The 144179-nt window shown below is 47.0% G+C and overlaps 1 protein-coding gene across 4 annotated transcripts; it reads left to right on the top strand.

Annotated features, from left to right (window-relative positions):
- The first annotated feature begins 52722 nt into the window (after window positions 1-52722).
- Window positions 52723-138100, top strand: LOC8034169 (microtubule-associated protein Jupiter). 4 transcript variants are annotated; one of them, XM_029970437.4, is made up of 4 exons: window positions 52723-53049; window positions 133154-133500; window positions 135127-135189; window positions 136463-138100. In XM_029970437.4, exons 1-4 carry the CDS (start codon window positions 52991-52993, stop codon window positions 136558-136560), a joined length of 567 nt encoding a protein of 188 aa, XP_029826297.1. In that variant the 5' UTR covers window positions 52723-52990; the 3' UTR covers window positions 136561-138100. The 4 variants fall into 4 exon arrangements, with proteins under 4 accessions (XP_029826297.1, XP_029826311.1, XP_029826304.1 ...); XM_029970444.4 differs by lacking the exon at window positions 52723-53049 and adding an exon at window positions 86808-87206; XM_029970451.3 differs by lacking the exon at window positions 135127-135189 and having other exon boundaries at window positions 52730-53049.
- Window positions 138101-144179: the final 6079 nt, after the last annotated feature.

Genomic DNA, 144179 nt, shown 5'->3' with positions numbered 1-144179 from the left:
TTTGTCCGGGTCTGTCAAAAAACGGGTGAGCTTTTGTCCGGTGAGCTTTTGTCCGGTGAGCTTCTGTCCGGTGAGCTTTTGTCCGGTGAGCTTTTGTCCGGTTACCGGTTTGAAAAGCTGTATGTTGTATACTGACCATTATTGGGTTAGAATCACCGAGTTGTTCACTACTTTTCTTCTTAACCTACCAATTTTTGGTAAACGTCCTCCTCTCAAAGATTTTGTTCGATGATCCCTCGGTACCGAACTTGTTCGAGCAAAGGGCGCCCTTAGAAAGGGAAGGGAAACAGATAATAATTACAGCATTTTTATTGCTTCCAAAATAATAAGATTACTGTTGCGATTGCTTCCTAATGTATGTAACCGAATTATTACAAAATTACTTTAAAAACCAATTGATTGAAAGCAACTTAATTGCTCGTTGTGAATACCGTACAGTTCTTCTCTATTGTTACCTGAAGTTACACGCACGACCTTATAACATAAAAAAGTAGCAGTTAAAAAAAATTGCAATTGCCTTTTTCCCTGACAAAGTATATACCTTCAACCGCGTTTCTCTTCCACCTTTGTTTGTTTTGTTTTTGCATTATACGTGTCAGACATCGATTGGTAAACTTTTTTCAGAGACCAAGTTTTTATATTTTTTTCTCAGTTTCCCAACATTTCAGTCGATGCGAGCAGCACCAGATAGGCATAATGAGCGACTTGTAAAACCAAAGGGTATTACAATTATCACTTTTACGATCGTAATGAAACCACGAGGAACCGTTTTCTAAAACGTCACGAACAAGGAAACAGGAGCAGTATAGTAGTGCGGAACGCTTTTAATAACAACGACAAAAAGGTAGACTGTGATAAAAACAAAAATTAGTACACGAAAGCATAAAAAGTTGGGTGCTGCAATATAAAATAAAATATGGCGGCGCATCCGTGCGTAGGGCAGATACGCCACGCTGCAGAACATCGCCTGCTACGGTTGCAAAGGGTGTACAGTAGCGTGTGACGGCCGAAGCGGATGTCCAGAATCGACAACATAAGAAAATAAACACCAAACGAACGAGAATGGAACGAAATGGTCAGGCAAAACTTGGAAGCGGCGCTAACCCGCACACGGAAGCAATTGGTTAGACGCGTGTTGGCGTTCTTGCTGCCTGTTGTTCAAATCTCCGGGTTGTCTTTTTTCTTTTCTTTTTTTTCATTATTCATTTTGTTACGGTCGGATGTTTCGTGCCACTCCGCGTGGTTACTCGCTTGCCTGCGTGTGGTCGACGCCGCTTTGTGTGGACGCCGCGATTTGTGAATAGTTGAGCGCGGCGATACGTAAGGCGAAGTGATATTATGCGGAGTGAGGCGGATAACCTGCAGTAGTCTTCGTAACGACTCGCTCGTTTAAACGCCGCAGCCGTTGCCGGCGAGGTTTCGCGGCAGACCACGGATCCTGTTTTGTGTAAAAGATGACACGATCGTCAGTATGCCGTGACATCGTGATGCCTCGGCACGTTATAACAGTACGTTACCTGACGATGTTGCATCACGCAACCCTGATACGTCATTTAACACTCTAACGTCACACGCGGTGACGTTTAGTGTTGCTTCTGTGCAGCCTGTGCATTCATTGTCTGCCAGCGCAGTTCACTTGCAGGACACGGCAAGAAAAGAGAAATGTTTTTTGTAATTTTTAGTAGAAATATCGCACAGTGATATCAACATTCCAGCTTTTAGTTGCAGAAGACGCTCTCGCGTGTTTAGTAGTACTCAACCTCAACTCTTATTCCACTCTAATACTTAATGACTAAAACCATGTAAAATATATAGAGGGTGTTTCACGTAAGAGTGACGAAACTTCCGTACAATTAGTGTATTTCACGGGAATTTTTCTTTTCCCGGGACCGCATTACTTGTGGTGGCGAACGTCAGAAAATGCGCGATACTTACTAATTAGTTCGCTAATTAATTGAACAAAATTAATTAGCTTTTAATTAGTGAAAAAGGACATGGTTTCAATTAGAAACTTGCTGAGCGTTATTGAAAACTCCTAAATCAGTAATTTTTAGAAATACTTCAAGAAGCGTGAGAAGCGTAGTAGTGCGCTAAAGTTACCACGTCTCGTGGAGCAGGTAAAAGGCTAGCGGTTGCGTTAAAGCGCCCGCGCGATTTTTTCGTCTTTAATGAGAGCCCCAGCCTTATACCTGTTCCACGAGTGGTAACTTTAGTGCTCTACTACGCTTCTCACGCGCTCAAAGTCTTTCTAAAAATTATTGGTTTAGTGGTTTACGCAGAATTTATTTCAAACATAAGAACTAATTACGGCAAGCAAACGTTATAGATCAACAAATGACTAAATTATAAAATTGCCCAGGTATCGACATTGATTACAGTGGTAACCGGACAAAAGCTCACCGGACAAAAGCTCACCCGTTTTTTGACAGACCCGGACAAAAGCTCACCTCGATTTCTTTTTTTTTACTATCCGGGCGAAACACGGGCTGATATAAAGTCCGGACGCAATGGACATTGGACCATTTTTAGGAGAATTTGTACCTCATCCACCATTGAGTTGAGAATTGTTTTTTAATAATTTGAAAGAACGGGAGTTCGGCCTTTTGGAAAAGTACAAGACAGATGACCATTTTAGAAAAAATTGTGCGGTATTTTAGATAGGCTCGGGTTCCTTCCACCACAGCTTGTTCCCCAAGAACTGACCACCAGGGAAAAGTCTACCGGTGACATCGCTACCTACTGGACTATTTTGATTGCACGTATTTCAACGGCCGCTTCCGTGATACTTCTGTTCCATCTGCGGCGGCACCCAGAGCGAATTCTTCCCTTCGCCTGCCTCTGCGCCGACGGCGACCGGAGTTTCCCCCGGTACGGAGGAATATGTACGACACCACTCTTCAAGATAAAGACCGGATGAGCAACACCTGCGAAAGATAGAGTACCGGGTTCCAGAAGCCCGTCGGCCACGCCCATCCAAGCGTCTTGAGGCTGATTGAATGCCTACAGCAAAATCAGGCGCTCGTTGCCACGGCATTGACAAAAGCCCGGAGAGGTGAGCCCACCGTAAAGCGGGTGCGAAAAATTACTCTGCACCTGCAGAATCGTCTTAGAAATATTTGCGAGGGCTTGATGTACATCGAGATCTACCAAGACTGCTGGAGCTAGTGGGGCACTGCATTTGCTTCTAACCAATCGATAAATAAACTTGTTTCTATTAAAATCAACAAACCATGCGCCTGTCAGATTTAATTTATCGTTGCCTTTTTGTGTCGCACGCATGCACTTAAGTTGTCCGCACTCGTGTTAAGACCAACATGAAATTTTCTCGTGGTGAGCTTTTGTCCGGGTCTGTGAAAATATGGGTGAGCTTTTGTCCGGGTCCGTGAAAAAATGGGTGAGCTTTTGTCCGGTGAGCTTTTGTCCGGTGAGCTTCTGTCCGGTGAGCGTTTGTCCGGTGAGCTTTTGTCCGGGATTCGATTACAGTGCACCGTTATCTAGGTTAATACAAAACAAAAAACTGCAAAAGATTCCTTGTTTGCGGTGATATCGAATTTCCGTTTTCTTAAGATAATACAATCTTAATATAATTTTACGATATAAATTCTTTCTTCTTGATCGGTATATAATCTGTGTAGCCTTGGTAAATATTTTTTTTTCTTTTTGTACGAACTGGTGTCTATTTTTGTGTTCCCTCTGTGTATCTGCAATGTCGCCACTGACGTTTACAAAATGGGTTGTTTCATACGGGATACGGTCCATTCGTCACATTTCACACAAATTGTTGGTAATCATCCTGTAACTTCTGCCTATAACTTTCCACGTCTGTCAGCCATCGAGTTCGATGAAGAAGGCATCTACCATATAATCAAGAATCTGAAATTATCATCTTCAGCTGGTGTCGATGAGCTTAATTCGAAAGTTCTTAAAAACACAAATACTCTTACTAGTAAAATATTAACCCTCATTTTCACCCAATCACTAACTACTGGCTGTATTCCTGACGATTGGAAAGTGGGGAAGATCGTTCCTATCTCAAAAAAAGGCAACAAGTTCTCTCCTTCGAATTATAGGCCCATCTCGTTAACATGCATATCCTGCAAAATCATGGAACATGTAATCTTCTCAAAGCTAGTATCTTTTCTTGAAATGAATAAGTTCTTTTATCCTTATCAACATGGTTTTCGCAAAGGGTTTTCATGCGAGTCGCAACTTTCCGCTTTCATTCATAATCTACATTGTAATCTTGACAATAACATACAAACTGACGCAGTTTTTCTGGATTTTTCCAAGGCCTTCGATAGGGTTCCCCATAACCGACTGATGCTTAAAGTTTCCCAGCTTAACTTAGATGCTAACGTCATTTCTTGGATTAACTGTTTCCTTACCGGTAGAACCCAGTTTGTACTCGCTAACAACCACTCTTCTTATCCTTCTCCCGTCACGTCTGGAGTACCTCAGGGGTCTGTTTTAGGTCCTCTTTTGTTTTTAATATATATTAATGACCTTCCAATATCAGTAGCTTCTAACATTCGTCTTTTTGCCGATGATTGCGTAATATATCGTAGCATTATTTCTCCCGCTGATAATATTATCTTGCAGAACGACCTAATAACCATCGAAAAGTGGTGCACAGACTGGCAAATGTCACTCAACACTGATAAATGCATGCTCCTTTCCTTCCACCGCCGCACTAACCCAATGTCATTTGTGTATCGCTTAAATAGTTTCGCCCTAACATCCTGCACATCGTATAAGTACCTTGGTGTATATCTCACCCCAAACCTCTCGTGGGCAACTCACATTGAGCATCTAATTAAATCTACTAACCGCTCTTTAGGTTTCCTCAAGCGTAACTTAAAGTCAGCCCCACATCACCTCAAACTTCTCGCCTTTAAAACACTTGTTCGCCCTAAACTAGAATTTGCTTCATCTGTGTGGGACCCTCATCAGTCATATCTCTCTTCCGACATCGAGGCAATTCAAAATCGCGCAGTCAGGTTCATTCATTCAAATTATTCGTATAACACTAGTGTCACAGCGTTGAAGAAACAAGATAACTTACAAGATCTCAGCATACGCCGCAAAGTAACCCGTCTTCTGCTCTTTCATAAACTATTTAATGACGCTACTAAGTGTGAGTCATACATTCAAGTAGCTGCTGAACGCCATCTCCGCAATTACCATCCTCACCAAGTCATACCTGCAAACTGTAAAACAACTACCTTCATGAATTCATTTTTTGTCAAAACTGCTAATGACTGGAACGATCTTCCCCGTGAAATCACTTCACTTGCTGACCCATTGAAATTTAAAACAGCTCTCCTCTCATTTTTCTAACTTGTGCCTATGTTTACGTTGTCCATACAGCCAGTATTGCTATCATCAGTACACCAGTCTAACTAAACACCAGTATCATACTTAGAATTTTTCTAGCATTTTTCTAGCATTTTTTGAACCTCTCATTATTTTTGTGCGCGTTTATTGCTTAATTTTTATTTGTATTGTATAATTTGCAAGTCCTTATTTGAGTATCTATTTGTTACACTGTTTATTTTGTATTATCTACTTGCATTTGTTTATTATATATCACACGACCACCATGTCCACCCCTTATGTAATACCCCGCAAGGGGTCCTTAAGGTATGGAAATAAATAAATAAATATATAATATTTTTTTTTACAAATATTTTCTTGATAATTTTTGTATGTATTTTAAAGCAAGTGTATTCTGAATTATTGATGCTGCCGCTACGTGACATGACAAGTGTACTATTATCATTATTATTATTATTATTATTATTATTATTATTTTATTTCACATCCAAAAAGAAACTCAAAAAAGCGCTTCGCCATCTTTTATCTACCAACGAGGCCCTGTAATCCGTCACAATTTTATTTCACAATTCCTTTTCAGTTCTATAAAGAATGTTGAACACCAGATTTTATTATTTTTATTTTATTTGGTTTATGTTTGAGCTAATCAACACGACTTACACCACCTAGTCTTTCTGCTTCAAGAACCACAACACCAAGAACATAACATCTATCAAGACCTTCTTCAATGGTGACAATGACCGGCATGCGTGTTTGTGCATAAGTGTAGGTGTGTGTATACGTGCTTTCCCTTGAGTCTAAGTGTAATAAGTGTCACAAATGTTATTGGAACTGACTCAAACTTGTTTTTAGTACGTGGCATAGTTATTTTTGAGGCCACTGCAGATAGGTTCAGTCATACAAGACCTGGATTGCTTTGACGAACCTGACTTTTGACGTGGACATGCTAGTTTTATTAAATAAATTTATTATGATAAATAGATATGATAATAAATATGATATTTATTATTATTTATTATTACTATTTATTATGATAAATAGATAAATAGCTCTAAAACGAAAGTCGTGTCGTACACTCGTAAGACACACAACATTGTATTCCCATATGTTATTCAGACAGACCTTTTGGAACGTATGAACAGAATCAAAGATCTTGGCGTAGTGTTTGACAGCACCTTAATCTTCTCCAGTCATGTGGATCACATCGTGAACGCAGCTCTACGCACGCTCGGGAGTGCGTGCCGCATCACTAAAGAGTTTATTAACCCCTGCACATTTCTTATACTCTACAGTGCATTGTGTCGACCACAGCTTGAATACGCTTCTGTTGTATGGAATGGAATTTGTGCCACAAATTCCTCGAAAATAGAACGGGTTCAGAACAAGTTTCTTTCCATCTATAGACATCGTTGCTCAGCGCGCATTGTGCCCACCACTACTGATGTCCCTGTCCCTGTTCAGCGTAGCGTGGCACTACCTACCCTGCTTCGTAGGAGAGAACTTGCCGATATCTTATTTTTATACAAACTTGTCCACGCCGTCACTGATTGCACGGTATTGACGTCAAGAGTACTCTTAAAAATTCCTCTAAAAACAACAAGGCAAAATGCGTCCTTCTGCAACAGGCGTCTACTCAACCTCCACGATCCTGTGTCCAGACTTGGGCATACTTATAATTCTTCTTTTTCTGAAACACTCGACATATTTAACAATAACACGCTGCAGTTTGTAAAAACGTTAAAGGCCATCACTTAAATTTGAACTGTATGCACTAACTTGCGGCGTTCACGCCGAAATTCCCCACTTTGAATGCATTTTTTTTTCTTTCTTTCTAGCAATTGGTGTTGGTGGTAGTACCATTAAGCTTATCGTGTGTTGTGACTTTGTGTTTACTTTTTATAATTTTTAAGTGTATTTTTCTAGGGCTTGTCCGTTGTTTGTGTTGTCCGTACTATTGCTTTATACCCTGTTCTGCCTTACATGTTAACACAGTGCACCTGTACCAAGACCGCAAGGTTGTTCCCGGGCACGAATAAAAACATTGATTGATTGATTGATTGATTGATTATTATTATTATTATTATTATTATTATTATTATTATTATTATTATTATTATTATTGTTTTTTTTTTATCCACCAGTGTACCAGCACCAAGACCTCAGGGTTGTTCCTGGGCACTGTATAATAAAGATTGATTGATTGATTGATTGATTGATTGATTGATTATTATTATTATTATTTTATGTTGAATTGTTTTTATATCTATATTGTGTATGTATCTTTAAGCTCTTAAACTAAAATCAAGGGCAGAGGCACTGTCGGGCACCATGACTTTTTCTCTGCCCCCCACAGCGGATAATATCCGCAACACAAATAAAGAAAAAAAAAACAGTATAGTGCTGAATTTATATCGAATCGATATCAGAAAGACATGCCAATGGGCTGCAGGTTTAACCTTGAACTGAAAATAATGAAAGCACCGTACTATAATAAAACGTTTAAAGAAAGACTGAATTAATTCGAAAGTAATACGAATATATGCCCAACAAGCTTGGGGCGCCACACATCTTTGAGCTATACAACGATTGCGAGCATGCCCATCAGAAACAGGCGTTGGACTTGCATCTAGCCGACAAAAGTTGAACAACAACGAGAACGAGGTGAATGTCATGGGCGGCGGAGAAAAGCTCACCGGAGAAAAGATCACCGGAGAAAAGCTCACCGGAGAAGAGCTCACCGGAGATAAGCTCACCGGAGAAAAGCTCACCGCAAAACCGGCAGATGCGGAGAAAAGCTCACCGATTTTGTTTTTAACTTAGCGGATTCTGCGTCAAACGTGGCACGTTTAAAATGTCTAATCACCCATTCTGTATTTAAATGAAGCCACAAGTATAAAATCAGAATATCGTACACCGGTAAAAAAGACAGCAATATAATGACAGCTGACAGTACGCCGTCGGTAGCTCTGTCAGATGAAAAGGTTTGTTCTTTGCGAGCTAATATGAACCGTTTCAGCTCCTAATATTGTGCACTGCCTAATAGAAAAAAGGCGTTTGTTGATTTAATCAGTGTCCGCTACATGTTTTCTTTGCTTCGTCTTGTCGTGTTTGTTGTCTTCACTCAGTCGCCGTCATTTGAGCGTTTTTCATCATGTATAACGTTTGCCAACTCGCCCAATTCTCTCCTTTACATAATACGAGTTCTTATATAGTTCACGGGTAACAACAATGCCAGTGTGCGGCTCTGAAGGTCATGGGTGGCTCACCGTAGAAGAAGCACTATCCCACAAAGGCAACGTGCTGATCGCCAGCACGAACGGCTAGAAAACGTGCATGTCCGTGGAAGAAAGAAGCCTCGATATCCTACTGACTGTTTTATCCTGCTTTCAAAAGTTAACAAAAGCTTCAAAGAGAATTTCAAGCAGCGCGTTGTTGCACATCCACTTCCGGATATTCGGCATTTACAGTATTGTTTTTTTTTTTAGGTTTTAGGCAGACATTATTAAGTTTTCAACTTTTTCCTGTTCTTCAAGTTCATAACGTTTTTAGTTAGGCTTTCGTTGCCTAGAGTGCAGGCCACAAAAAAACACTCGCCCGCAATTATAAATTTGGGAGCTTTATACCCAATAAGCTTAACAAATATTACAAAAAATTTGATTTTCTTTTGTACAAAGTTGACGAATTTTAATGATAAATTGACATATGTTACGCATGATCCAACAGCCTTTATATAAATAGAAGAAAAAAATCAGTGAGCCTTTCTCCGCATACGCTCAATGGCCGGTGAGCTTTTCTCCGCATCCGCCGGTTTTGCGGTGAGCTTTTCTCCGGTGAGCTTATCTCCGGTGAGCTTTTCTCCGGTGAGCTTTTCTCCGGTGAGCTTTTCTCCGGTGAGCTTTTCTCCGGGATTCGAATGTCATGATGCCCGAATAAAACCGGAATCAAACTTGATCCAGGTTTAAGTAAAAACTGAGAATGTTTATATAAGTAAAGCCATAATCAGGATTGAATAGCAGATGACTTAAATTTACTTTCCAGACCTCAATGGTTCCGGATGAAATTTTCATCAAGACTGAATGACTACCTAAATAAACCTATAGTTATCAAACCTGAATTCAGCTTGAAGTGAACCGGATAACGTTTAAGTGACGCCGTAACAGGGCTGAATAACAGATGATTTGTATTCACTTCTTAAACCTGAAGAACGTCTCGGTTGAATCTTAATCAGTATTGAATGCGAAATGATATCAAACCCATAGTTATGAAGCCTGAAATAGAGTCAATCATTCCCCGAGAATCTTGTGGACGCCACCATTTTGGTGCTCACTGCAAAGCGGGTGCGATTGGCGACAGCAACAAGTTGAATCGGTAACTTCCCGAGCCTTCGATACAGTCCAAAGAAGTTCAGGCGACATCATTTTGTTTTGTCGAGAACGGTTTTAACAATGTCGGAGAACGGAAAAGCGTTTTCCGCGATCTGCAGATAAAGTTTTCAGACAACCGGCAACCGTGATTTTGAGCACCAAGACGGCTCAACTGTCATTACCCCGAAGCGTATAGCTTATCTATCCCTAGCCTTTGTAAGTAAAATTCAACTCAAATAAATGAGACCTAAACCTAAACCGAGCTATGCACGGACCTATAAGAAGTATTCACTGGGCGCCATATTTGTGGGTGATGATCTCTAGAGCTCATGCTCTGAACGAGCTCACATTAATAGGCTGCTAAGACCGGCAATCTTGAGGGTGCGGAATGCACGTTACAAGAGAACTGTGGAAGCTCGCCATCAGCACGCGCTCAGCAGTCGTGCACACAGCTATGGCCGCCAGTGAATACTTCCTATAGTGAAGATAGAACAGCTACCGCGGCTGCACGCCAGGCCCGGCCCCCTTCGTCACATCGCTATAAATGCCCCTATAGGCCACTGGAATGGCCTGAGTTTTACGCTCTCGCTTCATAGGACTCATCGGTCATGGAACAGCGTCGATGTGCCAGAGCTAATTTCGACAACGATCGGCAGTCACGTGATACCACGATCAGAGGAGCAGGAGAGATGCAGCGCGCGCGCGCATAAGCGTGCATGAGGGCCACCGCTCTCGTGCCCGACGTACGCATTAATTTAAAGCGGCAGTTGCCTACGAACGTGCCTTTACGCCACGCGGACTCGATGCATGATTTTGATAAGGACGGCACGGTGGCCCAAGCGAAGATCGGACAAAAAAAAATAACCACGGACTGCTATTAAAGGCAACGACAACAAAAAGGATCTTGAAACGAAGTTGAGACACAAAAGAGGTGAGAAGAGAGAAAAAAAAAAAAACTAGAAGCATGAACCAAGATTGCTATTTTTTTCGAGCCCCACGAGCTTTTTTTGTTTGTGTGTGTGTGTATTTTTAGTAACTTCAACTAGGTGGTCATTTTTTTTTCATATTTTTTCTCGTTTGTGTTGTAAGTTTGTTATAATATTTGGGGTTTAGTTTGTTCTCCTCAAACTATCGCCGAGATCTGTCATACTCCCGGAAAAAGGTAGCGCGTCGTGAGTGGGTATATAATGGTAGCCGCCCGTTCCCGATTACCACGGAATGTAAGGGTATAGCCCCGCAAATGAGTGATGGGTCCTTCTATGGTCTTAATTTGGGGGCCAGACTGGTCAGGTAGCATGCAAACCCGAATGGAAGAGACGGTTGTTCAGTTCCAAAAGAATTTGAGTTCAAATTCTTCCGTGACTCTGAAGCTTTTATGCGTGTCCAGTCGGTGTTTAGCATGAAAAAGAGGGCATGCTGTTCTACCGTCAATGGAAAAATCGGCTGCAAACAAGCGCCACGCTGTGGGTATTGCATAATAAGCCGCACCGGTGATTTCCTTTTAAGCTTAACAAATTCGTAATAAAAAAAAAAAGAAATTGTAAGAGCTACACTAGTGCGATTTGTGCAAGTGAGTTATACGGTCATGGGGGAATAGTACTGTCGATACCGGTTATAACGAAGTCAACGAAAATCGGAAATCGCTTCGATATATCCGCTATTTCGTTATAACCGACTTCGGTTAGAACGAAGTGCAAAAGGGAATGGGAAATCGTGATCACTTCGCTGTAGCCGCGATTTTGTTATAACTTATAACCGACTTCAGTTATAACTAAGTGCGAAAGGAAATGGGAAATCGTGATCGCTTCGCTGTAGCCGCGATTTCCTTATAACCGACTTCGTTATAACCGGTCTATAGGGGGCTAATTGTAACGATCAGTCGGCTAATTAACTAAAATCTGTTCATCAACGTTTTAATCTTCAAAAATAGACATCTGGTTCTACTTGGAAAGTTGCTGAGCATCATCGAGAACCACTAAATCAGTCAATATTAGAAAGAGTCGGAGCACGTGGGGAACACGGTGGAGCGCTAAAGTTACCAGTCCTGCAGCAGGAGCGACGCTACCGGTGCAATATAACTCGCCCGCGCGGTTTTTCGTTCTCTGATCATCCACGTTTTTTCATCCCAGCATTGTGCCTGTTCTACCACTCGTAACTTCAGCGCACTACAGCGCTAACGTTATTACTGCGCTTCCCACGCGCTCTAATGCTTTCTAAATATTACCGATTTAATGGTTTTCGACGAAACTCGGCAAGTTTCTTATTCGAACCTTTTGTCTAATGTCCCTAACTGAAAGTTAACTAACAAATTTTAGTTAATTATTTGACCAATCGTGACAATTATCCCCCTCTATTATGTTCCCTTGGCCGTAAAACTCACCTCGACCAACCGCATTAATGCATCTTTTAGGGCTTAAAAGGAAGAAAAAAAAAAAAAAAGCTATATCCTAGAAACACCTATGTAGAATACTCGGGCTGGAGGCAAAGCTTCTGGTGCATTCTTAACACGTATCTGACAAGAGCTTAACCGTCATATGCCACCCCGACGGTATCACTTATATCAGGCGCTGCGACCGAAGTGCCAGATAAAGGTAGACTTCAGTTTTCCTTCGTCTACATTTGTATACGCTCGCATCAAGTGCATCAGTGATTCCCACGTCCCGCGTTACGCAATAAAAAAAAAATTGAGGCTATAAGCAACCAAGTCACCCCCTTGTTTTTTTCTTCTTTTTTTTTTAGAGCAAAACACCGTAAGATCAGGGGGCCGATATACCCGGCGCCATTATGCCGCGACCGCCCCATTGTTGCTATCGCCACGTCACGCCGCTGATTAAATTCGGCGAGCTATAGCGGCACACAACCCCGAGGGCCTATTTTTATGCCCTTATTTCTCATCTCCACCCGTACTTCTTTCTCGGAGAACCGGCCCACCTCCTCGGGTACCGTACAGGTCCCCGTTGCGCGAGGCACCAGCAATCTACACGCTCTATGTATTTGATCTTGTTGATTGTTGCCGTTGCTCCCCTGGTGTTGTTATACTCATGTCGGTCGCTTTTGTTGGTGGTGCCGCTGCTCTCGGTGGTGGCGTTTGCTGCGTTTGTTTTCGTAAGGTGGGTTGGTTCGTGAGGCACGTGCGTTCGAGGCGCGTGGAATTAATGGGAGGCCGAAACTGGCTCGCCCGACCGCGAAAAAACCATGCGGGCGATGAGGAAGCGAGAGGGTATACATACACGCGTCGATCCACGATTGCCGGCAAGCGGGACACAACGCTGCCGATACCGGTGCACAGACAAACGTGTAACAGAGCAAACAAAAAAAAACTTTGTGGGTGCGCGCGTAACTATACGGAGAGAAACTCACGGAGAGGAGAGCATGAGCGCGTGACGTCAAGAGTGCCTGCTCGGATTGGACGGATAGTGTGTATAGACGCTGAGGCTAGCTCCCTAATTGTCTCTACTAACTGTCTAACTCCAATCAGTGCGAACGATACCGCCGTCTGCTCCACATTCTGCGCGATTAGCGGAAGACGCTCTTGTTCGCTCTGATTGGAGGGAGACGCTAGGTAGGGATACAAGTGGCAGACAGCCTTTGTGCCTACCCACTATCCGTCCAATCAGAGCACGGCACTCTGACGTCGCCACACGCTCTCGTATCCTCCTCTCCTTCAGTTTGTCTCCGTATAGTAGACCAACTCATGTTTACAAACAAAGCGGAGCGCCCCTAGCAGACGCCACCGGCGCCGCGCATGCGCGATGGAGTGTCGGCAAGAAGCTCGCCGTCGCCCATAAACAGACCATTGGAAGGCGATGTTGTCGGCGTTGGTGGGAGTCTCTTTTTCGCGTTGCAGTTGTTGATTCCACGTCTTCCTGGCAATGCATGATTGCCTTAATTAGCGGCCTCAGCGAAATTAACGGGGCTCGTTACACCGCAAAACGTCGCGTGAATAACGTGACATGCGGCGATTCATTCCGCGTGGACGCCGCAGAAGGGGTGCTAAAGCCTGACTCGCATGATGAGATTCTGCTTGCTATTTTCAGTCGCGACGTCGTTCGCGCTGCAAAAGCGTTGACCGTTGCTGAGATAGTCTACGTCGATACTGAAAATCGCAAGCAAAATCTGACCGAGTGAATCAGGCATATCAAGTCGGTGATGGTCACTGGTAACAATGATCAACATCTCCTAATAGTATCTACTGTTTACACCAAGCCTACTTACCCCAACCAACCATCAAACTTAAGTGTCTCTTGAGGCCTGCACTTACTTCTCATCGCAATCACCGGGTCAATGTTTCGTCTACGGGCCGCTGTCTTTTGACCGAGCAGACGACAACAAACAGAAACGTTTGTAAAAGCAGACGACAGTTCGAACGATCAGGCAGCCGTCTGAACTTGGAAGACGCACTGAACGTATAGTCCGCAGGTACAGATTGGCGGTTTGCCCGCGTTAATGCTGGAACAAAACAAACAAATCTGACGACCACAAGTATCCGTGAACTTAACCCAAAGTGCTTCCAGTACAAACAATCGTGGTGCGACGGCGTCTGGTTTTGATTTTTCGCGGCATCTATCAACGTTCTCGGACGAACCGAGCAGGCAGAAGACATATGAAGACTGACCTTCAAACTATTCCTGACTCTTTTGGTACAGCCCCAGTCGCGGCATTTTGACGAGGAGGCAGGTTTTTGTCTCGTTTCTTCCAAAACCCCGCATGGTGGCTTCCGCCTAGCCCCAGACTGGATGTGCGCCTGACGCGCCACCACCGCGCTATGACGTAACAGAGCTGAGTAAGTGTATAGTCTCTTTCAGCCGACGATGGACCGTAGAAGACGTCATCAAAGTCAACCTGCAGTGCCATATGCGAGCCTCGCTTACCTCTCGGGAAGGGTTGGCGTACAGCGACGCGCCCTGCCAACACGACCTAGACAGAAGGCATCTGCATGGTCTCCTCTCCCTCTATGAAACGTCATCAGAGTCGGATCCCGCTAACTCGGCTATTGGTCCCGAGCGCAACCTTCGACGCGATGATTGGACACGAGCCCCAGCCGAACACTGACACAGCACTCGGGACCAATCACAGGCCTCGATCGATCTGACTGTGATGACGAGTGCGGAGGCCTTCTGTCGATGTGATGTTGGCGGGGTGCATAGTCACGTGATGCCTTTAGCGTTCTGTGCGGGCAGAAACCGAGGGAGACGAGGAGACGATCGAGAGGGCGCGGGGACATCAGGACATCGAGCTCTGGTTGGAATGATAAGTGGCTAGACGCGAAGCTAGCTGCGTTTGACTCCACTGCCATAGCCTCCTCTATACTCACAAAGCCTGTCAGTTCGACGACGGAGCCATTCGGATCTGGTAGCACAGAGCATCGAAGAAACATTTCTCGGGGACCTGGATGTCAGCGCACAACTTTTGCAGCGGCGTGGCCCCGAAACACACTTGTTCGCTCGGGAGAGGTGTGTTTCGGCGTCTCGCCGCAGCGGGGCGCAGGTCACGTGGCTCTCCTCTCATCCGTTGTCTGCCGCTCCCTCTTTTCCATTTCGGCGGCCGCTTCTCGTGGCGATCTGCCAGGCTTTGTCAGTATATGGGAGGCTATGCCACAGCACTCGTTGAACGCGTCTTCGGACGCCATTGAGGTGAATAAAATTAAATGAAATGAAATTAATGCCTCTGCATCATTTAACCGATTGTTAATGCAGTTCGTTTAACCCGGTCCCACCACTTCGATGATTGCCATTTCGTAGGGATTTTTTAATACAAGTTCCATGTCGTTCAGAGATAATTACACCACCCAGTTAATCGCTTAAAAAAATAGCACGTCCGCCTCAAGATATTACCTACTTGAATTTCACCACAGCAATTGTAGGTTTTAATAACTTTCTTGACTTCTAATTTTTTTTTAAATCACTTGGCGTTCACAGTTCTCATGTTAGCTCAGAAAAAATAAATAGATGGAAAACCCGCGTTTCCAGAATGTAAAAGCTACGCGCGAAGCCTTCAGCTCAGCGCTATAGCGCGGCGCACGTCAGCCTACTGCCGTGACGTCACAGGAGGCGTGTTCCGGCCCTCTCCTCTAGGTGGTGTTGGCTCCCGTCTCCTACCCTCCCTCAGTTTCTGCCGCATATATTTTCTATACTGCGACTTGTAGAGTCCGCCGCAGCCCATACACTCTAAGAAATGCCTGCACGTTTGTTTACCCGCAAAACACTCGAAGAGCCAATCTCTGCAATCTAGGAAATCAGCTCAGCAAATGATGAGGCGGAACATCCGTTTAGACCTAGAAAGGAAGTCTGCGCTGTGGCACTACGCAATGCAAGCATGACGCCTTTCATTGCGTAATGCCACAGCGAAGACTTCATTTCTAGGTCTAAACAGATGTTCCGCCTCATCATTCGCTGACCTGGTTTCGTAGATCGCAGAGATTGGCTCTTCGAGTGTTTTGCGGGTAAGTAGACCGGCAGGGATTTTTTAGAGTGTTGTAAGATGAAACAGAGTATAGTTACAATGACGCCGGCTGGTAGAAGCGTGACATTCGTCTAAAAAGGTACAAAAAAAAGAAAAAGGAACAAGAACAAAAAAGGCTATTTGAACAGTCGAACGGGTTTTTCGACTTTGAAAAAAGAAGAGCGCAATATCAGGACGATGCTTTTAAGTTCTGGTTATCTAGAGTTGGCAGTTAAGAGGATAATGGACGCGAAGCGGCGTACCATATAAATACGAATATGGGGTTCCGGTTAAGGTAACCACGACAGTTGCTGCTGCTCTATGAACTGTGACTTTAGACGGGTGCGGCTGAAACCGCTATGTTTAGCTGCACGGCCGCCAGTAAGTTCGCCGCCTATTGAAGCTGTGATTATAGCTAGCGGCCCTTAAAGCAAAATGCTCAGTACGGTAACTTAAGTCGGATATAACGGTGGTACGATTCTACCGTATACGCGGAAATGTAAACGAAGGAGAGAAAAGAAAATATATGCTTGAGCCAACAGGCGTCTTCCGACTTTTAAACCGTTCCGCGTTGATGTCGTTTTGAAACATTTCTATTGCGAACTTGTTCCCTTATATATATATATATGAATGCAGAAGACCTTTTCTTTCTTTTTTTATGATAAGGGAAGCACTTATCTAAGGCAAAACCGTTGTAGCAAAGATTCATCCTCGTCCGTGATGCTAAAGGGTGTTTGTTAAGATATGTATTGGAACGTGGAAGGAAAACAAAAACAGCTGATGCCATTGATTTAGCATACGCCACCAGTGCAATAAAGATAAAAGTTACCTCGTTCAGTCGCACGCACTAAAAGGAGATCAAGGTTCGGCATGGCGTATACCCGGGACGAATACGCAGCAGCCTCTGGGAGTTTTCTGCAACAAATACGGGAGCTAGATACGCCAAGCGTGCGAGTCGTGACTTAAAAAAGTATACTTTTCTTTGCTCGTGCAAATCAAGTATTTTTGGCACGTGACACTAATATGTTACTGCACACAACGTGCGAGACGTAATAAGTGTTCGCAAGTCGATGTACGAGGATCCTGTTTATTTGTGTTTATCTTTGTGGGCGGGGTCCCCCTTTTTGTTCACGATCGCGCAACAGTTTGTACAAGAATGTCTGAGCTAAAAGGTTGTACAAGAATGTCTGAGTTTATATCTAGTTTTGTAACTTAAAAAAAAAAAAGGCAGATCGGTCATTCGCTCGAAGCAGCCGAAAGCAGAGACGTTCACGTCTCATTACGTCAAAGGGCGTCGTTCTATGAACACACGTAGCTGCACTACACAATTTTTTTTTCTTACCGCGTGTGCGAGAACAATAGCGATTTCAGCATAGGCTGTAAACCAGAGCCAGAGCGAACATCAATTCTGCCTCAAGTTCAGCAAATCTAAAACAAAGACCTTTGAAATGGTTGAAACTATTCGGCAGGCTTGTGGCGAAAAAGCAGTGAGGCGCGCGAGGTGTTTGGGGTGGCACTCGCACTCCAAGGTTGGCAGAACATCACTGGAAGACACGCCTCACGCCGCACTGACTTTTCGCCACGCCTGCCGAATCATTTCAAAAGGTGTTTGTTTCAAATTTGCCGACTTTGACGCAGAATTTATGTTCGCTCTCGTTCTGGTTTACAATCTGTACGCTGAACTCGCCGTTGTTCTCGAACACGTGGTCAGAAAAACTCCTTTATACTTCGTTCACACTTTAGTTCACCCTTAAGCGTAGACTACAGCCAATGCCAGAAGCACGAGAGCCCGAAGTCACTGCATTGAAGCGTCCTTCCGCAGAACGACCACTCGTGCTAGAAATGCACGTGTCAAAGCCAGGAGCGAGGGCTAGCTCGCACTTGTAGCTTGGGCTGCAGTCTTAAGTGGACGCGCAGCTCCAAATGTTCACAGAACGACGCCCTTTGGCATACCGAGATACGAAGTTCCTCCGCTTTCGATGGTGGCGCGCCAATAACCGCGCTGCCTTCCCTTCATTACGTTACAAAACTAGTCCCGGAGGTTTTGAATCCCACCTCGTGGTCACTGACAACCTAACAAAAACAAAAACGCAGAAGTGGCATGTCTTAATTAAGCATCATATCATTGCTCCGGCCAATTAGGTTGGAGCATTTGTCGATAAGAATGCATAAGACCCAATAACGAAGCAAGAAGAGCGGACACCATAAGCCACGCTCGGCGTTTTTTAAGTTGTCGACGACAGTATGAGGTTTAGGGGAGTATTTACCACGTGGCTGCAAACAGTATACGGTGCAGGATTGTACTCACCTCGCATGCCTCGAGTTGTCGTTCTGCGCGACGGCCACGGGGCTGCGCCCTACGTGAAAACGAAGGAAGGAGAACCCACTTCAGATTGAGGCTCAATATACTATACGGAGCGCCAGTGCGTCCGCTTCTTGCACAGGGGTTGCGATCATGTCGAAACGCCGAGCTCTTAATAAATAAAAAAAAAAAAAACTCTTTGAAAACACAATTTTTTTTCGAGGCTAACTTTTTGTTTGTGAAGAACCGATGGATTACCGGAAGCCGTATAGAAACGCAGACGGCGGCGGCGTTTGGCGCCGGAACGCTGACCCTGAAGCTGTAGTGCTCCCTCTGCACGAGGAGCAGACGATGCACTCGCTCGCATTGGTTGGAGGGATAGAGTGGGTATAGAGACAAAGTCAGCTCTATAGACCATTGCAAAAATCGCCTTCTGCTCGCTGTCATCTTTGTCTCTCTGCTGTACTGTGGAAGGCCTTCTGAGCATGCGCTGTTGCTCTGCTGTGCAGTGACTCGACATTTTTCGCCCGGGTGATAAGCAATGCAAAGGTCAATACTCCGTTTCATCTCAAGTCCCGCAGCCGCCAACCTAACGTTCCGATGGAGGCGAATCACGCAGCGGGCCAAAAGTGCCACGTCACAGCGATCGTCGCTTTTGTGCGTTCAGCCATCACCGACTAAACCAACCAAACGCGCCGTAATCTGCGTGTGTTTTTTTTTTTTTTTTGCGTGATTTGTTTGGGAGGTGATAAAAAAGACACAAAGGCGACGAGTGTCGTGAGAATGCATTACTGGCGTTGCTTGACCGACTGGATCGGTTAGAGTGAGACTGAGTATGGAAACTGACCCAGACAGCACACGACGTCGGGCCAACATTGGTATTCAATTGGCAAACAATGGTCCAATATTGGGCCAATGTGGCCATCCTAGAACCAATATTGGTGGTACAGGGGAATATACTGGCCAACGTTGGCCTGACTTGACCAACGGCTCACCAACGTTGGTAATCGATTGGCTTAGGCCGGCCAACATTGGCCTACCTCAGCCAACGGCTTACCAACGTTGGCAATCGATTGGTTTAGACTGGCCAACATTGGCCAACCTCAGCCAACGCCTTAACAACGTTGGCTATTGGTTGGCTTAGGTTGGCCAACATTGGCCTGTCTTAGCCAGTTGGTTACGAACATTGGTAATCGATTGGCTTAGGCTGGCCAACGTTGGTCTGTTTTAGCCAATGAGTTGCCATCATTGGTAATCGTTTGGCTAAGACAGGCCAATGTTGGCCACCTTAAGCCAATCAATTACCGACATTGGTAATCGATTGACTTAGGCTGGGCAACATTGGCCTGTCTTAGCCAGTGGCTTACCAATGTTATATATAATTGGCTTAGTTATTTTAATGTGCTGATCGCGCACGCTGAGAACAATCTCTAGCTATGCCTCCGGGGGGAACGATTCTTCTGTTTTCACACGCAGAGCAAGTTAGCAACTGAATTAGAACGCTGTATGCCTTGCGAGCTGTAGCAAGTTTGAACGTCCACGCAGAAAAAAACCGTGTTCGGTGACAGGTTAAAAATAAACGATTGGTTTAAGCTGGCCACCAATTGCCTGTCTTAGCCAGTGGCCTACCAACGTTGGTAATTAGCGGCGAGATGTTTTGGTGGCGCCCTCATATGGTTCCCCCTTGTCACGTCATTACCTTGCGAACAACAAGTTCGATGGTGTTTGTAAATAGCATGGTGGAAGCCTGAAATCATTGCGTTCTCAAAGGAACACTGCCAACACCGTCGAAATTAAAGTTCCTTCATTCTTCTTATTTCCGTCGATGGTATACCCTTTCCGACGTCATAGTCAGCTTTTGGGCCAATCGTGAAAGTCCGACCACAGCGACGCTTTCGGTCGCGCACGTCGCCAATTGATTGGCTTAAGGCCGGCTCAGACACTTGCGTTTGAGTGCGTTTGACTGAGTTGCGTCGAGTACCGAAAGCGAGTCACCGGCACATCTGTGCTTCGTATGAAGCGTGGAATCCAATTCAAGGAATCATCTTGGCACGCGATATAAGCAGCAGGGATGTCCTGGTTTCTCGCTGCCGCAACGCAGTAAAACGCAGTCAAACGCAACTGTCTGAACCAGGCTTTAGTCTGGTGTGATGAGCGATCCCGCGACCAGCCGAAGAGGACGAGAAAGAAGAAGACGAGGTGGGGGCATGCGAGGAGCGCGAGAGGGCATTCGGGCGGTTGACAAAGGACGGTGCAGACGCGACCAGGCCGGACCTCCGTCGGCGTGACCAGACGTCAAGAGGCCCGACCCACAACCAACTCACGCAGTCCGGGCGCCAACCTTCCGGAGGTAGACAAGACTGCATGCGTGGCGCAGTTGAACTCCCGCTGCCACTCCGTGCCACAGACGTTCTGAGCCTGACTCAAGCCTTCGGCCAACGCCCAACTGCCTCGTCGTTACGTCCTTCGGCCCAGACCTTGGCGGACACCTGGTCATAGGCTGCCACCGGCGTACGGGGCCTGATTCAAGCCTTCGGCCATCGGTCAACTGCCTCGTCACTACGTCCGGACCTCGGCCCTGACATCGTAGACCCCTGATCATCGGCTACCACGGGTGCTACGCCGCAAGGACTGAAAAGTCGTGAGCGAGGAACTTTTTAGGGGACACTCAAACCTTAACATTTGTTGAAGTGCTGCTTGGGAGTGTGATTTACTAAGACCAATGTGGGTTTGAAAGCGTTGACCTTTGACCTTTGGATCTTTTCGTAGATGCCATCAGTGCGAGGCTAACAATTGAAGAATCGTCAGCTTAAAAATGGTGCTGAAGTGGCTGCCAGGGTCTTGCGACAGGGGAGGCTGCAGGAAGAGGCGTTCGGAAGCCGTAATGGCTCCCCAGCCCCAGGACTCGCCCCAGGACCTTCCCCAGGACCAGGCATAGGCTCCCCGCTGAGCTTCCTCGCTAGCCCCTTTCAATAAAAGTTCCGAAAAAAGTATTAATTGACCTTGAAATAGTCATTTGCTCGCCAGATAAAATAGTGCACAGACAAAGCATGGACGACCTTGCCATTTGTGCCCAGAATGTTTTTCTTGCAGTGGGCTGCTAATAAGAAACAGGCCAGGGGTTCTTAAAACCCAATGTTGGAACAACCAGGATTTAAACACATTGCCATCATTGCATGGCCAGCATTAAAGATATGGCATTAACACTGGGACATGCCATTGAATTAGTGTGAAAGCCAAAATTGGCATAGCCAATGATCATTGGCTATGCCAATTTTGGCTTTCACACTAATTCAATGGCTATGCCATCATTGGTATACAAGTTCAATCATTGAATAGGCCGTTATCTGCAGTCAAGCTGATTCATTGGCATGTCCCAGTGTTAATGCCATATCTTTAATGCTGGCCATGCAATGATGGCAATGTGTTTAAATCCTGGTTATTCCAACATTGAGTTTTAAGAACCCCTGGCCTGTTTCTTATCCATCATTAGCCATCATTGGCACCTTTTTTAGGCCATCGTTAAACCAATATTTCAGCCATCGTTGGCATCCACACTATGTCGACATAGTGTGGATGCCAACGATGGCTGAAATATTGGTTTAACGATGGCCTAAAAAAGGTGCCAATGATGGCTGGATCATTGGTTGAACGATGGCCCAACGTTGGCGCCAATGACGGCTGGAAGGTTGGTTGAACGATGGCCCAACGTTGGTGCCAATGATGGCTGGAACATTGGTTGAACGATGGCCCAACGTTGGTGCCAATGGCTGGGCCAACATTGGAAGAAGTTGCGCTCGGCCAGAATACCAATGTTGGACCAACCTCCGGAGCCAGCGTTTGCCATTGTTGGCCCGATGTAGGTCCAACATTGGTGTGCTGCCTGGGGAGTCCTTCCAATCAGAGCTCGACGCTTTGACATTTCACTGCGCAAAAAAAAAAAAAAAAAAGCGGACAAACTTGCTTGCTGCAATAACAGCCTGGCCGATCGAACCACAAAACATTATAAAAAAACAGTAAACACACTTTCGAGAAGAGGCGTCGAAGATGACCGATAGTGGGACAACGCGCGAGCGCGGTGCGTCACGGCCGGTTCCCCTTTGAACAACGGACGCAGCGCCGGCCAAGTGGCGTCAGGGATAGCATCGACAAGCGTCCCACGTCGGCCAACAAGGCTCTGTTTGCACGTCCTTAAACGCACCTGCCCCCATCAAAGCGCGGGAGCGACGAACGACTCTGCCTGCAGTGGCGGCGAGCGTTGGCCAAACACATATCCCCCCCTTTCCAACGCAAACGGAGATGTTGCCCTATTCCCTTCGCAGCTCCGAGGGCCACCCCGACCGCTGGGGTGGATATTATTGCTACTGCCGTGGCACCGCTCGTGTTACGTGTTGGGAGGCTTCACGCCACCCCCTCCGACCACTCTTCGGGTCACCCCCTCCGTGTTTATTGGATGGGCGATGTTTCCCGTTTTGGACGCGGCGAAGAAGGAACGTTCTTTGTTGGACTCAGTCGTGTCGACTTCGCGAAGCGAATACTCGCGGAGGTTCGGCAACACTCCCGAATTTACTGGTTTTCTTTTTGGGTTTTGGCGGGGCTGAAAGTTTGATTACGATAAGGTAGTCGTTTGAAAGGTATATCGAATGAGCGTTTTCGTTCGAATCGAAGGATTGCACGCCGCCCGGGTCCCACCAGAGCGACAAACATGAACAGCCCTCACCGACGAGCCTCAAAGACGAGCATCGTGCACGCTATAGGGTATCCTTGAGAGAGGCTTGTAATCGCTCGTGCTTACGAGTGCTTTTCGCGTAAAGCATTCGGGAGAGCCAATCGCCGGAGAGAGGTCAGCCAGGCTGAAAATGTGTTTAGTGTTGTGCGAATCGCGGATTTGGAGTTCAAAGCGAATATGGCGGTCCTGGCCAAATATTTTCGATTCGAATATCGAATATAGTTTCTCCGAGCCTTTCACTATACTGCACCATGGTTGAAAAAAAAAATGGCTGAGCTTGTGAAGGTTGTTTCCGAGCTTCCACTTGTCCATTTCTGAGTTAAGTGAGTTTTAATCTAACTATATTTATGGACTTTGGCCTCAGAATGACCAATTGCCTACAAAAGGATGGCAAGTAAACGAAAAATTTGATATGACATTAAACCTATAGAGATACCCAGCGATACCTGATCGAGTGATTTATAAATATTCTTGCTATACGCAAATGACCTTTCTTAAATCTCAACTTTGAGAAAAGAAAAATATGATTTTTTTCATTAATATTGAACATAGGTTGTCAGAACATGTCTGCCGTTATACCCTTACATAATAGCGACATTTTAATTTTGCAAATTTTGCTGTAGCGTAAATAAGAGAAGAGTGGTTGTTTGGGCGAGTTGGTTTGACATCTTATACAATCTTGTGCGCAACAAAGACGAGGACAAAAGCAGAGAAGAGGACACAACAAGGCGCATTCGCAAAGAATTTGTTTCTTTTTAAATACACCTGGCGCGCGTGCCCCACCTTGCTTTAAAAGTGCGATTTCCTCTTAAAGGAGCACCCCCAGACACCGCAAAAATCTTTTTTTTTTTCTAAAACGATGCAAATTGTAGTTATAGACACGCTAAAAAAAAACTGCCTCAACGCAAAAAAAAAAAAAAAAACCCTTTGTGCGCGCGGGCTTTTTTATCTTTGGCGTTGTAATTTTTTTAAGTGTTGATTGCGGCGGGTCAGCCCCGTCGAGCGTGCTTCTTATAAAGCACCGGTGAACTGCGGCAAAGCAGAACCCGCGGAAGCGAGCTCCGCAGATGTTGCTTCTCCGCAGTGCACTGGTGCTCGGTAAGAAGCGCACTCAACGGGACCAAACCACGGCAATCGAAAATACGAAAAATACGAATATCGCGGTTCATTTCGAAGCGAATAAACGATAGCGTATTGTTCCAAACAACCATACGAAAATTCTAATATTCGCGCAACCCTAGTTTACACCCGAGAAAAGAGTCCGCGCTCAGGCACCAAGCACGACGTAAGCACGTGAGACATCACGTAAGCATGTAAAAACAAAAGCAGACGCACCATACTTCGTAAACTGTCAAACGTGCGTAATTGAGTTACAAGGGTACAATGGCAGACATGTTCTGACAACCTATGCTCAATGTTAATAAAAAAAAAAATTTTTTTCCCCCTCAAATTCAAGATTTAGAGGAGAATATTTGCATATAGCAAGAACATTTATAAATCCCCTTTTCGCATCGGCCGCATAGAGGTCGAATCTATTATTGAAGCCAATATTCGAGGTTGGTGCCCTGACTGTGAACGCGTCGTAACCGGCTGACAAAGCCTGCTGTTCTTTTTCCGGTACGACCGACGAAAATCCGCATACCATACTTCGTTTGATTCGTTTCACAGTAACTTATTGGCAAAGAGCGATCACGCTACGGCCCTTTCCAGCCAATCAGAGTGACGGAAACGAATCACGTGACAGAGCGTAACCCAAGCAGTTGGAGAAGATGGGAAGGAGGAACTCCTCTTACCCAGACCCTCTTTTGTGCGTCCCAGACGTCGCTTTCGTACCCGTAAAAGGTTGCCCTGTCACTAGGAATTCGTACAAAAGCGAGTCTCCTCCCTCTTCCACCCGCGGCTTTGACAGCACTGCGCGCAACTGGTGAGATCGAGTACAGTCACGTGCCTACCTCCGATGCGCTGATTGGCTCACTTGGACCGCCTAGACTCGACCGCTTGCCAAGTTACGGTGAAACGAAGTATATATGTACGCTGCACCCGACACACCTATTTCTCGCGAGATCAGAGTCATCAGACGCACGTTCGTCCGCCGACATTCTGTTTCGAGATCCTTCGCGCAGTCGGAAAACTGGCCGTCGGCGTGCTTCCATCGAAAAAAAAAAAAACACGTATACTTGCTCGACATCCGTTCGAACCGGGGGAGGAAGCGACCATGGCCTTCTTTGAGAGCAGTTTAATTACGAGGAAACGTCCAGCTTCGACACGGAACTCGGAAACGAACCAAGAGGGCGACGCGCGGTGCAGCAGACCAATACCTATAGACGCTTTACACACGCGCCAAACTACAGCCGCCATTGCTGACCTTCTCTTGTCTTACCGAGATGCCGAGCAACTGAAGCGGGCGTTGACGAGTCTCCACAACGGCCAATGCTTTAGAAAAGGACACAGTTGAATCTACTATGGCAATAACCTGGCCTGCTATGGTAATGATGAAGTGAAATAAACGAAATAAGAGGAAACAAAAACTGAAGGTCAGTTATGGCGGCGTCCATGCACAGCTGCTGCAAAGCGTCCATAGGAGACTAAGGCCCTGCTTCTCTGCCCCCCCCCCCCCCCTCTTTCCCTAAACGTGGTCCCCAGTGGATTAAGTAGGGAAGTTGTTATTTCCCTGTGTTAGATAAGTGCTGTACGCGAACTGGCCATCTCGGAGCTGGGGCCTTGTCAAGCTGCACGTGTTGCAGCTTTTGGCCTCAGCTATCGTCTTTTTCTGTGGAAGAAAACAGAACTGAATGATGATGATGATGATGGTGGCCCACGCAGCGCCGCCTGTGTCAGCGCGTCTCGCAAGGTCTCATAACGGGCGCGCGACGCTAGAACGCGGTGACGCAAAGACTGACGCATCAGCCGCTTGGGGGTGGGTCGAGGATTCACTAAAGGTGACGCAATGCGCGTGACTTTGTCTTCTAGGTGGTATAAAAAAGAAAGCGACGAAGGTTAAATATATAGACCTAGTGTAAAAAACAAACACGGCGACGGGTCTACGTTTTGTTGTTATATATGCATAAACCAGCTCCAAGATGACAGATTAAAAAAAAAACGGCGAGATACATTCACTTATTTCAGGCTTAAAAAATGCCGAATGACTTTCAGAAACCTAAACAACAAACAAACATCAGCTAACCTCAAGAACGTCTGCAAATGGAAGTTAAACTAAAGCAAAGACTTCCTGCAACGCGAGTCACCGCGAGATCCGTGCTTCGAATGCCACATCGCGACGAGTTCGTGGAGAAAACTTGGCACGCGGTATGCGAACCACAGATATCGCGGCGAGTCGTGTTTGCGAACTATTTCTTGTATGGAGAAGTGGGGCTGCGGTTTAATAGACCAACGGTAGGAACGAATGAGAAAACATTTTCAGCGTACAAACGTCTGGAACCGAAGAGTTGCGTTTCGTGTTTTTGAATCAAGTATACAATGACTACCATATGGTATTAGCGCCGAGATGTTTCGGTGGCGCCCTCTTATGGTTTCCATCCGTGACGTCACGACTGGGATTTGCCTGGCCGTGACGTCACCAGTTGTTACCCTGGCTACTTACCATCAGGTGCAACGACGAGTTCGATGGTGTGTTTAAAAAGCACAGTGGAAGCTAGGAGCCATCGCAGTCCGAAACTAACAGCATCAAAGTTGACAATCTGGCAATGCTCATATGCCCATGGTTTGGCCGATGGTGGAAAGCTGACCGCAGCGACCGCTTTTGGTTGCGCACATCGCTAATACTCGCATGATTGCAATACAACCGGTTGTTACCTACAGTGTACCTATAGAAAGTATTCACTGGCGGCCATAGCTGTGTGCACGACTGCTGAGCGCGTGCTGATGGCGAGCTTCCACAGTTCTTTTGCAACGTGCATTCCACACCCTCAAGATTGCCGGTCTTAGCAGCCTATTAATGTGGGCTCGGTCAGAGCATGCGCTCTAGACATCACCCACAAATATGGCGCTCAGTGAATACTCCTTATAGCGGCCAATTACCACTACCATAGCGTGGAAATGAGCCGGTCCATGGTGCAACAGTGTACATTTTCTTTAACCCTGGAGCTTGGGCAACAGAGGCGACTAACCAGAACACAAAGCTTCGCGTTTGTGTTGTTTTTATCCTCTGTCCTCAAGTTTCATACCAGTCTCCTTCATTTAACTTAGTGTTATTACGTACCGACAAAGCCGGATCTATAGCTCAACCCCTTTGAATTTAAACCGTATAATTTTAGTAAGAAATAAAAAAAAAAAAAGAAGAAAAGAACACCGCCCCTATGTGTTTCTGTCAGCAGGAAGCAATCCAAGGTGTCACCCGCACGCTGGCGAAAAGAAACGCATGTTCTCCACTGTCTCAGGGGTTCCGCTCCACAAGCTATCCCCCCCCCCCCCCCCACGCACACACAAACACCCACCCTCCCCTTCCTTTTTCCCGAAACAAAACAGCTTCAACAAAAAAGAAAAAGAAAAAAAAACACGTAAGCGGCATCAGACAAGCCGAGTCTGAGAGAACAAAGGAAAACAGGAGGAAGCCCAGGCAGACACAGCCTCCTAACGACCTCAGCTTGGTCACAGACACTTCACACACCGAAGCAAAAAGGCCCAGCAGCACGGTTCCATCTCCCGTCGTTCGCGGAAAACAAAAGCCGACTGATCCGGCGGCAAGAAGAACCGCGGTGCCGAAAAACGCCAGAACAAAAGAACGATGCCCCGAACAGAAAGGAACAGGAGAAAGTCGAGAGCAAGGAGGAACAAGCATGAGAGGACTCTAGCACAAAATGGAACGCCAAGAAAGACCAACAACAACAGCAAAAAAAAAGTTATACTCGGTTTTACTTTACGATGGACCGCGGCGGACAGTACGAGAAGTCGTATATCCCAGTCAATCGAGTGTTGCGAACGTGTATCATGTGCCAACGCGCCCTTCACAACGCTGCAACAGCACTCGTACTTCGTTTCGTACCCAGTCCGAGCGCAGCCGACGGTATGCCAATCAGGATTCAGGCAGCCCCAAAAGTGCTTCGTCACGGCACTCGTCGTTTATGTGCGTTTACTCTCACCGGCCAAGCCAATCACGCAAAAAAGAAAAAAAAAGTCTCGTAGGATTATAGTGCATTCACTGCGTGTAATAGACCCTTCTCGAAATTGAAATTTCGAAATGATGCATAGATCATGTGTGGCCGCCATTAGTAAGTCATGCACCGCGAGCACGCATTGGACGCGAGCGCTTTGTCAGCATTCGGAGCGTACTCGGATCGCAACGCATTCGACACGAGTGCTGCGTCAGTGCTCGGCGCGAACTCGGAACCAATCACGGGCTTCACGCCGGAAGCGATGAGATGCATAATCTATGCATCATTTCATTTCGACGCGTTAATTGGACCCGAGGCCCAGCCGAGTACTGACGAACACGCTAGTATCCAATCTGCGTCTTCGCTCGATCTCGCTGTGACGACGACAACATTTTTGTGCACGATCTTTAATTACCCTAGGTGGCGTTGGTCGCCGACGCAGCACTCGAAGGCCACGTGACACTTGCACGATGTTGGATTGGCCGGATTGGCCCGTAGCATCCACTGCGGTCCATCGTGATTCAAAACGAAGTATATAACCCAAGTTCGAAACGGCGAAACTCTAGTCCGCGATAAAGGTCACTGGATTCTGGGAAAGTAGCACCATTGCCTTCCTTACCTGCAAGCCAGACACAAACAGATACTAACATACACACGAACAAAACCTCGCAAGGCGATTGGCTAATCTGTCTACGTTGCCATGGAAATCGCCATTTCGGTCCATTCAAATCTTCGAAGCTTCCAGAGGGTCATTCTAAACCAGTTGCGCCAAGATCACCATGGAGCGTCATCGTACTGGAAGCGTTCCTCGCCAATATAAGCGTCTCTGGCACTACGTATGCAATCAACTTATCAGTCATGCCCATGGATCTCCACGGATCTCTTACGATCGTATTGTTCTTCTTGCGTATTTCAAAACAGTAAAGTTATTTTCCAGTGCCTCCCAGCACCCACAGCATGTGGTGGTGGTACGAAGATGTATGCACTTGTTTCGCAGGTCTGTATATATCGAAATCTCGGTATACAAGAAACGTCCCCATAAAGCTACCCGTCACCTGCGAATTTAGATCGGCTTACCAAGAACGGAGGGGTCAAGGAGAAATTGCTCATTTCACGGACCAAGATGGCGACCATACGGGGAGCTTACTTTCCCAGGATCGAGTGACTTTAGTCCGAGAGAGAGAGAGAGAGAGAGATGGGGGTGGAGAGACGAAGCCCCCAGATACTGTGATCGTGTGTGCGTGCGTGCGTTTGTGCGTGTGTGTTTGTGTGTGTGTGTGCGCGCGCGTGTGTGTGTGTGTGTTTTTGTGTGTTTGTGTGTGAGAGAGAGAGAGAGAAAGAGAAAGGAGGGTTGGGGGTTCTGCATCACGCTTCAGCAGTAGAGCAAGCAACACGGCAGGACTAGAAAAGAGACGTCCCGGCTCGGCTAGACAGGGAAAGAAAAGAAACAAAAAAAAAAACAAGGCGGTAAAAAGGGAGACAAGAGTATGGACTAAAGAAGAGGGGGCGTTTTAGCAAAAAAAAAAAAATAAATAGTACAAACCGTTTTTTTCACCCCCAAAAGAGTCTTCCACCGCCACCCATCGCTCGTCTTCCGTATGTCGCCAACTTTTTTTTTTATTTATTCTTTTACTTTTGCTATCGTTGTTTTTGATTTGAGAAGTTGAAAATAAGAGGGAAGTACCACGTTAAAAAACAATATAGAAAAAAAATTTAAAAAAGAGCGAACGTCCGGAACACTACAAGTGAAAAACAGTATTTCGCTAAGTTTCGGAGTATATTTTGTTTGTCCGTTTGCTTTTTCTCCGCCGGATGCGGGACAGACAGTAGCTGGTCGTCAGCTGAGCGCACACAGAAGTGGCCGCACAATGTTACGTCTGGTTGTCTCGTAGAAAAAAAAAAAAAAACTCTGGAAGACTTTTATGCCCTGTCTAGATCCATACACGCCTCCATCTGCAATCCTCGGTGGCTGTGCCACAACTTACAAGTGGTGTAACACCGACGGTTGTGTTGCGTACCTAGAGTGGCAGGAAAACCGGCCTCAACACTAATGCTTTCCCGCATCTTTTCCTTTTCTTTTTTTTAAGAAATGTTTAAAGTGGCAGCGACAACCACCGACAACTTAAGGCATGGTGACTCCCAAGGCATCTCATCATCGCTAGGCAGCCAATCAGATAGCCGCATCGGCCGATCACGAAGCGAGAAAGATGAACGTAATAAACCGCATCCTCCGTTTCTTAAGCTGTCGGCGAGTTTTAGAAAAGTGTACGCAAAAAGCTTGGCGTATACGCGAGGAAATTGCGTCGTCTCTTTGCGCACGCGCCGATTCCAAACAGCGCGTTTTAGATTAGTGCGTGCCAACGACGCAGTTTCGTTGCTTTTTAAGCATACTTTTTTCTGAACATCGCTCGTAACTAAACATCGTGTTTAGGTGTCTCTAATTTTTTAGCGCGTATTTTCTTCAACGTTCTTCAGACACTAGCTGAACCGTGATAATTAACCAAGATAAAAATGAAAATCACCCGACGTAATGCAAACCTATTTCTATCCCCTCTTGAGCTGTACGTCTGCTGGGCCCTTAACCATTAAAAAAGAAATCAGCGAGGAAAACCAGCAGCACCGTCAGCACAACTGTCGGCGCTTTTGAAACGGCCGCCTCGCTCGTGCACGCGCTGGGTGCGTTTCCCTCGCCCTCGTCATTGCCAATGCACGATGGTGGGTCTCACTCTTGCCCATGTGCGCGCGCGCGCGCGCGCCGAGAAGCTAGATATTTTTACATGCGGAAGCAGCCAAAATCCCCGGGTCCCGGCAGGGTCGGAAAACCCGAGCCCCCGTCAGCGTTTATGTCCCCCCGAGTTGCCGACCCGGAGCCGGCGTGCGACGAAGCAGTCTCCGCTTAACATACTCGCGTCCGTTTTAAAGCGACAGCTGCTTTGTACGGGAACCTTTTTAGAGGCCTTTCTCGCTCGTTTCGGTCCGACCGCGCGATGTCCCAGTGTTGCGTGATGTCTGGTCACGTGATATCAGTTTACCCGCCAAATCGAGCGGAGAAATTGACGTCGCAGTTTTGAATCGTGGTGTCAAGTAATTCCACGACGTCACGTGATATGAGATCACGTGATGTGGTCACGTAACCTGATTTAGCGGGGGCAGTTACGCCGTGACGCCAGGTGACCATGATCACAGTGTCACCCGACATCCCAGTGCCACCTGACTACAGACTGTCACGTGCCGTGACGTCACAGATTATGGCTGCTGCGTCGGATTCCCCACCGCGAGCCTCGATCAATGTTACTCCTCCGAATATAAACAGCATCCCTTTTACAGCCGCACTTTGGCCTTCGCTCGTGTCAGTGTGATTATAATCACAGAGAAGTGTCATAATACGAGAATGCGGGTTGAGGATGTCGCAAAGGCGGAGCGGTATATGTCGTCGCCGCCATTCCTCCCGAAATAGGCGGAGGGTCGAAATGGATATTACGCCGGTACACGGAATGCGCTAAATCGCGAAGCGGAGGACTGGTGAAGAGGAGCTATAGGAAGCCGGAAAGACGCGACGTCGTCGGGAAGTTATATCTGTATACACCCCGTTTCTCCAAAGTCGGAGTGCTAATCTCGCGGGCCGGCGGCCAGGTCCGTGAGTGCCATCGAACGCATTTTCAGGGCAGACACCTGTAACGTCACATCACTCGTTTGCTTCACGTATCAGGGAAGTGCGGTGAGAATTTGCTTGCTAGGGAAGCTTCTGTTTTTCTATGGGCAGTACACGCGCTACCCACGGAGTTATGTTTTTAATATTCATGCAAAAATGTTCCAAAAGCCGGGATTCATGATTAAAAAGCAAATCAACAAAAAAAATATGCAAAGCAAGCGTTTGGTTGCTGGTAGCTAGTCGGGTGCTCTTAGGCTGCACTGATGATGTCTCCCGCATAGGAGACGAAACGTCTACTTATAAATTGCTGGTATTGTTATACAAGTCGGAGGTATTTGTTTTTTTAATAGTTTTAATGTTCATAGAGCACACGAGCTTGGTATTGCACGTGCTTGCACCACCAGCAGAGGAGGTTCAAGTGTCCTCATTCTGGGTTGTGAAAACGTTCCACCAGGCGGTGATACCCAAAAACTTCTCGCAGCGAATACATCGTGCAAAAGACAGTGTGCATATACAGATTCGAACGCGAGTCAACTCGAGATCCGTGCATCAATGCTTGGATTTGGGCTCGTTGGTTTGGCATTATGAGGTATAGACGCTTTCAGGCAGCTGTGCATGGGCGCCGCCATAACCGACCTTCAGTTTTTTTTCCCTCTTATTCCGTTCGCTCCACTTCATCATTACCACAGCAGGGCGGGTTATTGTCATGTGAAGTGTTGCTGTATCGTTCCCCCAGCATAGGCCCTTGTGGAGACTCGTCAACGCCCGCTTCAGTGGCTCGGCATCTCGGTAAGACAAGAGAAGGTCGGCTATGGCGGCTCGATTTGGCGCGCGCTGAAAGCGTCTATACAGGGCTCTGCGAAGTTACACTTAAGGCCGCTTCTCAGATGCAGCGAAGCGCTGATCCTGTAGCGCTGCTGCATCAGCGACAGTTGGTATCGGTGGTGACACATACACCACCAATATCAACTGTCTACAAATAACAGAAAAGACATTAACCGTCCCAGTCCTTTCCGCGATTTCTCACGCATCATCTAAAACTCTAGCATCACCTATGTCCACATTGCCTGCGATTACATTAATTTTCGATTCCATGAATTAACAGGTAACCTACATTTTTGAAAACAAGGATATAAAAATAAGAAAGAAGAAGAAACGAAAAATGAACAGTTATTAGTCTGCGCTTTCACGAGTACGTCGTTATTATCTGTCTTCCATATCATCTCATAGTTTTCGTGTTTATGTGGTGTAACTTCGCAGCGCAGTATACCTCATAATATCAAACCAACTAGCCCAAATCCAAGCATTGTTAGTTTTCATTTCGAGTGCATCGGGCTTACATGTTCTTCCATCGCATCCTCTTCAACGCATTCATGTTTTCATCGAATCCATCGCGGAGACAAGGTGTCGGACAGGCATCCTGACATACGCCCTCCTACACGGCGTGTCAGCGCGTGTTCTAATTTTCCTGTTTGAAAGGATGGCACCAGAAGAGGCAACAGCACGGCTCTGCTGCAAGATGTTACGACCAAAAACTTGGAAGTAAACACGTTTTTTCAAGCTCAACATCAGGAGTATGTGCGACTCATCTTTACCGCCAGGACAGGCCAAGGTGATGTACAAATACTTTCTGGGTATATAGCGGAAAATCAGGATGAGAGTCACTGGGAGACACAATTCAATCATATGTCGAGAAAAAAAAAAGAACGAAGACCGGAAATGAAAGGATAATCAATATGATCAATCTGATGATTCAGGGAATGATCTCCGAGACACTAGGGGAAGGTCCCAAATACGCTGTACAGCCGAAGTCAAACACAGTAGACTTCATCGGCATGGCACGTGACGTCGCAAGGAAAGTTCCGGAAGGAGAGAGAGAAGGGTGCTTAGATGAAGGCATCCAGGAGGCTTCCAACAGACAAGAAATTGCCAGTCATGCAGGCTTGAACACCAACAACACGTTACTATGGCTTAGAAGAAACAACTCCCGCCTCCTGTTGGCTGACAAAACAGGCGAATCTGTCATCTTAGAACAAAGGACGTACGAAAAAAAAAGCCCAGGAATCCCTGAAAAAAAAAATCTTCAAGGAACGGAAAGACATGAATGAAGTATACGAAAAACACATGAGCAAAAGTAGCACAGCAGTGTGAAACATTAGACCTCAACTCGATACCAAAGAAAGTTAAAAGAAACCAGGGACTATGTCTGAATCCATTCTTTGCGGTAAAGACGCACAGTGACGACAGCCCATTCAGTGTGATAGTGGAAGACAAAGAAACCTGGCAGCATGTAATGGCAAAGGAACTGCAGAAACACCTGTTACTTCTCCAAGTAGAAGATCCTTTCTTAGTACGCAACTCAGAAGAGGTGATACAGTTTTTGAAAGGAACGCAACCCATCAGCGCCTTTTCGGTGGACGTGAAAGACATGTATTACAACATCCCACAGGAAGAAGCACTAGATGTTGTGGAAGAATTCATCGACGGATGCGGCTCTGCAAAGTTTCAAAATAAAAGTGGGATCAGCACAAAGTATTTCATAGGTCTCTTACGAACCTATTTATGCTCCCTCCACGTCATGCTAGAAGGGAAAGTATACTCACAGAGAGAAGGTAAATGCATAGGTTTATGCATAGCACCAGCATTATACAACATTTACCTCGCACGAGGCAGTAGGACATTAGAGCAGTTTTTTCCAGGGCAATGGAGTAGTGAGGTGTTTCAGATACGTGGATGATTTTTTGGTATGCCTTCCGATCAACGAAATGACGAACGTGATGCGCACAAAAGTCATGAAGAAATTCAAGGAAGTATACAGAGGACTGAAAATCACATTCGAATTACCAGATAGAGACAGCCTACAGTTTTTGGATATCAACATGACATTATGGGGAAAACACGCGTGCTGGAAGTATAGGGAGTATTCACTGGCGGCCATAGCTGTGTGCGCGAATGCTAAGCGCGTGCTGATGGCGAGCTTCCACAGTTCTTTTGCATCGTGCCTTCCGCACCATCAAGATTGCCGGCCTTAGCAGGCTACTAATGTGAGCTCGTTCTGAGCATGCGCTCTAAACAGCACCCACAAATATGGCGTCCAGTGAATACTCCCTATGGCTGCGTTTACATGGATGCGACCGTTGCGCATCGAATCGAGATTTGACTATTTTGATTGGTACCAGATAGGTAGAAGAGGAAGAAGTAGGAAGACAGGCTGCGTGCGATTGGTTCCTGCTTGATTCGATGCGCTACGATCGCATCCATGTAAATGTAGCCTATGAGACGAGAAGGAAAAAAAAAAGGAATACTCCCCTATGACTCCGGACTCTCAAAGTTAATAAAGAGGAGCGTCGCCTCAGAATCTGTGTGGCAAACCATAAGAAAATCGTATTTTCACAGAGTGTCAGATGGCCTACAAACAAAGATAGCCGACTCCAAGCAAGGGATTATTCAGAACCGCAAATGGTGGCCATAGCAGAAAAATTCATAACCACACTCACAGGCAAGGGTAGAACCAACGTTACTAAAACACTCAGTTGGGAAGCTCGCTGTCGAAACCTGGGCCGCTGGCGTCCACCGAGACCGAGCTAAATACGACAACAGCGCCACTCTTTATCACTTGTCTGTACTGTGGTCACCTTGAGCTTTTAGAAAGCCTGTTTTTTTGCGTAAAAACCAACGGGAAAAGAAGCTCTTTTTGTAGCCACTTTTATTCGAGTTTAGTACAAAATGAAGGGCGCGTGATGTTTTTATAATCTTTAGTTTGCAAGGTTTTGAGGCACAATCGATATTGTTTTTATACAACCATGCCTCGGCGGTGATTTCAGGTAGCGCGTCCCGACCTAGGCGCATCCTAACCTCGGTCGTAGTTCGCGGCGCGGTGCGCGAGTACGGATCGGTGCCACTTTTTGAGAGCAGGCTCTATGGCATGCAGTTTCCCAACTGAGTGGCTCTAGTAACATTGGGTAGAACCAAGTAGAAGAATGTAGACAAACCACCAGCTGTTGTTCTGCCATACATCCACAATTTTCCCCATAGGATGAAAAACGTCGCAGAAAAACATCAAGTAAAAGTGGCTTTATCCACCCCTTTACAGTTAAAAGGATTATGCAAGAAGGTGAGTGAACCGGAAAACAACACAAGGTATCAAGCATCGTGTAGACTGAAACACAAACACAAGTTCGTTGAACGTACAGAAGGAGTTAAATAGGAGGTATTTACTGGACGCCATATTTGAGGGCGATGTTTAGAGCGCATGCTCAGAACGAGCTCACATTAATAGCCTGCTAAGACCGGCAACCTTGACGGTGCTAAATGCACGCTCCAAAAGGACTGCGGAAGCTCGCAGTCAGCACGCGCTCAGCAGCAGCGCACACGATATGGCCGCCCCAGTGAATACTCCCTATACAAAATACCAGTGGCATGTGTTAAATCGTGCATCGGACAAACGGAAAGATGTATAAGCGACAGACTTAAGGCCGGTTCAGACATTTGCGTTTGAGTGCGTTTGACTGCGTTGCGTCGAGTGCGGAAAGCTAGTCACCGGCACATCTGTGCTTCGTATGAAGCGTGGAATCCAATCCAAGGAATCATCTAGGCACGCGATATAAGCAGCAGGGATGTCCTGGTTTCTCGCTGCCGCAACGCAGTCAAACGCAGTCGAACGCAACTGTCTGAACCAGGCTTAAGAGGGCACAAATACGCGTGTGGGCAGCTGCAAGCATCTGGTAACGTCGCAGCACGCTGTGCAAGATGGAGCTCCGAAACTCTCCTTGGAACATACAACCATCTTAGATAGATCACGAGACAGGACCAAGCGTGAAATCAGGGAAGCTTTTTCACGCGGCTTCCGGGTGGTATGGCACGTGCGTTAGTGCCTTAATAGCTTTGACACACAAGAAAAATAGAACTGCTTAAAAAGATCCCGCAGCACAACAGAGAAAACATCAGCTCTAGGGTTCTAAGAGCACAGACACAAACACCACCAATAACAACTGTCTACAAATGACAGAAAAGACATTAATCGTCCCAGTCCTTTCCGCGATTTCTCAGGTATATACGTGTCTTCTAAAACTCCAGGATTTCTCCTAAAACACCTAATCGATGTCCACACTGCCTGCGATGACATTACATTTCGATTCCGTGAATTATCGGGCAATCTTCAACCTTCAAAACAAGGGTATAAAAAATAAGGAAGAAAAAGAAACGAAAAATAAACAGTTGTTAGTCTGCGCTTTCACGAGTCATCATGTTATTATCTGTCTTCCATATCGTCTCACAGTTTACGTGTTTATTAGCGCAGTATACCTCATAACCCGTGCATCGAATGCCGCGTGGCAACGAGTTCGAGGAGAAAACTTGGACACGCGGCATTCGAACCACAGACCTTGCGGTGACTCGCGTTTGCCAGACTGTCTATACTTATTCCAGTAAAGTATAAATAATGCTCAACTAGATTATCTCTATACTTATTACACTGAAGATGCATTGTACCGCCCAACGTCCATTTATCTGTTCGGCACGCGTTGGCGGCACTCGATTCAACCAGAGATGTCGCCACCCTGTAACCGACACACGTCCGCACACCGTACAGTTACTCTCTACCCCACCGCCTTTTCCCCAGTGCCGTGCGGCGCAGCACTTCCCGCGGCACCAATTTTCGCCGATCCCGTTTTCAAGGAAAAGCCGGAACTCAAAACAATGCGTTGCGTCCTCTGTGTCTGTAGGATCCGTAAGGCCGCGGCGAGCGACACACACGTTTAATTGTCGGAGGAGGGAAAAAAAAAAAAAAAAGACAACGAGGTGAGGGTAACAGACAACCCAGAAGACAAGGCCAGCACCTTTCCCCCCCACAATGCATCATCACATGTGATGACGTCATGCGTAGGCCCTATCCTTCTGGTTGGTAGCGGTAATAGAGCCCCGTGCCGTTAGGCCACGGTCTGGAGCACAGGCGGCAGTCGGACACGCGGGCGTCCTCCGTGCATTCCGCGGTCTCGCGGTCGAGGAAGAAGAATGTCGCCGTCGCATTTGTATACAATCGCCCGGCGTAATGATCAGATGTCCTCGAGATTACGCGCAGGGGAAGATTGCTGCAACTCGCTCCGCGAGTTCTGGAGGCCTTCTGGCATTTTCAGCGAGGGTATACAGCTCTGGACCGTACATCACCTATACGCGTTTTCACCCCGCGGCAGACAAACATATGGTACTGCACGGAAGGCGAAAGACCACTCCAATGATCGCCTTCTGAGCGCAGCCATCCTTGGAACGCGTTATAAGCATGCGCAGTTTCATAGCCTCCTATATGCTGACAAAGCCTGGCAGATCGCCACGAGAAGCGGCCGCCGAAAGGGAAAAGGTGCAGCGGCGGACGACGAAGGAGAGGAGAGCCACGTGACTGGCGCCCCGCTGCGGCGAGACGCCGAAACACATTTCTCCCGAGCGAACAAGTGTGTTTCCGGTCCTCGCCGCTACAGAAGCTGTGCGCTGAAGTCCAGGTTTCCCGAGAAATGGCTCTTTGATGTTCGGTGCTACCAGATCATCTCGCTCCAAATCTGCGACAGGGCACCCTATGGCTCCGTCGTCGAACTGCCAGGCTTTGTGAGTCCCGCATACAGCTCTATTCAGCGGAATATGTCGGACGGCGCACATGCATCAACAAAACAATATTTCGGCCTTTTTTTTTTCTTGCTTTTTTGGGTGGGATATATGTTAAAAAGCTGAATAGACAATTCCAACAACCGTCTTCTGCATGCTGTCATCGTGACTCCGCTGGGCTGTGGATAGCGTCCTGAGCAGACGTGGCAAGTAATCCGTTACAAGTAACGGATTAGTTATAATCCATTACTTTTAAATTAATTTTATAATTGCCACGTTATTTGTTGCGGCAGTAATTTGTTACGTAATTTCGTTACGAAATATTGGTAACAGATTACTTCAATTACTCGTTATTTTTTTAATATGAAATAGTACAGAAACTGAAGCAATATGAGCAGGCAATTCCGCAGCATAAAGATACCAAGGTCAACAAATAGAAGACATCGTGAAAGGAAAAATAACACAAAAAATTTTTTTTTTTCACTGGTTGTTAGAACTATTAGAAAAACGTGCAAGACATACACAGATATGCGAAAAACAGAGATCAAGAAGACAACGCCAAGAAGGCGCTGTTTTCTTGATCTCCTAGCATAGGTAGACGCTGCTACTGAGCATGCGCACCGCTAGCTTTGTCTGCACAATTTCAGGGATCGTTTCCCGAGGCCGTAAGCTAGCGGGATGGCGGGTGTGGTTGCAGCTTTCGCTGCCTTGTCAGCTTGCAGGTGAACGGAGGTGCACCTACACTCTTTCTCTTAAATACAATATTGTATTTTTACAAGCACTACCATACTGCGGGTGTATGAGAAATGGAAAGTAGTGTTAGTAAACTTTTTTTTTAACATTAAATTTTTTTTTTATAAGTGTACGGGAAAAATAACGTGAAAGTAATTTGTAACGTAACGAGTAAATTAAACCGCGAGTTTTCAGCGAAACTAATTTGTAACGCGAACCTATTACGTTTGAGTCCCGGTAATTCGTAAAAGTAATTCATTGCAGTTTTCAAGTAACGGGCACAAGTCTGGTTCTGATCCCGTGCCGTACTATGCGTAGCGCAAGTTCGTCTGCTTATTGCGTAAGATGGAGACGAACTTGCGCTACGTATAATCTCCTCCGGACTATCAGATGCCTTATTTGCGGTCACAGCCCGATGATTCGGTATTTTTCGCTTGGATGACAATGCTGGAAGGGCGTAAAAACGCTGACAACATTAAAAAAAAAAAAAAAAAACGCAAGACGCGGCGAGGACTTCTTAATCCTCCACAGAAAGTGAGATGGCGATGGAGGAATTAATGAAATCAAATCAAATATTTTATTTTCCCATTCAACAAAAATGGGGGGAGAGGGGGGGGGGCGAAGAAAAAAGCTGGTAAATAAGTTTGACGTGGTCCTCGGCCACCCCGCAGAGGCAGTGGCGGCGGCAAAGGAAAAATATACACTAAAGAGTTAGGAAGTAAAACGGGTAGTGAAAATACAAAAGGGCGTGTATTTTAAAGGGCGTGTCAGAAGCTATGCGTAGAAGTATAAAACAGCATTGAGAAACTGACTCGTACTTTCCCTTTCTTTGCACAAAGATCGACTTTCCTTAAAAATCCTAAATTTCCACAAAAACCAACAAAAAACAAAAGTCAACCCAAATTTTAAAAAAAATAAGTAAAAGTTGTTTACAGCGTACTTTCTCGTTGCCTATTCAAATCGAAGAAATGTGTAAAAACAATAAACACAGTACGAGTGATCTAGCTACAATAAAATACACCGCAACAGCCAACATCCGAGAGACGCGATGGGAATGCGGTTGTGGGAACCATTGGGTTCCCTCTATCCCTATCCAGGCCTAGCTTCAAGCAGGCCGTGGGAGTCGTCGTCACCAATGGCGTCGGCCTCCCGGATACAAGGAACCACGAGGCCGAATTCCCCGAAGGGGCCGGCTCTCCCTTGCCCATTTGGGTGAACGCGCCTTCGGCACACCCTTGAGAGCTATGATGGACGCGACTGCTAGTGGCCTCCCCGGGCGCGTCCATTCTCCGAGGCTACATAAGCTGGCCCCGAAGGTGGGCCAGGGGCTCTCGTCGGCGGAGGCCCTGGCTCTACGGAGCTCGGTTTTTCTTTGTGGGCCTCCGACTTCCCGTGAATCTGTCTAATGCGGCAGCGCGGGAAACCGACCGGGTGATACTGGCAATTGAGCCAGCGCCCAGACTTTTCATTGTCTAAGAGCGAAGCGTGCTGACATTGCAGTCAATAAACACGTCTTTATGCGGACCTAAGGAACTCTTTGTGTTTCTAAGTGGAAAGCCCCCAAAAAGGGCAAAATCCCACATCTGGCGCCCCAACGTGCGGCTTTCCATGGACTGCAAAGACAGCAGCATCCATTTCTTTTCGCTAAGATAGCGAACCAGGTCAATTTCCGGCCTTGGACTTTGTGGACGGAGGGAGAGGCGAACGCCCGACACCCGACGCCACTCAACGGCTTAGTGGCCACGTCAGCCACACAAAGGCACAATGAACAAGTGTCTCGGCCGAACGCCTTCCCAAACGGAGGTGACTCAACGCCCGGAATACGTTCGAGGCATTCCCTTTCGGGACGACGCCAGCCTACTTCGCTGGGAAGAGCGCACCTGCGCTTTTCGAGGTCAACCCCGTTCCCGAACAAAGCACGGTGACGCAACAAGAAGCAAGTACAGCTTTTTGCCTTCGAGACGGCTCGCGGGGCCCACCCAGAGCGCACAAACTAAAAGCGTATCTCGGAGCGAGAAAATGCGCTGTGCCTGCAACACCGGTCCCAGTCTAGCGAGGTTGCGGAGACCGCCGATGGTGCCCTTCGTCGCCGCGTCGACGGACCAGTAGCCATCAGGTTGACCAAGCGACCCCGGAACAAAGGCCCCGGGAAAACTGAGTGAGTCAAAATGATTTCCTTTTTACTCCGTCTTTCCTTCCCGCTATCAAGGGACAGAGGACTGGCGTGAGCATGGTTTTCGGCTACTAGAATTGAGTATGTTCCGTTTACCCGCGATCGACTCCGGCCAAAAGTCAGTGAGCGTCGCACGCAACAAAAACGTTAGGAACCTTTGAGGGCCACCTATCGAGTTGCAACCCCGTAAAAGCGACGTTAATTGTGGAAACGTTGCGGGGTCCGGGAGCAGTTCAATCGTGCTACCGGGCAGTGCAACAGGTTGAACTGCGTCCCGAGATGATTGCGTGTCCGATTAAGGTAACCGCCATGCGGTCACTGGACCAGATCGTGAGCCGCGGAACTCGAGGTGTTCGTTGGGAGGCGACGGTAGCACGGATGAGTTTTTGATGCTCAGCAGAACGATCCGGGGTGTAAATATGTGAATAGTTGTAAATACTTTCGCGGACTCTGCGGAGTCGGGTGGTGCGTCCGCCGGGCGGTACGCTCGCCACTAACGTCGCTAAGCAACTCGTATTGTTGCAGACGGGCTTTGGCAGCCGGGCAGCGTACTCGCCGGGTCGAGCAACTCGTGTTGTTGCCGATCGGTGCCGTAAATAGTCTTGTATTGCTATTGGCACGGGGTTTCTTTTTTATTTGGGATCGGTTTCTGTTCTTGCTGATGCGGATAAACTCGTGCTACGGCGCTTGGCCTCTACGAACATTGCAGTTCAAGGTGGCTGTCCTGTGCGGCTGGGAGTTGCAATCGGTGCTCTCCTAGTTCGCGTTGGCCAGGGCAACACGCGGCTCCAAGACTTTTCGAAGTTAGGTCGCTGTGCTATACCTGGCCACAGGAATTTGTATTTTAGCCTAAGGTAAAAGCTAACATGTTTGGAAAATAACAATGTTGGCGAGCCTGCCCGATTGCAGCCCTGCATCGTTTCAATACCAGAAGAAAGGACAGGGTGGCGCATTTGACATTTCATTGCGCCCGCAAATTGAAGCGATTAGGCATCGTTAGCAAAAGCAGCTACAAAGAACTTTGCCTCTTCGAATAGTCACCAACAAATCCATTGTCCGGGGTGACGCGAGTCAGCTTGGTATGTGGACATCCGTGTTCACATTAAGCGGAGTCGTGGAACTATTTTCACAATAACTTCGCAAGCCGAGCCAGTGCGATGCACGTGACTCACGGCAGAAGCGACACCTTTGTCTCTGCCTCTTTTTTATCTCTGGGGCCTGGTGCACTCAGAGATTGGTCGAGTGTCCTCAGTTGGACGGCTCCACCTTGCTCGGAATTTCCGAAGCTTCCTTCTTGGGGAACGAAACGGGAGAGGGGGCAGAGCGCAGGCTGCATTCCAGTTCCCGGCGGTTCCTGGGCCCTGGTTCGATGTCGGGGTGTCATCGACGCCAGGGAGCGTCATCGTCGCCGTTGCCACAGCGTCGCCGGCATGCCTGTCCAGATCCGGCTCCTCGGCTGCTGGCCAAGATGGCGGCAGCCACCCTCCCGCTGCCTGGACTCGTCCCCAGACCAGCAACACGTGGCATCCAGTCTCGGACCCAAGCTGTGGCCGTGCCGACAAGCAGCTCGCATCCGCGTCACGGACCCGGTGACAGTGCCCATGCCACATGGTGTGTCCCCAGGGAGAGACGACCAGCCACCGTACTTTCCGTGATCCTCCGAACATTTCGCCGTGGAGTGTCCGGGCCGTCCTTCCTGCCCAAGCCTTGCCACTGCACGGACATTTTCAACGCTGCTCCCGGTAAGCCTGCCAAGAAGCGTGGGCTGCAGAGTTCGGCTGCACCCGGGGTCCACTGTCAAGCAGCGAGCTAGAGTTTTCAGCATGTACCGCGCTGATCGTTTTTTTATTTCTTTGTTTTTCTTCGCGGCATGCTCCTTCGCTCTAGCGTTTCGTTTTTTTTATGTTGCTTTTGAGAGCCGGTAGGCCATTTTATTTTTAGGCCTGCCTTAGCCTTGAGAAGGGGGGAGTGTGGGAACCATTGGGTTCCCTCTATCCCTATCCAGGCCTAGCTTCAAGCAGGCCGTGGGAGTCGTCGTCACCAATGGCGTCGGCCTCCCGGATACAAGGAACCACGAGGCCGAATTCCCCGAAGGGGCCGGCTCTCCCTTGCCCATTTGGGTGAACGCGCCTTCGGCACACCCTTGAGAGCTATGATGGACGCGACTGCTAGTGGCCTCCCCGGGCGCGTCCATTCTCCGAGGCTACATAAGCTGGCCCCGAAGGTGGGCCAGGGGCTCTCGTCGGCGGAGGCCCTGGCTCTACGGAGCTCGGTTTTTCTTTGTGGGCCTCCGACTTCCCGTGAATCTGTCTAATGCGGCAGCGCGGGAAACCGACCGGGTGATACTGGCAATTGAGCCAGCGCCCAGACTTTTCATTGTCTAAGAGCGAAGCGTGCTGACATTGCAGTCAATAAACACGTCTTTATCCGGACCCATGGAACCTTTGTGTTTCTAAGTGGTAACCCTCCCAAAGGGCGAATCCCACACGGTATGTACTATGAGGTAAACTAAAGTACATAATACAAATTGAGTGCGGCAAGCGCCGAGCACACTTTTGTTTTCTGTATTTTTCATGGTTCTAAAAAGTTTTGTACTTTTTTTCATGATGTGTTATGCTCATGACTTGACAGATGATTAAACAATTTTGCCAAGGTTGTCAACATTTGACCTCCGCGTGTAGTTCTGTTTGTGGTAACCTGACAGCATTCCCGCCTACGTGTTTCGTACCCGAAGATGTTTATCGTCAAGTGCGATAATTTAGAAATGGTTTCAAAGCTATTATACAAATGAGCCTATAGCCATACATATTCTGAACCGTCAGTGTTTCTAAGCTTCTTAACAATTCTTCCGTATGCGAGTCGTTAAGGGCGTTGTGGATTATACGCATCATCCTTTCTAAAGTAGGTGAATTTGGTTTAGGTTTGGTCATTGTGGTCGTGCCCCAGACGAGATGCGAGTAGTTAAGGCACGAGCAAAATAACGACCTGCATATAACCTTCTTAGCGAAGAGCGGAAGCACGAAGCAGTACGTTTCTATATGTTAATCCAATGACACCAGCTAATTTCAGAGCTATACTTTTAATGTTTGAGTTCCAGGACACATGCTCATCGAAGATCACACCTAAAGTTTTAAAATCTTTAACCATTTCAATCGGTGCGGCATCCATAAAAAGATCGGCACGCAGACTACCCTTTCTATTTCTTGGGCAAAACAAGATATATTTCGTTTTGTTTGCGTTTATTTTAGGTAGTTACTTTCTGTCCAGTCGTACAACTTACTTAGAGCGACGTTTGCAGTATTAATGATCTCACTGGTAATCTCTTCCTGCAAACAACATTGTTGTGTCGCCTGCGTATATTATAAATTTTGCTGTCAGGCCGATGTTCACTATGTCATTACCATATAGATTGAAAAAGGCGGTCCTATAGATGCTGCCTTGGGGTACTCCTGCACTTCTTGGTTGTATAGTTAAGCAGAAACAATTGGTGTCAACTTACTGCCTGCGGTGAGATAAGTATGATTGCATGAGCGCTAATGCTTGGCCACGTATTCCATAAAAATCAAGTTTTTTTATGATTCACTACGGTCTAGATCAGTGGTTCTAAAATGGGGGTCCGTGGGCCCTTTGGGGTCCGCGAAGGCATTGTAGGGGTCCGCGAAGCTCTGCCTCATCAGTCAGCCCGGCAATAAAAGATGCGTTTCGTTAGATTAAGAAGAAACGTTCCAATTTTCTTGTGAGTTTGTTCTTGTTTGTGCTAACGAGAGAAGTGTACTTCACACTAGCCTTTATTTATATTCATTTATTAAATCATTATTACCAACTAACCTATATTTTTCACTTCCCCTTACCATGAGAGGGATCCTCCATCATCTCCGCCGATCCACAAGGGGTCCGCAAAACATCAGTGGCCGAGAACAACTGGTAGATAATCAAATGATTTTGTGAAATCTATAAAGAAAGAAAACAATACCATTTGTGTATGTTCAAAAGTTCAAAAAAAATTATTTTGCCTCAAGTAACGTTAGTTCGTTGGAGCGATTTTTTTTCTAAATCCAGACTGTGCACCGTTAAGCACATTATGTTTTTCACACAGTTCCGTCAATCGAGCGTATATTAGTTTTCCAACCCTTTTGAGAATACCGGTAAAATTGACACCGGCCTGTAGTTGGTCATATTATTTTTATCTCCTTTTTTTTTTTGAGTTGCCGATACTTTTTTAGTTTGCAAATTTTTAGGAAATGATACACTAAGAATGCATCAATTAAACATATGAGCCAGATGCGAGAGGAGCAAGTGTAGGACGTATTTGACGGGTGTAATTTGAATGTTATTCGGATCGCAACTATTGCTGGTTTTAATCCCAGGAAGACGGATACAACTTAATTTTCAGTAACAAGGCATAAAAATATTGAGTTAGTGTTTCCTTGTCCATTTATGTGAAAAGTGTGAGTAAATTAGACGCACGATTGGCGACCTTTGCAAAATAGTCATTAGATGCATTCGCCAGAGGGATACCGCCCAATTGATTACATCACTGATAATGCTGTTAACAAAGGTTGATGTTTCTGTGCGGTTGGGGACTGAGTTTAACTTCTTCCACATTATATCAGACCTCAAAGACGACAACGAAAATAATTCACTGCAATGTTTTTCGCTGGTTTTATGTAGCGTTTTTGTAAGTTGATTCCTATATATATATATTTTTTTTTATTATTCTTTCAAACAATTAGAGTGACGCGTTTTTTGAAAACAATGCCCTATACACGTTGCATTTTCCTAATCAACTCCTTGGTGATTCATGGTTTCCTGGCTTTACTAAGTTGTCGGCAGCTAAAGTAATTCGAAACTTCAATACCTTTAACTCAAAACCCAAGAAAAACGTGCCTTCATATGGGTCGAAATTTAGTTACTCCTTACATAAGTATATCAAGTAACTTCTTCTACGATGCATATACCTAGTACGCATATGTTAGCTTACATATGCGTGCTTTGTTAACGGCATCCAAATGTGTATGTTCACGTACTTTGCGACCGCTCTAGAGAAATAATGTTGTCAAGATTTTTTTCATCTAAAGGGCTTTGGGTACAGTCGCTACTGTGGCCTGTATTTCTTTTTATAGACGTGGTCCGAAAGTAAATCCCATATTAGTGGTTGATATAGTCGTGGTAAAAGAAATAAAAATAGATTAAGGGAATGAATAAACGGATGCCGTATCTATTGATTGAAATTCGGGGCAAGATTTATTCTACTATAGACACACGCTGGCTAATCCTGGCGAGCTTCGAAGCGAAACGTTCTAAGCTCGCCAAACACCTCCACCGCAGTGAGCAATAGGCTTCTCACAGAGGCATAAGAGAAATACAGTGTCAGAAACACTGCGCTCGAACATAGTCTAAACCGCAAAAACATGTGTTTTCCCAGATGTATTACACGCCCCCTTCTAGGTCCAGCCAATCAAATAAAGAAATATCTAAAAAAAAGAGAGAAGAAAAAGAGCTGGAAGAAGAAAAAAAAATAAGAAAGAAAACCAGAGCGTTTCTCACGCGTGCCGTCTTCCGGGGACCGGTAACATCGCGGCAACCCAAACGCTTAAACACTTATTTCGGGGCGGTGGGTGGATGGGTAGGGTCACTGAACCCGTCAGAGAGCCCGCACCGCTGCCTGACTGTTTGCAGTGCAGAAGTGCGTCTAACTGATGGTCGAGACAACTCCCAGCCACGGTTTTCGCCTTGACGCGGCATCCTTCGCGATCGCTGCGGCGGCCTCCCATCTTCCCTCCGGGCATCCTCTTCTCATTCTTCTTCGCGACGTTCTTCGAGAGACGAATGATGCAGGGCGCTTTCTGGCGCAGCCGCTATGCAACTCCGTTTCACCCCTAAGCTGACAATGTCCTGGAACCTATACGTACTCGAAGAGTGCGCTGAAAACTAGTCACTCGCCGGTCCAATCAACCCACTCTCTATCGTCACCTGACCCCGTTCCGTGCGCGTAGGTATAGCCGGGAGTGTGATCACGTGACGAAACACAGACGTATGATTGGACCCACGAGTGCGTAGCATCCACCGCACAGTCAGCTTCGGGGTAAACTTCGGGAGTGTAGAGTCGGGTAGGTCTTCCGACACCCGCGGCACCACCACCGGCTCATCAAGCGGACGACAGCAAACTCCGCGAGGCCCAAAACAGAACCGCCTCGGCGGTGGGTCGGTGGGCTACACGATAACTCAAGCGGGGAGAGAGGGCCCTCCCCCCGCGTTATGCTTAATTTCGCTCGCTCCCGAAAGGTACGGGCTACACAACGGGTGCTTCCGCGAAGCTACGGAAAATTAATCACCCACGATCTTTCTCCTCCTCTCCCAACTCGTCCCTCTCCCCCAGAAGATGAGACGCGCGTGGAGGCAGCGGAGGGCGATTCACGCTGGGACATCTCGTACACAATCTAATGGACGCTGCTAATACTATCGAGACTGGTTATAACGAAGTCGGTTATAACGAAATAGCGCTACAGCGAAGCGATCACGATTTCCTATTCCCTTTGCACTTCGTTATAACCGAAGTCGGTAATAACGAAATAGTGGATATGGCGATATGACAAAAGGATCGTTCTTTCATCGTGTTGGCAGCGAACAGCGTCTCTTTTGTACATACAATGTATGAGCACTTTCCTGCAGAACACGGAGGCAGCCAATCACTGGACACAACGGATCGGTTTCAGCCAATGACGAAGCTCTCAGATACCGATTAGATCTGAAAAAAAAAAAAAGAATGCGATGTGCGAAGGGGCACTGCGCAAGTGAAATCTCACGTCCGTCATTGTGATGGGCCGAGGTTTCACTCGCTAGATTTTCCCGCGCGCACATTGGGTTATTCGGGTCTATTATTGTATTCTGAGCTTCGGCGTTGGCTGCGGTATGCTTCCTTTGTTCGCCGCGATTGGCTAGGTGGCTTTGTGTTCTGCTAAAAAAATAAACACACTTTTTTTTTTAGAGCGTAAGTAATGCACAAATTTTCACGAATTGTATACAAGCATTGCAAGAGCAAAAACAGGACGAAAAATGAAATCGTGACTTTATTTCATGGCATAGTGCTCATACATAATAATAATTTATAAAAAAAAAACTGTGCGACAGCGCCTTTAGTATTTTTAAAATTCCCGTCTATCGCTAGCTCCGCGTACTTTGCCAAAAAAAAATCGTAAAAAAAAAAAAAACGTGAGCAGTTTTGAAGCAAGCTGAACGCGTGTAGAGCTCTCATCCATCAGTGTAAGTTGCAAAAAAAAAAAACTGAAGCGACGAAGCGAAGAAGAGTACAAAAAAGGAAGTACAAAAACAAAGCCTAAATACCTAACTATACACACCTCAGAGCGAAAGGCCGACTTTCGGAATCCCCACCAAACGTGATGCGCCGAGGCAATACCGCCTAGAAGACAAGGCCTGAAGATGACGTCATCGATAGTTGATCTCCGACCTGCCCCAAGCGGCAGGCATGGTGAAAACGAACGAGAGACACCGCAAGGGGGCGTCCGTCTTGGCGTCGTCGCGTGCCATAGCGTCGCGCTCCTTGCGAGACGCGACGACGATGACGCGAGCAAGGTGGCGCTACGTGGATTCACTACTTAGGGTGCCTACATGTTTGTCTGTCTCAGGGTGAAGACATCCAGTGTTGTCCTGAATCTGCCAGCGCGTGACGCTCTCGCGCACTCGGTGCGTGACTTGGGCGGTAAAATGGCGCCTATGCATTAGTACGCCAAAGCTACGCGCTCGAGCTGAGTGACACTGGTATGCGCGCACTTCGAAATGCATAAAGAAAAAGATTGGGCGGAAAAATGGCTGAGATGTCACCACTCAAGCAAAAGCGCGCGTGTGCATGAAGGCACTCTATCGCTACTGAAGACGTTTAGTGTGTGTGTGTGTGTGTGTGGGGGGGGGGGGGGGGGGGGGAGGGGCGTCCCTTGACTTTTATCATCGGCCTCGTGCCAGGTCCGGAATATACACTCAGCTTGCGTAACACAGCGATCTCCAAGTATACGCGTCAAATTGAGATTGATTTTGATTGCACACTGTTCAAGCCGCCGATCAAAGCTCGTGCCGCAAAGTGCGCCAGTACAACGTTGTTAACACGAAAAACATGTGCTAGATTATATATATGAGAAAAGAAAAAAGAACAAAAGGGGATGCCGGAACTTTTTTATACGTACCGAAGACTAGAGAGATTTCAGCGAAAAAAAACAAGAAAAAGGTCAGCGTTCGCAATGCGTCTGTGAAGCTGATGAATGTCCGGGCTTTGGTTATACAGGTTTAGAAATGAATGAGACTCATATTTATATTAGGGGACCATACCAATAGCACCTCGCGTTCATCCACCCCCTCCCCCCGAACACAAACAATGATGCCATCCGGCCGGCCTTGTCTTCTAGGCAGTACTGACCGTACTCGACGTCAATAATTTTGTGCTACGCGCTGTCTAGGCCCGGCGCAGCGTGAGCTACTAAATAAACTTTCAGAGCACACTGAGCCCTTGGCCATTTTGTGATGTCTAAAATCATTGTTGCCAGTTATCGGAAGCTTCACCCGAAATCACAGGAAACGGATTTCCGTCCCCCAGAAATGTTAGAACAGCGCTAGCTTCCACACGGCTGCAGCCTCGCGCTGTTTTCCGAGAGCATTTTGACACCTGGCCTCCCTTCGCGCGTCGCCGGCGCTCGCGCAAACAGCGTTGACACCACTCGCGGAAGCCGCACTAGCCTTGACAACGTAACACGTAATAGTCGATGCCGAGTATTGCGAATCGGTTTCCGACGTCGGATATCGATCCAGCCGACGAGAGCTTCCGTTACCGATATTGTTATACGAAAATGAAATCTGCACGAAACGCCCTTTTTGCGTCATATACGAACCGCGTACCCGTGGGTATTAGGTTTATTTAGAGATCAGAATGTGACTGGCAAGTGGTCCATGCGGTCCTACGTCGTATATCTGTTACACAGTTCGGATCTCTAACCCGTGAATCGAAATAAAGGTTATGATTACTGTCGTTAATCCAGGCTACAACGTGGTTGGCGACAAGCATTAGCTCGAAGAGAATTTGCACAATCTGATGTGGTCTCCTGTTTTCTTCTTATTTATTTATTTGGTATTTTGTTGTTTGGGGGCACTCCTATTATTAAACATATCCTATATATATCTCTGGTCAATGACAACTTAGAGGACGCAGGACGTGACTTAGTATGTTCACCGGTTCTTGTATGCTTCGTGATTCGCTCTTTGGCATTCCCATCGGCTGATGTAGCAAAATCACTGCCGACATATTGCGTTTATGCAGGGCGTTTTTATGGGAACGCGGGCCAAATGGTTCCTTCAAAAACTACGCATTGCGCAGGGGAAAAAAAAAAAAAAAAGGTTGATTCCCTAGTGGTTCGTGCCAAATGGCCCATTAAGAAAAATATTAGCGTTTAGTATAACAGTGTAATGAATTACTTTTTAGCACTTAATCATTGAATTATTCATTTCAAAGGTACGGCTTCAATTAGAAACATGATGCGAATCATCGAAAACTCCCGAATCCACCAAAGTTACAATAATATAAGACAAAAGCAACATTTTACGGCGCTCCGAAAAAAAAGAAAATGCTCAATTTGGACGCGTATTTTAGGTTCCGGTTTCCTATCGGAGCGCATCTCCGCGCCAGCAATCCCGCCCCCCGTGGCCAAAACGCGCAACGTACGTTCGCCGCCACGTATAGCACGTAGAAGGAGCTAGATAAAAAAGCCGAAATGAGGGTTACTGCACAAACAAACTGGGTAAACAATCATTGCGAAAAAGAAAAAAAAATATCTTGAGACTGGTCTAAAATTGGGACAACACAGCATCGTCTCAAATAATTTGAGACGGTGTTGTGATCTCGCCTCCTCTCCCGCGTTCGCTCTACTAAAGTGGAAAGAGGTGGGAGGAGCTTCCATACCGTTCTTGACCTGTCGCCGACTATAGTCTCAAACTTTTTTTTTTAACTATTACAAGGTGTTTTCGGACTACCACATTAGGTTTGCCTTTTTGACATCGGTGCCAGAGTAAAGACGCATCTTCACGTGCGATGTGTGGCGGCTGCGCGTTTTGGCCACGGAGGGGCGCGATTGCTGGCGCACAGCTGGGCTCTGATGAGAAACCGAAACCTAGAAACGCGTTCAAATTGAGCAGTTTTTCGCAAACGCCCTAAAATTCTGCGGGTATCTTACTGTATGTCATTGTAATATGAGTGGATTTAGCAATATTGGATGATTCGCGTGATGTTTATAGTTAAAACCACATCTTTAAACATAATCAATAAAATATGAATTAGTAAAAAAAAGTTCATTAACCAATTATACTGAACGCTAATACGTTTCCTTAATGGGCCCTTCCCAGCAGGCCACGACGGCATCAACCTTTTCTTTTCGCTGTGATATGTGTAGTTTCCGCAAGAGCAATTTGGCCGGCGTTTCCAAAAACACCCTTATCTTTGTAGGTACTCTATGTGAGGAAAGCATGATTTTCGCTTAAGTTCTGCTAACCCATTAGTAAAGAAGGCTGACGTTTCCACATAATGGCGTGTAGGATATTGTATATATATATATATATATATATATATATATTATTTCTAAAAGTTTAAGGCGTTATTTATTTTAGAAAAAAAAAGAAGAAAAGTAGATATTTGCTCTCACGTTTCACGCAGCATATGATGAGCTACACAAGCCTCTGACCCCGTCAAGCGATGAAACTCACAAGTTACAACGCACCCCGCATACAATAACAATCTATGTTAGTACCTCGCGACCTGCTGTCTCCAAAGGCAACGAAACGCGCAAGAAAATTCGACAAAGATATCTCCCGTAGACGACAGAAGTTCGCAAGAAGCAATTATTCGTACCCTTATCCAAAATAATATTCATCATAACTACAAAAAAAAAAAGAAAAAACGAAACGCAGGCAGCGCATGGGGCACCCGCTATTATTAGAACCATACATCGCGAACCAATCAATTAATCAATTAATCGAACGCGCGGCACGTTCCTTCCCATCACAGCACCACAACAACAATAAACGCGCACCTCGCCCGGGGGAACACACACAAAACAAACTTGGCCAGCCGGCGTTGTACCTTCCGGGAGAGGGGGAACCCCGTCAAAAGGAAGGCAGTGAAGGGGAGAAGGAAACAGAGAAAAAGAGTAGAGACAGGGCGAGAAAATGGGCGAGGAGGAACCGCCCTCTTCTCCCTCTTTCGTTTTCACCCTCACCCTTTATAAAAAGGCAGAAGCCGCGCGGACGACCCGGCACGTTATTCGGCGCTACGCTCGGGCACGCTTGTGGTTCGGGCAAAGCAGAGTCCCTCAAGGAGAGATCATCGACGAACCTTAGCCACAGAGTTCTTCGGCCGCAGGTCTTCTGCGGTTTTCGTTCAGAAACCTCAAGAGCGGAACTGGTTGGTTGTTTTGATTTGTATCCTCGTCTCGCTGAGCGCAAGCACAGGACTCGACGCCGTTGCAAACCTCGTGCAAACCTTCAGGACGACCGAAGAAACCAGCATGGCACCAGTGTACGATTTCCGTCACGTTGAATTGGATAAGATCGGCAGGGGCAAGCGGTAAGCTCGAGTTTTGTTTCTTTTTTTCGTTTGTGGTCGTTTTCGCTTCTCGCGTCTGTCGCGGCCGTCACTCAAGCGAGAGACGTGAACTCTTCCGTGTTGCGGGGCTGACAGTTCGAGGTCCCGTTCGATATCTCTGAGATGCCGTTGTTTGCTTTGTTTTTTTTATTAATATTACCATATACTAGTTCGGTTTCAGAGGTGGTTTGGTTTTCGTGGCCAGAGATCGGGCCTGGTTGAGTTGTAAGCTGTCAAAGTCGGCCAAACAGACATGCACATGTTCTACTCGTCTCTATTTACATATATACATATATATATATATTTTTCTAACTTCAGAGTAGAGACAGCGCAAACTAACGAGATTGCGAGCTCACGACAACCAAGAAAAGTTATCTCTCCTTGTGGTTGCTCTAAGCAACGAAGGGAAGCAATCCAAGTTCGCGTGGTCGGCTGGTTGCCGTTTTCGCGCTTGAACTGTGACTGGCGGCATTGGCACACCTAACCTTGGGAGCTCGCTACCGATCAGGACAGGTTGGTAAAAAAATATATGTCTTCAACGAGGATCTGAACAAGGTCGAACTTCCGCCGTTAGTTCGCAGCTTTCGTGAAATACGCCTAAGTCAGGGTCATCGCCCGAGTGCGTGCATAATATTATATGATATCGGGCTCTTATCGTACTTTATATATATATATATATATATGTGTGGACGTTGTTTGGAGAATATTTGTGAGTGATTTGTAGACTGAGGGGAGAAGAGGGGGGGGGGGGGAGGGGAGGTTTGGTAGCTTTGAAGCCGCAGTAACATAGAGAGCTGCAACTTGTTTGGTTTTGGAATTTATCAGTAACGCAAGATATGAGCAATATTGGATTTACAGGCATCAGACACATTTAATACGCGTGTGTCCGTTTCACGCGAAGGGGAGTGCATGACAAATTGATGGACAATTACGCTTCACCGGTTTAAAGGCAGCGACACGAACAGTGGATAACTTGGACTATAAAAGCCACTTTGCCTCGATTTCATGTTTTGGCTGTGCGTGAACACTCGAGCTTCAAGAGGCGCCGAAGCACTGTTGAAGGCAGGAAGCCCACTCTCGAGGCGGGCAGGCTGATTCTCCTTCCAGCCGTTCTTATTGCGTCAATGATTAGAAACAGCCATTAAATTGTGGACCTCCGATCGATCCATTGGCGTCGAAGAAAATTGCTCGAAAACAAGACGTTTTTACTCGTCTCAGTTTAACGGGGGGAACATTTATGAGATTCGTGTACATGAGCAGTCAAGACTAGAGTCCTTAGATGGGTCTAGTGAGAAGGATAGCGACAGCTTAAACCCGAGATGAGGTTGAGCCAAAACTTAACAACCGCAACGCTAACCAAAACCCACGAAGCTGGAGCCGTTACTAAGTTTCGTCAGCTATCTTCACTCACTGGTGACAACCAGTATGAGCTGTGTTCGTTAAGCCGCCGTCTCGCTGCTTGTACATCATACAAAAGACAGTTTGCGTACGGATTCGACCATGGGTCACTTTGAGATCCGTGCTTCGAATGCCGCGTGGCAACGAATTCGAGGAGGAAACCTGGGCACGCAGCATTCGAACCACGGACATTGCGGTGAGCCGTGTTTTCAGAATGTCTTTTTGTATGGCGTATGGGCACTGTGCTCCCGGCTTTAGACACACCAATGGCCGTGCCTCGGAGCAGTACCAACACCGGCAAAGCGTGTTGACGCGTTCCAGACCCTTCTGTCCGCAACTGTATACCGATATCCGCCGCGACGCGGAGCGGATAACCACCATCCGTTTCCCAAAGCTCAACACCCCGAATCGCTCATTCAGGGCCGCTTGCACTTAACAGCGAGGGTCACCGCATAATGGCGGCGTTCCTGGGGGAAGAGAGAAAAAAAAGGCCGCCTATTACACGCGACGAAATACGGCAATCATGAAGCATCCCGGCCGCTTCATTATACGAGCCGAGGCTCGGCCCGGTGAGAAAGCCAAACCCAGCCATCGTCGGTTCAAAGAGAGCCTTCCACCACAACAAGGATGATGATGATGATTCCACTCTCGTAATTTCTAAACCTCTCGTCCCTGTGCAATCTGCATGACGCAACTTGCGTGCATTTGCTCCGCGCGCACGATTCTTCCTTTCTTTACGCTTCTTTCCACTTGACGACGGTCCACATGCAGCGAACGCTCAAGCCGTTCCAGCCAGTCCGGCACTGTGAACGTAATCATTATCGTTATTATTATATTGAGGGCCAAAATGGGTACTGTACAAAAGAGTGGGCGTATGCATACATATCTACACCTAACACAACATATGGACACAATACTGAATCATAGGAATTCATAGTGGCGTAAGACAGGACGAAGGTATCGGCTGCGGCAAATACATTCGTGTCGTTTATAGAAACAATCTGGTCAGACGGTGGGTTCCAGTATTTTATAGCCAGTGGTAATGTAGGCAATCGGTAATATAGACAATTCGCTTCGAGTAGCGAACGCCGGCAGGGGGAAAGGGGTGGATGGGGGTCCCGAATTGCCATTGAAGGGCAGCTCAACGTTCTTTCACCCGTTAAAAGACATGGGTATAGTGCTGTCATGTCGATTTTGAATGTTTTTTTGTATCCCATACTATACGTGGGTACAACTTTTTCTGGAAATAAAGCCAAAGCTTGGGTACCTGTGCACTCGCGTAATACATTGAACGCCGATCACAGCTCGCGCTCAAAAAATTTAATTAGTTAAATCCCCGATTTAACTTTGAAAAAATCGTCAGAAAAGACAGAACGTGCGCAGAGAAAGGTGTAGGTATAATGCTGGTCGTGCGGAACGGTGTCCTTCGAGAATGGTGACAGGAAGAAACAAACTAGGGTCAGGTTAGAGGGTGCACGCGTGCGCAGAGCTGCGCTCCTCTCGAATGTCACGTGACACTCACATGGCACTGGATTGGCTTGGCTCATAGCCTTCTCTGCGGTCCATCTTAAGCTGAAACGGGATCTACTTCAAAGCGTTCTCGTTCCTCGAGCACGAAGTCCTGAATACGTCGCCGAGTTAGCTCTGCAAGAAACGCTAATTACCGCTACACGAAACACGCGCCACAAAAGAAGAAACAAAGATGGCGTCGAGCCTGTTGTAGATCGTTTTGAACTCTACACAACGCGCGTACACACCGCCGTGAAAACGCGGCGCAAGCAAACAGAGCAGCGCATAAACGCGCCTTGGAAGCAAAAAAAAAGAGATTTATCATGCGCGCGCTCGCTAAGGCGAGGAGCGAACGGTAATAAACCGTTGGGTCTCCGACGGGCCATTCGAAATCGCCGTATACGTACGGGACCAACTTGTTCCCACAGTTCAAAACCTGATGATGGTCTACAGTAGTAGCGAAAAGATATAATGCCCTCCGAATGGCCATCGTTCCCAAGTACTGGCTTCGAACTAGGAAGTGCGGCAAACGGTCACCGTGTTGACGACTTCTTTATCTCTGCTGCTTCGTTTAGACTTGAGATGGACCGCAGCGGGCGTTACGAACCATCTCGGCCAAGGTAGGCGTGTTACGCGAGCGCGAAGGCCACGAGACATTTACGCGGCAATAAAATGCGCGGCTCCCGATGGCTCAGTTCTCTGCGGTTCAATTCTAAGGTGAAACAAAGTATACCGAGCAACGCTCTCAACTCAGCGTTGAGCTTTCAGAAAGACAACGAGCCGAATATATTTATCCTCGAAGTTGTAACGGCGGAAGCCTGTTTACCTGAATGGAAACTGCTTACACAGAATACACTCACATGTATAAGCGTGCGTATACCATCGGATATATTGCTTATGTAACGAACTTTCGTAAGTACAAGAGCAAAAGCAGTGTACTTTCGGGAGTCACAAAATGCAGTGTAGTACTCTCAGTATACCGTGGAACATGATCGGAGTCGGACATGATTAGGGCATGTGTCATTTTGTCCGTACAAAACGAAATACTCAAAAACAACCAATTCTGAATTAAACAGCTGTCATTGTGTTGTACACCATGACAGTGTGTGCCAACAAATCATCTTATACATTTTTTTTTTTTTACAAGTGCGTCACTTTTTGTTGGTAACTGTAACGCATTTCATTTATTTTGAGGTAATGTAGGTCTGTAACGCATTCCTCTTATTTGCAAGTAACGTATATCGTTACTTTTTTTTTTTTTTCGGTAACGCTTATAACACTGCTTCATGCGTATGCGTGCTTCGAACTTGTCTTTCAGACAATGTCTACAGAGTCTATCTTTTGTATGATGTACAGCATAAGCAGTGGTGTGACCGCGATTTTATGCAACACGAACACGTGAAGACAAACATAGTAGGCAGTCGTCGTAAATTAATTGTATCTTTATTTTGTGGTTGCGGAACGCCATCTTTATGGGCTGTAAATGGAACTTCTTCTTTATCGGTGCCGGGAAATGCTTCCGTGCGTTCCGGCGGATTCGAGGGTGTTCTTTATCACCGGAATTTATATGCCGCTGTCGGCCACATTCTCGGCCACTTGTTGAACCTCGCGGCAGAAGCTGTGAGTATACGCCGCCACTTTTCCAAGGTCGTATTTAACTCGCGAGTCAGTGCGTGCTTAAACGAGTCGAAACAAGGTACCGCATTGGGTATAGGAACTCAAATTCGAGATCCAGCTATTTGTAAAGCGTTTAAATGACATAATCCTCTTTACGGGAAAAAAAAAAAAAGATGGAATGCAATCGGTAGCTGTGTGTTTTAGCGCACAGCAGCTCTGAGCAAGTAGAGCGAGATTGAAAACTACATTAATGGGGACAACTAGAGCCACTAAATAAGCTACGCTATGGCATAACGACACTTCAATTATACACTGATGCTTAAAACCATGGTTGTCAATTGTCTGAAGCTTTATCTAAAATCGCAGGAAATGTTTTTGCGTCGTCCAAAAATGCTAGCACAGGTTACGACAGATAAAAACGACATCCCCCGGGCTTCCTATAGCACCGTATATATATATAGTGCAGACGAAGGCATGGGCACGACCTCGCAGTTTTGAAAAGTGCCTCCCATATGTGCGAGTTTTTCTACAAATAAAAGCAATCTGCTTAGCTAGGCTCACGCGCCTGAGCCCTTGTCTTTACCGCAGACATCCGCGAGATGATTTGTTTGTGTTTTGACCACGTGGTTTTGACGCAGCTCTCGGCCCCAGTCGCCGAATGTTGCGTCAGAGTTCGGATGTGGCTCCTGTTCAATCAGTGAAGCAAAACGCAGACGCTGTGCTCGTAATTTTTTTTTTTTTTTTACAGCGAAGCTGTTTATGGCTAGGATTCCGTGGATTTTTCTCGTGTGCAGTGTCTAAAAACTCTACGCTCGCACCGCCGCACGCGCGCGCCTTCCTCGTATAGAAGATTCGAAGTAAATAGCCAAAATAAAGCGTTGACGAACGCGCGTGCAAGATGCCATTTGTTTTAGGCTATTTCTTTCGAACAGTTACTGGCGCAGACGCCGGCACTTGCGGCGCGTGGAACATTATTCCCTGCATTCTCCTTGACGCTTGGGTAATTTATCAATAGTTCTATTCAGTAGACTAGTTATCAACAGGCACCATTTTCAAGATCAGTAGACTCTCAGGTAGATAATAAAGGTTTCGCAACGATCTGCCGCTGTGCGACCCGCGTCGGCCATGTCTACGCTCGCGCCGCCCTCTCTTTGTCGTAGTTCCAAACCGCTTGCGTGCCTAGTTTCCTTTCCTTCCGCTCTCCCGGGGTGGCGGTCCCGTCGCGCGTGTCTAGTTTCCTCCGGTTCCTCGGGGCGTGCCTGTGTCGTTTGCTAAACAGCTTCGCTGGTCATTCACCTTCACAGAGTGGATTGGCTCATGAAAGATGGGGCACGAGTCGTGCCCTATCTTTGCCAAGTGCTCAATCGAGAAAGATGAAGTAAAGAGACCAGTGCACGTGCCTTATGTTGGCAATTACGCAGAACTTCGGGGGAAAACAAGCTGGACATGACGCCACTCATAGTTCCGATCTCCCAGCCAACAGGCTGAGGCTCAATCAGCACTATCCCCCACTCCTGCCCCGATTCGAGGTTGGTGAGCGTCGTACCGGCGTGTTGTCGCACTGCGTGATGCACGTTAAAGACCCTAGGCTAGCGCTGGTATAGACGCTTTGCAGCAGCTGTGCATGGACGCCGCCATAACTGACCTTCAGTTTTGTTTCCTCTTATTTCGTTTATTTCACTTCATCATTACCATAGCAGGTCAGTTTACTGCCACATTAGATTCAACTGTGTCCTTTTCTAAAGCATCGGCCTTTGTAGGTGATCGTCAACTACCGTTTCAGTTGCTCGGCATCTCGGTAAGACAAGAGAAGGTCAGCAATGGCGACTGTAATTTAGCGCGTGCGTACAGCGTCTATACTGCACTGGCTACATTTCTCGTCTACAATGGAGACAAAGGCGACCATTGAGACTGTCCAACGTCCTGCTGTCTAAACATAGACACACGGCACAACAAAATATAATCCTACTAAACACGTTATAGTGGAGTGTTTGGCCACTGGCGAAAGGTAAAGTCTGACTCGGAAACAGCGTCAAATGCGCCAATGTACGAGACCCGCGTCTCTGCTGTCCTTGAAAGCAAAGGGCGACGTAGCACTCGCTCGTGGCAAGTGTCTCGCGTGTTGGCACAACAATGGTTGTCGGTACCTGTATGAAAGTAATTGTCTTGCTTGGATGATTAGACAGCCTCGAAGTTGGTACGCCTCAACGGATGACCTGTCTCTCAGCTGAATAGATGATAAATTTAGCCATTGCAGTACAACCGCGAACCTGGCGTCCTTGACGTGCACCACGCAGTAATGATTGCACGAACGCGTGCTGGTACAAAACTCATCCAGATCGAAACGGGCAAGGGAGTGGGGATCGAACCCAAAAGGTTCCGGAGCGTAAGCTTTCGCTCCGAGCTGAGACGCGTTAGCCCACTCGGCGACTGTTCCCCCCGCTACTTGTAAGATACGTGAAGCGTGAATTTTATCGAGGGGCTCAAGGTAGGCCGACCACAGCGAAGCTTTCGGTCGGGAGCGTTGTTGCAGGCGGTCCTTCTCGACGGTTCGAAATAGCATCTGAAAAGGAAGGAAGCGGTCAACGGGGCTTTGCTCGCCCGCTCGAGAGAGAGAGAGAGAGTGGGGCTGAGGGTTTCCTGAGAGGTGGCTATCGGACAGCACCCGAGGCAATAATCGTCACAAAAGAAGAGAAAAAAAAATACACGAAGGGGAAACGTCGCGCCACAAAGTCTGAACCTGTTCCACCACTCTTGCCTGGCCGAGCGTGCAGGCGCGCGCGTCTTTGAAACAAACGGCGGCTGGTCCGAGGAGCGGGCAAGAGAAGAAAGAAAGGACGCCGGACCCCTCGGCATGCAGGGTTCATCGGCTTCCGACGCCCGTTTGGTTGCGCGCCGGCAACTCTGCGCGTCGGGGAAGTCAGCTGACCGAGAGCAAAGGCTGTTCCGCGCTGTACCTCTGGCATTCGCGAACACACACACAAAAGTTTCCTCGCTTATAGACATTCGATGAAAAGGCGGAGGCACCAATACGCAGTTCCTACTCCGCTAGATAGTATACGCGTTTCTGCACTCTATAAAGCCGGGGTCACACTGCTTATACATCATGCAAAAGACAGTCTGCATATATGCAGATCCGAACGCGAATCACCGCGACATCCGTGCTTCGAATGCGCCGTGGCAATGAGTTCGAGGAGGAAACTTGGCACGCGGCATTCGAACCACGGATAATGCAGTGACTTGTGTTTGCAGAAAGTCCTTTGTATGATGCATGAGCACTCTGACCCCGGCTTAAGGGCGCCATTAAAAAGTAGAGATAAAAAAAAAAGATCAGTGACGGTTACAAGTACTTCTAAAAAGTAATGGTATTGGTCCTCCGGTTACTTCCTGATAAATGCATTCAAATTATTAAAAAATTACTCCCAAGAAGTAATCGATCACATGTAATTTGATTGCTTGAAATTGGTACCGCGCAAATCGGAGTGAAATGTAGGTACGGAAGCAACTTAATTGTATAGTCCGTACCATCAGCTAATTATTGTCGGGTCAACAGGGATTTTAGATGTCTGTCCCTAGAGCGCTAAGGCGATAAAGATATCCCTCCATGAAAAAAAAAAAATAATCGAAGACTTTAGCGAAATGCTCTTATAAAAAAAAAATTAAAAAAGAAAACATGAGTACAACTTTTGCCATATCCAACGCGTGTTCCTTTCCGAAATTCGGAAGCGTCGTTGTAGGTTTACAACAGCAACAACAACGACAAGTGCTTCGTAACCACTCGAAAAAACAAAAAAAAAGAATCTCATTCGAGGCGTTGTCAGCACATATTCCAGTCAGTCACCGTAAGCCCAAGGCCCCAGCGTTCGGACAGAGGAACGCGCAATTTGCATAAGCCCATCACCTCCGAGCGCTTGCCGAGAGACAAACTCAACAAGAACAGCAAACACTACACCTAAAAGAAAAACATCATCGTCATCTCTTAAACCATCATCAACAACACCACGTGCCAACACTGACATTACAAAAAGAAAAAAAAATCCGCCAATGTAGGTAGAGGGGTAGACAACAAGCACACCGTACCAGAGACCATCGATAAGATCGTCCATCGGGGCTCAGGTAATGAGATTAGCATCAATCGGAGCGTGGCATTAATCTTTCTTAAGCCGCTCCTATTGCCACTCCGGGTATACTACGTGTGTGCTGCCGCGCGGGGATCCGAGCGGTCAAGAGGCCCCCAGACTGAGCAAATTAATCTACATACGCCGTCGCTGGCCGGGTTGTGTAAGATAGGCTGCGATAGCTGTGCAAGATGTACCTTGGTCCGCTGCCCATGGCGTATACGAATGGCGCCAGCGCGGTTCTTCGATCGGGAAAAATGAAAAAGACCATGCATCAGCGTACCCGAGGTTTAACCATACTCGGTCACCAATGCAGTGATGTTCCATAACCACGTCCAAGAATTATCTTTCATGGGTACGACAATTCCCTATATTAGGTACCTCTTCTCCCTGCGAAATTTTGGGATATTCCTGCATATTTCTCTAGATTGATTTACCTTTTTCGCAGCAGCTGATGTCTGTGGTCAGGCAGGCAACTTTGCGCGTATTTCCCTACAAAAGCTGCGTGAAATCGCGTGTTCGAAGAGAATGAAATGTTACTAGTCAGTTTATATATTTATTATTTGAATGATAAAACCTCTAGACATATGGCCGTTTCGCTGAGCCTATAGGAGCTGTTCAGACACCTCTGCTTCCTACACCATGACGTTCTCACGTTCTCTTCTTGAAATTTTTGGACCACAAGAGAGTCTCTTTTTTCTCCATATTTAGTCATTTCCAAAGTTTTCCACGAATTCCCTCCTAAATCCTGAAAATTCCCTGCCACCAAAATTGAGACCGAATATTCCTTGAAGAAAGGAAAATTCCCTACATCGATCACTGCACCAATGTGGAGTGCTTGTTTGTGATCGGAGAATTTTGGTGATACATCAACTCGACCCTATGACGTCATACCACCGAGGCGGCACTACTGTCCGCATTGCGCATGCGCAGACGATTTTTCTCGCGTAATTGTGATCCACGTACACCTACATTTCAGTCCACACCTTTTGCGGGCGAACGCAGGCTTCTAACCGACAGATGAAGGAATGCAGGGCGTTGCTTGTTATGATTGCGGTTTTATAACTTCCTGATTGGTTCTTTCTGGTGTTCTTATGGACTAATCGCAATATGATTGGCTGCCAATCAATGATAAGATCCTCGGGACTCATCACACCCTGAATTTCTTAAACTGTCAGTGACTGTAAAGCCAAAATGTCAAATTTGACAATTTTATGTGCCGAACCAAAGAAGGGCATTCTGTCACGTGCTCCAGCAGAAGAAAAAAAAAATCATTTCGAGTTTTCTTTTTTTTTTTTTTTAAATATGCAGTTAGAACTTTGGTTACTTCTCCGCAATAAGGATTCGAACCCGCCACCTGGCGAGTGACTATAAAGTCGTGGAATGGGTTGCAGATTGCCTTCTCGGCCAACGGACGAAGCGAAGGCAACGGGCGTGGTACGCTGATACGATACCAAAGGCTGAAATACTACATCCAGAGCTCCCATTTTGTTATTCTCATTTATCTTTGTTATTATTATTAATAATTAGTTTGTTATCTATACATTTTTTTATATTTCTATTTTTTTTATTATTATTATCTTATCGATCCGAACAGATGTAACCTCGTAACGCAACCCAAGGCATCGTCAGATTGCCGGAACAGCAGGAATCAAAACTCGCCTTCTCGGAATCCGCAAGCGCCAGCACTTAGCGCGCGCCAAAATCAAACCTAACTCGAGCCTGAGAAGTAGCACAAGAGATACCAAGTCGCATAATTTGCGACATGGGACTCGGACGCGACACGCGTAACGCGCGCGCAAATTAAAACTAATTATCTCGTCCTAATAGATGTATAATAGGTTAATTTGCATACCACGTAAGACGGGACCCAAAACGTGCGCGCGGGAACTAATTAACGCGGGAAATCAGAAAGAGGCGTGGCAACAAATATAAAAAAGCGCCAGCCACAACACCAACAAAACAAGAAAAAAAAAGGGCCGGAATTACGTTGATACACGTAATCGACCCCAGCCAAGGAATATCGCGTGATACGAGAAAAAAACGAAGAATAGAAACGACCGAACGGTCACACGATTAGATACACTGAATTCTTGAATTACATTTCGCGGGAATGAACCTACACAGAGAGATAAAACTGTCCAGTGAGAGTTTAAAGGCGACCCCCCGTACAAGTTGCGCGGTCGTTACGTAAGAATGCCGCTTAATTATGGACTGAATTTTAAAGTAAAAACACGACAAAAAGGTTCAAGGAAAGGTGCACCTGAGTCTGGTCTGCCGTTTCGCTTTTTTTTTTAATAGCAGCAACTAATGGCGAGCGAGCTGCGCCCATCAACATCCCGAACGTTCTGTGTTAGTAGAACCTCCGGCGAAATGGATCAATAAAATGTGGAGAATGCGTCGATGGCAGTAGAGCCAGCTCCACCGATCAAATGGTGAATATGAATGATGCTTCGTTTCTAGGAGTCCGCATGCATACTGTCTTAAATACGAAATACCTATACTCAACGGGAGAGCTTCAGGTGGCTGCGCTGGACTAACTTTGTCCATGCACACATCGCTTAGGGTGACGATAGACATTAGGTTTTGTTCTATTCCCTCTCTTAAAATAAACTGTCTCTCCCTCGAAGATGAGCATTGTGATCAGGATTAACACTGAATTAGTAGAATCTTCCCCCTCCTCGCCCCCCCCCCCCCCCCCCCACACACACACACACACACACACGCACACACCACTCCAGATCCCGCCTCCACCTCACCCTCGGAAAGACAAAAATGAAAACCATAACCTAAACACGACGACTCTTTACTGCTAAAGAAAAAAATAGCAAGATTGATAGTTCCTCGCTAAAAACAAACTAGACCCAGGGAAAACGTTTCGAAAGCTGCTCAGGAAAGTTTTAGTATCAAGTCCTGGTAGAAAATGTAGCCCTGCTGAGTCGGCTTGCACAAGGCGCTGCAGGTTTAAACGCTGCAACAACGAAAACGTTGTCCGCATCTTTTCTTTTTTTTTTTCACATTGGCAAGGAAATTACAGGTTCCTTCCAGGAATAATGTCGGGAATTCAGCAAGACGCCGAAGCAGAAACGGAAGTTAGCGTTAAATTGCGAGGAGAAAGAACCGAAAAAGAGAGAAACAGTGTGGCGCAGCGGGTAGCCCCCACAAACACCGGCGACCCAACAACGTGTAGCCGAGGCTTCATATTTTGTTGCTCGCTACATACCGAAGCAAAGCGATGGTTACGAGGTTTCCCCGAACCATAAAGTATGAAGGACCTGGACTTAATCCCCCAGGAGCCTCCAAAGCAGCCCGGGAATTTTGAATAATCCGTTGTAGCGTGGAGCAGCTGAAACGAAATGCATAAGCTTTACGTAACGTAGACGTGTTCCTGTGATAAGCGAATATGCCTAACATATGGACCATTCTGAGACATCATCCTCCGTATAACAATGTATCGGAACACAAATTACTTTTTGTGTAGCGAGCCGGCTCTTTCGTAATCTCCCTTGCGTTGAAAAAAAAAAGGAGATCAGCAAGTCATTATGTTTGGCGAAACATTGGCTGCTTTTGTTCATAGAGTGTCAATGTTCCGTAACCCTATTAACATATTTTATTTAATGCATCTCGAGAAACTAATAATTTAATATGCGCGGCCTAGTACACTCGTTAATAAGCTTATTTAAGAAAAAAATTAAAAAATTGGCATCTTTTCTTTTTTATTTTAAATTTTGCTGCATTATAGTAAGTGTTATGTAAACACTGCGTGACTATCATAAAGTTGTACATATTTGTTTTTTTCTCAGATTACTAAATCGTACCTAATTGAATGCGAACGCGTAAGATGTGCTTCTTATTGTGCTTTTACGTATCGCATCATCACATACTATACTCCGCCTCACCCTACAATGGTCTAGAGCCCGAAGGCTGGCGGGCGGAGCGCTACCTCACAAAAGCTTGCATCCGCATTGCAAAAGAGTGCGCGAGAGAAATTCCGCCACGCAGAGTGGGAAGAGCACTGATCTTACGCATATGGTTCTCTGTTGAGATGGCGCGCTATTTTATATTGGTGAAGTAAAAGTGCATGGTATTTAGTTTCATAAACATTCCTGCCATATTTCGTAAACGTGTAATCTGTTTGGAGAAGTTGGAGGGCGCGCAGGCAATACTGACAAATTCGTTTCGCCTTAGCCATAATCATCCAATAAAATCCAATCTCAAACACTCGGTCCGACTCATCTTCATTTCTCAGTGGTCACTGGTTTTGATCCCGGGTTCTCTTCGCCCCATCGCTTCCAGGCAACATTTAATTCATTCAATAGTTTTCAATAGTAGCAAGCGGGTGGAGCCGCCACGAGGATTCGACAAGCAGACGGAAAACTCGCCTCCGCATGACACGTCTTGGCGCACTGATACGTACGACGGAGCAAATACACCTCGTGGTTTCTAATAGGCTCGTGATTGGACCCGGCGGCCTGTAGCATTGGGCTTTAGGCCATCGTAGCATGAGACGGAGTATAATCATTGTTTTTTCTCACCGAAGCACCCCATACTCCGTCCCATTCCCCCCTGAGACAATCAGACCACTTAACCTTGAAGTCCCCCTTCTCTTTATTCAGGAAAAAAAAACAGGAACGGACTCGGCGCCTCGTTCGTACCACAAATGAAAAGAATATATGTATATCTAAGAACAGCACGAGTAAGACAAAGCACACACGCAGAGACACATACAGAAGGAGTGTCCCGTAATAGATAACGAAGCGAGGCGGTGAACACCAAGGCGTATGATGATGACAGACCTTACGTCCTGTTGTTCGCCTCGCGCATTTGATCTCTCTTTGGCGACGGAGCGCCTTGCCTCACCTCAACACTGTTATTAGGCCGCTTATTCATTCCCGACGCGCCTCTTGACCTCAGTTCAGGTAATACCACCTTGGAGACCAAGGCCCGTTCCAATCCCCCTCAAACGTCATCAAGGGTGGATCCACGCAGCCTATAGCTTGCGTCAGCAACGGCGCCAGCTTGTCCCGCAGCGTTTCCCAACGAGTGCGACGCTAGCACCGGCGCGTCAGGGAGCCACAAAGGATGACGTCATGCTTAGGCCTTGTCTTTTAGGTGGTTTCAGTTCGTGCGACTTTGCGGTCGCCGCCTCTATCCTTTTGTTCTGAGAAGCCGCGGCGGGAAGCCACAGGTGTCCAAAAAAAAAAAAAACAAGGCGCAAAAAAAAATAAAGGAGACATGAAAATAATGATTCGAAGGACATGTAAGACGTTTCGGAAAAGTGTGATAACGGAATGCAGAACATGGACGCCACCGAGGATCAAAACAGGTGGCGTGCCACACACTTCCTTTTGACACGCCACGGTCTCATTTAGTGCCAATGAAAGGAACAGTGTCGTGTCTTGTATCCTTTACGTTTTCACCTTCAATTTCGATAGTGAAAATCGCTTAAGCCAAATCCGTGCTTCGCCACCGTTGAGAGCGCACACCAATTAATTCATTCTGCCGACGTCACTGCGAGGCGTTTCCCGCTGGTTGCGCAACGGCGCGTGCGTAGATTGTTCCGTCTTCGAAAAACGGATTCCGGAGCACGCGCAGTTCACTCGGCTTTATTTATTGAGGTATTTATCTCATCTTCGCTTACAATCCCTATTTCCTTCACCTTTGGTTCTTGCGAGAAAGGAAACAAAGCGAGAAGCGGCGACCGCTCGCCCGTGCTAACGCTGTCTCGCTACGTGAACCACTGGAGCATCGCAGTGGAAAACTTTAAGCAATGCGCTGTTCTTCGACGAAACACAGGGATCACGAGACATACTTTTAGGCCTAGCTACGTTTTCGGTTCTCCAGGCAACCCCGAGAGGTACGCGCACCGGAAACCATCTGGCTCGCGGGGGAACCCCCCAACCCCCTCCCTTTCCCAAAATGCTGCACTGCCCCATTGTGTTCGCAACCCTCCAGCGGGGTTTGGCTCAATGCTCTCTCCATGGCAGCAGCAGCTGAGGAGGTGCTCGCGTTGTGAACATCGCGTGCCCCGCGAGACATGAAAAGCAACAGCGAAAACACGAAACAAGCAAAAGAGAAAACGAGCAGCCATGATTCTTCTTCAAGAAGGGTGGGGTTCGACGCGGGGCGGAGCGGTGCCGTTTCACCATCTGGTGGACCGAAGCAGACCGCTACGAGCCATTCCAGCCAATAACAGCGTTTTGAATGTGTCACGTGACTGGGCGTCCGCACGTCGCTGCGTGGTTCCAACTTAAGATCACGTGACTCCCACGCAGCATTGGATCGGCTTCGACGACTCGTAGCGTTCGCTGCTGCTTCGGTTATTTATTTGTATGCATACATTTGGAAGTGAAACCTGGCTGGGGGATTTTCAGACCCGCCAACTGAGTGAGGTTTTTTGTTGTTTTTTCGTGCGGCGACGGAGAGGCCAGGTGTTTTGACGAGAAGGCATTTTAATGTGCGTTAGTTTGTACTTCTATAACCCGCGTTGTTCTAAACGCAGAATGTTTTTTTAAAGAATTTGTTTGGACATGCAGTTCAGGAGTCATGCCGAAAGGACAATGTTGAGATGACACTGGACGTACGTTTGGGACAAGGTTGAAATCGTAGAGCCCGAAGAAATCATCTTTTAACCACGTGCGATCTGTAAACGTCGGTGAATTGAAGAGATAACTGAATTATCGTTTAACCTGGCATGGCCTGAGAACACCGTCAAAGTTTCACGCGCTTATCAAGATAATTTCAAGCGTACTTTCGTTTTGAAGATAACTGGGTCGCTTCGGAGCAATGTTCAAGCCATTATATTGCCACGCGCGTCCCCGAGCAAGCGCGCCCGTGGCCGAATGGTTATCGTGCTTGGCTCCCACGCGAAGGGTCGAGGCTCGACTCTTCGCGTGGGAGCCAAGGTGAGTCGGCTCCTGGGAGCCGACTCACCTTTTTGTTATTTCTGTAAAACGTCGCGTTCCGGTGAATTCGAGAACCCTGATGCTTGTTCGAGGGCCGAACCTTCTACGCGCCGAACCTTCTACGCCGATTGTTCCAGAAGTCTACGCATGCACATAAGGGGCTCTGCCTAACGAGCCGGAGTCAGTCTCGCCCCAGCGCCCGATCTTGCTGTTACGCCGCCATCGACGCCTGCGACGCTAACCATGTCCTGTTTTGTTTTGGGCACAAGTTCGCCCCATTAAACGTTTAGTTTGTCCAGTTATTCGCCGCCTCGTCAATTGCCATTCGTGACAATATAGAGCGCAGCCTTCCAAAACAAGTGAATATGTTAACACCTTCAATAACAATAGATATACATATGCACGTACTAGATAAATTAGGAAGTGGTCGTCAGTGTCCATAGTAGATTGTAAGCATGTATTTTTGTATTTCAGCAACTATCTTCAGATTAACGATGGTAAGTTTGACGTTTTATGCTGTCTCTACTTTTTAAAACAAAGATTTAGGTCATGAAAACAAAACAAAAAATTGACACCAAACTTTTTTCTTTTTTTTTATTAATGAAAAAGAAGTTCGCGGAATTCAGGGCGCACAGACCGTCACCCTACCCCGAGCAAGATTAGGTTACACCATTCATGGCCCGTACGAACGTTAGGCCAGATATATCACCTCAGAGCGTTACCTTCTAGATTCATCTTTTCGCCGCGTGAAATAGACGACAGAGACGTAATGGATACGTTTCGTTGCTAATCGTCGTAGCACGGTCTCAAAAGTGTCTTGGCCGCTGAATAAGCCGCCCTGGGCCATGAATTCCCTCCCGCAGCGAGAAAGAAAGCAAGTAAAAATTTATAACGAAAGAAAAAAAAAACGTTACGACGCGGTTCAGAAAACCGGCACTGCGTTTACAATGCCAACGATAAAAAAAAGGATCCGAGAGAGCCACGAAAAGGGACGCAAGGTCTTTCCACTTCAGAACACACGAGTTTCTAAAGAAAGCCAGCCATATCAGTGTAACAAACGCAACAAAAAACTTTAAAAATATATATTTTGTGTATATAAAAAAAAAGAAAAAAAAACGCCGTCTTTCGGCCTTAAAAAGTTCGTCTGCGAATACTTTGTCTACCTGCCTTTGAGATATGCCGGGGAAAGAGGTGCACATCAAAATAGAATTATGGATAAACGGAAACTGGTTTACGATATATCAATGCTTATTGTTGTTTGACTGGTAATTTTGTGCCTAAAAACGTATCCTTTGTCGCGCCACAATTGGGAGTAAGAACTTATATGAAAGAGAAAGAGATGCGTTTAGTAGCCGTTACCTATTTCTCTCGACTCCGCTTTCTAAAGACACATAGTGACAAAATTAAACACCATAATTACTGACAACTTACGAAACGTAGGCGTCAATCTCTACGACCGAGGAGTTATGCGGAGTGCAAGTTTGTCTGCTTCTTTTGCAGGCGTTGTGATGACGTCAGAACGCCGAGATCTGATCGGCTCTGATTGGAACGATAGTGTGTAGACCTCATTGCTAGCTGTTTTGAAGTCTACCCACAATCCCTCCAATCGAGCCAATCAGAGCCCGTGTCGTTCTGACGTCACCTTAACCAGAAAGCAGACGAACTTACGCTCCCTATAGCAAGATGGAGTCGCCACGCCATGCGATTTCTAAGCCGGCGTCACACTGCTCGAGCATCATGCAAAAGACAGTCTGCAAACACAATTCACCGCAATATACTACATGGTTCGAATGCCGCGTGCCAAGTTCCTCCTTGAACTCATTGCCATGCGGCATTCAAACCGGGGATCTCGCGGTGACCCGCGTTCGAATCTGTTTGCAGACTGTCTTTTGTATGACGTATAAGCAGTGTGACCCCGGGTTTAAACTGCCAATGACTATTCTAGAAGCAGCACACCACAAAAAAAAAAAAAGAAAGGCCTCGTTCAGTACGCACATTTTCCACAAGGGCGCAGCCACCTTGGATGTCGTCACTTCTGGTATGCGTTGAAACATCGTTTTGACCTTTCCGCGCCGCTGGAATGTGTTCACGAAAACTGCGTGATTGTCACAGATTCTTGTTTTGCCTCCCCTATAGTTTCTCGCATACCCTAGGTTGAAATGTCTTACTATTTTCCCCTCCCGCATACAGGATGTGGAACCCACGTGACTGAGATCGAAAGAAAGCGAAAAGCGTCTCTGGTTAAAACACACAGCACTATGCCTCCTGACAAGATACCATAAGGACCACGTCGTCCCTATTTCAGTTCGTCGAACTCATTCAGAGGTTGTTTGAATAATTGAAACACAACAGGATCATGTCAGTCTTCATTACGTTGACCCCAGCTAGGCATCGAGAGAATATTGTTCGTAATTCTGTTCACTGACCTGCTTAATGTAGTAGACACAGGTCGAATCAGCCATTTCTGCTAATGAATGAGGACTCAATCGAAAGTCTGATTAACCTATAAACACTCCCGTTGATTGCGCTCCTTGGCCCTGGTGTGCCCTTGAACGCAGCGTGCTTGCTTCAGCGGACGCGCAGCGATGACTGGGTAGGAATGTTTCTCACTGCGTGAGCATTCGATTTATGCTCGTGGCAATGAGTGCCTCGACGTGCATTCCTGTAGTGGCTCGTTCCCAATCGCTGCGATGACGAGAATAGACGAACCTTAACAATCTGTGGAACTCAGCGCGTGCGCTGTGCTTTGCCAAACCCTATAACGCGTGTCAGGCACGTAGCCAGGGGGAGGGGGGGGGGGCATGGAGCACCCGCCCCCCCCCCCCCCCCCCCCGAAATCTTCCATTTTGCTGGGACCTCCTCCACCCCCCCCCCCCTTCATACAGCATTTTGTCATCAGCGCCCCCCCCCCCCCCCCCCTCGAAACAAAATCCTGGCTACGTGCCTGACGCGTGTGTGTGATAAACATTGGCGGCATACAATCGGCTCCAGATCACGTGGCCGCTTGTTCTGGTTGAGAGTTGAGAGTGTGAACGCTGCTAGTTTTTCGAAAATATTTGCTGCTACTGCCATGGCGTGGGGGAAAAAAATACAAGAAAACAGACTTGTGTTCCATTGGTTATGAATGTCAATGAATAATTCTAAGCGGTTTACAGAAAGTAAAAAAAAAAAAATTGTTGCATGGCCCTTTTAACGCAACAAGTTCAATTTTTTTAATGTTTGCTTTTCTAAATACTTACTGCCGCAGATATAAAAAACATCTATAGTTTCATGAAGGGGAGAAGTCAGCATTTACATAGAGTTAGCCTCCTCCATTTCTACTGTAAGGTTAATTAATAAAGCTATATTTATTTTACTTTAATGCAATGTAGACTGCGCGACACTGTTAGCGCGATATTTGTTAGTATCAAAGGGCTCTCATGAAAACTAATACGGTGGTAGAAAGTAGTCATTTGGGGCATTAACCTAAGCGGGAAAATTTGATGGCCGCCTATACCTTTTCGAACTGCGAAAAGTATCAATGCCATTTTGACGCTAACAGTGTCGCGCAGTGCGTGGGGTTCGGTTAAATCGATTGTTCTGAGGCTAAAAATAACAAAAATCTTTTACTTTTTTTTTTTTTAAAGGTTAGTTATTATGGAATTAAACATGTGTTTTACTTTTCTAAGAAAGATAGAATAAAAATCGACGCGACTAAGCTCCCGGAAATGCCTAAAAGAACAGACTTCCAGAATTAAGCGGGCGACGCACTCAGAAAAACGTGTCAGCTCATCACCAAAAAAAAAAAAGAAATAGCAAAAGAAGACCGACATTCCATTCTCACTTCCATTCAAGCGAAGCACTCGTCCACGCAGATAAACGAACCCATCTCCCAGGCCCCATCTATCACTTTGAGGATGTCACAAAAAGGTGGAGCCACGGAAATACGAATGCAAAGCGTAATCCATGTACAAAACAAAAGAGGAAAATGCAAAAAAAAAATGGAGTCGCGTCTTCAGCGTATTGTACTTTTGTCGCACCAATCGGAAACAAGCAATTATAGCTCATAAATGAACGGGCAGAAACAAGAGTCTAAAAGAACGTGTTTGCGTGCTTTCTTCATACACACTGTAAGAAATCTGGGGTGCGTCACCTTCCCGCAAAGTAGTTGGGAGAGCCGATCGCTGGTTTCTATACACGGAGGAATCTCGAAGAATCACACATGGTTACATAACTCACTCACCACTCATCACTCGCGAGTTCTGATAACGCACTGCATCAGATATATGATTAATCGCATTTTGAGTGTGCATTCATATATATATATATATATACCGCAAAATACTGGGCAAGCGCCCACTCAAAATTTTGAGATAGTCGCGAAAAATGGGGAATGGCGCTTGTCCGCTCATCAATTTTACATATAAATGTACTGTGCATATTTTCTCAGATCTTAGAAATTTGGATATGGGCGCTTAGTGTGGAATGGGCGGATGCGCGGTATTGTATATAATATTATGAGAAATTCCACTCACGCTAAGGCTCTCAAACTGAGAGCTGCAATATCGATTAAATAAATCAGTAAAAATACATAAAAAAAAGCAGCCTGCGTTGGAGCACTGAGCATGACCTACCACAATGCTAAATAAAAAAAATCTTTTTTTTTTTTTAGGTTAAAACATTATTTTTGGTTTCGTCGCTCGCCGAGTTTTTTCGTAGATTTCAGCGATTGGCCCTTCCAAGTTCCAAGTGCTTGGCGCGGGAAAATAGACGCTTGCAAGAAGGGTTCATTTACGAGGAATACACCCCCGAAAGGGAGTAACGTGCCATATAAAGTGCTCCAATATACCCTTCTGTTTAGGGTGATATATGCCACTTTTTGTAGTACGCGATGCCCACAACCCTCGCTCTCGTGGGGGGGGGGGGGGGGGGGGGGGGGGGGGGGGGGGGGGATACAAAGAAATAGCCGATAACAAAATGCCGCCGTGTCACTGTCAATGACATTAAGTCGTGCCGGGAGACGCGAAGAACTAAATAAATAAATAAAATAAAAGAAACAAAAGCGTCGGGAACACACTGGTCAGCTGTGATTGCCCTAAGCAGAGTTGGTGACAAGTTAAGCCGTTCAGGGGGAAGCTCCTCCCATCTCTTTCCACTTCTACCGAGCAAACGCCGGAGAGTAGGAGACCTCCGCTTCGGCGTTCGCTCGGCTAAAGAGGAAAAGGGGTGGGAGAAGCTTCGACTTCACTCTTTACCTGTCGCCTATTATAGTGCCATACAGCCGTAAAGCGAGACAGAGGGAGGCGTCGTAATCAATGAAAGAAGCGCAATATGGCCAAGCATCTTGCTCTGTGATTCGTTCGGCGGCCTTCTTATCGGCTAATGCTCTAATCTCATTAGCTACGGAACGATAACAAGATGTGCGGCCGTCGCGACGCCCCTTAGTTGTCGAACTTCCTTCGTGCCCCCACCAAGTACGAAAACAGACGGCCATGCTCGAACAGCGTGGATCGAAATGCTTTGCATGACCGGAAATTCGGGTTGTCAAGATCGTCTCGCCGACGAAGCGAAGCCGACTTAGAAGAAGGAGGAGACAACCTAATCTCGGCTCTTCAAGTTCGTTACGGTGACAGCGGGAGAGAACCATCACCTGTCGCGGGCGACGCCACGCGTGCCGACCCGAGAGCAGATTCATCCTTGTCAATACGCTCGCGAAAAAAAACAAAAAAACAAACAACAACAACGAAGAAGAAGAGAAACAAGAAAAGAATCGTGAGGAGTAAGAGCAAAAAAGTGACGCCTTCGGGAAGGATAACGGCATCAATCGAGACACGAGATAAAAACCAAATCGGCTTAGTCCGTCACGACGACACGCCCGCGCGGATCCGTCACCCCAACCCTTTCTTGGCAACTGAGTCGCAAGGCTTAATCGTGAGGCGGTCTGGAGAAACGCGAACGCGCAAACTGTAGACAGCGTTGTGTCGGGACTCGTGGGGACAGTGGATGCTTCCAGCGCTGGCTATATATAGAGTACAGCAAGACAAACGGTCTATATGACGGTCGTGGAACTGTCCTAGACTTGGGGGCAACGTTTCTCGGCAACGAAGCCAAAGCCATAGTCATCGACGGGGCGATAAGAATAGGGGTGGCGGAGCGTCTCTTTCGGATGTTTGCGGCCTCCAGCACGCGCTCGTCGCCTTCCGTTGTGCTTCGGCTGATCGTGCACGGCCGAAGCTCGCGTGACGCCCAAATGTTATCGAAGGCACGAAGCTCGCGCCGAAGACAGGACGCTATAGCCTCCTCTATACTCGCAAAGCGTGGCAATTCGACGACGGAACCATAGAGTGCCCGGTCGCAGATTTGGAGCGCGAGGATCTGGTAGCACAGAGCATTTCTCGGGGAACCTGGACGTGAGCGCACAGCTTTTTGCAGCGGCGAGGACCCGAAACATGGTTTTCAAACTCGACGAGCGGGTTTGAAAGCGGTAGATGCGAGGAACGCGAGGAGCACGAGCGGACATTCCATCGCTGAGGAGAAGTGTGTTTCGGCGTCTCGCCGCAGCGGGGCGCCAGTCACGTGGATAACCTCTCATCCGTTGTCTGCCGCTCCACCTTTTCGATTTCGGCGGCCGCTTCTCGTGGCGATCTGCCAGGCTTTGTCAGTATAACAGAGGCTATGAGGACTCCCGAAAGACTTCCCCGCCGTTTTTACCCTGTCAGTGACCATCACCTTTCCTCCGTTTACAAAATCACAGCCCACCTTGAGAATATCCGGCCAAGTACGTGCATGCTCGTCGCTTCGGAAGGCGACACAGTTCGATTCACTGCGGCCCCTATTAATGAGGTGGACTGCTGTCTTCGTTGTCAAATGTTTGGCGCTCTTTCTTCGTTCTATGTTTGAGTGTTACTCGGGGCTTTACGTAAACTTCGCACCGAAGACGTCAATCAGTGTCCGGGTTGGACATCCTCTCTTCCACGCACGCGCGAAACTATGGATAAGAGGCACACATTAGGCTGAGCGTGTGAGGAGCAGACGCGGCGACACGCGTATACGCACGGGTGACTAAACCGAAAGACAACGGCGCTCAAGCGCATCGATCCACACGCCTTGACGGACTTACGTTAGTGACACGCACGCACAAGGCAAGCACAATGGGACCCGCGCACACACGTGCTGACGTGCACGCATGAGCACGCACAAACACGCTAACTTACTCGAACAGACACACTCGAATGCGCAAACCACGTGTGCACGAATACACGTCGACCAATACAGCACATGTCTCGCTCCTCGGTAAGCTGGCTGTGCATTTGAGACTAGAGCCACGAGGCTTCTTGAGGATGCTCTGTCTCCAGCTGCACGCGTGTGTTATGGCGGCAGCGCGGCAACATCAAGGGAAGCACAACGTAATTGTCGCTTTCTTATTCATTGTCGATGGGTTCTGTCAGCAGAGGAGGTGAGTCCTTTTTCGCCTCCTCTCTAGCGTTCGCCCTGCGAAAGTGGGGAGTGTGGAAGGCTTTGTGGGGAGGAGCTTCTTCAGTTACACTCTTAAGGCCTGTTCACACATGAAGCGGAGCGCTACAAGCAGCGCGCTTACCTCGCGCTAAGCGCGTGCTGACGGGAGCGTTCACCAGCTTTGTATCGCACCGTCGAAACTGTTGCTCATGGCAGACAATAAGTAGCTGACGCCGCATGAGCAGCGCTACATCGGCGCTTCGCTGCATGTGAGAACCGGCCTTTAACCTGTCACAGTGTGGCGGGAAGTACACCTACAAGGGAGTAACCTAATGTGAAAATTTCAGTCAATACTACGTTTGAGTAAAATGCAGAAACGCGCAGAGGGCGTGTTCCCGCTATCAGTGTCGCCCAATATACAATTGCATGACTTAAAAAAAAGCAAATTCATGCAAGTTTGAACAGGGAGTATTCACAGGCGGCCATAGCTGTGTGTGGAACTGATGAGCGCGTGCCGACAGCGAGCTCCCACAATTATTTTGCAACGTGCATTCAAGACCATTCAGATTGCCGGTCTTAGCAGCCTATTAATGTGAGCTCGTTCCGAGCACGCGCTCTAAACATTGCGCTCAAATATGGCGTCCAGTGAATACGCTCTATTGGCGACGTGAGCGATGGAAAGCGTCGCTCTGATCGGCCTTACACGATTGGCCAAATGCTGACTTCGACGTCAGGAAAGGATTTCTTATCGACGGAAATAAGAGGAATGCAAGAACTTAAATTTCGACGGTGTTGGCAGTGTTGCTCTGAGAACGCAATTATTTCAAGCTTCCACCATGCTCATTACAAACACCATTGAACTTGCTGCTCGCAAGGTAATGACGTCACGAAAGGGAACCATAGGAGGGCGCCACCAAAACATCTCGCCGCTAATAGCCACAGAGCGACTGACTTGGCAGGCACCTATACAGCAGTCAGACTGTCAAATATCACTGCAACATAACAAGCAGATCCGAAATCAAAGTTCTCGGTCAAAAACATACCCAATCTATGCTTTAAAAAAAAAGAGAAAGAGCTTTAGTAGATCGTTCTGATACCTCCGATATTAGGGAGTTTTAGGGAACTGTTTTCGCACATCCGTTAGGTACGGTGGGCCCTCCGGTACGAACTGCGCATGCGCTGCCACAGAAGATTTGCACATGCGCAGTGCGTACCGGACGTCCCATCGTACCGTATCGGACGTGCAAAAACGGTTCCCTAAAACTCCCTATCTGCACCCGACAACGATACGATGCATGCCCAAAGGCTTCCGCGGAGTATCCGCTATTAGAGAGTTTTAGTAGATCGTTCCGATACCTCCAATAGCCCCGATAACGATACTATGCATGCGCAAGGGAGGCGGTGGCGGAGTGTCGGGATATCGTTATCGGAGTCATGGGAACGATCTACTAAAACTCTCTATTGACATCGGAGTTATCGGAACGATCTACTAAAACTCCCTACTGCCAGCCCGAAAGAGTGCACGGAGCATGACCCAGCCAAGCAGACAGACAAACGCACGTCGTGACGCATTCCCGAACGTCTGATCGGTTCGGTCGACTTGCACGCTACTCTGGCCGCACATCCACGCCGGCGTGAAAACGAAACTGAAACAAACACGAGCAAGATAAAGTCGCCGCGGAAAGACATTATTCTGGACGGGAAATTCTCCCCCGCTGGGGAGAAAATGTCAAGCGGAATACCGCGACAGCGACTTCCCCCATCGCATTGCTATGCGTTGGGGTCCACGCGTGTAGGGGGCGCTCGGTTCCGTGAGTTTCGGGCCACGCTCGAGTGAGGGCGCCACGCGCACTCCCCCTGCTCCACTCGCGTTTACCCTTGAAAGCGAGCGGTGGGCAACCCTGCTGCTTCGTAAGCCCACTTAGGAAATAATCACCGACCGATCCCTCAGCCAGACTAGTCGGGGGGTGTAGGTCAGGGCTCCGGGGTTCCTAACCCTGCGTGGAGGGCTTGGCTTGGCTTCCAGCGGCTTCCCGCAACAGGAGAGGGGAGACACGTCATTCCGGATGACGTCATCCGAGCGTAGCTACTTGGGAGGGATTATGCGGGACCCGTTTTGTCTCCGAATGGATTCGGCTATTTATGGCTCTTTTTATAGTATATATATATATATATATAACTAGAGCAACAGGCAACGGCGTGCCAGCTCCGAAATAACTGTACTGTGCTCCCAGAGCCGCTATAAAGTAATGAGTATTTTTTTCTTATCTTTCTTTTTTTAATTGGGGATACTATTTCCGGATGTGGGAGGGAGGGAATTGGGATCTCACCCTATTTCTTAAATGTTCATCAAAACCGAAATATATCGCCTAAATATACCAATATATCGCCTGCGCCCAATATCTTAAATTATTAACAAATGAAACATGAAAGAATGGGGCTAATTGGCGTCTCAAAAGGCATACTGTGTCCCCCCATGGGGGGACACAGTATGCCTTTTGAGACGCCAATTCCCATCTCCGAATCTTAACCGTGGTAAAACATCGTAACTGCAGTGACGATGTTTTACCACGGTTAAGATTCGGAGATGGGAATTCACTTACGTCGTCATTTCAAGGTAAACTAGTCTCCAGTCAGTGACGACAAAAATTATAGACACAAATATTGTTTTGTTTTTTTCTACAAGTAGAAAACAACAATACAGATTATATTATGAGTGACATTACGAGCCCTAGTGTACTTTTCGCTGAACTACGAATGCCTTAAATTTATGTTTAAAATAAGGGAATTATGACATAAAATGGAATGTCGAAAACAGAAAATCTTCGAGGGCTTCATATGCTTTCGTCCGTTCATTTTATGATATTATTTTCTCTAATGATTGATGTTAAATGTTGGGCTAACTTTTCCTCGGCAACAAGACCCTTATTACCAAAAAGGGGCCCCTTCAACAGTTTTATTTTGAAAACTTCGGGACTCTTGCATGAATAAATATCTCACAAACTAACAGCTTGTCTGAAGAAAAAAAAAAACACGCACACAGTTTGGTTATACCTGAATGTCTGCCATCGAACCAACGTGCCGTTCTCAATATTTCACGACAAAACACAAACTCAGCTCGCCACAATCCGAAAATAGCTCCCAATTAGGAAGCCATATCACAACCGCACGGCGAAAGCCCCCTTACGAAACGACAATTCATCTCGCTAAACGACAACCCACAAGAAGCCTCCCAAAACACTGACCAAAAATAATCGAAACAAACACGAAAAAGCAAATTCCTGGCGCCCCACGTCCGCGCGCTCCGCCCACCCCCGGTCTGGCCTTCTTCCTTTCGCGTAGCAGCAAAGTTCGTTGAACCAAAGGTAGAGCACCACCCCACTTTGTGTGCGTGCGTGTGTATTCATCCGCCGGCCGCCGTTCAATGTGTAAGCGTCGACTTGATATCTAATATGCGTCAGTGATGACACGTTGCGCCCTCGTCTCTACCGCCTCGCCTTGAATGATGACCGATGAGGGCCTGGCGTCCCCTGAGAGAGAAAGAAAAAAAATATAAAAGAGTACTTCTCTTCGGGGAAACCGCCGCTGAAAAGTAAAAGTTTGGTGGGGGCGGTTGGAACGCGCTTTTGAATATTACGCGAGACGGACGTCCTGCTCATATGATGACGTCATCGCGTGCCTCCGCGGTTGGTTGTCTGCTGCTCTTCGGAAAATTAGAATCTCCGTCGCGTGTCCCGGAAATTGGGTCTAAAGATTGGGAATTTTGAGAGGGTCCAGCAGCCAAGAAACCGGGACACAAAAGCGTAGGGGGAGTTTAGGGAAAGTTTGAAGAGATGAAAGTTAGGTTCGTGCTTATGGACTGCCGCCGTGACTTGCCCTTTCCTCGGCAGAACGTATAAACTCAAAATTTAAAAAAAAAAAGAAAAAAAAAGAGAAAAAGTCCTGTTTGATATTGTGTATTACCGTTAAACACAGAACTAAAATAAAATATGACTCGCGACGTAAATTTTGCGCAATCTTTTTCTTCTTCGTTTTGAGGCATTTTCTTTTTTTTTTTTTTTTTCAGTGGCAGCGACGAATATATTGCGCATTACGAGAGAGGCTTTACTAGAAACACGTGGCTATCTTGTAAGAACAAACCGGTGATTCTTGTAGCTCAACTAAGTGATATATAAACGCTTTTAAGTGATCGTAATAGTACTCAAGTTCAAAGTGTACGTCGTAGATTCACACACTAAAAACTCGTTTGTTGAAATGTATTTTTTTTTTTTATTCCTCTACTCCGAGCCATACTCGAAAGTAAGCCTCTGCACATATCAGTATAAAATGTACCCTAAATACAAAAAAAAGAAAAGTGATAATCATTTTTGTGACATCGTTTGTCTTGCCTGAAAGAAAACGAAAATCAAAATGTTTAGTAACTTTTTTTTTTTGTTATTATTTAATTTGTTGGTAAGAGTACTGTTTTATGGGAGCTCGAGAAACCAGCGTCGGAAATTACAAACTAGAGGCGGTGACAAATTTAAAACGTCCCTAAATCCTCGAAAAAAACAACAACAAAAAACAACAACATCGACAGAGCGGTCAACGCGGCACTCTTACCTTCCCCTCTAAATTGCGCCACCGATCAAGCCTAACAAGACACAAAACGAAACAAACTAAAATCCTTCTTTCCTCGCATGAGTGGCGTCAACCTACTTCGGACTTCCGTCCGACCGCACGAAGACTTCGCACGCACGGGGCCGTCGCAGTTGCCTCACCAGCTTTGCCTCACCAAGAGTAAGACGACAAGAGACAAACTGCTTAATTTGAAAAAAGGAAAACCTTTTGCGTTTTTTTTTTCCGTCTATTATACTTTGTTTCTGACCGCAAACGACCCTGCGATGCGACGACGGCAATCAAGTGGAGCCAAAAGTGCATCGTCATGGTGTTCGTCGCCATTGGGAATTTCCGGTCATCTGCTAAATTAATCACGAAAGAAAAAAAAAATAAACGTAGGGCTAGATGGCGCAAGCTACCGCCCGTTACAAAGGCCTAGCCAGTATCATCCATCTCTCCAGGGCGCATTCACTGTGTGTGATTAGGTTTGAGCAGACGACAGCAAGCGCGCAAAGACGACGAGAGTTCGACGGCATGCGCGGTCGAACTGATAGTAAAAACGGAATGTATCCTCAAGGCGCGATGTCCGACTTGCCACAACTCGTATACAAATGAACCTGTCTCCTGAGGGGTACGTATCATTCTTCCGATTGAAACTTGTCTCGTTAAGCAATTAAGAAGCCCAAGACCCTTCTCAACGACCGCTGAGTAAATAAAAACAACGTCGTCCGTAAAAAAAAAAAAAAAAAAAAAAAAAAAAAAAGTAGAATTTTTGGTCGTCAGCAGTCAGCTGTGATTGGCGAATTTTTAGACTGCTGTTGTTTTTTTGTTGTTGTTTTTTCGTGGGTCTTTTTTTTCGCTCAAGTTTGACGAAGACAAACGCTTGACTATTATTCATCCGATCGTGAGCAAACACCAGACGACATCCACTAGCGGCTGACCTTTTTAAATGAATGGGTTACCCCAGAGGCGGTCATTCGACGAAACTCATGTTTGTCTAAGACCGCTTCAAAACTAATTTCAGTTCTTTTCTTTTTTTTATGTATACATAAACAAATTCGAACGAAACATTGCCATAATTCTTTGTACAGTCTGGGTAATCAGAAGAGAAAAAAAAGTGAAAACAATCCTGGCTGGAACAAATTTGCGTACTTACATTTCATCTTGCCGTTGTCGCGGACAGCTTGGTGTGACTTATAATGACTATGAAACAAAACAACGTAAGTAATCATTCCAATTGGAAGAATCTCAGGCGAGCAAATCATCTCTCTGAATTAAGATTAGGGACAGTTCGAGACAAACGGTGAGTAATCCTGGCTAGCTCCAACCCTGCGCTCGCGGTAATTGTTTTTCCACATGACCGAGTAATCACTAGCGTTCTTGCTATCCTGGGTTCGAGCCCCACCCCTGCCCGTTTCGATCTGGATGAGCATCGTACCGGCGTGCGGTCGTGTATCACTACTGCGTGATGCACGTTAAAGACCCCAGGCTAGCGGCTGTACCGCACTGGCTAAATTTCTCATCTACAGCTGGGAGACTCGTCGCCCCTGTGAGGCAGACCAAGTTCTAGGCTGTATAAACACACACACAACCCAATTTTTTTTTTTTTTTTTTTAGCGTTCTTGCTTAATTAGTAATTGCGTAGTCATCTGGAACACGGTCAAATTGTGTCAGGGTGATACTTTCGTTTTGACTCCCATTGTACACGATGACCGCAACCGCTCGTATACTGCAGAAAGAAAATGTTTAATCATTAATGTGAGTCCTTGTGTATATAGACCTCCACTTGTGAACACTCGTCACGTAGTCTACCCCATTTATTTCCAACCGATTTTATGAATTTCTTTTTCTTATCATCTAATAACGAAAGAAAACGAATTGTTGTTTCTATTGCGCACACCACGACGTCTTAGTCTACAGACCAACAGGTGGCTCTGACTGTCATCATGCTGCTGTCGGCGCGGCACGTTCTCAGACGCACACTTGTTTGTTTCGTAAACAACGTGTTGGCCAACATGGCCACTGACGACAAAAGCCGTCTCAACGCATCAGTCAAGCAGTCTCAAAGGTATACCAAACGCAACTACAACAACAACAGAGGCCTCGTGACGTCACGCAACACGTTGAAAAACGCCCATAACCCATATTTCGCTCTGGGTCGCCCACACGGGGATCTGAGCAAATAAAACGGAACGCTCCTTCCCTGTCAAATCAGACTACGAAAAAAAAAAAAAAAGACGTCTATATTTTTTTGTAAGGGTCGCGCGAACACCCACACGCAAAACTCGTGTAGGCGAGCATGGCTTTCCCTGGGTCTCATTTACCCTACTAGGGGTAGCCGTGCGAGTCGTCTACGCTGTCCTCCTCGGTCTCATTTTTTTTTTTTTTAATAGACCCGTTACACAACCGTGAAAGGGGTTTGTGTCGTAGTCGTCGCGTGCGTTCGCGCTCGACCCCGCATGCAGACTTCCCCTAATTGCTCTTTGAAAGCGAGCGAAAGCTGCTGCTGCTGCTGGCTGCGGTGGCGTATACAGCATGCACTCGGAGCACGCGACAGGTCATTGAACTTGGCGGGAAGCCCATTCGACTTAATGGCGCGGGGAAACCGAAGAGACGACATAAAATACTACAACATCGCTAAACGCTTTGCCTGCTCCCAACGGAACTCTTGGTTTCGTTCTGGGGGGTAGCGAAGTGCCTAATTGTCGTCGTAACGGGCCGCGCGCGCGCGCGCGCTTGGCGCAGAACAATTAGAACCGGAACTTCCTGCTCAACGGGCTCGGCTAGGCTTGGCGCGTCTTCTGGCCTGCAGATATCTTTCTGGAGAGGTGGGCGGACTTGCGATGCGAAAACAGGAGAAAGAGAATCGGAATTAAAAACGGTGTCGCATCTAAGTAGATGTGGGTTTTGTGCATATTGTTTTGATGTTGTGTGTGTGTGTGTGTTTTATGTTTTTCGTGTCTGGAGTAATCAACCCTCCGCGAACCACCAGGCTAATAGACTACTTACATAAAGCCCTGCATGCAACGCGGTGCGCGTTGCACTCTGGGAACTACTTGGCCAGGGAGGAGAGTGCCATGGTTTCGGTTTCGATCGACACGTCGACAAGAGATCATACACAGAGCGTGGACTATAAACGGCCGTTATTTTATGTTTTCTGGTCCCGAGAGCGTCATTTGGGGTCTCTAAACTAACATAAATGGCCAGACCTCGAAGCTTTAGCACAAGCCCGAGACGTCTAACTTGTCTTAACGCATGCTTGTTGTATTTTTGTACTTGAGCCTTTCTGTTAGCGTTCGAGGTATGTGGACGAGCCAGTGCTGGGAATCTTGACGGTGCGAAGCTCGGGGATCTTGCTTGTGTACGAATCAACAAGCTGTAGACAGCAGTAAGTATGCGTACATCGAGCTCGCGCCTTTACATTAGTGTTGTTGATCAGGAAGTTTGTTTGCTTCGTGCGTCCATAGACGAAATATAGCTTTCTGCAATTACTGTTTTTCTTAATACGCCTAAGGACGCGAGGTAAAACTCGGAGGCGCCATTGAAAAGCTCCGTTTGAACACACTTCTCATCGCTTATCTGTACTGCTCCGCAGCACTGCACGAATTCGTGAAGTCCCCGCCCGCTTGCATTTCACTAATATTGAACATCGCGTATACGCATAAAGTTATCCTGCAGTCATATAGGCACATTCACACATACAATCCATTTTAAGAAAGCAAAAGCCGAGCACTTGTGTGAAGAATGTCGCACCATCCGGTGGGAGTGTGCCGGACGGGCATGAACCCCGGTGCGCCAAACGAACGAAATTATTCAAAGCGTATATGACGGTTGGTAATGGCCGTAATATTTGTTATGTGTTTGCTCTGTTCCTCACTGAGTATGCCGAGATAATTTTAGACACACCGTTCAGGCAAAGATCTTGGGCGTCAGTAAAAGGTCGTCCAAAAAGGCTTAGCGAGGAGTAGGGGACGCCTGTTAGGGCCTCCGTCGTAACTATCCGATCTCAGCGTTTGTGAAAACTTAATCTTATATGAGCATAAAATTTGAGTGTGCGATATGTGATGACACGAGGAAGACATCATAGTAACTTTTTTGCAGTGTTGATGTCGAATTTATTGCGTTTCCTTAACAGTTAATGCGCCAACGCTGGCTCAACTTCGATACTCCTGTGAGGATCCGGATTGCTTTTTGCTCAATGAAGTAACACGAAACGGACGTTTGGCAAACGAAATACGTGTAGGGCTCAAGGTGACCAAATTTCAGTTGTAGTTCACTGGTACTAGACGGGATTGCTGCCACGAGCTCAAAGATGCACTCGTGGGGTGAGGGGACTAAGCCACGTCTTACTACGTTTGCATTCGCACGCACAATATCCAGTGTTTCGGGAACCAAGGAAAGTGCCCCGGTCTTCGTTTTTGTATCGTTCGAGAATGAGTGTATTGTACATTCGTGAAAAGTCAGATAGTCGAAAACGCAAGCAGCGCGTTCGGTCGCGGTGTGATAACTTGAGATGAAGCTGCTCAGTCGAAACCGAAACTGAGTGGCCAACTAGTTCCCAGGGTGCACTGCGTGGTATTTCGCCGCGATGGGGCGCGTCGGTTTTGGAAATTAATTTTTTTTTTTTGTAGGTTTGATGTAGGACAACGTGTCGCCATTGTTTGCTTTTTGTCTTATACGCCAATAGAAAGTCGAGGTTGTTGAAAACAGGGGCCCAGTTCATCATAAACCCATTAGTTATATAAAGTACTGACATTAGTTCACCGGAGCCGTCATAGCGCCTGTTTAAATGAAAACCCAAAAGTTACATTCTTTTTGAGTTCGGTGGACGGATTTTATAGCTATAATTGGATAACTAAACTTCAAGACTATGGTTAATACTATCTCTAGGGACCAGTTTTGTGCAGTTAAAACACAAAGTGGTGTAGTACAGATTCTAATGGAACAATTTGGGGCACTGGCCCTAATGAATGACACATTAATGAATGGCTAGAAGTTGACATGACATTTCGAATTTACTCTTGATTTCCGTGACAAATTGCTACATGCATTATATTTCCCAATATTTCGCAAATTTATTTGATACTTAAAAGTCCACAAGATGCAACTGGTCTTGCCAAGTGAGGCGTTTAACAGTGATTTCTCCCTTTATATTGTTATTAAATCTCGAATGTAAGGGTCTGTTTATAAACGAAATGTTACGTTTAATACATTTAAATTCTCCAAAACCCTGTTTTCTTTTTTTGTTTTTTTTCTCTCGTTATTAAAGAAATTAGAAAGCTACTTAACTATGAGACTTTGAAATGACTTGCATAAACACCTACATTCTGTCTTGACAAATGCTTCAATCTTCCACACTGACAGGCCTTACATTTAGCGCGAAGTAAAGAAGTGGAGTCGACTTGCCAACCTTCACCAAACGCTTAGTTGTTTATTGCCTTGCCATATTTTAAGCCCGCATATACGTCACACGAAGAAAAAAAAAATGCGGTACCTTCTCGATTATACTTAGTGGTAATCTTACGAACGCACTGACTACGATGAAAAGGTGAGATATCTTAGTGAGGTCAAGATACGTTTGCCATTGAGATGTCTGAGCGTGGGTATCGTTTATCTCTAACTTATGCACGGAAGTGTATGATAGGTACAAGGAAAGAGTTTCGCCACCGCACTAGCTTCTGAGGAGTGGCGCCGAAGCCATAACGAATGCATTCCACTTTGACAAATTTTATCTGATGTTGCCCATTTGACAAAGGGTCTCCCTAGGTAACATCGTTAGTGACTGTTATCGATCCTAACCTCGGAACTTCCCCGGACCGTACACGAACGTCAGTCCCACCTGTGCGGACAAAACAAAACAAAATATAACTGTCTTCAAATCGATACGAACGCCACTAAACCCGCTTAAAGCGAGCAGCCATGCTCCACAACCCGAAAGTGTTCACATTAGCGGAGAGCCCGCTGCCTAGCAGCGGCACCCAACACGCTTCGTTCCCAAGGGGGGAGGGGTGTCACGTGGGCTTCCCAAACAAGAGAACAAGCGCCTATGCAGATAAGCGTACACTGCGTGCGCTTTCCCATTGTGTACACCGGAACAGCACACACCTGGCCCAGACATTCCCTGTATAAACGAGCACCGCGAGAGCAAACAGGATGTGACGTCATCATCCACGTTGGGCGCCATTCTGCCGGGGGCCGCCGCCACGGCTGGTCACTCAACCAGCGCGCGCAAGGCCGCCTCCCGGTGGGCGGTGGCTTTTTTTTTTTTCAGAATCCAGGAGTCGCTGACGTCACCACACGACGTCACGTGACCGGCGGCCATATTTCTTTCATTCTTTCCACAACCGGAGGGGAGGGGGGGCCTGCGAAGAACGAGTTTTTCCCGCGAGCGCCCGCGTGAGACGGCGGCAGGGCGTTATTACGCGCAAAACGTGCCTCTGGGTCGTCGTCTCTCGTCCGTTGGCAGAGCGTCTGAAGCACGTCTGAAGGCCTGCAGCACACGCGGTTCGTCGTTCCCTCGGTCTACGCCTTTTTCCGCTATGTCTGCGAACCATATCAGGTAGGCGTGGGGTGTCTTTTTTACGGCTACTTGCGAAACGATCGCGGACTTTAGGGCCCGATAATACGCTCTATCTCTTGAGCTTTGAAAAAGAGTAGCCGCCTGCTACTTCTGTGTCATGATACTTGTTACAAGTGACGATTATAAGTTAGAATTACAAACAGTTTTGTCCAGCTCCGATAACGAACAGATATCGGACTATGGAGCCCGATGTATCTTTGGTCTTCGAGAGGGACTAGCCACCAGCTACTATGTATCGATACTTGTTACAGTTAGTTACTCTAGGTTATAAGTTACAATCATAAATGCCTTTTGTCTAAGCCCGATAACGGCCCCAACTTTAGTTTTGGCAGCCGTTGTGTCGTATATATATCCTAATACATCGTAGAGAGCAGCTGTCAGTAGCAACTGTCAGCCGGTGTTTTTTCCCCCGTGGTTTCTCCGTTTTTCCGCCGTGCCGGCTCCGGAATTTCTTTCGGTGACGCAATGCCGGCTTTGTTTTGAGGCTAATTTCAACCGGCGCCCAAAACGGGGCGGCACCGTTTTTTAGGTGGCGCAGGATCGCGTGTTCGGTTAGCAGCTGTTGGTTAGGAAGCTAACAGAGACAAACATGATCGTCGCAACAAAAATATAAAGCGTGGAACTACACGTGAGTCATTCATTTCGTTAATAAGCCATTATCTCTACAGGCGGTTCGTATGTTTGTGTTTCTTTGATGAATCTCTTCGCAAGATACTTGTCATGCAAGCTGAAGCTAGGTTCTTCTATACTTCTTGTCTTTGTTATAAGCATAGTACAAACTCATTTGTGAGCCTTATTTTACCTGATGTCGGTTACAGTGTAGCACTTAAGTGGCTGACGTTCGTCACGTCCTGTATGAGCGCTCACGAATTTCGAGCCCAGCATTGCTCACTGGGATATAAATAGCCTGGAAGCGGCATTCACAAAGGTGTATCTCCACCTGCTGTTCCGAAGCCCGATAAAGTAGTATTTGTGTAGGTATCTACTTTGGACAGAACTAGCATTTTGCACACGTTTGCTTTTCAAACGGTTTCCTCGAGTATTCAATGAGATAACGCACATAAAGCGTTCCAGAAGCTCACGTATAGGATATTGTCACATCGGTTATAACAAACAGCGGCTTAGAGAACAGTAGACGCGTACCGGACGTTTATGATAAGAACGCCTGCAACTATACAAGTTGAGTATTTTGGATCTTATTTATAAAAATGTTTTTATTGTTCGGCAGATCAGTTAAACTTTTTCACAGGAGGTTATAATGTATCTTCGTCAACTGAAGTTAGCTACATTTTCTCCCCACTCATCTCACACCCGCGTTTGTTCAAGCTTATGTTGGCAATTTTTCAACACGAGGGCATTGTTTGCATTCTCAGCTCTGTGTGGGTGTTCACTGTTCTGTAACCGACACGAACCATTCCTATTTTATTTTTTGTCATTGAATAGTTGATGCTACTGTAGATTCACATGCAGTTTAAAATCAAGAAGGCAGAGAAAGCCCTGATCCTCTCATTGCCAGTGAGGTACAACGAGATCGGCACTGACCACAGCTCGAGCCGTGGACTCTTTCTCATTTTTTTTTTTTTCGTTAACTAAGGTGCAGGTAACCCTAACGTAGATTGGAAATCGTTCAATAAAAAAGTTGTCTTTTCTATCACGCCGCTCGCTGAGGTCTATACGTATTTTATATACGCCATCAAAAATGTAGCTCTTGACCCCAATTTCTATTTTTCTTTATATATAGTCGAGAAGAAAAAAACGAGACAAAGTTATTGGCATTCCAGTCTGCAGCTAAACATAGCTTCATTCGACGGCGGTATCCCCAGGACGGGGCCAACGAACTTGGACGCTGTTTTATCGAGACAGCGTTCGGTCTGTGGACACAGACACCATCTGGCGAGTTCCGGCTACACTCTCTCGACGCGCAACCCTGGCAACCCTTTGTTCACCGATACGTCGATCGAGAGAAATACAATCGGCCTATTAACAGCTCTCTCCTTTGACGGCGTCGTGCGTGGCGTTGTTTATGTTCTGCGTGTCTTTGTTGGAGCCGTTAACGGGCCCGTATTGTTCCGATGAAACCGGGCCCATTGTTTCAAGCTCGCGCTATATTTGCTACACACGAACTGCTGTTGGGTAGCGCTTGAAACGGTAAGCAGGACAGGATTACGCGTTCGCTAAGACGGTTTGAAATGGGTTATTGTGATATTTGTTTAGAGCATGGTGAGTACCAAGCATCTTATTCTTGGTCAGCAGCGAATGACAGTGACCCACTAGCTATTAAAAGCGGCGAAGGAGAAATCACCATGCAAGAAACATGGTCATACTGAACCACGCCCTGATTTTCTTAAGATGGGAGAAACTACACACGCTGCTGTTCTTGAAGCTTGGAGGCACTGACGTGTTGGCTTAATAAAGAAGGTGTAAAAAAAAGTTCACATTTAAATATCTTTTTTTCCAAATATTACAAATTTTACAGATGCAAGATATCGTATTAGGGTTAGGAAGGAACGGCTGATAGGGAAAGTGTTCCGAGAAATCGCAAACTTCTTTTCACGACAGATATTTGGAGTAATCTGTCGTGTATACATTTCAATATGGTTCTTCTGTGTCTCGTACTTTGCTATACTGAATTCTGGTTGTATATCTCACCTTGCAGTTTCCTATTTTCCGACCTGAAAAGTATGTGGCGTAAACGTCAAATGTATTTTTTCCTGGTAGGCTGAATACATGAAGAAACGCTTCTGAACTATATCGGAAATGTACACTATATATCGAGGCGCGTGCCAGCTTTATAAACACATTATTCTGCAAACGTACGTAGTATTTCGAGTTGTAGATATATTTAAATTTTTTTTTTCAACGTTTTGATTTTTCGATAACTTTTGTACGACAAGCTTGGGTGGTCTTCGCGGAACGGTTGACGCGAATCTCAAGCTTTCGCGCCACAACGGATGAAACAGACACCCCCCCCCCCCCCCCCCCCCCCCCCCCCCGGCCCCAAGGATCGGTTGGCTGATTTCCCACCTTATTCACTAAGTGGAGCGTTCCTTCCTAGTGGGAATATTGGAAACGCCGACCTCCACGCGCCGCCGCCGATAAGATCACACGAGCTCCTACTCGCAACTGCAGCGCGTGTGCAGCATTACAACCGTTTCGACACTGCACGAAATCTTTGAGTGTTGACCGGCGGAAACCACGCCCGGGATTTCCCAGTAGCTCCCTTCGCTGATCAGAGATTGCGGGAGCGGTAAGTCTTTCAGCCGCTATAATCTTGCCGTTGGTTCTTTGCTTATTTTTTTTTTTGTATGAGACGTCATCCAGAAGCTTTCGGTGACTTTGTGCGTTGTCTTTATAGCGTCACAAAACAACGCCACAAAAAGAAAAATTCGCACGCGCGTTGTTGCCATGGCGCATTCAACTTAGGACCATAATTTTGACAATTTAAGGGCGCATTTACTTAGAAATATGAATATAGATTCGCTTCTTTTTTTGCAACTTTTAATACGTGCTCATTGCTCAAAACTTGAACACGAGATGTAGACTGTTCTGTGCAGCCTATAGGAACAAAAGTCTACAGACCATGGGGTAGGGGGGTGTCGCGTCCACAGACCGCAGTCGACTGCATTCCAGTCAAGGCTTTAGACTGTTTTCACGTGATGTTCGCCATGTTCAGTATTGACGTAGACGAGGGAACACCGCAGAACTACGATAAAAAATACGAAAAAGGAGGATGTAACTTTATATGTCACTGTTATGGAGTTGGTCAACACCCGAGCTCCAATATCTTGCCCGCTCGTAAAAGCGACCGCAAACCACCGCTGGGACGGGGCCAGACTATACGAACATCCGTTCTCGGCTACACGGTAAGCCGAGCGCCCCGTATACTCTCGTACCCGACGCATCGTTCTATCATTCCGACATAATTTCTAACATATATAGCCTCCTCTATACTCACAAAGCCTGGCGGTTCGACGACGGAGCCATAGACTGCCCGGTCGCAGATTTGGAGAGCGACGATCTGGTAGCGCAGAGCATCAAAGAGTCATTTCTCGGGGAACTTGGACGTCAGCGCACAGCTTTTGCAACGGCAATTACCTGAAACACACTTGTTCGCTCGGGAGAAATGTGTTTCAGCGTCTCGCCGCAACGGGGCGCCAGTCACGTGGCTCTCCGTTGTCTGCCGCTCCACCTTTTCCATTTCGGCGGCCGCTTCTTGTGGCGATCTGCCAGGCTTTGTCAGTAAATAGGAAACCATGGTTCTAATAAGCGAAATTTTTACCCTTCAGCCTGACTCCGGCACGAGCAGTTGTCCGTGTGCTCCTTTCCGTAAATACGTCTAAACTCGTAACAGTCACTAGTGAAAACGGCGGGGCGTGTCTTTCGAACGCCCGACCGCCGGCACGCGCTCCACGCCTTCCGCCGTGCTTGTGCAGCGCGTGCGCGCTCGCGGTGCGCGAGACACGTAGGAGCACAGTCGAAGGCGGGAAGCTCGCGTTGTAGGCGGGACAACCGAAGCTCCTTTCTGCAGCTCTCAACTTCTCTGTGACAAGTCAGTGCCGAAGACAAAAAGACAAGTCAGTCATCGTCAGAAGTGATAGAAACCCTTTAAATTATTAATACCTTCCAATCAGCCTATAAAGCCATTCGGTATTTCCTCCAAACTGGATACGTGTATGTTCAACGTGGCAACAACATCCCCCCCTCCCCTCACAAAAAAAAAAAAAAAGAAAGGAAAGAAAAAAAAAAGCTGTCTATACGGATTACGAGCGCAGTGTTTGCAGATGTAGTCGATTGACCACGGGTGTAGTGTCCACAGACTGCAGTAGTCTATATAGACACACTCGGCAGAAATCATCCGCTTTGGATGGCGACGCATACCACCGATGCGGACACCCCGGTCGGAGCAAGGAAAAGGGAGGGGGGTGTGACGAGCGCGCCTTTTGATCCTACCGCCCGAAAATTGCAGGAAGTTACGCCGAGTCATGCATGACCCTTCTGCTATGCGCGTCTGTTTTGTCTATCCGTTTCTTTATTTATCGACGCTGGAGCGCGCGGACGCAGCCGCGTTTCTCTTTTATTGTCCTGGTCGCTCCCTTTTGTCTTTCCGCCTCTACCTCCTCCGCATTCATGCGCAAGAACGCCGAGTCTGCAGGAGCTGAACTCAATTCGGCGGGCGCCGGCCGTCGCCGATCCATCTCCGCAAAAAACGCGCTCGCCGGACGGCCCGACCGAGACGACGCTCGAAAGTTCCGTGACAAACGACGCGCCGAAAGAGACGTTAACAATAATAACAAAATAAATAAATAAAAGTAGCTTCCCGCGTGAACAAACGCGAGTCTGAGAAGATATATACAGCGGCTCTTTGCAATCCAGGTGAGACGCAAAGCGTTGAGGGCATCCGACCGATCCCAGCAGCAGCCATCCCGAAAGGCTCATAAAGACGGATCGTTCGAGTGTACGTGTTTGCGTATACCGATTAAGCCCACTGCGCATGCGCGGAGAGCAGCGGCTCTTTACAATGTACGGGGAGTGAGGGCATCCGACCGATCCCAACAGCAGCCATCCCAAAAGACTCATAAAGACGGATCGGATCGTTCGAGTGTATGTGTTTGCGTATACCGATTAAGCCCACTGCGCATGCGCGGAGAGCAGCGGCGCTTTACAATGTACGTGAAGTGAAGGCATCCGACCGATCCGAACAGCAGCCATCCCGAAAGACTCATAAAGACGGATCGTTCGAGTGTACGTGTTTGCGTATACCGATTAAGCCCACTGCGCATGCGCGCAGAACAGCGGCTCTTTGCAATATACGTGCAGTGAAGGCATGCAACCAATCACAGCAGCAGCCAACCCGAAATGCTCATAAAGTTAGATCGCTATAGTCAGTTACAGGTTAAGAAGGTAGCGGCAAATGCCCCTCAAAGGGAATCGGATATCCCTCCGCCACCTCCGCATCCAATAGCGTCCCACCGTTTCCGTGACGTCGCGGCCAACGCGCGAGGAGGGTCTTGCCTTTCTGTACATATCTGCTTTATCTTTCGACTTTGACTTAGCATTGTGGAAGCCACGAGAGGGAGATTAGAGTTCCCCCCACCGACGGAAACAAATACGACTTTCGGGGTTTAGCTTCCCCCCGATGGATACAAAGGCTGCTTTCAGGGGCTCGGTTCCCTCTCCAAAGAATACAAAGGTCGCTTTCTTAAAAAGTGGGATCGGAGACAAGTGGGAATTCATTGAAGCGGAACAAGGAGCGTTTCCAGTGAACTCTTCTTTCGACCGCGGAGAGATTTGAAACGGGCGCATCACACTTGTGGGAGGAGCTTCTCCTACCTTCTTGACTTGTAACCGACTATAGTGTGTGCCTGAGCACTGATTCCGTCAGGTCTGGTCAAGGGCTGCCGACAAAAGCTGCGCGGAATGAGGCAAATTCGCGTGGGCCGGTGCCTTTTGTTGCATTGTTTAAAAAAGTGAGTAATCACTTTTCGAAGTAATGGATAGGCAGTGTGATTCAGTTGGCCGACCATCAGCATTGAGGTTCGGCGGAGTTCTTTGATATATTTGTCAATTCCTTCTGAGGCCAAATAAAAAATCGCGTGTTGTAATCCTCTTCTTTTTTTCTTTTTTTCCTCACAATGGGTGCACGTATAAAGCAGTATATCACACACGCCACCGTACAGCGCTGTGTTCTCTTGACCCAGGGAGTGAAAGGAATTGCCACATTCTAGTTTATTCCGACCACGACTGCCTGATCCATTCTCTTGACGCGCGCGTAGGTGACTTTTAAGCAGCATCCAGTCTCACGAACAGTCCAACTCGTTTCTGAAGCGCGGAAAGCCACAGCGTGCTGTCATTCGCTACGAAAACAGCCACGTGACCCAGAGCGTTCGCCGTCACGTCTTATAGTCTATCCCATCCTCAACTGTACGTCTGCTCTATTCCCACGGTCAAGTGCGCACATTGGAGCATGTATACATTAACGCTCACGCGTAACACACTAACGGAAAGGTACACCATGCCGTCATTGGCTGAGATTAACCACGTGACCGAAACTGAGGATGCCTCTTGGCCCTTCTTTGTTGGCTGCTTCAGCTTGCGATGAACCTCAGGGGAAGGTCGCTGCTAGCCGTCCAAGCCAATCCTGTATGAGTGTCACGTGGCCTTTTCTGCTAGGTCGCGGTGACGCGCGGTGATGCATTCACAGCGGTGGATTGGCTGGGATAGTTACTAGCGTTTTCTGCGGCCATAGTGAGATGAAAGAGTATGCGGAGCACCAGTTCGTCTGCTTCTTCAAACGGGTGGCCATGATGTCAGAATTAACGCCTGGCTCTTACTGGCTAATTGAAAGACAAAAAGAAAAGTGGGTAGGCCTCAAGGCATCTAGCGTTCAGGTCTATCCACTATCCTTCCAATCAAAGCCAATCAGAACTAGGAGTCTTTCTGACGTCACCGCAGCCCCTGCGCAGGCAGCAGACGACTCGCTCTCCGCATTTTTGGCGAGGAGATCGAACTGCGCGGGAACGACTGGAGGCTAGGATCCATGTCCAATCGCGGTGCTTCACTGATGGAACACGAGCCCCGGGCCGAACGCTGATACAGTATTCGGCTACGTCAGCCGAACACCGCGTCAGAAACACATAAAGACAGTGGATGTTGTTGTTGTTCCCGTGAGTTTGGTTCTCAGGTTAGCCGCCAGGGGCGCGACGGTTGGATCTTCTCTCCAATGGGCGCCCCCACACGACGCCGGAGACGACGCCGCGGAGTGCAATGCCCCGTGATGTTTATAAATATCGCGTACGGGGCGGCGGCTTACTTGGATGTCTCCGCGTGCGGACGGCGTCGTCTGAGCCGGAGCTGGCTCTCCAGAATAGGAAAGCCGGGCGCGGAATCGAGACCGGGGTTCGCGAGAGGGGAATGGAAGGTGAGGCTTTCGGCTCTGACAGCGAGACGCGCATCTCTCTAACGGACCCCGAGACGACCGGTTCGCGGTGTGTTATTTTAGCTACGCCGACAGCAATCGTGGGAACAAATACCATGGAACGAACGACGAATGGCTAAAGCGTCCACCGTACGCACTCACAATAAAACTATACACCGGCAAAAATTTCGTCCGAAAGGCTTTCTTTGTTTTAAAATACACGGAGCGCAAGTTCGTCTGCTTTTTTTGCAGGGGTTGTGTTCAAGTCAGAACGTCGACCTCTGGTTGGCTCTGATTGAAGGATAGTGGGTAGACCTCGAAGCAAGCTGCTTTGAGGTCTACCCACAATCCCTCAATCAGAGCCAACCAGAGCTTGGCTTTCTGACTTGAACACAACCCTAGCAAAAGAAGCAGACGAACTTGCGTTCCGCATTGTTTGTGATGCGAGTCCACTGAGTACACCGCAAACCATTTTAACAGCGTCTGAAAAAAAAAAAAGAGCGATGAATCGACATTTTTTGTCGGAAACACTACCATGAAGCCGGGCTTCACACTGCTTATACAAGATCATAAAAAAAAAAAAATTTAAAAAGCAATCTGCAAACATCAGTCACCGCGATATCGGTGGTTCGAATCCAGCGTACCAAGTTTCTCGTTGAATTCGTTTCGATGAGGCATTCGAAGCACGGATCTCGTGATGACTCGCGCTCGAATCTATTTGCAGACTGTCTCTTGTATGACGTATAAGCAGTGTGAGCGCGTGTGTAGAGTTAGGCTCGGTTGCACGTGCTTGCAGCAAGCCCGTTTAGATAACTTTGGCTCTCAACGGACGACGAAAGGAAAGGAAATATGGGGCTCAGTGACGACGACGACTTTTGGAGTTTGTCGAGTCGCTGCAAGACCTGCCAAGGTCGTCCCATCGTGAACCCCGAACCCACCTCCCACTCCTTTCTCCGGCGTGGAAGGGTGACACGAAAAGATGGGAGCAACTGGAGCGGACTGAACAAGCCGTGACGAATTGAAGACGCGTTTCACTTCGTTGTTGAGACATTCCGTTCTTTCGTGCTTTATTTTTTTTTCTCGCTTTATATGCCTCAACTAGTTTTGTAGTTCTTGTCAGGATCTCTTTCTCTCTTTCTCACACACATACACACGCACACACAAACACACATACAAAATCTCGTCTGATAACTTCTTTGACTTTGATTTAAACATTTCGTGACGTGACTTAACGTCAGTAAAGCGAGTACTAGCTCATTTTCTTTAGGCGGTCAATAGGAACGTAGCACTAGCACGGAAGAACTATCACAAAGATATAATTAAATGACAAGCGATGTCAGAATCAGCCGTAGCATAATACTTTGAGCGTCACTTTGTTCGAAGCAGGGATATGTTATCGAAGGCCCTTGGTTACGACTAAATGAATGGCACCAGACATAAGTGCTGCACAGTGCTTTTTCTTTCTCCCCGAGTTCAGTGTCACCCAGTAATCGAGTAAACCCTCAATGAAGTCGTGTTTGCGAACCATCTTACGCAGAGGCATCGGGTTTTATAGGAACAACTGGCGTTTTTACTGAATCGCTGAAAGGAAGTTCTATTGCTATTATTTTGTAGTAAAGCCGCAGCATAATCAACCAATACGCGTCTATAATATTCCGTGTTACAAAATTATTAACCTCCTGTAATGTCAGTCAATCAACGTTTATTTCAGATTGTATGCACAAACGGAGAGTGGCAAGAGAGAAAAAAAAAGAAGAAAAAAAAGCAATCCTACGGACTGCTTGACAGACGTCGCCACGGTAAAATGTGGTCCAGAAAAAAGAAAAAAAGAAGCTTTTTCTACATAGTTTTGAATGGACACAAAACATTTCTGCATATTTTTGAGTACACGGAACAATTGGTGTATACACAAAACTATATTACAAAAGAGTTTCGGAGCGTAGGAAAAGACTCGGCGCGAAGCTTGTTTCGTTTACCTATAACTGTGTTGACTATACCTTCTTATTATCGGAGCCCATGTGCACGTAAACGTAATGCGTATATCTAGAACGGCATAACTTACCCGTGTAGCCAGGAGACAGAACGAAACTTGCATCGTATACGCTTTTTGGGGTGTTGGCTTCCCGTGTGGGCACGCAAGATCGCGGATCCCGATAGAGACAAAGCCGAAGCCATTCCAAACCAACACGGCTCTCCGAGGCCGCCTCAGTAATGAAGTCCCGTGATAAATGGAACTGACCGAGACCTCGAAATGGCGCCTGCCTGCGGAACGCCTCAATATAATATCGGCACCCGGAATCTGCGTGTTCGGCCGAGATCGCGGACCGGCCCAGCTGATGACTCGACTGCACGCACGATCGGTTCGAGAAGACAAAACAAAAAACAAATAAACAACGTTGTGGCCCTTCAAAGAGCCTAGTCGTAAGAATGGAATTCCCTGGAGAAGCGGAATGGCAAGAACATGAACGAAAGACAGACGTAAGCACGCAGATAGCGTCCTCTTTTACCGTTTCTTCGCCGCGGCAACCAGTCATTATACAACGCGAGGCTAACAGTTGCATCCGCGTAAAGTCGTATAAAATATACACTTCTGTCTCTCGCTCGCTATGCACTCCTCAAACTCCAGCAAACGTGCAAAAAAAGAAAAGTGTTTTTGCGCTTCATTTTGTCGTGTTGGAATTCCAAACTCCTTGAGTTCTGGTCTGCACAAAGTTCCACAACTTAAAGAAAGGTTTTTTTTTTTTTTGCATAACCTTACGACGTTGCGAGACAACCATTAATAACCATTAAACTAACATTAACACGTTTCGAGCGAGCGCCGCGTACCGCTGCCAAACTAGAGCGCCCTGGATAGCTAAGGGTCACCGGTGAACGTACACCACCTTCCCTCCCCGAGAAACTATTAGGACACGCATTTGTATAAGCTCTTGGCCACCGGAGGTCGCTTATACGCTCGGAGGTCATTCTGTGCGTAATCGTTTCTCGAATCAAGTTCTTGCCGGCAAAAGTCGTGACACACCCGAGCGAGATGATAGGAAGAGTGATACTCGACCGCTCGAAGCACACAGCCTGCCCGGCTTCGAGGCTACGAAAAGTGCACGAAGTGTGGAAAAGCGTCTCTTGACATCTGGTGTGCCACATTTGTTTACGACGCAAATATTGGTTGTAATACTCTCCAAACTTAAAACGCCGCCACGAGGTGGTCCGATTTGAGCACTCTGTGCGCTATTTTTTTAGGGGGTCCATCGATCAAACTACACGTGATGAAGTTAGCTCCTTGACCACAATTATCAGCCTGGGGAAGATATTCCAGTCGCTGCCGTGACCCATTTAGATTTGAGTAGCCGGCAATAGATCAATATTTGGATAAGCGAGTGGCGGCGTTACGTTTGAGAAACACCGTACATTTATTCTTCATTTTTTTTATCCGCTACTTTTTGTACCCTTGTTCCGTTTGTAATAGTCTTGCGCGAATAGTGGATATTGAGTTCGAATCGAATTCGAAGCGAATAGTGGTTTTGGCCGAATATTTTCGATTCGAATATCGAATAGTTTTTCCACGCCATTCACTACTATTGCATAATGCTTAGACGAAAACCCAGCTAAACCTGTGAAGGTTATTCCACTTGTTTCATTTATAAGCTAAGTTTAATCTATCTATATTTATGAACTATGCCCTCAGAAGGTCTGATGTCTTGGGATGACAAGTAAATGACGGATTTGACATAAATTGAATCCTATAGAGATGGGCAACTATACCAATTGAGTAAATTTACAAATCTTGCTATATAAAATATTCTTTCTTTAATCTCGAGTTAAAAAAGAATAAATCGCGCATGATAAACACAGGTTGTGAAAGCATCTCTGCCTAACATAGTATACTCTTGCATAAAAGTTTAATTTCGGAAGTTTTACTACAATGTAGATAGATGTACACATTCACAAAGTTTCCATTTATTTTCAAATACAGTCGGCACACGTGCACCATCCCGCTTTGAATGTATGTTTTTCTTCCAAGCACGCAATTACGATATTGTTCATCGCGGCGGGTTACCCCGTTAAGTGCGCTTTTTACCGAGCACCGATGTAATGCAGAGAAGCAACACCCGGGGAGCTCACTTCTACGGGTTTGGCTTCTCCGCAGCGCACCGGTGCTTGGTAAGAAGCGCACTCAAGGGGGCTAACCCGCCGCAAACAACACTTCGAAAAACGCGAATTGCGCAGTTCTTTTCGAAGCGAATATCGAATAGTGTATTATTCAAAACTACTATTCGAAATTTCGAATATTCGCACAACCCTAGTTTGTAATGAACAAACAGGGCAAGAGAGGAGATGAGGCCCATCTTTTTAACACTTAATATTTTAACAATTTCACACTTATTTCTTAATCGAGATTTTGGTAATCGTGGTGGCACTAAACTTTTACAATACCTAGAAACAAAAACAAAACGAAAATCCAGAAGGTTTTTGAGCATATGCTCATTGAAGGGACCATGAAATGAATTTTGGGTAGGGATAAATTAGGATTTTGCTAATCCCATATCGTTTAGTGCGCCAAACGAAAACTAGTACACTAAGGTAGAAAACCGAAAGCCCGCTTTTCGGTAAGAAAATTAAAAACAAAACAAAAAAACATTGCGGACTATTTTTGACCTTTTTCCTTTTTAAAGCTCTTGGCCCAAGCACGTCAGCCGAACCCAGCTCACGCAGTTGGACACGAGCACTGCGTCACTCGGACGTACGCGCTCGTCAACGATCAATCCGTCGACGAATATTTGAATTCGCGTTCGTGGCCAATGAATAATGCCCTGACGGCACTCTTCATCACTCGAGAATGACAAGTTTCATGGTGTGCTTAAAGCACGTGGGAACCTTGGAGTCATCACCTCCGGTGTCCAAGCACGTCAAGACCACGTGATTTCTCATTTCGCTGTTGAGTTGACGTGGAAAGCTAAGCAGGAAGGAGTTGAAAAAATCATTTCATGGTAAATTTAAAGAAACCTGCTTCTAGTGCAGCTTTGTCGCGCTGTATAATCGTTTCCGTTCGTAGTATATTGCGAGGAAGTTATTTCTAAACAACAGTCAGTCTACACCTGACGCATTACGTTCGATGTAAACCAAACAAAAAAATTAACACGAAGTAGTAAACGAGAACACGCTTGGTTTCCTTCGAGTGCAATGATGCGGTCGGTAACAACTATAAGGCCGGTTTCCTCGCCAGAAGGAATTTCCTTCGCTGCGTTGTTGCCGCTCGCTTGCGCTGTCTGGAGTCTAGACTGACGGGACGTGACTCATGCGAGAGCTATACATGGACGAGAAGAAATAGCCAGCGTTAAAAGCGAGTGGAGTTTTACGAGCTGCTGTTCATTAATCCGGGCTCTTATTGAAGCAACAAGCTCTCGACCAACAAGAAAACAAGAATATATACTACACGTTATTCTGACTCAAAATCATGTCGGAAAGGACAAGTCTTTCATTATAGCTGCCGCGATAATTCCAAGAAACACGCGATACGATCTCAGATGTATGCCTCAATTGCGTTATTATCATTCGTTCGCCTCTCATATTTCAGAAATACTTAAACCTATTCCTTCTTAAGTTTGCATTCAACTTGTTTAAAAGGGACTCGCATACGAGACCACCACAGCACAATTCGGGTAACTCCAACAACGGCGGATTAGGTTACGTCATTGGTTAACTTAAATAGCTGGGCTATTGAGAGGGACTTTTAAAGAGTCTGTGCGCGTAGCTGTAGTCCTATACTAGGCGCTCATGGGTTAGGTCACGTTGCTTGTCTGTCACACGTTAAGAATCGCGTCACTACAGCCTCTGTGTAAGTAGTTATCGTTAGCATTCATGGATAACGTTAGGTCACGTGATTGTCACAAGTTCATATTCGCATTCATAGCCAGTTGACGTTAGTTATCGCATAGGGTACGTTGCTCGGCTAGGTTAACTTATTTGCCTGCTACAGGTTGATTGTTCCGTTATTGTAGTTAAGCTATCACTCACTACAGCCCGTTGTGGTTTTTTTTTTTGTTTTTTTTTTTGGTTACGGTAGGTCACTTGTATATCACAAGTAAATAGCTTCATGACTAGCCACCATTCGTGTGTAGTATGGTTGCCGTTGTGTTCGTGGACAAGGTGTATTGCGTCGAACCAGATCAAAAATATACCCCGATAAAAATAAATAAAAGAACACCTCCTTCCCCTACCTCTCTCTGTGTCTTTCTGTATATATATTTTAAAAGTACTACCTCCCTTTCTCTATCTTCATCTTCTGAAGTATCACAATCACCTTCCCCTCTACTCTTTGCCTCCTGGAAATTGCGAACGGGAAACTCCCGAAGACGAGAAACGTATTGTGCTCGGTCCATCATTTCAAGGCAGAGCGAAGTTCGTGGCGGCGGGGTGCCCCCGAACACAGCAATGCAGATACGAGCCGGTCATATAGAAGTGCATCTGGGTCCCCCCACTCTCATCTCCCCCTCCCCCTCTTCGAGTCCTCTGACAATGGATGGCTCTCAGTTCGGCTCGCCACGGTAGCGACCTGCCACCCTTCTCGGAAAACCCCGCGCGAAGATCTGCGTTCGAGATTAACCTTGCCGTTTCTTTCGGTTGGCACCGCCGAATACCCCCGTTCCCAGGCCACCGTCTACTTCTGTGTTTTTTTATTTATATCTTTTTATTCTGATTATTAGCTTAGATCTAGATGCAAAGGGTCCTGTCGTGGTGTAACAATAACGATCAACAGGTGCCGAATAGCGGTATCCTGCAATGCTTTTTGGGGGGGTTTTCTTTGTGAGTTTGAATCGGATGGTGGACACATTTCTTTTTTTCGTTATTGTTGTTTTTCTTTTGGCTTTGAGGATTTTGGGTTGAGGAAATGTTCGGGAATGGATCACGTTTCTTGGTTCCGCGATAAAATATTTTACTTCTTTTGTGTGTAATTAGAATCCACATTTTGGAGCCCATTAGTAGCAATGAGTGTACTAGATTAACTCCATAAGATTACAAAACAAGCACATTTAAATAATACATTTATAAACGACACAAAAAAAAATTCAGCGTTTTTTTTTTTTTTTTGTTATAGGCGTTGCCGAGACTTTTGTAGAGAAATAGAAATTTCAAAAGAGAAAACGACCGAAACTGAGGGGCTGCATTTTACATCATGGTAGACTTCCACTAGCTTGCCCAAACTCTGAACTCTTTATATTTCGTGTTTGTAACGCTTTTTTTTTATTTATTTTTTATTAGAATTGTAAAGTTTGAAGTTTAGCCTTGAGGCGAAGCAAGAACGTATATTATTCGCGCAACGTCGTGAATCTAACAAGCACCGCTTCAGGGGCACACAACGTGCAGCCGAGCGCCGTCGGGCGCCTCCCCCGAAAGAGCCGCAGGAAGTCATAAATCATGTTGCGCTCAAATAGTCTCACGACAGGGGAGACTCTTTGTGGCAGCTGCGACTCAACGGCACTGTATCCTCCCGAGAAGGAAACATCCACGCGCGAAAGAGCAGCCCGCCAGCCCTTATCACCCTAGAAATAAAAAAAAAAAATAAAAAAAAGTGGTCCAGCTATCGCAACCCGAGCGGCTCGATGAAAACCATCTTCCAGACGATCGCGTGTCCCAAACGTTCTCTTCGTAATAAGAGCCGCGGTTCATCAACGGGGTCTCGCGTGGCTTGCGAGACGCGATATATAGTTATATGCGTCGAAAATGGGTTGCTGCGAAACTACAAAGTTATAAGCAGCACGCACACACACTGCTCGTATATAGTGAACTACCAGAGCCTCCTATGATACTCGCAAATCTTAGCAATTCGACGACGGGACCATAGAGTGCCCGGTCGCAGATTTGGAGCGCGATGATCTGGTAGCACAGAGCATCAAAGAGCCATTTCTCGGGGAACCTGGACGTCAGCGCACAGCTTTTGCAGCGGCGAGGACCCGAAACACACTTGTTCGCTCGGGAGAAGTGTGTTTCGGCGTCTCGCCGCAGCGGGGCGCCAGTCACGTGGCTCTTTTCTCATCCGTTGTCTTCCGCGCTCCATCTTTTCCGTTTCGGCGGCCGCTTCTCGAGGCGATCTGCCAGACTTTGTTAGTATAGAGGAGGCTATGCTGAGGGTGGTGCCACTTGGGGCGTGACGCCACCCCGGGAAAACAGAGTGACTCCATATGTAACAAGCTATAAGTCATAGTATCTGCTTCCCGTTTCTAGACTTCCTCCTTCGGGCGCAATACATCGTTGTCAATTTCGTTCACCAGTGGTTACAGCGTTTGAACGTTCTCTTAACAGCCGATGTCGCAAACGTGCAAAATGCGTGTCAACTATCAAAAAAAAAAAAAAACTCACGGCATGCGTTGACCTCTCCACGTCGTATACACTGTGAAAGTTAGCAACGGCTAAATACTTCCTCCAGCCTCGGGCGTGCTTGACGCGCGCACATCGTCGCGCAGCGAAAGTACAATTAACGTACACACGAACTCACGGAAACAACAACGCTAATTCCAAGGTGAGAACAGCGTCGAAAAAAAAAAGGGAGAAAAAAAAATTACAATAAAACAAAAACGCTTCCGCGTCGACCTCGGAAACGTTGTTGTTGTTCCTGTCCTTGCGCGCGCACTTCCCACATGTAGACAAGGCGGTGCACGACGAGTCTACGGAAAACGCCGTAGAAGGACCACTTAAACGCGAGGCACTTAAACCGCAGCACCAGCACGTCTTTTTGTTGTCTTGTTTTTTTGTTGCGCGCACGCATGACTGTTCGCACTCGTTAAAGCTCTCATCAAGCATCGCGGCGTCTTACCGACTCTTCTGCTCTCGTAGCCTTCCCACGCTTGAAGTCGCCAGGCGGATCATTCGCGAGCTCTCATTAGGCCTAAGGGATCATCGAGATGAACTCCCACTGCAGACAGCATCATGCTCTTTTTGCGACCTCGGAAGCACACGACGCCGTGCCTCGGAGCAAGTTTCGTTTGGGCTTCGTGTTTCTGTTCCTATCGAATGCGTCGACAAATGCCGTAAGAATCGGACTTCTTTCTCGTCGGGCGGTCTGGAAATATGCGGTTTAGTTGATGTGCGGGGAGATCTTTTACGAAAGGTTTTTTTTTTTTTTTTCCTTTTGGGACCGTGTGTACGTATAGTGGATGGGCGTACGATGTATGCCGAGTAAAGTTTTCTAATCTTAGATGGTTTTCGTCGTGATCGGTTAGTGTTGAGCTCACATTTGACTATGGTTGACTCGAGTCAAGCTGTTCTCGGCTGTGTCGCTTACCTAAACTTAGCACAGCTTGTTTGAGTTGAGAACAGGTCACCTTGGGGTAACTCAACGCCACTTAGAATTATCGAGGCCCGCGCGCGACCTTAATTCTCTTCCTCCATAAACCACGGATGACGAACAATAAAAAAAAAAAAAAAGAACAATGTTCCAAATTATTCGGCCCTTTATTCTGAGGTAATGTTCCGCACCCTCTCACAAATGAGATCTCATAAAATTCGAGAACTATTAACTCAACAGAAACTTTAATTGCCAACTTTTTCCCGCCGATATGAACGAAGTTAGAAAGAGACGTTTGGGAACTACCTCACCTGCTGATTTCCCATAAAAATCACCGCACGCCGGCACCTGCAGATAAGTTCCCTTATATAGTTACTGGTTGTGGCATGTTCACGCTCATTGCCTATCTATTCGAGGAACGGGTCAGGGTGGTTCGCGAATCCGCGCCTAATTTCGTCCCGAAACGTCCCACTCCGCCCAGTTCTCGCTGCCTACGTCAGCGTCAAAGCCGTTTACAACGCCCTAATCAGAAAGCAAACCCCACGCCAAGCACGTTCCCTTTTCTCGGCGTGCCCAACATGTGGGTTTTCGGCGCACAAACAAGGGAATTGACGACGACGTTTACTCTATTACGGGGTTTCTTGCGTTCGTTGCTGCACTGCAGAACGGGCCAAACGTGACGTGGGCACGTGCTGGTTTCGTAAGCCTGCGTACTGTTTCAAAATATATAAACAAACTAAAAAATACCGGTATACGCTTACGTTCGTGCAGCGCACTCGAACTGCCATTCAACACAATCTGTTTGCTGGTCGTATGGAGCGAAATGTCACATTTTGGCCGCTGGATTGTCGCTGCACACTTCGACACGTGGTAGACCCCCCACTTCTCTCCTTTGCGTCTTTTCCGCTAGATGGCGTTGCCTCCTCTGGAGTTGATAATTAGTAATACATTAGCTAAGTTTAAAGAGTGAACAGTTAACGAGCACTTGCCCCGGAAGTTTCCTATTTACATATATTTCGTGCGCTACTAAACGTCATGCCAACTAACACAATCATATGTTGTTTGTTATATTTTCGCTTGTATTTGTTAACAAAATATAATGTGCGAAGAAGCGAAAGCGATAGTTGCAGCACGGTCGCTTTAAATGCAGGTGGAATGGTATCGTCAAGTGCCCGAGCACGGAGGTGCAACGTGGTTAATTCTCATAGTGATCCGTGAAGTAAGTGAGTAAGCGCGGTGAGAGCTTCAAAAACCATCCAAAATTAGGCGTAGCAACTGGATACTGCCAAAGTGGGATTTCGCATAAGGGCGAGGAATGTCTGGAAACATAAGGGCGACAAATTCTCCCTTCGTCGCGCCATTATCGGGCGGGACGCCAGGGCTGTCCTCTTCGCTCTCTTTGCGTGGCACGGCCGACGGGACGTCCCGACTTCCCCCTCCAAGAGGTAAGGATTTTCCATAGCGGCGACGACAGCCCACGAGCTCGAAAACTCCGCAAAGTGTCGCCCATAAAGCTATCGTTCTAATACAACCAAGTCACGGGTGAAATTGATCACGATGAAGAGGACGTCGATAATGTCTAAGCGTACGATTTCGCACGTCTTAAACCACTGTAGTAAAGTGGTTAGTTGGGCGAGTTGGTAATGATTGAACATGGTTAAAATTGCGCACAAATAGAAAAGAACAGAGAAGAGGGAAGAGAGAAGAGACAAGCGCAAACTCACAACTCGATGTATTCAAGGAAGAAAAAAGAACAGCCCTCGGGTATCAGCTCGAGCCGAGGCCACACTCGCACGGGTACCTGTCCTGCTGAGTGTGGTTGAAGGTGTGTGTCCTCCGCGTGCTCGGGTGCTCCCGTGCGAGTGTGGCCTCGGCTCGAGCTGATACCCGAGGGCTGTTCTTTTTTCTTCCTTGAATACATCGAGTTGTGAGTTTGCGCTTGTCTCTTCTCTCTTCCCTCTTCTCTGTTCTTTTCTATTTGTGCGCAATTTTAACCATGTTCAGTCTTAAACCACGTTCACGCCGCTCTAGCACGTCATACAAAAGTCTATAAACTTTGTCTTATATGGGCGTATTTCTTCCTCGCATGAGGGCCCTGTCATGGTGGTCATGCCAAAACTGTCTGCAAGACATGTTCGAAGAACACATACGTATGAAGCTAACATACTTCGAATATGCCTACGGTGTGTCCGCAGACACTTCTGTTGCCGTGTCTGCAGCCAACACTGTGTTTTTTTTTTTGTTCTTTTTTTGTTTTGTTTTTACAATGTACGAGCAGTGTGAAGCGGAGCCACAGGACCCGACTGAACACACCCAAGTTCGCTTACCATAACTTCAGTTCCGCGTCACGCACGCCTATACCATATAATTCGTATTTTTGTGAATGAGACGCCGGGATTCGATCGCCCAAGCGCACCTCCCTCTCTTGCTCTCTTCCCGTTCTATCCAAGTCATAGTGGTCCCCTCTTCTCCCTCGACGCGATCCGCTACTGTCGCATTCACGCGCGAGCGCAGCCGTGGTAGTATAGTAAAATGCGGCGCAGATAAGAGACTTGTTTACGATTCACGCCTAGACAAACTCGACCCCCGTCGGAAACCGCGGAGACGCGCGGCCTTTATCGGACACGGGCCGCGGGCAGGCGGCGGTGGCGGCGGTGCCATTGACCGCGCCCGGAACGAGCCAATGCCACCTGGAAGATAAGGCCCGTTCGTGACGTCACCGTTCGTGGGTACGCCGACGCTCCCCAAGTGGCAAGCACGACGCTGGGTGCCCTCACGTCGCGCTCGTTCCGAGACGCTGCAAGACGCCTGCTAAGACGCGAGGTACAAGCGACGCTGCGTGGGCTCACTAGTGATGACGCCTTAGAAGAGGAGAGGCACGCGGGCCTTCTAGGGGGCAGCGGCGGTAGAGTGAACGAGCAGGCAGCATGCACGCGGGCGTCACCGAGACTGACCGCTTCGGATGATATCGGCACCGGAGGTTAACGCGGGCATGTGTAAGTGCGAGATAAGGACGCCATTAGTGAAGCCGTCCACGCCTTCGGACCACGCTGTATACACTCCGTTTCGGCTTACGGTGGTCCGCAGCTGGACGCTATACCAGACATCCCAGCCAATCGAGTTGCAGAGAACGTGTCAGCTGACTCCTCGCCCACCGCGTCGCTGCGTCCCTTCCCGAGATCACGTGACACTCGCACGGCATTGGATTGGCCTCCACAGCGAGTAGGTTTTTATGCAGTCCATCGTAACGTGAAACGATCTAGAAAAACTCTGAAGGCCATTTTTTTTTTCTTCTCCATGTCCCAAGAAGGCATCGTGCTTGATGCGGAGTGCTCTGTCCTTGTCGATCGTCGGGTTGTCGGTGTTAATGTTCGTCTTGTGGTTCGCATTGATTTCCGGTATTACCGCCGGTACGATCGGGGCGTCCGTTCGATGATAGTCTCGCTCTGGTTGCCGATGGTGGCTGGAGATAGTTCTTCTAGTTCCTGGTACGTCCTGGTACTGCTGTCCGCTAAATGGAACTCCAACGTACCCCTCCCCTTCCCCTACCCCCCCCCCCAAAAAAAAAAATACTAACATATCGCTTGTTCATTTTTTCTTAAAAGTCTCCCAACTCAAAAAAAGTTTTTGTTTCGTGTGTGTGTGTGTGTTTTATCATTAACAGGGTCTAGGAGTCTTAGGAGCAGAGAAATGAATAATATAATTGAAATTGGACACAGCCTGGTAGCCAGCGTGTTGGACGAACTATATTGGCCGGACTAATGTTTGATTTAATATTCCTTATCGTGACAATCGCAAGTTATGTCATTTCTTCACGCACCGAGCATTTTGTGCCAGTAATATTGCCCGACGGATAGCTCCATAAATTATTAATTAGAAATAATGCGCAGCAATTAACTGACCTGCCTTACAGAAACTGCCATATATAGCTCCAGATTGTAAGTAATAGATTATTATCGCATTCGTTCAGAGCTGATGCAGCACACGGCTGCCACCACTTGCACCGATCTTGCTACAGGGCACTCCCAAAGGAACGTTCACAAATCCAGCCAATTCTATCTCTGACAAATTTGCTAAGACGGCGTTCGATAAAACGGCATTCGATGAAACGGCTTCAATGAAACGGCGTTCGATGAAACGGCATTCGATGAAACGGCGTTCGATGAAACGGCGTTCGATGAAACGGCGTTCGACGAAACGGCGTTCGATGAAATGTCTGGTCCCAAAATTTGCTATACCCGACGTTTCTTAGACTGCACATCACCGACTCTAAAAAAAAAAATCATTCCCAGTAACGCCAAGATTTCTCAAACTTGCCTCCACCCGTCTGCGTCATCTTCCTCCATTGCGAGTAGCAACGAGACACACGGCCTACTTTCAAAAGTCAGTCACGTCAGATTCACTTTAAATCTCCCCCCCCCCCCCCCTTTTCAACACGACATTAAGAAAAGAAATCTGTAATTTATATATAATTTGGTACCTACTTATGAACGCTCAAGGCGGAAGCTTACCCGCGAAGGAAGTAAGAGTATATAGTACGTCTCTTCCTAATATATACCCGGCTACACAATGAGGTCGGAGCGAGCAAGCTGCCACCTGTCGTCGCCGTTGCTCGCCTGCCTGCCAGTATCTCTGCGCGGGCCGCCAGACAGTCTCAGAAGCCGTCACCCCGGGGGCACAGGCGCACGACGGCTGATTATCTCCCCGTGAACGAACAACACTACTTTCATCGACTCACGCCCGCACCAAATGTCGGCGAGGAAGGAAGAGGAAAACCATCACTTCCTTCACAATCTCGCGCCACTCCCGTCGAGTTGCGCGTACGTCTCGGCGAACTCCGCTGATGCACTTCCGCGCACCGCCTTGTTTTTTGTGTGTGTGTGTTTTTTGCATGTCTTTTGTAATATAAACGTATTGTTTTTTTCGTTTACTTCTTTTTTTTTTGTGGAAGAGGAGGGGGGTGTTTTATTTACTCATTTATTTTGTTTTATTTGCGAGCGAAGGCAAGTCTGGAGTTTCCGGCACGTTGACGGGAGTTGGTGTGGCCTGCGTGACTTCGGCGGCCCCCGTGAATTAAATTAGCGCGTTTCGAAGAGTCGGCCGCGCGCGGTGTCAAACATCGTCACGTCGAGAAGCTTTCGAGAGCGACCTACTGGTCCTCGGAGGGCTTCTAATTTCGGATTCGAGGAAGCTAAAGGCGTTATATTTTGTTTCTGCGTTTCTGGGACATGAGTAGGGTTCGGAGTTTTCGGTTTAAACCGATAAAAACCGATAAAAGTACGCCGAATTCATTTTCGGAAATTCGGTCTTAACGGGAAAAAATCACTTTTCGCCACAACACAGTTGTGGCGAAAAAGTGAAACGACAGAGTCTATCGAAACGTGCCCGAATGTATGGGATACACGAATGCAATTACGACGTTTTGGTTTAGTGTGCGCATCATCGATCGGAACGTGAAGTCCGAAATGCCCCATGACTTCGCCATGTGCGAGCGTGCTTTCAAGCTCGTTGTAAGGAAGACTGACGTGATGCAAGCTCTGCATGTTGTGTTGTGCTTTAAAACGTCGCACCGTGCCTTTTTTGGCGGTCACAATTGGTTGATTGGCCGATGTTAGCTCAGGCAGCGCTTCATCTCCTCAGCCTGTCAGTGTCCAGTGTTAGCGTTGAGAGGGCATTCTCGAAGCTCAGGCTCATGTTAACAGAAAAGAAAGAGTGCGGATTAAGGAGAAGAACCTTGGCAAGTACACGTGTGTGTACTATAATGAGATCGCGTAATCCTGATGTACAGAAAGTGAAGTTTCATGTTTATTGGGCATAGGCTTCATATCTGACTTGTTTGTACTTCTATGGTTTTTTTTTTTTTTTCTTGCTCCTTTGGCAGTCGCACACATTTGCCAAATGAAGTGTCCATTTCTTTTTTAATGTATCTGCGCCGTAATTTTTTGAGTGATCACAAATATCAGAGCTACGTACAAGGATCATCTGATCCGGTGTCCGTTGCTGTTTATTTTATATTCACCGAAAAAAAAAACGATAAATTTTTGTGGGCATAAATATCCGCCGAAAAAAAACGAAAATTGTATTTTAAAATAAACACCGATAAAAGTACGCCGAATTTGGAAAAAATAGAAACCGAAAACGCGGAATCCTAGACATGGGGTTGTCCGTGACAACCAGCGTGTCCCCATTTTTTTTTTTTGTACGTTTTTTGGTACGTTGAGGGCAGCCGCATAAACATTTGAGCGGCGTGCAAAGGGATTGCAGAATGATACGACACGGGCATATTAAACTGCAGAGTCAGGCTTAACCACATTTGCCCCACTATACTTTTGGACAACTTTATGTGACTGTGCAGTAAAAGCTACAGGCCCACGTGCGCTTGCACATCTTGAGCGCCCATCGGAGCTATGCACGCGCACTCTTCAATGCTTTTGAAATAGCTATCCGAGGGTATACATGCCTTGCACCTACGCCACATGATGACGTCGAACACCGGTAACTACCAGGCTGGAGGTTGACTCGACGGCCCTTCGCAGCGACAGCAAGGGACTGCGCCGCGCTCGGCTGTAGCAATTACTGCGTATCCCGACGATCGTCCGATCGTTTCGTCGGCATGCTTCGCGAGACAAAGTATTCGTCAAGTTAGAGAAAGTACGAGCGGCAGGAAAGGGATGCGGCCGTGGATTACAGAGTTAGCGGGACGTATTTTATAGCAGCGAGCGACGGCACTTTTTTACCGTTGTTTACGATCGCGCACGCCCTTGCATCGGCTTTTGCCCGTTCGTATATGTAGATGCCCTTTGCCTTTCGTTACGTAGCGCTTGCTTCGAGCGCACCTTCGGGGCTCTCGGCCGAGTACGTACAAGCGAGTGTCGTGCCGCGAGTCCGGCCAGACGGCGATCGGTCGATGGCGGCCCCCGTGTGCAGGCTCGCCGAGACGCCGCCGCCGGGCATCGGTTTGTGCCGTCCGCGAGACGATGACCTTTGCAAAAAGCGAAAGTATGCGGGCGAGCCGGTTAGTAAACATCATAATATAAGCCCTCAGACAATGAGAGTTGTCTTGTCCGTTCTTTGATTTATCCTTGTTTCAGGGTTTAGACTGTGACGGTAACCTTGCGTTGTTCACCAGTATTTCGCGAAATCGTAAAAACATTTCAACAAGCGACTCCTAGAACCGCCCATCAAATTTTGGGGCGTGCAATCAAGCTTCTTTTTTTTTTCTTTTTTGGGCGACGCGACAGCCCTTTGCGTCAAAAATTTGTCGGCGCGGCATATAAATACTTTCTGCTCGTAGCGCAATCGCACCAATACCAAAAAATTCCGCACGTACTGGCTAAACGTCATCATCATAAGCTTTTCGCGTTTTTCCAAGTTCATATGTAACACAACTATGTACCCTTGTTAAAAATATGGTGCCTGTCAGCGCATATGTCAGTGAGCGGCATCCTACGCCTTGGTAAGCGCATCCGCGCGGTGTGAAGTCCACCACCAGCATGGTGCAGGGCCCCGCCCTTCCCTAGCGTGACGTCAGGTCCAAGGCATGTATAGTGACTGTGGTGACGCGCAACTGAATTTAAGGGTGACTCAACTGCGGTTAAGAACGTCCCACAAATAGACAGTGAAAAAAAAAAAAACGCGCACGAACATAAACGCGCATTAAATTCTCGCGGCCGCTCGCTCTCTCGTTTTCGCAAACAAGGCACGAGACGATAACACGCTCCTACGTTTACAGACTCTCCAAACATCCACGAAAATTCACCACAAAACATATATATACCTTGTTGCGGAGAGGCGCCTGCTCGTGCGCTGTCACCCCCCACTCCTAAGAATTACACCTCCAACGACGTATCTTCAAAGTTCAAACCGAGAAAGCAAAAAAAAAAAAGAAGATATATATATATATAGCAGCAGGAGCTCGCGCCGTCCCCTGTGTGCGTTCCGCGAACACCCCCTTAAAACCCACGCTGCCGGCATACCAATGAGCGCTCGAAAACGGGTTCTGCAATGTATCGCACACGACTATACGCTTCGCTCCGTTGTGTGTGTATATATAAACACACGCCCGGGCCGTGTGAGCGATGTTCCGACCGATGAACATTCGATACCGCAGTCGGCTTCACCGCGAGGCCTGTGGCGGCTGCTACCGCAGACGACTACACGTTTCGTTGCAGCGCTAGCGATGGAGCGCAGAGGGCGCTACGAGCCACCCAAGCTAAGCCGATCGTGACCTCATGTTTCAGGCGCAGCGACCAGTGTTGGATTCAACGCGTTACGAGCAATGGCGTTACTGGTAACGCGTTAGAATTTTCAGTAACGTCGAGATCGGTTATAACGAAGTCAAAGAGAATCGGAAATCACTTCGCTATATCCGCTATTTCGTTATTACCGATTTCGGTTATAACGAAGTGCTAAAGAGAATGGGAAAACGTGATCGCTTCGCTGTAGCCGCTATTTCGCTATAACCAACTTCGTTATAACCGGGCTCGACAGACTAACGTACTCGTTAGAATCAGAAATGAGTAAGGATTAAGGTAATTTCGTTACTATTCGCTGTATTCTAGAAACTCGATAAACAAAGAATAAAAAAGATTCCATGAATTCACTATGTAACAGTTGAGTTGTTGTCAAAGTTCGTATCCGCTTCTTATCGCCGCCAAGTAATAATACTGAAATCCAAACTCACGCAAAAACTAACGAAAAACTAATGTTCGTTAGCTCTAGGAAGCGACGATAACGGTATTTATTTTGTTACTTAGTTTCGGTAACGGGCACAACACCGGCAGCGACGCAGGGGGTGCACAGTCACGTGACGGGGGTTCTCGGCTCTGGATTGGCTGGAATGGCTCGTAGGGTCCGCGGCGGTCCATCTCAAGGCGAAACGAAATATCACGAGCCTCCGAGAACAGATGTAGATAACACTGCAGCCCTGACCCCTTGTGTGTGTCTGGTTCCGCGACAGGTTTACGACCTGACGCGGTTTCGTATTTGTGAACGCCTCGGTATTGATGCATGCGGGGGTTGTGTTTGAACAAGGTCACGGACGGGCCCTTAAATCAGCGAACGCCTGCTATAGGGTGCATGCCAAGGAGTTTCGGTTGGTTATAGAGATATATTTTTCTTCTTTTCTTGCTGGGTGATCGACGGTTTAGCGAACATGTGCGAAAAAAGCTATACCCGCTGTTTCAAAAACAAACGATGTGCTTGTCTCGTATTGGTACGTAAAATTATCCCTAGCCACTGCCAGAGAGAAAAAAAAAATAGAAAAGAACTATACCAGCTGTCGCATATAAAATCCAAAACAAAAGGAGGATGAGTCTCTTAAGTGCACCGCCCATATATTGTTTCTAGCTTGGCAACAATGATTGGAGGGTGTTAGATCGCGTCAGCGTCGTATGCAGAACACAAGTTCGTCTGCTTCTTTTGCGGGGGTAGTAGTGACGTCAGAACACCGAGCTCTGGTTGGCTCTAGTGCAAGGATAGTGAGTGGGTAGACCTCAAGGCAGCTTGCTTCGAGGTCTACCCACTATCCTTCAACCAGAGCCAATCAGAGCTCGTCGTTCTGACGTCATTACAACCCCTGCAAAGGAAGCAGACGAATTTTTGCTCCGCATAACGTGGCGACGCCGGGTGCGCGAGTTTGCCGCTTGGGGCGGGTCGAAAATCCACGAACGATGACGTAATGCTGGGGCTTTGTCTCCTAAGTAGTAATAGATAGACCCAATCTTTTTTTTTTTTTTACATGTATTGTTATTGCTCGAAGCAAATAATTTAGCGCCACAATTCAATCCAATGAAGACAGAGATAAAACGAACGTTCGCAACGCTGGGTCGCACCGTTTATTTAATCGTGTAACATTTTTTTTAATGCTTAAAGACGATGATAACCGACAGAGTCCAATACTATACTACAGAAGGCACTGCGCGCAATCAACGTTGTCGACAGATTCAAGTCGGAAGGTTCTAAACTTCAGAGATCTAACCAGTTCGAATTGGTGCCTTTTCAAGCGTGACGCACGTTGAAACGTATTTGACCAAACATGACATTTGCTTCGCTGAACCCAGTAAAATACTCCCTTACCCACTTAAATAAATAAAGAAATAAAGAAATATATATATATATATATATATATATATATATATATATAATTAAGCGCCACAATTCAATCCAATGAAGACAGAGATAAAACGAACGTTCGCAACGCTGGGTCGCACCGTTTATTTAATCGTGTAACATTTTTTTTAATGCTTAAAGGCGATGATAACCCGACAGAGTCCAATACTACTACAGAAGGCACTGCGCGCAATCAACGTAGTCGACAGATTCAAGTCGGAAGGTTCTAAACTTCAGAGATCTAACCAGTTCGAATTGGTACCTTTTCATTAAGCGTGACGCACGTTGAAACGTATTTGGCCAAACATGACATTTGCTTCGCTGAACCCAGTAAAATACTCCCTTACCCACTTAAATAAATAAATAAATATATACATATATATAATACCCTTTCTTCCTACATTGATGTTCTTAAAAACTAAAAATAAAATAAAAGTGAGCTTTAATCTAGTTTAGATATACCGGTGAATAACCCCGGGGGATCCTCCGCTTCGTAAAGAATAGAAAAAAAAAAGTTAAAGGGAAAGCAGCAAAGTCAATAAATAGACTGTGTGCGAGGGACCTGCGAGGATAATGTTTCGTTCGTGCACAATGACCCGGCAAATATACACGAAGAGAGAAAGCAACAAAATAAAACACACACACACGTACACCTCTTCTCGCATGTGTGTTGCTGCTCACGTCTTGTCCGCGAGAACAAAATACCAAACGAAAAAAGAAGAAACGACCAAAAATCAAAGTATATACTGCAACCGTCCCGCATCCGTAGACATTCCAGCGTTTCCCTTTTTTCCTTCTTTCTTTTCCGCCGCCCCTTTTTTTCTTGCAACCAGGAAAAAAAATTAAAAAAAAAAAAGCAGAACCGGACGTTTTCTAAAGTTCCGGCACTTCTTCTTCTCGGCCGCCACGTCTTGCCTCTCGTTTCTGCAAGTCTTGCGAGCGCGCCAAGGTAAACCCAAGAAACAACCACAACAAACACAAAAAACAAAACACAACGAAGCAACAGAAAAAAAAAAAAGTAGCTCTGCCAGAGTTTTGATTTCTACAAAACCCACGTGTACCGCAGCAGCGTTAGGTCTGGAAACTTTTTTTTTTATATGTTCTTTTAAGAAAAACACAAAAACGTCAGTCCCACTGTTAAAGGTATATGACGCACGGCGGTAGTAAGTCTTTCACCCGTGCACGCAAACGCGGAGATGAAGCGAAGAGTAAAAGATACTGAGAGTGGAAGAAAGAGGTGCAGGTCAGATACAGAGAACGAAAGAAATAAATAATAAAAAAATAAGAGTTGGAAGCGAGTAATGCGAGGGAAAAAAAAGTGAGATAGCAAAGCAAGAAAGAAGGAAGAGCAAAGAAAGCGACGAAACTCTCACGCCATCCAGACAAAATGCGCAAGTCACGCCCGGCCGGTGCGGAGCAGTGGTCGTTACGGCAGACGCTTTTTGGGGCGAAATTCGTGGGTTTCTGCGCTGCACCAAACACTCCTCAGTGTAAAAGAGAGAAGAAAAAAAAAAGATGAAGCACGAACAACAAAAAAAATTTTCTGAGGAACACACACACACAAAAAAAAAAAATATATATATATATATATAATCAGAAAGGGGCAGAGGGGTTGAGAAGAGTCAAGAAAATAGAATGGGAATGCTCGAAATCGGCGGCGCATGATGCAGGAAGTGTCTCCCCTGGCTCTACGTTGCCCGTCGTATTTCTTATTTTTTAACCTCGCTCAAGTATACTTTCTAAACATCAAACGAATATACACTGTATGAAACGGACGTTCGAGACCTATTCAAACATCCTGGCATACCAGAGAGACAACAACGCAGGCGAGGATATCAGGGTTGATGAACTTGGCACGCAGTTGTGGACGATGACGGACAAAAATAAACATATTCCAAAACGGTGGGCCTCAAAAAAAAAAAATTATATTACATGCATCGTGCAACGATGCCTATAGTGACTGACGGGATGAGATCGGCAAGGCGTTCTAGACCTCTCAGTGGCTTTATTCGCGGTGAGAAGCGTTCACTAGGGACGCTTCTGCTTTCTTCACTATATGGACAGTGCCCGCCCGGTCACGTTTTAATTTTCGTAGCGCGTAGAAGCTTGGCATTGCACGCGCTTGCACCAGCAGAGGAAGTCCAAGTATCCTCACTCTGGGTTGTGAAAAAAATTCCACCTGACGGCGACGCCCAAAACTTCTCGCTCTCGAATATTGGCCAGGAATGACTCCGCAGATTCCGGCTGTATAGAACGAGAGCGTGCCGGAGGCAGGGCACCCCCGCGACTACACCTTTCTTTAGCGTAAACCTTAAACATAAGCATCAACCACACACAAACAAAGCGCGAATCCAACGGTTTTATTTCTTTAAAAATGCCGCAAACAAAAACGAGAACCAAAAACAAGAAAGAATCAGCGTTCAACCGAGTGACGCGATGCAGATCCCCCTTGGCGCCTCCCCCACACTCAGTCTGTCTTGAAGCACCCAGGTGTCACTCACGCGAGCGTATCGTCTCGACTCGAGGGGGGTCGCGTGACTGACAGTCCGTGAGCGTGTTGCGAGGTCGCCGACTCCTCTGTATGACCTCGTCAAAACATATAAAAAGACAAAACGCAAAAAAAAAGAAAAGAAAAAGTCATTGCGAAGCGTGGTCGTTTATTATTCAGAGCGGATCATCCTTAGACACGCTGGGGAAGAAAGGCCAGCTACATTCTTAGCCAGAACTTTTTTTTTTTTTTGAACGCAATACAGCTGTTTAGGAGAACGTGCAAATAAAACGAGTGTTCAACTTGAGAAGTTTCGGTGAACTTCGTGATATAACGTTCTAGCTTCGTGATTGGTTCTTCGGTGCTGTCGCCAGCAGTGCTCGACAGCCAATGAGATTGCAGCCGGTGCTGCAATCTCATTGGCTGCCGAGGAATAGCGAGAACGCTCGGCGAATCGCCGCGCCCTGCGTTTCAGAGGCTGTCGGTAACTCTCTAGTTCGTACTCGCGCAATTAGAGCAACTATAAGAAAACTCCGCCTTTTAGAGTATGGACACTCGGCGGTTTTCTTGTGCATGCCGCCATTTATAGCTCAGTGCATAGCGTGGTGCATCAACTTTCAGTACAATTTAAAAAAAAAATGACAGCGACTTTTGTTTTTGAAGTTTTATAATGCAGAGAGTGCAGTCTTTAAGGTGAAATCGTTCAAAATTGTCTAGAAGACATTAAACCGTCTTTTCCGAAAGTGAAGAACCTTTGTTTATTTTTGCTTATCAATTTGCCCGCTACATTGATCGGGTGGAGTAGGTACGTTGGTAACGCGATGTGAATTACCCCGCTAAATGTATCGGGGAAACTAAATTGGTCCATAGGACACGCGACATCGATTTCAATAATTGATGTATAGATCGCGCGATGTCAGGGCACGTGACATCAATTGACGTAACGTTAACTAAACAATTTACACCCCCCCCCACCCCCCCCCCCCCCCCCCTAAATTTCGCGGGAATTGCGGACGGACATACGGAATGAAGAACAAAATTTTTGGACTTGGTCGGTCCATTAAAAAAAAAAAAAAAAAAAAAAAAAAAAAAGCATTTCACGCCTTAAAGGGGTAGTGAAACGAAATTTTAGCGCCGATCTTGTTGCATAAATATGGGCTAGGGACAGGCACCACCTCGGAAATATAAATATTGCGCTGTAAAACACAGGAGAACTAATTTTAAACATAATTAAACGATTTCAAATTCTCATCTGGTGGATGGGGGAAAGTTCTCGTGACATCACTTGTGCCAAAATAGCAGCGCCGTTCTGCGGCACTACGGCGTGCCGGCAGAATTCGCCTAGGCCTGAACGCGTTTGCAAAGCCTTGGCGGAGAAAGCCAAAGCGTAGTTGGCCACAGTGAGCTCGTTCTCGTTGCGGCTCTTTGCACGACACGGCCCGAGCATGCTTCTGGCACGGCCGGTAGTTGCTGCGAGTCGCGAGCTGCAAGCCGACGTTAAAAAGGATATGTTTGAACTACGAGGGTGTCAGCAAGAGCCACGCAAATGCCAAATACCTGTTCACACTCGGAGCGGACACGCGCGTTTGATCGAAGTGCTGGATTCGCTCTGTTAGACCGCGTTTCGGTAAGCGCTTCTGGACCGATCTTTTACGATTGCAACTCGATACTGACATGACACTCGGCAAAGAAAGGTTAGACCGACATCGCGTAGCTCCCACGAACTGCTATAGCTCGACACTGACGTAGCGTCGAGTCAGAATAAAAATGGCATACTAATAACAGAGTGTACATACCGAGTTGCCAAGGTAATCCGTATGGCGTTTATTTGAGCTCTATATCACACAAAACAAGGAGATAGAATCAATGAGAGTCCCTTTTCGACGACAGCGTTCGTCACCGCTGTCTCGGAAAACAAGGAGATCGAGATGACAAGGGGAAAATATTGACCTCTGAAATTTAGTTCAGGGATCAAACTACTCATCCGGTAAGGGTCCACAAGGGTCGCGCGGGCATATTCCATTCAGCAGGCCAGCCGGTCATGGACAGACGGTCTTGGCCAAGGACCGCCGGAGCAACGGTGCGCCGAGTCGATGTTGCTGCTAGGCCTACTATATTCTGCCGAGCTCGCTCGGTCGGCAGAATCGTGGCTGTTGTAGCTCTTCTCGTGTGTTTGTGGATCCTGCGTTCTTGATCGTCGTGGTCTGTTTTAAGTACTCCTTCCTTTTTTCTTGCTGGTTGAAGTCGGGACGCATGAGAAGAGCACGAAGAAAAATAAATGTCCGTTGGTGGCCGATACCAAGTAACTGAGCGACGCTGTCGGCCTTGTTGATTTGATCGTAAAAAGTGCGTAAGACAGCTTCGGAGCTGTCGTAGGATTCTGTCGTAACCTGCGCAAAGGTTACGACAATTTCGTTTCGAGAGCACGGGTTTTCTCTCAAATTTGTCGTACGCACTTTTTTCGTCGTGAATTCGCTTTGAGAATCCGGCCTCAGAGCTGGTTTTGTCAGTGCTGCCGTGGTTGCCGACTTGCCGTGGTCCGGTGGTGCAGCGTGCGTGCAGCCCTTGCACATCTCAAACGGCCTCGTTGTCACAGGTCGTAAATCGTCGACGCGCCACCAAGTGGCAACGCTCGTAACCACAACATTCACGCCGTAGCCTTTCCCGACCGGCACAAGTGACGTCACGAATGCGCCCAATATCCCAAGACGCATCGCGCTCTCCGATGGCCGATTTTTGAGCGCGCGCCCAATCGAGCCCATCATGGTGAAAAATATAGCCATCCGTTCAAAATACAAACGCGCGATTATGATTTATGAATATCATTGATCATATTGAACCTATTTCTGACCATAATAGGTGTATTTCAAGTTTCGCTTCAGTATCCCTTTAATACACGACTTCCCGAGCCTTTAGATCACGGCGTCAGAAGAAAGATCGGGTGATATTAATGGTTTGCTTCGTCGCGAAACTGTTTTAACATTTCCGGAGGGCGGAAAACCGCTCCCCCTTAGATTTCAGACGAAAGCGTCAGACAACTGGCAACCGTGATTTCAAACTCGCAACGATGGCTCGTGGTTCGTCATTCTGACACGTATATCTATAGCTTTTCTAGTGGCCCTACAGACCTTTCCAGCGGCAGTCTCGAACGAAGCGACCGGGCAAAAAATGCTGAGTCACTGAGCTGTGGACGCATGCGCAGCGTCCGATATACCGCACATCAGATCAACAGCGCATGCTTGGAAGGCGTTCCACAGCCCAGCAGACAAAGATGGCAGCGCGCAAGAGGCGATTTCTGCAAAGGTCTATAGCAATACAACCAAAAAGAAAGCGCAGTTTTTTTGTTTTTTTTTTCTGTATTTCAACATGGCACGTGACCATATCAACAAAACTCTCGAATGGTGGTTGTTGTGCACGCTCGGAGAGAGTTTACGTTCAGCGTCTCCTTTCGTTGCGGCCACACCGCTAAGACACATTACAAAAGACAGCCTGCGGCGGCACTGTCCGAGGCATAGGCCAGGTGGCGCAAGCTACCGCCCGTTTCAAAGAACATAGACAATATCATGCATCCATCCATCCTTCCTTTTATGACTGGTCACACAAAAACCGTCTGCAGACATTTTCGAATCATACGTGTGTACGAAGTAGACATGGCCTGTCCGTAGATGATTCGGTCGTCCCGTCCGAAGCGAACTCCCCGTCTTTTTGTACGATGTACGCGAGCGGTTGTGTGGGTGCAACTTTGGAGCTTTTTATTTCATAGATCTGACAGCCGTATAAAGGTCGGGAATCGTCCGGCGCAGTTGTGACACCAGCGGGGGTCGGCGCTATAGAGCCAAGCGGAGGGTTGAATCGTCGTTCAACGAACACTGAATAAGGCAATGGCACGGTCTTTATGTACGCTCCCTTGTGCGCTTGTGCGTCTTGTCTTTTTTTTTTTTTTTTAAGACACTGGTGGCTGGTGCGTCATATGACATGTCTAACCGTGGACGACTCTTAGCTAAATATAATCAAATAATTATGAAAAAAACGAGGGTGAACAGAAATATTTGGGTGAAAGTTTGCAGCAACGTAAAGGCATCGCTAGTGTAAAAAAAAGAAATAAAGAAAACGAGCAGACAGATAGTTCCGGGAGATTTTAGGTCTTCCCATTCCCTAAAGTTCCTCAATGACAAACTTAAAGGTAAAAAAAAAACTATATTAATGTCGGAAATTTTCAACTACATGAGTTTCTTATAAAAAGAATTATACGACAAAGTTTATAAAGTTTTATAATCTATGAATAGGGTAGATCCTGGCTTGGCTACACGGTATCATGACTAGGTGATCGCCCGCTATTCTGCTGCCCCATTTCGACTATAGACATTTTCCACAGGGGCGCCGCCATCTTGAATTGTCGTCACTTCGAGTATGGGCGACGAAAAAAAAGTAAAACGTTTCAACCTGTAACCAGTAAAAAAATAGAGTGGAGCCAAAACGATACTGTGTGACGGTTAGGCTTATATCCTAAATGTCTTCTATTGGCGTGGCGAGGGCAAAGTAATGTTTTCGCCCATACTGGAAGTGACGACAATTCAAGATGGCGGCACCCTTGTGGAAAAGGTCTATAGGCAATGTAAAAAAAAAAACTGAACGGTTATTTTTTGTTGTATTTTTCTAAGTATACTCATAACACATTCGTGATGATCTTGGGTTAAACGCGATACGTGTAAGAAAAACCGATCGAGGGTCCAACACTTCACTCTGAAAACACGGCAAACCACCAACGAACGGAGATTTCGTCTCATATATCCCTGATTTCAACGAAATACGGAAGCAAGCTGTACCTGTTACATAAAAACGGCTCGCTCACGCACACCCAATGAAGCGTTTCACGTCGATAAAAATCGCGCAGATAAAGAAAAAAAGAAAACAATCGAGCGTAAATAACTCCGTATATCTGTTGCCTTCAACCACCTGACACGACCTCCTTCCCCACATTGCCAGTATCTACTACCGTCGAGACCGGTTACAACAAATTCGGTTATAACGAAATACCGGCTACAGCGAAGCGATCACGATTTCCCATTCCATTTTGCACTTCGTTATAACCAAAATCGGTTATAACCAAATAGCAGATATATCGAAGTGAGTTCCGATTCCCGACTTCGTTATAAGTTATAGCCGGTCGTTATAACTGAGGTTATAACTTCGTTATAACCGCAGAGGAGTTTATACAAGTCTTCAAATCCCAATCCCATGTCGCGCGATTGTCACGTGACTTTTAAAGGGGCGTAGCAACGCACGACACGCGCAGTCACGTGACAGCTTCACAGCACTGGATTGGCTGAGGTGACTGGTATACGTCCGTATGCGGTCCGTCCTATATCGGCGAAACGAAGTAAGAAACCACCGTACGCGCTAGCGCGCACTCGACAAAAACGCGGCTTCCGCAAGACTGCCATCGAAACCAGCATCCAATAAAGCGACAAAACGCCCATAGCAAACCAGAAGGACTGCCATCAGCCCGCAGCAGCGTCACCGGTATCCGTAACAAGGCTCCCGCGTGCAACCCGACATGTCACTGCTCAATTTGTAATGGTAAATAGCGCGTATCGGGGAACGATCGGAGATCGCGAGTGGGCCATTTCGTACCGGAGGGCACGGCAAATGCTCACGTGCCGGGAGATCGATTTTTCATTACGTCCCCCCCGAGAACACACCGAGATAAACGATGTTGCGGTTGTCACGCAGGGATATGCGCGAGCCCCGTATGTACACGGTTTGCACATGCAAGATTTGCATAACCGGATCGTACACGACTGACGCCTCCTTTGCTGCTTCCTTCTTGAGAGGAAATCCAACAAACCGCGCCCCTAGTGGCTAAGTGTTGTCGTTATACCCCATAGGGACAACGACAACATTAATTATTTATACGCTTCCGGTATTGGACCCGATAACGCACTCTAAAGTTAGGAAAAGCCTAACTGCGTAAACAGTTTTCTTTCTTTTTTTTTCCTGGGACGTTTTGCTCGATGGCCGCAAGCTGACCAAGGTTGCGCGGCTTCCGAATGCCGGCCCGGTATCGGTATCCAGCGGCGGACAAATACCGGAATCCCTTTCGTGCTTGCGCTCCTATACTTATCACGTTCAACCGCGTACACAGACATTACGTAAGTCCTTGACGTTGGAGAGAGTCATTGGGGGTAAACACACGACTCTCGCCAAATTACCGTTAGGCGAAGAATTCTACCGGCTCTGGCGAACGTGACCTTTGATTGCTGTATTTGTTTTTCTTTTATTCTCTCGCGCCTTCTTACAAACGCAGCAGTAGAGAATAATAAAATCAGCTTCGTTTTCACCGCGGGTAATCGCCAAGAGGCGTTCACACGCTCCCAGAGTGCATCTCGCCTGCTTCCCTCTCTAGCAACTTCTCAGAGTGACGTCACGTCGGCCAAACTTTTTGGCTCACAGACTTAACTGGCCAATTGCGACTGAAATGTTAAAAAGCTCGGGCTATAGACGAAAATTAGCGACGAGAGCCCCGATGTGTCGCCCGGCGCACCGCGAAGACAGACCGACCGTCTTTACGCTGTCCGAACACAAAACTCAAATTTGGGATTTGAGTTTTGTGTTTGGTCGAGATAATGACGAACACTTCAGCCACGGTCCCACTGATAATACATCATACAAAAGGCACTGTCTGCGGCGTGTTTGTTCCTTATATGACGGTCACATCGGCCATACAAACACTGTTCGCAGACACGTTTGAAGCGTACACAGATACGAAAACACCAATAAAAAAGGAAAAAAAATAGCAACTACAAAAGTGATTACTTTTGGCATTAATATTCAATTCAACGTAATGGCAGTCGATCAGCGCAGAAGCACTTAAGGATCACGCAATATATATACCCTTCCCCCCTTTCCTTATGTCATCATTATCGTCCGTGCATGCGCCTCAACGCGCCGTAACCCCGCGACTGCGATCATTAGATCACGGAGTTCACAGTGCGCGCGTGCACCGACGAAACGACCCTCAGACAAAGGTATACTTGAAAGGAAGCTGCAGAACCCTCAAACACGCGGAGCTAGAAAAATGGCGGCGAGAAAATGAGCGGCCATTTTTGGCGGACACGCCGGAACCCGCTTCGCGCGCGATATCGCATTTCCTCCTCAGTCTCTCGCGGAGCGTGCTTCCTTCTCGAGAAGCGCGCGGGAACGACAATCTCGAGTGCCAAATCCGGCGGAGTCTTTCTTTCGCAGAAAACATTGCCCCCGTCGCGGCTTCGGTGGAAGCGATTCCCTCCACCCCAAGGGCAACCTAAACAACAACCGCAAAATGTCCCCGGCCTGAATCGTCGCCGGTCGTTGTCATATAACCGCAACTATGCACCGACAGAGAGAGAGGAGGAGACCAGAGAGCGGGTGCCGGGACATCGCCACCTGCTCCGATTGGTCAGCGCTGACCAATCGCAGCAGTTTGAACTGTGAGCGCTCGAAAGCGCTCACAATCTTGAGAGTGTATCTTTCGAACATTCGCAGGGAATATCTCTGCGCCAACTGCGGTGTCGATGAGCCGTTGCGATCGTATGATCGTATATGAACTAGATTCTAGTACGGACGTCAGCAAAACAAAGAGGAGCAACACATTCCAGAACAAAGAAGAGCGATTTTCGAGACAGATCGGGCGAACAAGGTCCCAATCAAGCAAACTTTCTCGAAGAGAAAGCGTGATCCGCAATGGGACATAGACGATGACTCAGTCCCATCGCGTGATCCGAGATATTTTTGTATGCGCTTTGCTGCGGTTACACGGCACGCGCGATTAACCAAAGCGAGCACCCGTGCGCGCAGAAACAAAAACAAACAAAAACGCAAACGTACGGCAATGATTCGGAATAAAATATGGGGCTTTTCAAGGCCTATATTCGCGTGCGCACTCGTCGTTGTGTAGGACGGGTCAGCCTTGAGACGACTTTGTCCCTCCGTATATGTCAACCGCGACCGCCACCGACTCGTCCATTTTCCACGTCGAATGTCTCCGATGAGTCGTCTACCACACACTTACCCACGCAAACCAGTTGTGAGGGTTCTTGTCGACGCCTTCTCAAGTGGTGTTTGGTTGGACATGTTAAATTTCAAGTGGACTCTCTCAAGTATGCCACCTCCTCGTTATCTCCAGCAGAGCTCTTAGAAACAAAGCCCGTATTAGCTGCTTCGTATAAATGACACGTGGTGCTCGCTGCATAGACGACGTGATTGTCCGCGAACACGCGTCAACATAGTCACATCATGTCTACTTCGTACATAGGCATGCTTCGAACACATCTGCGGACAGTCTTTGTATGACAAATAATTACGCGATTTCAAGAGAAAGAGCCCGAACGATAGTGGCTAAACACCGCGTGAGCTTGTTCCGCTTGCTCCCTGACACACATCCTAGTCTCAGTGACGACGTTCTACTCGATTATTTTGAGCGAGTCACCGACGCACGCCTTTGAGAAGCGAAAGACGACACCCGAACAAAAAAAAAAAAAAAACGCATAAAACAAAGCAAGCCTCCAGTCGCTCCATTTCCATGACAAGAGACAAGGCTCCCCACCCTCATCCGGACAACGACACGCCCGTGAATCCGAAGCACAGGCGCCGACCGTCACGTGACCGGACATTAGCATCGGAGGATCTCCTCTCCTCCGCCATTTTTCCTTATCTGACACATGCCAGAGGAAGTCATTTGTCTCGTCAGCATTCCCCGGTGCCCCCTCCCTGAGCATGCGCAGAGCTCCTCTTCTTCAAAGGGTGCACCGCGCGGCAGGATGAACGGCCCATGGTCTACCAGTAGGGTCCTCGAGCCTCCTTCAGGAGGAGGAACAATGGTCCCCTCCCGGACGCTTTGTCTATACGCTCTGATGAGTCACGCGGCGAGAGTTGAGAGGAAATTCGATTCCGTTGCAGACGTTCCCCTTCAATGGCGGAATGATCTCGAGACGCACCCCTCTTTCTTTCATCTTGACGAGTCTGAATCAGATGCTGATAGATGACGACCCCTTGTCTCCAAAAACAAATCGTTTTTGTTTTAGTTCTAAGTTTTAAGCCTCGGTCACACTCCTAGTGCTTCGAACATACTTGAGGATTGTCCGCAGAGAATGATGTCATCATGTCCGCAAAGACCACCGTGTTTTTTTTTTTTTTTTTTTTTTTGTATGATGTGCGAGTATTACGACGGCTACTAAACTTCACTTTCATCTTCCCTGAGAGAGTGAGAGAGAGTGAGCGCGCTAAACGAGAGAAGGCATTAGGATGACGCTCAAGACAGTCGGCAAATATATAAGAAAGAAGAAAAAAAGCTTCCCGATATTGTTGGCCTCTCCCCAGAGTCAACAGGGTCTCGACTCTCCGGAGCTCGAAACAGCCGGCAGTGAAGCCGCCAACTCAGCGGGGCCCACGCTGACGAGAAAATCAACAGCTAGGCAGGCGGGATGGCCCGGTCCCCAGGCACCACCGCACTCCACCGCTTTGCACCCTTAACTGAGTTTGCCCGGATTAGCGGAATGACTCACGCGAAATAACTTTTTCCCCGCGCTGCTCAGCGGGGAAGCACCCGACACAGCCCTTCAAAATTCCCCCCCGGTTTCGATTATCCCAATGTGATGGCGCGCAGTCGATGGGCTCCCCGATGCGAATGGGATCCCCAACGCAAGAGAACGTAGCGAAATGTGGAAGATTGCAACGTTCCATCCGCGTTACGGCTCTGCTTATTTTTCCATTCGTAAAGAGACCTCCGGAATGCGAGTTCCACCAATACCACATAGAGGACAAGGCCTGAGTATGACGTCATCGTCGGTGGACCGCCGAACCGCACGCTCCATGCTACAAAGACGCTGAAACTCTACCAGAGTACGCGGCAAAGCGGCAGGCGCGCGCGTCTCGGCGTCGCCGCGCGTTATGCGGCGCGCAAGTTCGTCTGCTTCTTGCACAGGGGTTGCGATGATGGCAGAACGCCGAACTCTTATTGTAAAATATAGTCGGTATAGACCTCAAGGCATCTAGAATTGAGGCTTACCTACTATTCTTTCAATGAAAGCCAATCAGAGCTCGGCATTGTTCTGACGTCACCGCAACTCCTGTGCAAGAAGCAGACGACTTTCTCTCCGCATTGTCGCGCTCAATGTGTGACTGACACCTCAAAAAAAAAAAAAAAAAAAAAAGTTTTGCGCAGTGTTCCTACGCGGCGCGAAGTAGTTCTTCCGAGATTTGGTTGTTGGAGGAAAAAACGATGCTTTAGGCGTTTGGAACGTCTTGAAAAGATAACATATATATAATCTAAAATTCACCTACCATGTATCTAAATTATCCACTACGGTTCTCGAGCTGAAAACAGGCATGGGCGGCGCTGCGTGAATTTTCGAGTGATGAGTGATGACGCTTTGACGACAATGAGCATAGAAGAAAAGAAAGGATGATCGGGCACACCTGATTGGTTCGTCCCCTCATGATTCGATGTGTCTCAATCGCATCCCTGTAAACGTTTAGCCGTAGACGCGACCGTTGCGTGTCGAGTCGATATCTGACGAATCTGATTGGATAGAAGAAGAAGCAAGGGGGATTGGGCGCGCGTGCGGTTGGTCTCCCTTCGAATCCCCGCGCTACGGCCGCATTCATGCAGACGCAGCCAAACATTGTGATCTCTGATAGAGGATGTGCGTAGTACACTGTTACGCGGCGCAGGGTATGACAAATCCTTGTTAAAGCTGCTTCGTGATAGGCTCGTCTCTTCGCTAACCAGACGCTTCTGCCCACCAGAAAGAGGGATTGAGTGACGTCACGTACAAGCTATATGTATACCAGATAAAGCAGGAGCTAGGCACTATCCGTTCTGCGTTGTTCTCTCGTCGCTTCCAAATCAAATATTAAATAAAGAACAGTGAAAGGAAACCGGGGCCCGGTGCTTTAAGAATTAACCACAAATCCGGAACAATACTGGGATTCATGAAGTAATTAGCATAAATAAGCCTCTTTAGGACGCGACCATCCCCATCCCATGGGACAGGAGAAGAACGACAATGCTTTCCGGGGGAAAGCCTTCTTTCATTTTTCAGACTATCATTCCCTTTCCCCTTGCCTCCTTTCATCAATTCATAAAACGAGCAAAACACAACGGACAATCATTGTTCAGGGCACAGACGCCAATGTCGCCAGCAGTAAAAATCGGAAATTTCCTGCAACCCCCCTCTCTTATTACAGCACCTGTAGATGCGTATGTTCGACGACCGGGGAGTCGCTGTATAAATTCAGCGATGAGAGCAGGCACAACTGTAGAATAAAAACGAACGAAAAAGGAGACACCCCCTCCGCTTACTAAAAAAGAAGAAAAGAGGATGGGTTGAGTCACGTGATCTCCGGAAGCCAGGTCAGATCACGTATAGTGATTAGCTTTTCCAGCTGTACACCCGGTTTTTGTTTCTTCGCTTCGTCGTCATGATAATTTTTTTTTTCTTGTCGGTGTTTGGTGATCAAATCCTGAGTCACCACCAGAGTCGATCGTGACCATAAAACCTCACCCCGACTTTGTGTCCAACCACAGGGACGGATTTTGGCGCGGGATTATGTATCGTTGATATTTTTCTTTTTACTTTATATAGTATATATATATTATCTTCTCTTTTTTTCTTTTTTTAAACGGAAGAGGCACGCGCGCTTGAAAATTGAGCAAAATTAGAAGCCGCATATCAACGACGTCGAGGCTCCGTTTGGAACCGAAATTGAAGGGGACAGTTTTATCGATGCGGGGCGACTAGGCGATCCAACCGGGAGTAAATAACCCTGACTCATGCACTCGACGTATATAGATTGCTGCGTGTCCCTGGAGATCTCGCAGCGACACTCCGTGCCCTGCTGAATCGTAGCAGCTTCAATATAGATGATGTCAGCTTGTTGAGGAAAGGACCACAAAAATCAAGTGACACGCGATGAACACAATTTTAATGCACGAGTAAGGAGCATCAGGTTCGATCAAATCAAATCAAATCCCCCGTTTCCACCCTGAAATAATTTCCACACTAAGAAAAATGCAGCACAGTATGGCTAATTTTTGCGATGGAGCATCGCTCGACGATTGGTTCTTGATTGTTTTGATCATGTCAGGCTGTGACCCCATTGGTCGAGAGTTACATGAAGATGATTGGACGGCTTGTCATGTCCAATCATCTGTAAATTTTAGGTTGCAAGGTCCGATAGGCGCAGCAACGTCACACATTTGCGACTGAGGGTGACCGAGCGCCTTGCGACCGCATCCGACCGCTTTGCGACAAGAGAACAGGCTACTACACTGGCGACATCTATTGGGTAACCCTGGAAGCGCTCCCGACCTGCCAATAACTAGACTAAGGGGTTTGCAGCGTTTGCGATATCAACTCTACGCACTATGTATATGAGAAATGGCCGCTTATATGCAAAGTTCATTGTTTTAAAATAAATCCGAAAAAAAAAGCACTCGTCGGTACATTTTTTTTTTTTTTGTCAATTTCGAATTTATACGAAAAACTCAGAATTTTGAGGTCAAAACGACAAAATAAAAAGCAAAAAGACGGCGTTTTACAAATAAAGTTTATGAGAGCACAGGCTCAGTGAACCTGAGCAAATGTCACAATTCAGTTTCCTTTGAAATCTCACTCAAAAGGGTTTTGATGTTAGTGCAATTAAAGGGGCCATGAAACAAATTTTGGGTTGGGATGAATGATTTTAAATTTGGACTTTACTAATCGCATTCGTTTAGTTGGCCAAACGAAAGAGGCTAGAAAGTCAAAAACCAACTTTTCCGTACGAACATTTGAAAAAATAGCGAACTATTTTGTACCTTCTTGCCTTCGAAAGCTCTCCGCCTTTTCACTATGACACATCCGCGGTTCCAAAAGCGCGTTAGCGGCGCCAAAGTGGCGTCAGCAGAGCCCAGCTCACGCATAGGACACGAGAACTGCGTCACACGGACGTATGCGCTCGTCAACAATCAATCCGTCGACTAATATTTGGATTCGCGTTCGTGGCCAATGAGTGCCCTGACGGAACTTATTGCCACTGGGGAGTGACAAGCTCAATGGTGTGCATAAAAAGCACGGTGGAAGCTAGGAGTCATCGCACCGGTGCCGAAGGAATGTCACGACCACGTGATTTCACAATTCGCATTTGAGTTGAGGATTAAAGCTAAGGAGGAAGAAGTAGGAAAATCGTTTCATGACCCCTTTAATGCGAAGGTGCAGCGAGCTGGACAAGAATAACAATAATAATTGAAGGCAGCTGTTCAAATCCGTTTGCTCTACTGACGTCTAGCTCGTACTTAGCTCAGTTGGAGAGGTCCCTGGTTCGATACCAGGAACAGGCGGACTTTTTCCAGTCGCGCACCAGTCAGTGTGTTTGGAGATCTGTGTTTGTCCTTTGTCCCCCTTCTCCGGGGAATATTATTGTTGCTCAAAAGGGGTTTGCCTTTTAGCTCGTCAAGGTTCCTCCAGGACAACGGGTCACGGTACGCGAACAATATTATTATTATTATAGAAGTTGGGATTGAAGTAAAATAAACTCTGAATTTTAGATAATTAGGAATCAAACAGAAATAAACTCCGAAAACACGGAATCCTACTCATATCAGTTACAAGCGACCAGCTGTAAAACTTAAAGAGTTATTCCGTGCCCACTGTGAAAGCATGATTCGTAAAAATGCAGGAAATAAGCGCAAACCCGTAGTGAGGCGGATCTACCCGGTACATGGCGGCAATGTCCTAACTCGTCAAAAGCAGTTCGTACGCAGTAAGCAGCTCCTTTCGCTCAGCAGGTCTCATCCACTACACCTAACTCCGTTTCCGCCCCCCCCCCCCCCCCCCCCACCTCCCCCTTTTCCTTTTTTTTTTTTTTGTCATTTATCCCTGCATTTTCAGATGATTTCAATCAAGAAGCAATGACACAATCACATTTTCTTTTTTCTTTGCACTAAACGCATTTACTAACGTATGCTTGCAGTCACAATCCTTAAAACGCAAACATCAAGAGGATTGTAATTAGGCTTACTCATCAAAAACTGGCAGATCTTTTGTTGTCCGCTCCCGCGCGTCTAACACCGGAAATCACGCAGCAAAAAAAAAAAAAAAAAAAGAACGTTTGCTATTTGTCGTCTGCTTGCTCTTCTTCTGCCAATACCACCCATAGATGACAAGGCCTGGGCCAACGAACGCGACGTTACCAGGCGGTGACGCCAAGACGGACGTGTCTACCGCTTTGCAGCGGTTCTCATCGAGTTTCGTAGTGTTTGCCACTTGGGGCGGGTCGGAGGGGGGTCCAACAACGATGACGTCATGAGGAGGCCTTGTGTCTCCTAGGTGGCACTGGCTGGCTGTGCCCCTAATTCAGCGGCGGCGCTGAAAAGTGCGGAAGCGCATTTGATTCGCAGGAGTTTGCCTTGGAGGCCGACGGATGACGGCTGTAATTACGGTGGCTCCGGCGACGCGACCGAAGGTCTTCGGAATCAAAAGGGTTGGCGGGGACAGAGTCGCAGAATAGGCTTAAGCACGTTACCGCGTGCAGCAGGCTTGACGGACGCCGCATATTGTCGACCCGGCTAAAAGCGACCATCAAATACCATTATCAGTATGTGCATTAATGTATGTGAAAGGTACAATTTTCGTGCGTCCAAGTACAGCAACAAAAAAAATTTTTTTTCATCTTTTTTTAAGTAGTTTACGCATTGCCCAACGCTCATTCTCCACCCACGTGTAGGGCTAGCGGTCCGAAAAAAAAGGATGCCGGAGTTTCAGAACAGACCGTTCGTTACCTTATTCAAAATATTTAAGTGATTTTCTAAAATTTTCAATCGGAAAATGGAGGCCGACGGAACCCTCGAATACATTAAGCTGAATGCCACCACCTACCGAGAACTTTTGAATCAGGTAACGGTTAGTGCTTAGGTAACGGTTAGTGCATTCATGTATGCGAAGGTACGATGTTTTCGCATCTATGTACGCGAAGGTATACGAGTTTAAAACTATGTGGGTCAAGTATTATATGGCCATGCCATTAAAGAGACGTCCGCGAAAAGGCTGTTCTTCGTGACAGTCATTTAGCAGACAGCCGCAAAAACAGAAGAAAGCAGACTCTTCGGAGTATTTAGATTTTTGTCTTTAGCAGACGATTACCTCAACAGACACTTCTTAGTCGGGGTTCCTTTGTGTGGCTCCTAGAGAATATAAACGATCACAGACTTTTCTGGATCCTGTTCAGCGACCGTGTGCATAAAGCGGAGTTTCATTATAGCCGGAGTGATGGAGCGACTCGACTCCGGAAGCTCGTTCTCACCCACTTCCGGAGATGCTTTTTATCGGGGACACGCTTAAAAGGGGAAAAGAAAAAAGAATCCTTCTCTTGCTCATACATGGCGTGAGCCTTGGTCACATAGAAAACAAGAATTCGCGTGACAAAAGACCCGCCTTTTGTTCCATTTCTCGGGAGACGCCATTGTCTACGCCTCTGTCTCTTTCCTCGTTGCCTTTTCTTAAAAAAAACAATTTCAATTGAGAAAGTCCAAAACACCAGGACCGTAAACTGTACGCGTATGTGTGTGTGTCGTTTGGGAAGAAAAGGGGGGAGGGGGTATTTATGCCTTCAGAAGTCCAGACTGATGGAAAGATTAGTGGCAGACGCTCTGATCGCTTCCAGCGGATATCTCGACTATTTGCGTAACTTCTATTCATATGCCACTCGAAGGAGGTTGTCTGGTTGCCAGGTGCGTTTCCGGGTCTTTCTAAATCATCCATTCAGCTCGGCAGCGCCGCCCGAGGCATTTCCGGTGTCCACAACCGCAGCCGATGTCACACATGCTCGAACGACATACAAAAAGACACGGAGTTTCTCTTCAGACATGGGGACATAATTTTTTCGCGGACACGCCTAGAGCATACGTTCGAAGCACGCTTCCTTCATGCGTAGTGTACGTATCCTTCGAACATGTCTGCCGAAGGCAGTTTTTGCATGACATGCAAGGAAGAAGCGCGTCTCAGACAACGTCCGCTGCTGACTGTATTTTGTGCGATGTATATCGGCAGCGTAACCGCGGCCCCAGGACCTCTTTCCTTTTTAACCGAAACAATCGTCCTCGCTTTTCCGCGCAGGGTGATCAAGCCTCCCGGCGGCGAGGACAGCGACATCTTCGGGGTGCGGTCCCCGCAGCCGTCGTCGCCCGGCGACCTGAGCCTCCAGACGCCCCGCAAGGTGAAGAACTACCAGCAGTCGTCCATCTTCACGCCGTCCGAGGACGACCTGCCCACGACGCCCTCCAGCGGCGCCAGCACGCCCACCCGACGTCGTCTGAGCGACAACAGCCAGGAGCGCCTGTTCGGCGCCGAGGACGTGGGCACGCCCAGGCGCATCGTGGACCGCATGAAGTCCAACATCTTCAGCGAGGTGGACTCGCCGGCCCCGCAGGCCCCCGTGCCAGCGTCGGCCTCCAAGAAGTTCGGTAAGGGACGCGCTGTCTCGCTATAGCCGTCCATCCGAAGACGTCGCCGGCCCCGGCTGGGTCTCGACGGTCTTCGAAACACTAATAGCTCTAGCGTTTTTTTTTTTTTTTTTTTTCTTTTTTCTAGCAACCGATACTAAAGCACATTTTTGGAATACAGGCTTTTCACATTTCCAGCGTGCTATTATTTCTGAATTCAAAACAGCTATCGAGAAAACGGCAAATGAATGTAATGCCAAAACCAAGCGGTATACCGCCCCATGTATTGCCCCATGTTACATCTGGCATTACTTTTGTGTGTGTGTTTTAGTAAAGATATTTTGCGCCTCAGATCCATTTAAGACTCAAATAACTTCTCGAAAAAAAAGTTATTGTGACGCAATTTTGGTTATTAGTCCAGAGTTGTCTGTCAGTGTGCCGAACCAAATCTTAGGTAAATCAGTAACTGCCAAAACTTCACCGGAGAAAAGGTAGGGCGCGATGACTATCGCAGACATCATTTTTTAGGTCTAAACGTATTTTACAGCTTCTTCATTTGCCGAGCTACCTCTCGCTAGATTGATGCGGCGACTGACCCTTCGAATGTTCTGAAAAGTAGTCGAGCATTTATTAAAGAGTGCACACGCTTGTTTTTAACTGCTGCATAACCATATACACAAGCTTATAGCGAGCGCGCTTACGAAAAGCTAACGACAGCTCAACCTTTGACTGACCAGAGCGCGCAATCCTGATTTATAGACGTTTGCGAGCAACTTCGCTTCAAAAGCTAGTCTGGCCACCGTGGACAAGAATGCTTTGTGCGGGTGTAAGTGTGGCAACAGTGGGCACGTATTAGCAGAGCTTGACCATCAGACGATCTATACACACGCTCTCAGCAAGATGGCGGTCCCCAGAGGCCGTACTTACTGTTTCCGTTTGAAGCTGTAGTTCACGTTTCCTGAGCATCCTCACAAAGAAGCACCTTTTTAAAGTAACACGATCGTCCTTGTGCTTCATATTACAACAAAGCTGCATACAGCTCTTGAGATGGGACGTACAGCTGCCAGCTCAACAGTTGAAGACGAGAAAGTGCCGTACGTTTGGCCAGGCTATACTTGACCCGTCGCTTAATGGATAAAACGTAATCACCATATCGTATCACACGAAAGATTCGATACGCGATGTCTGTATGACTGAGGGAACGGCAACGTAGCATGACTCAGCAATTTGCCCTTAATGCAGGTATCCTAGCTTTAGGTGGAGAACAGATAACGCAAGTTTGGTATCTGGATAGCCCTACAACGTCTAAGCTCAAACTGAATACGTTGAAAACGTCCTGGGGTCCAGAGCATATAAGTACCTAAAACAATTTTAACAAAAAAAAAAAAAGAAACGCTTAATTATTGCTTCTCAATGTACCAATGTCTGGTTGACTGCAGAAATTCTCGTCTTTTACTCGAGCACTAATGCAACGTGTCATGGAGAACACGTCAATCATAATCGTAGACAGAAAATTATTGTCCGCCATATCGCGGTTTGTTGGAACAACTAGTTGCATCGTACATGTGCTAGGCTGTGCGGCATGAACTAGCATGGCTGTATAATGCTATTTGCAAGGCGCAACACATCTCGCACGCTTCCTTACAGTGTCCCGCAACCCCATCACTGGCGATGTGTACAATGTCAAGCAGAACGGTCATGGCGGCATGAGTGAGTACAGAACTATGCTTGGCTATGAGGGAACGGTTTAGCGACGCGAAAACTATAGCGGGGCTATTGCGCGGACGCAGCGTTTCGTTCTGTGTTCCTCCAGTGTCCACAAAGGCTGCGCCACTCACGCGCTTATTAATAAGAGCTGTCCGCGTCGACTACATATTATCTTGTGTACTGATACCACACGTCGCAGCACGCTTGCTTGCTTTGCTACCACGCAATTTCTATAAGTGCGACTCGCGAAGGAGGCTACCAGACACTTGGTATGAATCATTGTCCGTTTGCTCAAGACGCATAAGCGCGCCAGTTGATGGATTTGCTTACGCAAAGCTTTTCCCAAGCAAAGAAATAGTGCGAATCCGAAATGCGGATTGGGTTCGGAAAAAGCGCAATAACAACGTCGCTGTTTGTTTGTTTGTTTTTTTTTTTTTTTGCGTACGCAAATTTTTGGGGTACAGTATTCTTAAATTTACTATTCTCACTGGACAGCGGGCGATCTCAGCCAGGCTGGTATACAGCGCAAAGCCCCCGTAAACGAATGGAAAAGTAACGCTATTCCACCCCCCCTCCCCCCTCCCCACACTCCCTCCCCCCCCCCCCCCCCCCCCCCCCCAGCCTCGCCCTCCCTGGATTTACGACGCCATATCTTGAACGGAGGCGCCAGCGAGGAGGAACATTTTGAACAATGAATTGTGCTACTTTCGTTCTTATACATAGGGGCTTTGGTATGGCTATGTAAGCGCGCCGGTAGGGTAAATTAACATGTCGACTTTGAGTACCGCGCCCACGGATTGGTTCAGCCAGGCCGTAATATTCGCAGAACTACACCAGCACAGGAGTGTACAGACGACATAAGGCACGCACTCTTCTGGAGTGAATAATTCTGGATTAAACACGGAGGTGTGTAATTTTTCTGGATAATTCTTCTTCGGCATAAGTTTGTTGTTGGTAACGTTGAAAAACAAAGAAAGAAACCAGAACATTCCTGTCACTGCTACAGAATGCGGGAACTGCAGTTCAGGAGCACAATTTTTTGTGTTTCTATCGTCAGCGTACCGTAATATCCCGAATAAACGCCCACACATGGTGAAGAGATACGAGGGGAAAATATAAGGTGGGCGATCTTTCGGGAGTGCTAGATTTTTTTAGGATGGGCGATCTTTCGAGGGTGTTCGATCTCTCGGGATTTTACGGTGTTTCTGTTTTCATCCGACAAACGTCCCCGGTGTCCGACTGATCTGTCCCTTTGTTTAATTCGTTTTGTCTGCAGATGGCTACAGCAGCAATGGATCTACTTCACCCCTGGACTCACCCCCTAATGGTCACGTGCAGTACCCTTCCGGAGGCAGGCCGTCGGGAATCTTCTAAACAACGATACTCTTCAAGAGCACTACGAAAAAAAAACTTTTTTTTTATTGTCGAGCCTTACACTCTCGTTTTCCTAATATTCCTTCCTCCCTCTACCCTTCTTTCACTCACACGCACAAAGAGAAAGAGAGAGAGAGAGATTGAAAGAGAGAGAAAGACAGGGTTAAGCCTATCATAGACGTTCCCTGGACCAATTTTTTTGTACTCGCGAATGCTGTGACCGAAATGGCGTTTATGAAAACGGGGCAGCGGTTTGCTGGCCCGATCGAACCGGTAGATATAAGAGAGAGAAAAATAAAACGGAGATGGAATCATTTTTCGTGTTTGTCACGAACTGAAACAGAACCGTCCTATCACCCTTGGCCTGGACCAAGTGCCTGCAACATAAAAAAAAAGCCGAATATAGTCGCCTTCAATTGTCGCTTGCAGCATAGGAAATGCAGAAAGTGGCATCTTCAACGGCCCTCCCATCGCTTGTGAGCCAATATAATATATTAACTTTCAGCGTGAAGCAGAAGCGACCAATCATAGAGCCATATATAAACCAAAGATGGCCACGCCTTGTCTTTCCAGACTGTCTGAAACCGTACCAGATAGCAGGCGTCCACAAAGAGATGGGGCCCCGATCATCCTCAACCGCTCTTTTGCCAAATGCCAGCCCAATAAGATAGGAGCATTTTAAAATTCAACCAGCCAATCAGACGGCAGAAGATGAACCCAAGGATGCCGCACGTTGCCCTCAAGAACACCTGCGACCGCACCACACTGCTTACATCATGGGAACATGGCCACCGAAAGCAACTCAGTTAGGCGTTGTTAGCCAATAAAATCTCAGCATTTCCGATACAAAGCAGCAGACTATAGAACAGAGGAGGGGATCAGAGGTGGCTATTGCTTTTTTCCTTGACAGCCTGCAACTTCACTATCAACGGTAGCCGCTTTTTATGCACACCACAAAGAAATGCATTTGTTTTTCTCGGCTTCAGTTTTCATGCCTGTCTTTATTGAAACCTGAGAATACGTTGGATGAGGCGAAGTCTTGTTATTTTTTGCCTTCTATAATATTAATAATAATAAAAAAAATCTTATTTTATGTATATACAAACGGAGTGGTAGTGATAGTGTGTTGTTGATGGTGATGACGACAAAGAAGAATGTCAACGCGCGTGCTTTTTTTTTTTTCTCGCTATTTTCTTTGCTTTATTATTTTTTTTTTTTTCAGATGTATCCACGATCTGTGTGGTTGTTTTCTCAAAGTAGGTAGTAGCGGTAGATAAGAAGAAAAAAAAAACGGTAACAGACGTCAAGCCTTATTGTTAAAAGTGGGTCGTCTCTATGCAGTTTTGAGGTCCTTGCCGTTCATGTGGATGTCGATGTTCGGGACATTGCAGTTCCTATATATTCCGCCTTGTATCGCCTCTTTTTTTTTTTTTTTTTTTCATATACTGCGCTCTGCAACTAAGAAAGCCGACCAAGATTTTTTGTACTGTACCACGAATTTGTAACTCGCAGTATTTTTAATAAAGTATTGGAAGTGCAATTCTGTGATTACATCTGTGGGCATTTTTGGCGACGCCGACACGGGCATGTCGGAGTCAATGCAAAATCCACGACTAAGAATATCGTCACTGAGAACGTATACTGTGGTGTCGAACCAGCGTTGATAGTTATCACCGGACTTCGTAGCTCTCACGACGTATACTATATAGGCCGTGCTGGCGTCTATCAAAATGCCTGACACCTGGATGATCGACGTGGAACAGCAGTCCTATGTGACGCATAAGTAATTCCACTATGGTTAAATACGAGCAATTTTAGTCTTACATTATCTTTCTGTATATCGGAAAGTTGTAAGCAAGCATCTTTACAGTGAGTTCTATCATCCATGAACTACGAATTAAGCGTGAAGGCTGGTTCACAAAATGGCGACAGCTTATGACCGAGTGCCTTAAAGGGATACTACAACGAAATTTCGGCGCTCATTTTTTGGTCTATATGTATTCAAAAAAGCAGCATCACATCGAACATACCAATATCTTGTTAAAAAAAGTCACGAAAAGGAATTTTAAAACGAATTAAACGATTAGCAAAGAGCACCTGGTGGATGTCGCTAACGCCTCGCTTGTAATGGCCGTCTAGGAACCTTGACAGCTAGTGACGGAGGTTGTCTCGACTCCGGCCACGACGAGAGAAGAGGGGCAGGAGGAACTCCCTTCTTCCCGAGAATGCCTTTTGTCTGTCGCAGAAGTCGCTATTGTCCCCCTACAAGATTACAGAAGATTAACCCGTCACTCAAAATTCGTACAAAAGCAGCCGCTTCGGTGGCTGGAACGACTAGGCCATCCTCTCGACGTCAGCCTCGCCGTAGCTTTGCTCGTCTTGAGACGACCTACGTCACGATTGCGTTGGATGTCACGTTGTCTCCGCTGGGCCTTCTCCGAGCGCTTGCCAGAGTGGGCCGTTTATAACGAAAAATACAGCCACCAGGCTCAAAATACAAACGTGCGATTGTCATTTACGGATATTGTGGATCATATTCAACCTATTTTTGAACACGACAGGAATATTTCAAATTTCGTTGAAGTATCCCTTTAAAACCTCTAGGGATCTCTTACGACGAGAGCAGAGCCGTATATTGGGAGAGTTTGGTCAGCTTATGGTTCTCGCCGCCGTAACGCCCCCTTTCCAGTGAGCCAATCAGCCCGCGGCGCAGAGTGCGAGGCGCAAGTGCGTGAACTCCCGGCTGCACCCAGCTGTGCGGGGAGAACCGCCATTTTCATTAATTCGCCCGAGGGAAGGCATGGGGTCGACATCCGAATTTCGCTGGCTTTGGCTAGAAAATGATGCAGTGTTATTCCTCGGTGGATGAAAAAGACGACTCTTAGCCTCAACAGTGCTCGGCGCCGGAAGCGTGTTGCGTCAAAATGGCAGTCGTTTCGTTTTGGCTCCCTCCTTCCCCTCGCTCCTTCGGCGCTCTTCCCCTTTCCTTTCATTTTCTCCTCTCCAGCGTCTTCGTAGCCACGCCTACTGGCCAGACTCTCCCAATATACGCCTCTGGAAGAGAGAACACACTGGCTCCATCAATCGGGCAGCCGTGAAAACACTTAAATTTCCGCGTATAAATGTATTTTTTGCGCATCATTTTTTTAAGCTAAAAAAAAAATCTTTTGACAATGTTATAAACGACCACCTGGATCTCGCGAATACCGCAACACCGAGCTTCGCTCTATGGAAATGCAGTTCAAGGGTCACCTCAAAGATGGCGCCAGCGTGCCAATGGGCTCTCTGACCCTTTTGGGCTGTAGAAATGAAATAAACACTCGAGGAACTCCAAAAACGCTGCACACCTTCACCGACTCAAAACCAGCGGTGAACGAATGACTCGAGGCAATTGGTAGCAGGAATCGAACGGTACAACAAGTCAAGTCTCGAGCCAAAAAGTTTCGACTTCAAAGCCGGGGCTTAAAAACTGCACGGAGCTTGGGCCACTGCGGATTACCCGGGAATCAGAGAGCAGACGATGCCTCGAGGGTTAAACTCACTGATCTCTATGTCTATTTGCTGGATCGCGTTTGACCAGCTCCGCCTGTGGACGGGAATGCGGCCACGGTCGGCCACCTTTTTGGTAGAGTTATATTATCTCTAGCCATCACAGTAATATAAATAGCCGTAGATCTAGTACACACACTGTACCGTGGGTGATATTTTGTGCTTGATTGAAGTTGTTCGACGAAGCAGATTCCTGAAACCCGGCGTGAACTTTGAGGACCCGGCAAAAGTTCTACGAAAGCGCAACACCGGGGGAAAGCAGCGCAGCTCGCATCGAAAGCAGACTCCGCAGACTCCGTACCGGTGTCTGCTTTCGATGCTTCTTTCGATGCGACTTTCGATGCGTGCTGTGCTGCTTTTTCCCGCGGTGTTGCGATTTCGTGAAACTTTCACCGGGTCCTCAAAAATCGGGCTACCGTTCACGCCGGGTTTCAAAAATATGTTTCGTCAAACAATTTCTATCAAGTACGAAATATCACCCACGCTATTTTGATGGCAGCCTGCAACCAGAACTGCCACAACGCTGTCTGCCATGGATGGATGATAGTGGCTGCGGCAGCTGTACATTGGCTAGAGGTAATATAGCTCTACCAAAAAGATTGCTCCCAGTGGCCGCATTCCCGGAGCGGGCAAACGCGATCCAGCAATTGTCATAGGGATCAGTGGTTAAACTACACATCTTTCCACCCTCACAAGGCGACCTTAGTTCTTTCGACACAAGTGAACACTTGGCACCAGACCCCAAAGAAGCCAAAGAGGAGGAGCGAACGGACAGGAAATAATACCCGTGCCACACGGGCAACTTGAATGCCATTTACAACGAATGACATTTGAGCGGACGGCCAATCAGCGCGCGACACTCCGGGCGTAGCGCATTCCACGCGCGACAGATTGCGAGCTGATTCGCCGATCACACAAAGGTCATTCGTTGTAAATGGCATTCGAGTTGCCCGTGTGGCACGGGTATAAGACTGGCCTTTCACCTCTGGACGATTACCCTATCCCTTCCAATTTCTCTAGCCGGGAAAGAATGTTCGTCCGAAGGCTTCATTCAAACTAGTGATGGCCCGAATCTGCCGAACTTTAGGTTCGGCAAAGATCGGCACATGTCGAACTTTTGAAGGAAAGTTCGGCAAAGATTCGGCAAAAATTCGGCAATTGTCTGCGCACGCGCGAGAACACGACGGGGCCATGGATTGCATATGGAGGCCGCCAGTGTAGTACAACCAGCGGTTACGGCGACGTGTGGAGTAGGCAACACGGTTACTGGGTTTGTGAGCCTTAGCAAGCGTGGTTCTCTTCAATATTTTCTGCTTCGAGAACAGAGGATCAACCAGAAATTTATGCAGTCTACTGCGCAAGAACGAAATAGTGCGGTACATTCTGGATAGGCAACCGGCAATGCAGTAGGCACTACACGCTGCGCAATCTAGCGGCTACAAAATAAAATACCGGGTAGGCCAGGACGGCCCGGGTCGCGGGGACTGCAGGTGGGCGTATTTAGAAACCACGTGTGAGAGTGGCATTTCGGATCCGCGTGGGCCTTTTATGGAAACGTTTTTTGTAAAAGTAAGTCCCAGCTTCACATCTCTATGACCTCACCGGGTTCCTGTGACATCTCGCCTATACTCCTAGAGTCCCCCCCCCCCCTCCCCCCTCAAAAAAGAATAAATAAAATAAATAAATTAATAAAAAAATAAAAATAAATAAACGTCGCTACTGTTGCGTGAAAGACTGCCGCGGTTCGAGAAGGTAACTCAAGCGTCAAACTTCACCGGTTCTTTTCGAGATCTCGGGAAGCAACACGGCGACAGAAGTGGATTACTGCAGTATACGGCGCATCAAGTAAGTGAATTTTAGATAAATTGTTGAAGTCAAAGAAAATAGACGTGCAGGCTTGGAAAGTAGTCTGGCGAACTCGCTTTGCCGAGTACTCGGAAAACAACATATTTATACATGGTGAAAATAATCCCTGGAGAAGGGGAACAAGAGGGACAAGGGACAAACATTTGTCCCTTGTCCCTCTTGTTCCCCTTCTCCAGGGATTATTTTCACCATTATTGTCCAGCTCGCTTGCCCCTTTGAATTTAATTGCATTATAAATATTTATACAATGTTGTTTTGCCAGTCTTAAACAGCCACATAGGGAAATACGGTAGGAACAATCGGGCCGATTGTTGCTTCGTTGACGTCGAGAATCAGGTGATCAGGCCTTCAAGCGAGAGGCCCATCGGCCCGTTCCGGCACTCGTAGTCGTAAAGTAACCATATATGGCTTCGCCATTCTAAAGGAATTGCTGGACGCATTCCGCTGGTCCTTTCGTTTCGTTGAGCACTGCATACGCAACCAGGCCGAAGGGCATGGGAGGCACGACCGGCGCCACGAAATAAGCCGCGCTTTATAGTAACGACACGCAAGCCATTATGGTGCTTAAAAATCAGGGTTGCCATTTATCTGAAGCTTCGTCTGGAGTCGCATAGGAACGCTTTTCCGCCCTCCAGAAATGCTGAAACAGTCCGCGACAGGGCACATCGTCTGGGCTTCATAACACCGCATAGACAAACTCAACTCATTGACGTCACACCACGGCGGTGGCGCTGAAGTCGGCACTGCGCATGCGCAATGCCCACACTCGATGAGGTCAAAGCGTGCTTGTTTCTGAACTCTGTGTTGGTGTGTATACCTAAAGCTCGGGGAGTCGCCTACCTTTTTTTCAAAAGTGCGCGCCATCTAAGAGCTACAGCGCCAATCCTCCGGGTCCGTTGCCATTGTTTGGGAACGTGATTTGGGGGGACACGAGAGCTGCGACAGCGTTCGGCGTAAATTCGGCTCAGCTCGTATCGAATGTGAGCGCAGAGTTGGCGGTCGGCAAGATAACTCGGGCCGAATCACACGCTTCGTGCTCAAGGATGGATGGATGGATGCTAACGGCTGCAACCTTTATAACGGATAGTAGCTTGCGCTACCTAGCAGCTAGAAATGGCGACCGCCAGTGTTGCTTCATGGGGTCTTGAAAAGGCGGTCTATTGCAGCCGCTCTACGCTAAGCACTAAAATGGCGGTGCTCACGAAATATTCAGTGAATGAACAACTGATACTCAATGGTTTAGTGACTCTAGCAAGCGCCGGATTATTCAGGGTTCAAACTTCAAACTGGGTGGTGCAAGCTACTGCCCGTTAGCATCCATCCATCCATGCAACCGGGCCGTCCTCGCACAGCCAGAGAGCGAGGGCCCTCCAAGGAGGATAGAAGGGTAGGAGAGGGCATGATGGCAGCCGCGTAGCCTCCACAAGCCATGCTCCCTTGACGCTTCGCCTCTCTCTCATTTTCCTCCTTACTATCCTCACTTACCAGGGTAACGCGACCAGATCACGTGACCGTAGCTAGCCTTCGTCTAGCCATGGGGTACTAGAATACACCACAGTCTAGCTTTCGATCTGATAAAACCTACCGGACGGAGCGCGCGCAAGCCTGCAAGGAGTCCTTCTACAATCAACCATCCATCTCACACGTGACATGTCACGCGCACCAATAGCCAGAGAGATCTACAGTCACGTTGGCCACAACATCGTTTAAACTTTTTATGACTAGGCTTCACCAATATTGCAATGTGCCCTCTCCTAGTACTTCTAACCTCCTTGGGGCCCTCCGACAGGCACGAGAAGATGGTGGCGCTCGTAGTTTGGCCTGCCAAACATAGAACTTTACTCTAGTTAACAATCTGATGATAGAAAACATTTTCAATTGGATTACTGGATGTCTGCATGCACCCAGCTCGACGCGCGTGGAGCGAAAGCTCGCGCTGCAGAACCCAGGGATCCTGGGTTCGAGCCCCACCCCTGCCCGTTTCGATCTGGATGAGCATCGTACCGGCGTGCGGTCGTGTATCACTACTGCGTGGTGCACGTTAAAGACCCCAGGCTAGCGGTTGTACTGCACTGGCTAAATTGCTCATCTACAGTGTAAACCAGTGTCGCCCCTACTGGCAGACCAACCTTACGCTGTATAAATCACTCAAAAACGTCCAATTGATGCCCGACCTGATAGGTCGTGGGATCGACGACCGACCG

Source organism: Ixodes scapularis, unplaced genomic scaffold, assembly GCF_016920785.2.
Source record: "Ixodes scapularis isolate PalLabHiFi unplaced genomic scaffold, ASM1692078v2 PGA_scaffold13__105_contigs__length_92229423, whole genome shotgun sequence".
Classification (NCBI taxonomy): Eukaryota; Metazoa; Arthropoda; class Arachnida; order Ixodida; family Ixodidae; genus Ixodes; species Ixodes scapularis.
Note: the sequence above shows the minus strand (reverse complement) of the source record. Positions and strands in the feature narration are given on the sequence as shown.

Coding starts and splice junctions, on each gene's coding strand:
- LOC8034169 (XM_029970437.4), top strand. CDS start 52,991: ATGGCACCAGTGTACGATTTCCGTCACGTTGAATTGGATAAGATCGGC. Junction 133,501..135,126: donor GTCGGCCTCCAAGAAGTTCG/GTAAGGGACGCG, acceptor GCTTCCTTACAG/TGTCCCGCAACCCCATCACT. Junction 135,190..136,462: donor GAACGGTCATGGCGGCATGA/GTGAGTACAGAA, acceptor TTTTGTCTGCAG/ATGGCTACAGCAGCAATGGA.